Genomic DNA, 121896 nt, shown 5'->3' with positions numbered 1-121896 from the left:
GCTGGACATGATGTATTATTTAGCTTTGTTCAGGTCAGGCAGACAGGCCTGGCTTTCAGCAGCACTAGGAAATCTTGTGTTCTCTCTCTCTCCTCTTATCCAAGTTCTCCCTTTTGCTGCTCAGACATTCCAGTTCTTAGGTATTCTATGGGATAAGTACAGATCTCATTGTCATCAGGCACTCACACACATTGTATCACCACAACAACTGGGAAAGGCTATTTTATCAAATTAAAGACAGATTTTATTAATCCTACTGAAGTTATGTCCAAGAAAAAACACCCTTCTGACTGCCTGGTTCTGGTCTGCCTCTTCATGAGTTTTCACAAACTACTCCTTCCTCCTGCTTTTTAACAAACCTGATGTTTGACAGCTCAAAAGTCTTCTGTCTCACATCAAACCTCAGATAATTGTCCCACCACTGCAGCATGTGAGATAAATTATATTTTGCATAGATCTCAGGTGGGGTTTGCTCAAACTGGATGTAAAATTCTATACAAACCAGTCAAATAGACCAGTTAAATGCACAAAACTGATTGATTAGACTACAGGAAATCTCCCTGAAACTCTCTCCAAGAGTTTCTATCACCTGTCCACGTATTTCTGTTGTGACATTGAAGTGTTTTGCCCTGCAGTCAAAGAAAGTTTCAATAATGGGGAATGTGTTTCTCCCAGGGAAATTTGCTAAAGTGCTGAAAAGGTAAAATTTGAAACTTCCTTGAGACAATGCTGACATAGCTCCACAATTTCTGCATGACTGTAGTAAATTGTCAAACTGAAAGCACTGAAGTACTCAGGATGATTACATGCTGGAGAAAGTCTAATTAATACAACTGCTGTAAAAGAGTATTTTATCTTTTGATAACTGAACTTTATCAGAAATGGAAAAACAGGCATAGAATTAAATTGATTGATTAAATTGATCTATTGCTTTCTGGAAGAAAACTAACAATAGCTAATTCTTGGCACTCACAGAAAGAATCAATTTTTGTCAGACTGCAGAGTAAAACTCTAAAAAACCTTGCTAAAAGACAAATATTTCTAAAATATATTAAAAATTATAATAAATTAAAAATTTATCTCCACCTTAAGTTTGACAAGTCGAACCTGAAATCATTTATCTAAACACCTTAAATTTCCAAGCTTTTTGAATTCAAGCAACCTCATATGACATGATGGTTCAGGAAAAGACCAAAGTAACAATGTTCTAGAACTGGGATAAAATTTCATTCCTTTTATAGACAGAATTTATGCAATTAAGAGTTAAGCTTCAGAGATTAAAAGTGAGTTTAATTCATTGGTATTTATGCAAAGAAAACAGATAAACAAATTAAATTCTGCTACAGGATAAAAATGAATGCACTGACTGAGCTTTCTTTATCAGTTTCTATTTTTATTGTGTTCCTATTTTCCTCTTTGTTCAATAATGAAGGGGAGGAGTTGTAAGTATCCAAGCTTGAGCCCCTATATGCAGAACAAAGTTTCCATTGCTGCGCATTATCAAGCTGGGTGTTAATTTCTTCCAATTTTATTTCAACTTTGCCATGGGACATCTGTTCTTGTGTGCTGCGTTATATTATTAACACTTTCTACACCCTGTAACAAGAGCTTGGACAACAATTTTGAAAGGATGATCCTGCTTTAACTTAAGAATTCTCAAATGTGCCTTTTAAAAATTAAAATGCCAGCACAGCTCTCTCATTATGGTAACAGCTGAGCATCTATTTCCAAGTTGAGGATGTAAGGAGAAACCAGATGTGGTGTGATATGTACTGCATGACAAACTTATTACTTAAAGTTCCGTGCCATATCGTGCAAAGAAGAGATATTTTCTACTGCTAAGTCCAGAATTTGTGAACAATTAAGATCCAAATCACTCCAGTTTCTTTTTAAGAGTGAAAACCCAACTGCAGCACACTTTTCTACAGCAGAATCAGACCCATTTGTTATCAATTTTTAGTGGAAGGAAGATTTCCCAAGGGGGAAAAAAATCATCCAGGTTCCTTTTCCACTCCATCCTAAATGAATTTCAGTTTATATACGCAAGACTAAGCTCAAATTTGTCTGAATCTTCAAAATTAACAGTGTAAAGACATTATGATAAAAAGGATAAAAAAAGTTTTAATCCATCATACAGCATTAGGTTAGAGTTGGATGTCAATTTTTAATAAAGTCACTTTTTATCAAAATGTCATTTGCCTAAACTGAGCAACCTCAGGACTGCAGCATTACTTGAGAAAAGGGAAACAGAAATCCCAAAACACTGTTTATTTAAAGCTGTTCTCTCTGTTGGCAAAGGTTTGTCTTCAGCCTAATGAGTATTGCTATGTAGGTTTCATAGCTGAAAAAAGAACAGTGTGAAGATATTTCCAGACCAACATGGGATCTAAGACTTAAATCTGGGATAAAAAAAAAAAAAAAACAACTTGGAAGATTTGGACCAGATTCCTAAATTTAATGGTAAAATTATCAATTATTTTCAATAATGAGATCTGGAATAATTGCATGGCAGCTGAAACCCAAAGCTGTATGCCACTTCAAATAGGTTTACGGTTTATTATTAATGCATCACTTGAACCATGGTTAATGGACATGGGCAGGATAGAAAATAAAGGTCCTGGCTTCCAAACCAGCTTTCTTTGGATTACTCAGATGCACAGCTTCTGTGTCAGCTTGCTTGTGCAGTGAAAGAAAGAATATATGCACCAAAAACCCATCCATATGCTTTGTCCATGTTACAGGAATCAGTATCTGGATTTCTGCAGGAAAGGATGTACAATGCCTGACACACGAGCCAAGGTTGGCTTGGTTATTGCTCAAAATAAATCACTACCTAATTACACTTTGCCAAACAGCACACACAGCTTTCTTGTGGCACACACCCAGCAAGCATTCCTTACTGTAATACTTACAATATTGACAACATGACAAGAGTCTAACTATTTAATTAACTTTATCAGTGAACATTTCTGTGTTGTTTCTTAGTGAAGGAGTTTGGTTTTAGTGTTTTCCACTTAAAAGTTTGGGAAGTTTTAGAAGACTTTTTAATGCTAAAAACAAAACCAAAAAAATCCCTACTGCTGCAAGATAAATACACCTTGCAAAGAGTTAACATTTCCACTCAGAGACCCTCAGCCTGACAAGAAACTTCTCAGATAGATATGCCTTTAACCCTGCTAGCCTGCCAATAATCCAGCTGGGTTATAATGGCAGACACAATGGTAGGGGAGTGACATCCCCACCATAACAAGCAGCTAAAACAGAGACAATTTCATCACAAACCAAAACGAACATTTTGTCAGCTGTTACTCTAATACACAACTGCTGAAAATAGGGTGTCACAAATAATGATAAATATTCATTAGGACATCATTGCAAGGCTGTGAGACACATGGCTCAAGCAGAGCTGCCCTTGCTGGCTTTACAAGTCACTATCCCTTCTCTTGAGATGCTAAACGCTCTTCACTGATGGCCAGCAATGATTTTTCCTAAACATCAGCAGGAAAGACAACTGTTTAGGATTTCATGGCAGACTTTCAGTGCCTCGCAGGAGTGAGCTTCTAAAAGGAAACAAAAGGAGAAGAGAGTCTACAGGCAGATGGCAGGCAGCCGGGGAAAAGTCCTGCTGCGTTGGCTGACCAGCTAAAAAGAAACAGAGGGAGATGGTCCAGCAAACCCATTGTGGAAGAGAAAAGGGGAAAACTTGGGGGGATAACAAACAGCTTGCTTCTGTTACTGGTGCCCCTATTCCCTGAAGTGCAGGGGATCAGAATGAAGGAGAACTTGGCAGAGAATATGTGATACCATACCAACATCCCCTGGCGCAACTTCTTCTTTCCTTTCTGCTCTTGGGACTCCCTAGGCTGCCACAGCTTCCATCAGGTTTTGTATTGAAATGGCTTTAGCCATCCAACAAGTAAGCAGGTAACAAAATAAAGGCATGAGAGAAAGTCTGAGGTTGAACCTGCCCTAAACAAAGGGATTACTGTATCAACAATATTGCATCCATTTGACCAGATGCAGCAAGGCTTTTGAGAAGTTCCAGAACAACATCTGCACTCAACATTCATAGGAGAACTGCAACTTCCTTGTATATTTATGTACTTACAGTGCTCCTGGAGCCTCAAAACCTATCCTTAACACATCATTGCATTACATTGAGACTGGCAGGCCTATTTCTATTATGGAACTTTGAGTTTTCATGATGCTAAAAAGAAATGCATTCAACCCCTCCACCCCTTTTCCCCCACTCCTACATATATGTATTTATGCCCTGGCTTTGTAATGATCACCTGATTTCTTCATGTCACCACCATCCATAAAGGCTTAAAAGTGACAAATTGAGCAAACCATCGATGTGAAGAGAAGATAGCTGAAATAATTATAACAGGGTCCATCTTTTGAACACAGGTTCTTGCTGTGTAAGAAACACGAAGCATGGAAAGTGCAAGAGCAGTTTTGTGGTGGGAGTGCAGAGCCAGGCTCCCAGCCCAGCTCTGCATTGGCTCCCGGGCACCGCCACCAGCCCCGCTGGCTGAACAAAACCAGTCACCTTTCCCACACCTTATTCAAGGAGATTTTATCACCCAATGGATGACACAAATTACAGGACATAACACTTCTAATGGTACAAATTCTCATTTTAAACCAAAACAAACAAAAAAAAACCCCAGCACAGTGGAAAGTTGAACAGCTTATTTCATCTCTTTACCAACCATGACCTAAATCACCACCAAAACTTTTTTTCCCTAATTTTTTGCATAAACATTCTTCATTGTATACTAATTGACCACTGCTTATCAAATAGTCTGGCAAGATAACAAAATGAGAATCTGAAATTCATAAAAGGCATATTTATCTTAAAAATCTTTACCCATGAAATCACTTTAGCAGTAACATATAGAGTCCAACAGAGAAGGGGTAGGTGAAATTTCTCCATTAACTCAAGGGGATGACAAAGAAAGGGAGCAAAGAAATGAGGTAAAAAAAAAAATCTACATTGCTGCCTGGAATTTTTAATAGTCAAATATCTGAGACATAAAAATCTCAGGATTGTTCCAGGAAATGAACATATTACATTCTTCACTGAGCCCTTGAACCTCACTCATCTAAGTGCACAGGAAAGAGGAGAATTTCTTCATAAATCAGAAATAAGAGAAACAGTGTATAAAGGCTGAGTCATCACAACTAAAACTTCAGCTTCCACCTACATCTCTTACACATGCAGACACACAGAAGATGAACAGCATTGTTTATGAACACTGACACATCTTAATATCAGATGAGTCATAATACAAGGTATTTCAGGATTCATTTTATCATAGCACATTAGAGAGATACAAAAAATGGACTGCTTAAATCCAACCCACATTCACTTTGTCCAGTACTGTGTAAGATTGCCTTTTCATACAGCATTGTTCAATATCAACAGCATCTCATTTTAAACAATTAAAGTCCATTTCTGAAATTGAGGCAGTTATCCCAAAGCAGGTTTGGCTAGTGGTCAGTATGATCCTGGATGCTTTGTAGTGATAACTGTAGATATCCTTGTAGTACTTATATTTATTTTCATTTCTACCCCTTAAATCTATGCATAACTTTAAAAATTTTACAAGTTACATAACCAGTTAACTAAGGATTTCCTCTCCTAACAGTTCCAGTACTTCATACCAAGACTTAACTGCAACTGTACCCCAGGCTGTGGATATTTTACTCAGTCCTCATTTCTATTGTATGATGCTCTGAGATGACAGCAACAGCACAGGATCCTTGCCTCCTTCAGTGCTAAACTTTGCTTATCAGACCTCTTAGACCCCTATAACTCATTAGAACAAAGAATGCTGTCCTTGAGTAAAACCATGAGTAGCCAGGCTGAGTTTTACACCAAGTAAAATATTTTTCTCTCCAGAATGATATCAGCTACTACTATAAGATCCTTCTCTCCAAGTTCTCAGTAGACTTATAACTTCATAGCACCTGGTTGGCTCTAATGAGGCTCTGAATGTTCTCTTTAGGGTTATGTTGTTTCATTTAGTCAGCCTGGTGTTCGCTAGGTGTGATTTATTGTCATTTATTGGGTTCAATCAGGGTTCAAAATGGTGGGAAACTTTCTTCAATCTAAGGAAGGAGCACACTTACTTCAATACTCTGATGATCCCCTGCAGCATTTCAGTTCACTGACTTTGGGATGATTTTCTGTTCTTCTTCAGGCTCTTTTCTTATAACACCTGCTGCAGCCACTGCTCTGCCCTTGGGCTCTCACAATGAGTCTGCAGTGACTCAGCTGCTCCCTGGGACTCCTGATGGGGAGCTGAGTGGTGTTACACAACCCACCCATGGACACCATCACAAACCTGTTCCTTCACTTGGGCTCTCAGGAGGGAACTGGGCCTCTCAGCCATGCACAGAGAGGGTTTGGAATCTCACATTCCAAAACACCTAGTGCTGTCTCCTCCTCAGGTTTTGCACCATGTGCTGCTCATCTGATCATCCCTCTCCAGCACCCTTCTCACCAACACTCAGTTTCCCTGTCAATCTCCAATCCCTTGTGGTGCTCAGTGCTTCCTGGGAGATGCTGAGCCTCCACTTCCACCTATTTTTCTGAAAATGGGAAATGCCCAGCCTCCCTCATGATTCAATCTTTACTTGGCCTTCTTTTCAAATACCCAGACATCATAATTTTAATATGACAAAAGCCTTGGTAGAAACAGTTGTTATAGTAATGGCTGGGTTATCTTCTTTGGCTCTAAACTGCTTTGAATTCAAGTTCTTCATATATTGTATTTATGGGTACTCTGAGGCCCTCCATGTGTGCAAGAGAAATAATTCACCTGAAAGTGGCCTGGACAGCAAGTTTCTAAGTAATTTCATTCCCTTTAGTGGAACAGTTGTAGGACTACATGTAATCTAATTGCCTATGTTGCATGTTCCCAAGACTACCCATAAAATGCAATTTTATTCCTGGGTTGATGATATTTAGTTATTTATAGATAGGTGGGCAGCAGAGTGCTTTTTGCCATGCTAATAGAGATGGTCATGAAGTAATGCCCACACAGTCAGATGAAGATGATGTTTCCATGCTGTTCCAAAAATCGCATCAAGCTCTACAGAAACCACAAATGAGGATATTAACATTCTGCCATTTGAGCATTCTGATCCATTCGTGGATGTTAGTGAATTGCTCCACAAAATATTGATTCCTGCTTCTCAGAGACCATAATTCCCTTTAGTTCAAAGGGTGCTACACTTCTTAGCAGAAACTCTACCCCAAGACCAATCCAAGCTGCTGCATCACCCTTTCAGTCACAGCTGTAGCACTCCTGGGCCGAAATCCACATGATGGGTTCTGTCATCTTGCCAGTGTGCAGGTACCACTTATGGCTGTAGAGTCACAGTATCAAATGTAAAGAAACATCCAGACCCAGCATGCAGTCAGCTGCAAAACACTGAATGCTTTAACACTTGTCTTGACAATATCCAATTTATTGAAGTTCTACACAAAATGTGCAGCTCTGTGGATTTCAGCATTTGTCTTTTGTGGGAAAGTATGACCTACCTGTACTGATAAATCAGGATGCATAGGCATCATTATTATGTGAATAAATAACAGCTTTCCAAACACAACCTAATTTAAAATGCTAGTGAAGTTGGGTTTTGTAGGTTAAATAAAGCTATACAGAAATAACCACAGCAAGAAAGCATTTTCTAGGATACAGAATCATGTAACAAACAGTATGACTATAAAAAGTGGATGCTAGCATAAAGAACAGGATTAGAGAATTTAATTAAAATAACCGATGCTACCTATAAACATTCTGGAGACAGTACAGTATAGGTCCTCCATGGTTTCCTAGCAACAAAATTTTCTCTTCTTTCTCAGAGTATGGTGAAGTTGTGGAATCCTCCTACACACAATTTGAAATCAGGGATGAAAACAAGGATGACCTATCTTCCAGGCTAGAAGCACAAAACTGCCTCAAAGCATCCTGAAACACAGCTCAGTAAAAGGCACTGCTGGCTCAAGTGTGTTTAATTTGCATATTAGGCAAGGTCAAAGGCTTAAATGTGGCCATAGGGTAATGAGCCCTTCTACTGGAGGGCATAACTCAACAACATGTGAAAACTAAGGAATATGACATATTTTAAAATAACTTCAGTGACCACCAGAAGAATTAAAAATAATTCCCAAAGAAAATGGCAGAAAGGAAAAAGGTTTAGACTGGCAGCTGTCCCCTTGCTTTCCCTAGACAGCATCAGAATAGGAATTAAACAGAAAAAAATCCCCTGGTTTATCCTATATTTCACAGTGATTCCCTTGAGAAAAATTCTTTAACATTTATCTCCCCACTCCCAGAATAGAGAAAGCAAAAATTTATTTCAGCTGATCAGTTTTAGCCTTTCCTATTATTATATCTTACCTGTAATGAAATTGAAAATAGCAAGTAAAATTATTTTAAAGCCCTGATAGTTACTTATAATGCCTAAATTCCTCCTCATAAAAAAAAGAGTGTTACCATTTACACAATAAAATTTCCATGCAGAGATTCCTCAAAAGCAATTTCCCACCAACAGAATTAACAGGTGGGTTTTCAATTTGGAAAGTAGCTTTCATTTATTTAATCACTTAGAAAGCAAGGTTATGAATTCAAGAGTTTGCCAATATACAGGTAATTGCATCTATAATTCAGAGGTATATCTTAAGAGTAATTTAAGACTTATATCTTTCTAAGCACAGGATAAATTTCCATGTCACACAAAGAAATGGTCAACTATCTGTAAGAAAATAAAACCCAATACCACTAAAGTAGTAGAAAACAATGAATTGCACAGCAATCCAATTTAGAGTTTAATACAGAAAGCCTTATTCTACAGGCAGAATCTTCTAAAACTGAACAGAAAAGTAACAACATCCTCATGGCCAAAAGTGTACATGAACATTTTTGCTGTTCAACTCCCATGGGAGACTTTTTTCTACAAGCTAAGAGGAAACGGGACAAGTTATTACTTTGCTTTTTCACTTTATTTCACTTGGAATTAAAATCTCCTGAGCAGCTTACAAGGCATTGAGATGATAGGAGTGAAACTCGGCCTCAGTCTTTAAATGTGGTATTCCAAACATCACAGCATAGGTTCACAGCAGTACCAGGCTGCAGTCTCAGCCTGTGACTGTTCCTCAGCTCTGCTTTAAGAAGTCAGCACCAGAGGCAGAACATAATTCAGCAAGATCAATGGCTAAAAATATGTCATGCTATGGTAGGTATCCAGAACTGATGCTCCCCATCTCTTACAGTTACTTAAAAAGGGAGGGAACAGAAAATACTGAACTCTTCCATATTTATCTTCTCAACACAGGATGTACAAGCCACTACCTACATCATGCGTTACAAAAATCTCAATCTTTGAATGTCTACTGGCCCATGAGAAAGAATTAAAGTAACACTGACATCTCGTTCATCATTTGAACTCTAAATCAAATCAGACTGTTTGCAGATTACAATAGATGTATGATTGCAATGAAAATCTCCTAGCAGTGCACACCAAATGTATATCTGCAATGCATGCTGATTGGCTTCTAAGCTCCAGCAAGAGTCTAAGTTGCCAACATGACAAAATTGTTGACAGAGAATCTACTAACACCCATTACTCATGTTCTGGCAATAATGGCACAGGGTAACTTTCTTCATTAAGTATATACAGATACACCAGAAAGAAATTGGGAAAAAAAATCTAAAACCTGCTACAGCACATTTCAAGAGTCTGTCAGCCTGTGGGAGATGCTGCTCTGTTTAATGCATTCAGTACAATGGTGCTTGGCATTGTTAGGCTAGAGTGTGAATGCCAGAGGGTCTCATAAACGGTCAGACTGGAAAGGCTCCTTAACAACTACAAAGGATAATAAAAGAAATAATGTAACAAAATATCAAGCAACAAATTTAGAAGTGGTATAACCTAGGGGACAAATTTAAATAAAGATGTAACTTGTGAGGAAAAAATATAACCTTACATTTTTACATTTAGAACTGAGAGGAAGATACAATCCTACACACCTGCCTGGACAGTGTAAAGGAGACAAGTCAAACAAAGATGGTAGAGGAGGTTCTGTCAGATATAACAATGGAGAGAAAAGAGACTGTTTTCTATCATAGGTTTAAAGGCTCAGTTTCAAGGAGGAAAGCTTGAGTAGTAAACCAAAGGGAGCTCACCAGCTTTTTATTCAGCAGATATGGATAACTGGATAGTTCAGGTACAGCTCATGGGATTCAGGTGAAAGTCTATGTTCTACATTTGACTTTAAAACACAGCTTCTCAGTACCTCATTTCCCTCTAAAAAAGAAAAATACTACTATCTTGATTCCACAGCAGGCCTCTAAGGATAAATGTAAGACATTGAGGAATGGTAGCTGGGCTACCTAAGCATTTAGAATACAATGAACTTGTATTTGTGTGAACATGCAAGTGTGATTTGCCAATAGAACACTGCAAAAGCATGAGTCCTAAAAGCTGTCATAGGCACATCTCCAGCACTCACACAATGAGTGGGCAGAGGAGAGTTTCAGCTAAGTTCCATATGGAATGAAGATCAAGACCAGATGCAGCTGAAATGTGAATGGAGGAGCTACACAGAGATGAAGCATCATATAACTGGGATTACACAGGCAGCTCCAATGTTACTGGCTCCCTTGCTACATCCTATTGGTAGAGATTTATAGACAAATATATTAACTAACCCTTGAGAAAAAACATTCCAGATTCTAAACAGACCAATCTTTAGGAAGGAATAAACGAAGCAGTTGCAGAGATACAGTCACAGAAATTCAGTTTATAACAATGAATATGTGATTGCACTATTTGTACCAAATGCAAAAAATAAATCACAAAATGCCAGCTTTCTCCGTGTGGAGTTTCATCTAACAGGCATCTAGATAAGTGCATATTTTGCTGTTAATAAACTTTTTGTGCTTTTCTCTGCACCAGTATTGTAAGGGGTGGAAACTATGAAGTTCAGAGCTCTAAGCATATGGAATTTTCCAGGTCACATGTTAGACCAAGTGCGGGACTGCGCTGGGCAGAGAACATTGAGAGGAAAAAAAGCCTGAATTCTAACCATATGCTTTGAAATGAAACAATATGCTCATTCTGTTACAGCTGAAAACTTTTCTAACTGCTTTATGGTTAGCAGCAATAAAAAGAGAAAGTAATCTTGAGGCAGAATTTACTGTGAAGTAGCAAGTAATTACAGCAGAGTAATGAGAATACCCAATGCATATTTGGCAAGCATGACACAATACAATATCAATTGAGTTATACCATTTCCATCTTTATATTTATTAGTGTGGTAATACAAGGATAAAAAACTGACAGGAATTAAAATAAGTGGGGCTTGGGCCTTTCTTTTAAGTATTCCATGCTAAGACTTCCACCTTTCAGAGGATCATGAAAAAGAACTTTTCCTTCTACTAACTGAACTATGATCAGTAGCAGAGAAGTAGAACTATTTAAGACCTTAACATTTAATTCCAATTATAGCTAGGGCTATACACTCAGAAAAGAAAAAATCCCACACAGAAAATAGGGTAAGGCAGTGTCTGGAACACACCTTGGAAAGGCATCCACAGCTGCCTTGTATCAGCCCCATACATGGCCCAAAATTCACAGTATAGGCAGCCCCCTTTGCCACTGACAGAGCTGGAAGTGTTCTGCTGGACACATCCCTTCAAAAAACCACCATGTCCCTCTGCTTACCTGATTACAGCCATTGCCATTAAATAGTCAGAATTCATCCAGGTTAGAAATTATTATTAGGTTCTAGAAATTGAAGAGGTCCACAAAATTAATTAAATGTACAAAGTTGCTCTTCCTACTAAACTATGCTCTTATCAGTGAGGTGATTTAGGTTGCTTTTGACAATCATAAATGCAAACAAGAACAATAACAAAAAGAGAATAAGAGATTAAAATCCTTTTAGCTCTCAGATTCTATGCTTGGTGTGGCATCTGGGATTATTTCTGTAATATAATATTGGGACTTTTCTGTTGTTACGTTGTTTCTGTTGCTGTGTTGTTTATATCACGACTGTAGATTCCCCTTCAGTCAAATTTTTCATTGGCTTTTTACAACAGAATCCTAGAATCACTTTGGGTTAGATTTTTCTCCTTACATGATACTAATTTATGAAACTATATTCAGCAGTATTTGGAATGCCATTTTATATTTAATGAAAACATCTACAAACAAAAGTCAGAATTTGTTTTAATGGAATAAAACCCATAAGTATCTTAACAGTATGGGCTTAGGTTATGACAGCAATGTCCCAGATTACTTGAGAACTAACTTGTCACTCCAGAGGCTGAAGGTTTTTATGTCTAAACTGACCATAGCAATGTGTGTATTCCAGGGTCAGAAAGTTTGAGGTCTTTTCTCTCTTCAGGCTCAACCTGATTTGAAGGCAGGGAAGCAACCTTAGAACATAAGCCAAAAGGGGCTTCATTTTTAGTATTGTAGCACTGCACAAGATAAGCCATCACTGGAAAGAATTTGACAGAGCCCTTTGAGTTAAAATAAATACCTTTTTTTTTAATCTGATGTTCTATGTTAAGAAAAAGTCTTCACACTTGTCATGAGTGTCAAACTTGATCTGATGCAATAGATAATTTTCTATATGCAGCCTGAATGCAGCATCCAGACATGCTTTTTTCCAGCAACAAGGGTGTATGGTTTTGGGGAGAGAATTCCAGACGAAAGCTGTGGTCTACAGCTACAGGCACAAACTGGCTGGAGGCTGCAGTATGCTGCAGGTAAGTGTTGAAGGCCCCAGGTAGCTTTTAGGACGTGACATATCCATAGATCTGTTAGAGCTCCAAGGCCTGTTTTAGGATGGATTTTGGTTCCCAGTTAGAAAAGTAGTTTTTGCTACTACTTTCCTGACATCTTTGTGCTAGAATTCAAATCACATTTGGTCTGTAACAGCAAGAAAAACTAGAAACTAATAAAAGCAAAGATCTGTCTAACCTCAGAGCTGAATAAGTGACTTCAACCCTCTGAATTAAGGGAAGGCTCATGACTGTAGTAGCTTGTAGGACAGAAGTAAAGCTTGCAGAATTTAAGTTACACAATTTTTCACTTTAAAATAATCTAATGACGTGGCCATTTACCAGATATCGCACTGTCTCCCTCAGAAAAACATAATCAGAAAGCAACAGAATTCAGACCTTCATTACTCTTCTGGGCACTAATACCCAACAAGAGCTGGCACTTGCCCATTGGATTCCTCTCTTCTAATTTTTGAGGACACTTATCATTAAGGAGACAGAACCAGTGAAAAGAGACAAGGCGACTGAAGCTCAGGGGAGATGCTCACAAGAAGAGCGATGGAAAAGACAGGCAGGTGGTGCGACGGCAATGTACAGGACGGTCATTTCGGTATTCTTGCGCTGGGCAGCGCTGTCCCGGGAGCTGCCCGGGGCGGTGCGGGCGGAGGGGCCGCGCAGCCCAACTCGTGTAGGACGCGGGGCAGCGCCGCTCCCGGCGCGCCCCCGCAGCGCCCGCCCCCGGCGCGCCCGCCCGCCCCGCCCGCGGCCAATGGCGCTCGGGAGGCGGCGGCGGGACCGGCGCGGCGGCGAGCGCGGGGAAGGCAGCGGGCAGCGCTCCGCCGCTCCGGGCGCTCCTCCTGCCAGCGCCGAGCTGCCCCGGCCCGGCCGGCGCCTGCAGCATGGACTCGGACTCCGCGGAGCTCAGCGAAGGCGAGCTGGTCTCGCCCGCAGGTAAGCGCCGGCTGCGGGGACGGGCGCTGGGTCCGGGGAAGGGGTCGGGTCCTTCCCGTGCCCTGCTCTCGGCTGCCCGTGAGCTCCGGCAGCGCTGCCGGGCTGAGGGCACAAGCAGCGCCATCCCCGCTCCGCGGCCCCGGCGGGCACCGGCAGAGCCCGGCCCCGGCCCCGGTCCCGCCGCTCCCGCGGGCTCGGGGCTGCGGCCCCGCTCCGCTGCTGCCCGGGGCCGGGAGAGCTGCCCCAAGGCTGTGACGTGACCGCGAGTCAATAGCAGTGCTGGCGCCAGCTGATGCTTCATGCCCAGAGGCTGCGAAGTTTTCGGGGGTTCGCTCGCGGCTATTCCGCTGTCGCGCCGGGACCCCCGCGCCTGCCGCGCGTACAGAAGGGGAGACGCCCCCCGTCCGGGGCGGCCACCCTGAGCCCCCGGGCTGCTGGCCTTTCGTTTTCAAGCCTCAACTTGTCACCAGGAACCGTGCTGTCTGCTTGCTGCATCCCACAGAGTTCTCGGATGAGACAGAACGGGGAAAAAAATTAAAACCCCTCCTGCCCTTTCCAAATCATCGCGTTCTTGTGTTTTACGCGAAACAAATGATGGTAGATGCGCCGTAGTCAAAGGCTATCCTGCGCACATGGTAGAAACGGGGACAACAAACTTGTGTGAAACACACAGAGGTAGGTTCGCTGTACCAGCACAGCACGTGGCCCAGGATGCGCTGTCACCTCACGGCCACACCTCTGGGTGCCCGACCCTTGGGACAGATGTGGTGTCACACTGCCCGCAGCAGAGCGGGCAGCACGGGGATCGCACACAGGTCAGGGGTGTCTCACACTCACTCACACACACACACACACACACACAGAGGACTGACCTGCAGGGGTGTCACACACACGGCTAGCACACGACAGATGCTGGGCTGTCACTGACACCAGGTGCAGAAAGAACCTGTTTGACCTCCAGCTTCCCACAGTGAAAGTCATAGACATCCTTCTCTGAAACCATTTAACTGGCATCAGATGCAAGTGCAATTGGAATGATGCCTGAAATGGTCTCAGTGATCATAATAAATCCAAATAGAAAGTTGCCATGTTATGTTATTAAATCTTTGAGAAAAATCTTTTCACCATAACCAGTCCAGGATGATGTACTTCATGCCAGCTAACACCCCCTGCATCCCCAAAAAGGATTTGAACACCAATGTTCTAACTACAAAGGCAGAAAAGCATATTTTTTGAAATAGTTCATCTGTCCTATTAAGACAGCAGTGATAAACAACAGTAGGAAGTCATAAGATAAATGTGTTTTCTAGTGTCCCAGCAGAACATTTCATAGCATAATCTGAAATCTAATTCAGTTTTAAATACTAGGGGTATTTACTCCTGATATTTTGCTTTGTATTTTCTTACTTGAGATCTAGAGAATTAAAGAATACCAGCAACAGGTCACAGAGCTCCTTATATTCACAGAGCTCTGTTTGGCTGAGCTTACTTGCAAAGACCACCAACGGCTATAATTTTTCATCTAAACAAATCATCCAAGCTATGCATGAAGAACAAGTTGCAAACATTACATTTATAGACAAATTCATAAAATAGAGCTCCTGCCAAAAATTTACTCCTGTTCTGGAATGGAATTTCTTTTAAATAAATTTAAAATAGCTATGCTCAAGGATTGCCATAAGTGGTTTTCATGTCATCACTTGCTAGCTGCCAAGAGTTGATGTTCATCAGTCTCCTTTCCTCTTTTCTGTTCCTTCTTTGTTCTATTTAAGTGAAGAAAAATCTGTATTTTGACCATACATGGCAGATGCCTATGCAGTAGAAAAAAATTGGAATAGACAGAAAACTTGGATGTTTTGTCTTACGCAGCTGCATTTTTTTTTTCCTGCACTAAAGAATTACATGCTCTTTGTTATGCCCCATCATCTTCTGAAAAAGAGATGTTTTTGCTAGATTTCCTTTGGTCTGGTTTCTGTACTGTGCCATATGCACGGTGCAGCCTCTCTCTGTACGTGGGTGTTCAGTCAGGCTGTCAGTCACTGCTGCAGGCACAGCAGCCGAGGGGCTGCACTCTGGCCTTCAGCCACCACCTCGCTCAGGGACGTGCACACCCCACAGCTCACAGGGCAAGCACAGGGTCTGGGAGGAAAATTTGGGATGGAGTCCTGGTGATGGTTTGACTTTGGACACTCATTTTAGTACAGCTAGAATTTTGCACTGAAATGGACAGCCAGCCCGTGTTTAGCTTGCTCTCCTCGTTACCAGTCTCATACTTCCCTGGCTTCAGCTGGCACAGCTCAGGCTGCCCGCAGCCCCTGCCCAGGCTGCCCGATTGCCTGAGCCCCTGGGATGCAGCTTGCTTTATCTCCAGGCCCCACCACGCTGATGCAGCACAGATGTTGAAAGCACAGCCCATTTCAGGGATTGCATTACTCGTGCAATGCTTTCCCAGCCCTTTGTTCTGTCCCAGTGAGTGGCACCCTTGCCATTCCTGGACTCACACGGGGGTGCAGGAGGCTGCCTAGTGCACCCCCACCATCTGCCATACACACGTGGCTTCCAAGAAGCAGCTGGAATCATGCTCCAAGATCCCAGCAGCCTCATTTGCTTTAATAGCCCACTTAAAACTTGAGTCTCGAAGGAGGCAGAAATATTTTTTCTGTATTTATGCTGAACATGTTGTCACAATAGCATCTTCATAGTTCTTAGGTGGAAACAAAAAGCTCCTTGTATTTGAGCAGCGCAAGATGTTAGCTGTACTTTAAAGCAAACAAACAGCAAAAAAAACCCCACCACACCTCTAACAACATTCAGCTCTACAGCCTTGGCTCCCACAAGTCTCCCACACCCATCTATTACTGCTTTTCACTTGAGGTGTCTATGGGTCAAAAAGCTTTGGTTTTCAAAAATGGTTACTCATGAGACAGACTCCTATTAAGAACATTAAACAGGTCTTCATGATTCTGAAAAAAATATGTATTGTGGTGCAAAAGAAGAAAAGTTACATGCTTACTAGCTAGTGAAATTTCTAGTTTTACTGCAGAGGTGATTAGTAATTTTCTTTTTTGTCCTACAGAAGAGCTTTTGAGAACTGAACAGGTAATCTTAAAATAGAACATGGTTCTCATTTTTGAATGTCCACCTATTGAGAGGTTGAGTTTTAAAAAAGCCTTTTCAATAGAGTAATGGTTTCCTTTCCCTCAGCTCTTTCAAAGCCATCCTGCCACATGAAAGAATGATCCTCCATGTCATCTTTCAGAGTAACATTTCACAAAAATTCAGGTCATCACCAACAGAAATGATTTCGCAGTGGGTTTGGAAATTCTGCATACAGGAGAAAAAAGGGCATGAGACCTTCATTTGGTGTGCCTTGTCCTAGGTTCCCTGGCTGAAACAGGCAGGAATTTGGCCATGTAACTTTTATGTGTACTGATTCAAGCCTTTATACAAGCCACCAAGTCACAGCATGGATTTTCATGTTTGTTTTAGTGGAACTGTTACATTACAGTAGTAACATAAGATAACCAGAGGCTAAATTGCCTGTATGGTCTTTGAAGCAATACAGATTATCCTCATGAAGTTTAACATGCTGTGGAGAACAAACTGTTGCTGGTCCCTTCTCTGGGTGTCCTTCCACAGAAGTTGAAAGATGTTTGGCCTAGGAAAGAGCAGCTTGTACTCCAAGTAGAGCTCTAAATTGGTGGTAGGGGTTTTGGTTTTTGGGGTTTTTTTAAGACTTAACAGTGTGAAGCTTTCAACTTTGTATAATGGCAATGATAACAAGATGGTGACCTAATCACCAGGCTTGTATCCATAAGGGCAGTGGGAGCTGATTATGACTTCAGTACCTTTTCAACAGAGCCAAGATCTTACCCTGGAACCCTTAGCACAAAAAATGTTAATGCATTTAAAATTATTTGATAAATTATCTGAGCTTTTCCCTGGGCAATAAATATATACTTGGTAAAAAATCCAACTGATTTAAACATTATTTACTGGTGTAAAACAACCTCTATAGACATGAATCATTTTTATAGAGTTGTACTATTATTTGATTTGCAATGCTTAGCAAGTAATTTATTCTGCAAATTATTTATCTTGTTATGTGAACTGTCTGTAGTTCTGTGCTATTAATCTTTGAAGCCTGTTACATATTCTAATCACTGTTTTACAGAGTTAAATGCCATTCAAGAGTTAATATATTCTTGTAAATACAAAATTAATTAGAAAGGGTAACAAAGACATTTAGAGAATTATTATTTGAGGCATCAGTAACATGCTTATGTGATGTATAGTGCTAGTAGGCATTGTTTAACCTGTTGCAGTATCATACCATTTGAAAAATATAGCCTTTGCCCCAAGGAATATTTGCATGAAGAAGGAGGGCTTTGGTTTACCAAAGCCTTGTTTTGATTTTATGTAGAATGTTCCAAATCAGATAAACAATAATATTTATTAGATGTCAGACAAGCCAGAAGAAACAGTAGATATCACATTCTAGGCATGAAAACTAGAAAAATAATTTAAAAGCAAATAATTTTTATGAAATTCTTTCTAGCAACTATCTAATAAAGACTGTCCTTTTGCTTTCTGCTGGACAACAAAGGAAAATAAAGCTAATTAAAAAAAAGATGGACAGACAATAGACATGAGCTAACATGCCTTGGGACTCGTGCACCAAACTGTTACAGGGCATTCTGGATCACACTGCAAACTGAGGCAGCACAGGTCCAGGTCTCTCTGCCAAGAGATGCTTTGGGATGAGCAGGCAGCAGCAGCAGGGGCAAGGATGTAAGCCAAGAGCCTGGTTGGGTGAATTTTTTATTTTAGTGTTCCTTCCAGGAATTACCTGGGCTGCTGATTTGCATACAGACTCCTCATTAGTACAGCAGCTGCCAGTTAGGAAGTCTTGTCCAGCAGGGAAAAAAAAAGCAAAGAGTAAAAATTTTAAAGGGAAAAAAATTCTAACCACACTATCAGGATAGTAAAGGCCATAAATAATCCCACTTTTGTCAAATTGACTAGACACCTTGGACAAACAAATATTCACTTGAACAGGTCAATTTGTTCAGGGTTCTGTTCTTAAAATCAAGTGGAAATATGATCTTCATAAAGCACTGGATGGAAGCCCAAGCTCACCTGCTTGTGCAAGATCATGACCAAGCTGTCCCCACACCTGAAATTTTGATGCTGCTAGCAGTCAGTGAGTAGGAAGCCTCCACCCTTTCTAATATGTAGATATGGACAAGGAATATATGATGGCATGTTAAATTCATAAGTAGGACTATGAAGCAATTGCTGCCACACAGGAATTATTGGCCATTCCTGTCTGCCTTGCCAAAGGTCTGGGATGAGACTGAGTTCTATTTAAAGTGATATTTTGGCAGTAAGGAGTGACCTGTACAAAGCAATGAGCACACTGCCTCGAAAAACTCACATTTCCCCTTTGAAGAAATAAATCTTTTAGCCTTTTCATCTCTTCTACAGCAAAGACTAAAAAGTCATGGTAGGAAGAGTATGTCACCTTATTTGCTGGTAACTGAGCAATCAATCTATAAATCCCAGGTAAAAAGAACAACAGGACAGACAGATGAGAGAGTTTTCCTGAAGACCTGGCCTGTCTGAGAAACCTTTGGTATTTGCATTCTACCTACAGCATCAGCCTTAGGGTGACAAACCCTCCCAGGAAGGCAGGAGAACCCTGTAACTTTCTGAGACCTCACTGCTTTATCTGGTAAACTAAGCAGTACCTGGCTGTGAGCCCAAGCGGTGGTACACAATCCTCTAAACTGTTTATCTATTAATACTCTTCCTGGCTGTTTCAGCCCATGCTAGATAGCTTCCCACTAAATGTCCTGGCATGAGACAGAGGATAACAGTGGCCAGTATGAATTAAACAACATTTGGAGTGTGGGAAAGAATTCAGCCTGTATCCAGATGGCAGCACAATGCATGGACAAAAGGTTCTGTGCTGGTGTATTTACAGACAGGGACCCTGAGGTCGGAGCAGGGTGCAGAGGTTCTTCACTCTTACTGTGGCCCCTAATGCCTGCTCAAGGCTGTCCAGGCTGCTCAAGGACCCTGCTCAGGGCAGCTTCTCTGTGCTGAGACCTGGGTTTGGAGCCTTGCCCAATTAAAAGTGTGTTATTTGCTGTTTGCCTGCAGAAATCTCTTTGCCACTTACGTTACGGGAGGTCATTTCATGGGCTGACAAGTGCAGCTGGAGGAGATTCATGGGAGGTTGAGACTTGCTGCAATAACTACAACTTTATAGCCAAGCCTCAAACATTATCTTGAGAAGCCAAGCTGAGACATGGGCTAGTAGCCAGTGAGTTTTTCTGCTCTTTAAGGCAGACATGTTTAACAAAATAGGCTGAGAAAGAGCAAGAGTCACTTTGATGTCTTTTCAGTGGTCACTAATTCCTCCTTGGTACAGATGCTGGATTATGTCAAGTTTGAGCAGTTGGCTCTGTTCAGCCTTTCTGCAGAGGAACAGACTGACCAGTCCCTCTGTACAGGTGTAGATTTTGGCTGATATCTGTTGATATAACAACACAAAATAGGGCAGGAAGATTATGCCATCTATGAAACACTTCACCATGGAGACATTCTCCTAGGTCTTCTTACTAGTGCTAGTTTAACATGAAAGGCAATCTTCTGAAACACTAAAAGTTAGCATAATACCTCACTTATCACCATCTCATTCCTGGCATTAACTTTGTTTATCCAAGCAGTTTGTGTTGCAGGAAAAACTAAATTCTTTCTCTTTGAAAGAATGTATTAACACTAGCATTGTGCTAGTGCTTCCTTTCCAAATAATTTTCCACTTACTTTTAGAGCCTATAGTTTACATGGTCAAATCACTGACAGATGCAGATCAAATAAATACAAGCTTCTTAGACTTTTTAGACTTTTCAAAGTCAGGGTGTCTTGGGGTTTTTTTTTAAATTAAGATAACCATCTTTCAGATTGTTTTTTCAACAAAAGCTCTGTGCAATACAGTGTTATGCCAGGTGAATATCTGTAGCTTTTGTTTACTTGCATGTAATTTTAGCTTTGTGTTTTTGTGCATCATTTCCCTCTAACTCCCAGAAGTGAGAAGGAAGTAGGATAAAGGTATCAAGAATGACCTTCACGTTCACTTCAAAGCAAGTTATAGTTGGTGCCTCACTATTTTTATACATTAATCATCTCCACTGTTAGGAAGAATGTTTACAAGTAGATACAAAAGTAATCAGTACAGTCATTGTGATGCACAGCTACTTGATTAATTAGAAAGCGATAAAAATTGGTGAGGAAAAATATTGACTGGAATTACAGGTTTAAGAATGGGATAAAAAGTTTAAGGCTAAGTATACGTAAAAATCACTTGCACAAACTTTCTGCAGTGCCAGTGTGTCCCCTTCTTACCCCCTTGGACTAACTAGTGCTCTTTAAATACACCAGGGTCTATATAACGAGAGGAGGCTTCTGTTCAGTGGTTAAAACCTCACCTGTATCAGGAACTAGTTTCTGGTGTATGAATTTAGCCTGACCTCAGCTGAGGTTTCTCTGGCTTCTCTCTTACCTGCATTTGTTTTTAAGAGTCTATTTCTGTACCAGTTCTTAAAGGTCAGATTATCCTGCATAAGAAGGATGTAACACTTTGCATCCTTGGGTCAGATATAGCCCCGAGAGCTCTTGCCTGCACTCCTGTCCATTCCTCTCCCAAAAAACAAAAACCCACAGCCAAACACAAAAGCAACAACAAGAAATGAAAACAACCACCAAAAATCCCCCAGACCTGTACACTCATCCAAAACAGTCACCACTGGCATTTCTCTGTGGAGCACTTCGCCTTACAGAAATCATACAAAACTGATGGAAAGCCAAGAACAGATTGTCTCAGGGACAGATGAATACAAGTGTTTTCCACAACTCCATGATTTAACTTCATCATTTGGATTAAATCAGATGCTGTAGGGCTTAAAGCAGTCCCAGCACTTAGAAGTTAATCAGCTGGCATCTGCTTATCCTCCAGAACTGGATATCTCCTGGAGTTCTGAAGCCAAACTGTGAGCTAGGGCTCATAACTAGTTGCTGTTGTTCACTTCTGCACAACTTTCTCTTTAACTTGTTGATTTTACTGTGTGCTAGGTGCTTGAAAGCCTAGCTGGGGACAGATAGAAAAGAGCCATTTCAGCGTTATGTTGCCACATACTTGTGCTGGTATAAATGGATGTTTCCACTCCCTCAGGAGCAGTGAGGGAGGACAGGCAGGAACTCCTCCTGCTTTGAAAAAAGGCACACGCAGAGGGCAAGGAAGGTCTAAAGTCTCCTTGCACCCTTGCTTTGACTGCCCCTGCACCAAAGAGGCTGAGGCCCTTGCAGGCAGGCAGATTTTGGTTATATTCTCCATCTTCTAACCTCTAGAATACTTTTAAATTCTCTTTTCCTATCTGTCCTCATATCTTAGACTAACAATTTGTGCTCATTCTCCAAATACCCACATCTTTCTAGCACTTAACTGATCTCTCACTACCCTCTGCCCCAGCCAATATGCTGTCCTCCTCAAGCCTCAATTCTTCCAGTATTGATCTGATTTTTCTTCCTTAACTCATATCTTCTCAAATGCTCTTGGGTTTATGATTTCTACAACTGAAAGAAGGGAGTAAATGCTGTTAGGATATATTTCAAGAAAGGGGAAATTGATGGAAGTAAGATACTGACTTGGCATTGTAATTAAAGGTTCTAGAAACAGGAGCTAACCTGCCTCCTCTGGCAAACAAAAAATACAGACAGTGGGCTTGCAAGTGGGATCAGGAAAGTTAATTTGATTTTTAAATACCGAAACACGTCAATGCAATATTTGCCAGAAAGTATCTTCACAGATAACAAGGGCTTCCCAGCTATTTCCGGACTATTTCCATTCCTGAAGAAGCAACTCCTTGAAGAAACAGTATATCCTCATCCCTATAAGTTCAAATCATTGGGCTTGAATAGCAGATCCAGGGGAGAATTTCATCTGTGACCAGACCCAGCAGCTGTGACTGTCACTGATCAAACGAGATCAGAGGAGGACACTGTTTTCTAGTGATATAACTTAACTACAAGGAATAAAGGATACCAGAGGCTTGCTATTTTGCAGAGTATCGTGTTCAGTATTGTGTTGAATCACAGCATGCAGATCTCCCTTACATGAGGTAAGAAATATATATTATTAAAAAGTGAGAATCTACTTTCATTTAAAAAAATATTAGAAGAGAATTCACAGAAATTGCCTCTAGGAAGCAATCAGAAGATTTAAACAGCTGTGAAAAGGCAGTGAAAGCAAAAGATGCTTCCGTAAACTAGACTCATCTTCACCTGGGACAAGAATGTCTGTTTCAATTTTCTTCTGTCAATAAGACAAGGATGAGAGCACAGAAATGCACTGAGGGAGGCTTCAGGGCAAGGGCTGAAGCACAGGAATTGCCAAGTAGGTACAGACCCATCAGAACGCCAGCACAGTGCCTACATCCACCCTTCCACTCTGCTACTGACTGGCCTGAGCCAAATCAAACTAAAACTGGATCCATTCTGCCCTTTGGAAGGTCAGCAGCCACCCTGACACTCAGGTTTCATCTTCCATCACTGGGGAAGAAAAACAAGGTTCCCACAAACAGGGTCCCCATTTTCCACCACGGCATCTCTCCCTGGATTGCTGACTGTGCCCCACCCACCTGGCATGTCCTTGGTCAGCAGCAGCCCGTGAGAGAGCAGGAGGGGACACAGCCCTGCCCGGCTGGGAGGGCTCAGCTCTGCCCTGTTGGCCTGGCACAGGGCAGCAGGACAGACCCCACTACAGCATTCTGCAGCCAGAACACCTTGGAGGCTCCCCAGAGCTGTGTGTGCCCTTGCCCACCCATGCCTGCATGATGAGTATCAGCTGCTCCTGCCCTGCTTGGAGCCCTGTGTATTCACCTGGCAGAACCCAGTGAGGGGAGCAGTGCCTTAGCAACAGCCAAGTACTATTAAAGAAGAGACAGGTGACATGTAGGAAGAGAATTTAGGGCAGTGGTGGGGGAGAGATTATTCAGTGTTTTCCATATTTTGGTATAACAGAATTTAATTTCCTTGAAGTTACTGCAGTCAATGACAAGAAGTGTGCACATGAAATACCTCTGGCTGAGCACCGAAATAAAGCATGACTAGACATACAAAATAACCCATGCAGACTGCAAGGGATTTTTTAAAAAATAGTTATATACTTGTCACTGAAGAAGCTTTTCTATATTTATAATTCCTTTTTCCTCATAGCCTCATCCCTCATCTGATGGAATTCAGATAGCATGCATGCCATTATGTTAAACAACCAATTCTGGAATACTTCACTTCTTTCCTCTCTTTTACAGGCATTAAGGCAGTAGTTACACTTCCTAATGGGCATTATTTTAGGGACAGTTAAGGCCTATGCTTAGTCACTTCATCACTGACTAAAATACAAACTCTGCTAGTGCGCCACTGAAGATATTGAAAACAAATCTTTAAATAAGTACTTAGCTTGCTTTTAAAGCAATGTGGTTTCTTTACTATGATGAAGTGATAAAAATACATATGAGATCATAAAGCTCACAGTAATTTCGTTGCTGAAGAAGTTTTACATCTATCTACTTGAATTCATTTCGTTTGAAACTTGCCTTGGTCTAGCATTTTTTTGAGTTGAAAATATTTTTTTTTATACAAACAGCATATAACTAAGTTTTTTTATACATATATAAAGTGGACAAAAAAGATTTTCCCTAAGTAAGGAAATGCTATATATAGAAGGAAATCTGAAGACTTTCAAGTCAGACTTCAGGAGGTTTGTTAACACCATCCCCAGGGAGACAGAAAGACAAACAATAAAAAAGCAATTTCCTGCACAGGAACATCCAGAACATCAGAAACACCTAGTAAAGAGAACAGTTTTGTGCAGAGTGGAAGTCATTTATCCTGCTGGTTCATGTTTTTCACTCTACTAATCATCATTCCCTGTTACCATCAATGGGAGGTGCACACATATCAGTAGGTAACACTGAGTTTTAAACATTTTTAATAAATGTCACAACCTGAATAAGCCAGAGAAGGTATAGCCTCCACAACTCCTGAGATGTCTAATGTGGAATAACAGCTCTGGGAAAGAAAGAATGCTACAGGGCATGATTGTGCCATCAGAATTTCAGAGCCACAGAGGACAGAGCAGTCTCTGCTCTCCAGAGCTGCCCCAGGCAGCACCATGGCCAGGAAACTGCATCCCATGGGGACATCGTGCTGCTGCTGAGGGAAAAATCCTGCATGCAGACCTCCTGCAGCTTCTCAGACCTTGAGGGTGGCAGACCTGGATTGTGGTAGGAGTTGGACCAGATGCTCTTACTTGATTTTTTCCTTCTCTTTTTTCTTTTTAGCAGACACGCCACAAAGGAGTTAATATGATCACAAACACACAAAATTGGTATTTAAAGTTACTTCTGCTTGGGCTCACAGACACACAGCTTTCACAATGACAAAGGGAACCAGAAGCTTGTCCATAGCAAATAAAAATTAATCTTGGGACAGTGCTGCCTGAGCCGTTGAAAGCGGGGCACTGATTCTGCTGTAGCAGTTATTTAGGTAGAGCAGGCATCACAGAAGAAATGTTAGATGGCTGCACTGAAAGGGTTTAGGAAGTGCAGGATGTGCATGGATGTGTCAGATTTCAACAGATGGATTGCTGATTTGGGGTTTATGTAATGCAGAGCAGTTCTAACAGTACTGAGGGACAGACATGCAGAGTAACAGAGAATGTCAGTATTTAAGAAGCTTTGCCATGTTTTCACATGCTTATTTGTAAAAAAACATGGAAAGAAAATATCCAAATTAGTTTTTCCTTCATAAAAAGAACCTCAAACACATACACAAAAAAAAAACCAAAACAAGACAAAACAAAAAAAAAAAACCCACAAAAAAAAAAAACAAAACCAAAATGAAAAGAATCCTTTATGTGATATCCCAGTTAGGTTTGTGCACTAGTAACACTGTATTCATATTAAACCAATTTAGTATATTGTAAAAGGCATCTGTAATCTGTATAGCTTTCAAAATACACTTTGCAGCTTTAGATTTCTGTTAAATAATATCTTCCTGAATTTCAAAGCAAATAAAACTGGAAATTTAAGGACACTGTAAAGATACTGGGTTAATGTCTTTGTGCAACCTCCCATATGATAACTTTTCAAAATCTGGTGATAAAGTACTGGGCTGTCAGCAGGATCTTAATGACAGCCTTAAGCAAGTTTTTCAGTTGTATCTATTCCTCCTCCCATTCCTGGTCTTGTCTGTTTTTACCTTCACTATTTTTAGGTGAGGAATGTCTTTCATTACACTTGTGCAGTAAGAACCCCAAGATGTTTTATGAAAAGCATGTAATAAATACTAGTATTAAAGCAGGGCATGGTCCCTCAGGGTACTTTTATAGGTATATTATCAAAGGGCTTCCTTCCCTACCAGAGAAAAAAATCTACACTTCTGCAGTTCACACATCTTAAATGTGAAAGATACATAAGCATTCAATAAAGACTTCCAGAAGTTTTTTATGAAAAAGACTGCAGTTTGTACACTACTTTATCTTAACCAGACTTGACGTTTTGTCACATTAAACAGATGACTGAAATTATTTTTTTCAATAAGCAGTGCCACTGCATATCATAAGATAAAGGAATTACAAGCAAAAGTAGAAAATTCATATTTTTAGCAATTGAGCTAAAGAGAACACATATTTCTCTCCTCCATTTATCCATTTGTTTCTGATTCCAATTCTTTTGCTTTCTGGCATTGAAAGTATGTTTGGAATCAAACTAGATCCCACAATTTGAAGTAAACCTGTGTTACTTTGTTTTGCTTTTCCCTTTAATACATTCTTAGTAAAATGAGGAAAGCCATTCACCCAGAGAGAATTTACCAGGAAGAGTTTGGCAGCATTAACCTGCTGATGACTGCTGGTATAATCTTTGATTCAAGTCTTTGCAGGGAGGGACCAAACACAAAAAAAAAGATCCTGACCAAGTGATTGGACACAGGCTTTCCTGCATGGCCTGCATGCACACACCATGTGCAACACCACATCATCCATGAGAAGCCTGCTGTAAGCCACAGGGACAGGCATTCCCACCTCACACAGAGCCACTACTTCTTTACAGCCCAAGTTTCAGTTCTTGCACATAAAGGGGTTTGTGTGGACTTCACATATATAACCCATCTACACAATAATCTCAGGAGGTGCTTGCTGCCAAGCTCCCTTGTGTGCAGGCCAAGGAATATGGACATTTTCCAGTCCTGTCTGTTAAGACTTCCCTGCAGGAAGCTGGCTTCCTAGGGTGTGAATTTGTGCTTTAAAACCATCTGCCCTACACTGCTTCATCTTGGGCAGTGCCTTAGTGGAAGAAACAATAAGTTCTGCTCAAAGGTCACAGGGTCTGGTAACCTGGCACTAACCCTCAAATTCTACAAAGCCAGATGAAACCTGGCCTGAAATACAACAAACTGCAAAGTCAGCTCCAGCCAAAACACAGCTTTTCATTAATAGAGCTCTGAGAGTCACCTTGGCTGTAGAAACACAGGTTGAAGACTTCCTAGTAAACAGCTATAGTGAATAAGGTTATTTTCATTCTCTCACTTCTCAAGATCAGTTTATTTATCTGGAAATGAAATCATGGCAAGACAACGTTTTCCACAGTCACACATACTGAAAGAATGCTGAAGCCTATTAATACACAGAAGGATCAATGTCTGCTGGAGAGACAAGAGGCACTCAGCAAGTTTGCAGCCAGGGAGATTCAGCCTGACATTAGGAAATCAGAGTTAAAACCACCGAGAAGGAGCATGTGTCTTTAGGAACAGATCAGACAACTATCTCTTCTAGCCTGTTAGCCTTATCTCAGAGAAAGGAATGGATTAGATGATTAATGTAAAGGGTTTTTTATTCAACTCCAGGTTTCTATTGCACTGAAACAATACACAGCAGTTCAAAGCTTTAGCTCAATGATATAAACCATTTTTTATACCAAACCTGACTCACTTTCCACATGAGCAGACAGAATAACCTTTGCCAAAACTCAGTCCTTAACTCCATCTCCTTTTAACACTGATAGTCTTTCAGATAAAGCCTCCAATTGTTCTGGAGGGTATAATTCCTTCACTTAATAGCTGTGTAGATTACCCCATCCTAACATCAGCCAAACAGCCCTTGCCAGCTGTACCTCGTTCAGTGATCAGTTACCTAATGACATTGCAGGTGATTTTTAACACAAACATTGCTTTCCAAGGTGTAAATGCAGACAGTTCAGTTGCAGAGGCTCATAAAGACAGTGGAAAAAACAATTTAAAAAACATACTTGAATGTTCTTATCCTCCAATCTGCAGCAAGCCAAAAAACCATAGTGGCATTAAGCCATGAGATCAGGTGCACTCCTTGTGTGTACCCCATGCTCTCAGATCACTTTCACAATCCATTCTCATCTGCCTGGATTCACCTCAGATTGATTCCTCCCAGCATCACCTCGGGTAGTGCTGACCCTTAATTGCTACAGCAGGCACTGCCCTGGGGGCTGGATTGGCCTCACCTGTCTGGAAGCCAGTGTTCTTGCAGGAGCCAGGTGCAGCCACCTTCTGTGCCAGCTGGCTTTGAAAGCAGAAAGAGCCAGTCCAAATCATCAGCAGATTATACCTGGTGCTCTGTCAGTAACATTTATACTCCCATACCCTATAGCCACTATTGACACCTCATGGCAAACTTCCCTCTCTTAATTAATAGTTAAATGTGTCATCCATAGGTAGATGGAACTTGACTAATGCCTACTAGAAGCACTTTGTGGCTATAAGTTACACCTGGAAATAGAGGAACGTGGATTTTAATTAGAAATACACCATCTACTCCCCGTCTGCAAACTGATTATACATTGATTTAGAGCTCAACAGTGCAGCGAGGCCAGGAGACAAATGAATACCAAGTTTAGGTGCTGAGGAGCAGACACACTTTCTGTCAAACCAGACAATGTAATTTTATACCTTAAACATCTGGGGTTTTTTATTTTAATCTTGTTATAACACAGCTATATATGGCAGGAAAAAAGGGTCTTACTAAAGTAGACCTGTTCATGCAGTGACCTGAGTTAGACTAAACAGACCATCTGTCTTGGGAATCTGATTTCTAACCAGAAATAAAAAGGAATGTTAGAACCTATGAGTTATAGTTAGCCTTAGTTCTTATTTCATAGTGCTCTAACTTTCCCCTGGAAAAATGTAAACAGACTGAAAGAGTGGGGGGAAATAAAATGTTTTCTAAAGTTTTATGGCCTAGAGGGAAGACAATGGGGAAAGTAATTTTTCCTCTCAGGGAGAGGACTGCAAAGGCTCCCTGAGCTGTACAAGAAAAGCACATCAGAGCAAAATCACTAAAGTGCAATGCACAAACAAGACTACTATAACAAAGTGATTTGCATCACGTTCAGCTATGCTGTTGCCAGAAATAAACTTATTAATCCTTGATGATATTAATTTGAATATTAAAGGAGATATACATTCATTGCTCTTCTAGATGAAAATCAAATACCTCAACAGAAAGAAGCTAAAATGATAATAAAGCCATATTCCCAAGGACCATGTAAACTTACATTACAAGAAAATACCCTTTCTGTAGACTCCTCTTGAGCATGGAGAATGTACTTATTTATACTGATTAATCCAATAGTTTCCTCTTTTTGTTTCAGACTACTGGTTAATATCTCTGCTTTAAAAAAGCAACAAACCAACCAAAAACAAAACACAAAGAAAAACCACACAACCTGAACAAGCAAAAATCCAAACACCGCCAATCTAGCTTTACTTTTAAAGTCAGAGAGTGAAGAGGTGTCCTTTAAACCTGTAGTCAGACAGGCTAGTGGAGGTGTTCCCACACAGAGTGCCAGGGAAATCGACTCCTTGGGTCTTGTAGAACTTTGCCAAATGCCCTGCCAGACATCACTATGATTGTATGACTAAAGAACGAATGTCAGATTTTTACATTTAGCTTCTTTCAGCAAAAACAATGAAAAACTTACGGAAGTAGTTGAACCCATTCTCAGTTCTGTGAGATAATGAAACAAAATTACAGCAGCCGTGCAGACAACCCCAGGTTCCACCTGTACCTGCTGCCAGAGCAGCAGAAAGGCCCAGACCCCCAGACCCGCCCTGTGTGGAGCTGGGGCTGTGACAAAGCCGCCGTCCCTCGCGGAGGGTTTGGCTGCAGGGCCAAGCGCTGTCGGACAGAGCAGCCCTCAGGTGGGACCGGGCTCCTCCACCCAGCGCTCCATGTCCCACGGCACCAAAGCCCCAGCCAAGCAGCACCTGGGAACGCTGTGGTACCTGCAAAGCAGCCCCTCACAACAAACAGCCTGGGCAGGCAGACAAGGAGCCAGCAGCACTCAGGAGCTGCACGCTCACCTCGCAAGCTGCGTGTCCCGTGCTCCAGCCTTCCACGGCCACCTTCTCCCGAGGCTTCCCTGCAGGAGTAACCCCGCCCTGCCTGTCCCAGGTGCAGCTGGTCAGTGCATGTGAGAACCCTGGCCTTGCTCTGGGCTCCCATGTGGTGGTGAAATTCCTCCTCCAACCCGTGATTCCAAAGAAAAACTGTGCAGGCTCTTGCTGTTCAGTCTCAAGGCAGTTTATTGTTAGTTATCTAAAATATTGTCTTCTCAGGCTGCGGCTGCTTGGTCAGCGGCCCAGGCAGAGGCACACACACACCCTGACATCCTCTCTATCTGCTGTCTTCTTCTTCTCCCCCTGCCCAGGGCTGCTGCTATCTTTTATATGATATATTACGTATTACATGTTTATAGTTTTCCCCCGATACCTACTACCTATATTACCAAGTGCTTTTCTACTCTAAACCAATCTGTGAGTGGCAACATCACCAAGAACATGGAGGCAAGGAAGAAGAAGGAGGAAGAACAGGATCAGCCCACTTTCCTCCATCTTAGAACTTCTGACCCCCATGTACAAAGTAAAAACCCCCCTGTACAAGTGTTAAAACCCCCCTGTACAATACTAAAAAAATTTTCCCTCTGTTTTGTAACTGCTTTTACTATGCTATCTAACCTTTTGTGACTGCTTGTTCACCTCCAAAGTTGGTAACTCATTCCATGGCTCAAACTCAAAATCACTGTTTCCAGCTGCCTGCCAGGGTCTAAAATGCTTCTGACCAAGGCCTGGAACCTCTCAAAATGTCTGAGAGACATTTTGAGTTCCAACAAGTGCAGCCCCGCACTGCTGGTGGGAGCCCCTGGTGCCGGGGGGACAGCACAGACAGAGCTGTGCTCCTCGGGGCTCTGTCCCAGGAGGTGCCACTGCAGAAGGGCTGGCAGGTGCCCCGTGCCCCCTGTCCTGCCCCCGGAGCCAGGGGAGTTTGCCAGCGCAGGCTGCAGCGCTGCCTGGCTCCGTGGTGGTGCAAACACTGAAGTTGTGCACTCTGCAGGGTTGTGCCCCTCAGGTGACCCACGGTGGTGCAAACACTGTAGTTCTGCACTCTTCAGGGGTTGTGCCTCTCAGGTGACCCACGGTGGTGCAAACACTGTAGTTCTGCACTCTTCAGGGGTTGTGCCCCTCAGGTGACCCACGGTGGTGCAAACACTGAAGTTCTGCACTCTGCAGGGTTGTGCCCCTTGGGTGACCCATGGTGGTGCAAACACTGAAGTTCTGCACTCTGCAGGGGTTGTGCCCCTCAGGTGACCCGTGAGACCCCAGATCTGGCACGAAGCTCCAAGCTCATCCCTCCCAGCTCCCAGGAGAGGCAAGGTTACCACGTGTGTCTCCCGTGGCTGCATGTTCTGTGTGCCTCGGACACACAACCCAAAATGTGGGTACCTGCCTCATATGATTTTGAGCCATCAATTTTTGTCCTACTTCGGTACTTCAAAGTCTGCTTTTTGGTTTTCTGCTTCAGTCATCCCTATATTCAAAAGCAGAATATAAATAGGATCACAGAAACCAATCTTCCATTTCTTCCAGAATAAAAATTAAATCTGCACTATTGACATCATCATATGCAAGTAGCAATCACAGAGTAGAACTACATAGCAAGTCATAAAAGGATTCATCAAATATTAAAGAATTTGATTTTTAATTGAACTTTCAGTGGTCAGACTTTTTTTAATTCTGTCTATATTTTTGAAAAGCATTGACAGAATTGTCTTAATACGTAAAATAAGTATCTTCAGATCAGAGTAAGGCAATTTAAATGGTCAGAATACCTTATTAGGATTATGAGGAAAAACGTAATTGCCAATTTGCTACTAATAAAATAGATTTTTTTTTTTTATTATTGTGTAACACTGAAACAAGACCTAACCTTGCAGCTTTAGTTTGGTAAAATTCCCATCAAGTGAGGAATTAGTGCTAGACATAAGTCATCACATGGGAATAATGCAGAAAATATTTTTCTTACTAAGCCTTACAAGTTTTTCTTGGAGTAGCTAGCAGGTATCCTCAGCTCTGAGGAAGTTAAAGGCTTACATGTCATCATGGACTGTGGAAATCACACTGTCAAGAGCATAAAAGGGACATAGCACTGAAGTAGGGAAATAGAAATTTAAAATTAATTTATTGTCCCACTCTTAGGTTAGTCTAAGTGGAAGTTCTCAATCTGGAAATGATGTTATTTGGGTCTCTGTCTCACATCCTTTACCATGTCTTTCATGGTTGCTAAGAAACAGAAGCATTACAGCAGAGTAATCATTCATACTTCAGTCTAAATTGTGGTTAATTAGCAGATGTGTGAAGTGGGATCCCTACCACTAGCAGAAAGAGACACCATTTATGTTAAAAGCACAAACCAACAAAACTGACAAGCTGAGGATTCGTTCTCAATCAAAATGTTCAAATGCTAAAAAAGCTTTGGAAAGTTTGCATTCCCTGGAGTGGTTTGTAATACATGGGAAGGATAAAGGAATCATGATTAGCTGTGTCCCAAAATCTGTCCTTTTCCAGGCCTTAATGAAAATTCTCAGCTTGAGTGTGAAATCCGATGGGTACAAAACCAAAGGTGATGTGATTGGATAAATTAAAACAAAAGGAATTTGTTTTCTGACATGGATAATGTATACAGCAGCACAAGGTTTACAGCTTAGGAGAAGGTGGGAAGTAAAAGATGATACTGGGTTTTTTTAGAAGCTTTGAAGGTATAATTTTATGTGGAAATTATTTGTGGTATAATTTTATGTGAAAATTACTAGGATATGCAAAATAACTGATTATCCTTGTCTTCTGTAGTTCTCATTTACCCAAACAAGGGTAAACATCATAGTCCTGAACAGAAATCAGTCTTGGCTGTGTCATTTGCCAGGGAATTTTCTAATTAGTGCCTTTGTTGTAGTCAAACAATCTTGTCATTTGATTTCCAAACAGGAGTGAAAATTTGATATTTCATTAGGAAAGAACAATGAACAAGTGCCTGATATTTGAATGACAGATCTTTCCAGCAAATTTGAGATAGCACTGATACTATTTTTTAACTAAGTCAAGTAAGAGAATTTTAAATACTCAGAAACTGATTGCTGTGAAAGCTTTTTTCTTTTTTTTTTTTTTTTTGGTACAATTTTTTATAATATAATACAATTTTCTTCTGCTTGGAAAGGAAAAAAATATTGCTGCAGTGTCTTCCTATTTCTCTTCCAAATATGGATGTCATGGAGAGACATTTCTAAGACAAGTGCAATGAACTTCTCAGTTCTTACTGAGCAGAGACTCTGACAGACTATCTAGATGCCAAGTGTTAGCATTAATAACCATCTCAATCTATGCTCTGTTAGCCTCCATTTTAGTAGTTATTTTTAAGAATCAAAATGCTTTGCGTGATGGTTTATTAAGCAGGATATACACTGCAAACAAAAAGATATTTGTGTTCATTATTCTTTCAGAGCTTTCAAAATACAGAAAATATGTTTTAGATCTTTATATGTTAAAAATATGTCTATTTTTGTGTGTGTTTCTATTTCCAGACTAGGATTCAAAAGTTATTTCTCTGATTGTTTCTAAAGCTTCTATTTTCCTTCCTCTCCCTGATGGCAGAAAAATTCATACATCTTGTAACAAATCAATGTTTATTTCATTTTGCTACTGATTAGGATGTCAGAGGGCTTTTAAGATGTATTGTAAATAAATAGTTTGATTGAGGCCACATTGGCTATGCCCCAGAGGAGAAGCTATGGTAATTTTTGGAGCAGCCCAGTGCTATTTTGGACATGAGCTGAACAACCAGCTGTTGTCACTGGGGCAGAAAGAGCTTAAAGCAGGGGTGGATGCAGGCTGGCCCAGGAGAGGAGGATACACTGTGCAGCCAGGAGCACATGATGAAATGAATGAACTGAGCAGAACTGGGGCTGGCAGTGGGCTATAACTTCCCTTTCTCCCACTCCTTCATCTGTTGATCCCAGCTCAGATTGTGGAATTCATATGGGTAAAAAAGATACACTTAAATAAGGACCTAAAAAATGTATATTGCTAAGGGCTTGTGTTGGTCTTCAGCAATTTGGAGAGCTCTGCAGGGATTTTTTATATATCCTGTTGCCCTCAGATAACACAGTATTAAGAAAATCTTCAATTCTAGCAGTGAAAGATTGTCTGTGGTGGATCATGGCTGGTAAGAGTTTCACAGAAGCTTGCTGGCTTGTGAGAATACAGTTTTCAGAAGCCCAGTGGACATTCCACAGAAATCTGTTGAGGGCCACTGTGTTGGAAGTACATAAGCATTTTTGGAAGTACATACGTATTTTAGTGTTTTGTTACTCTTTGAATGTCATTGTGAAAACTTTTGTTGCCGATTCCCAAATCTAATGCATCATTTGATTGTAAGGGATGTTACTTGAGGGACTGACAGCCCTACCTGGGCCTAGCAGAGTGGCTTTACATTTTTTTAATGGCACTAGTCTGTGAGTAAAACTAACCATGATTTGGAGTAGCTCAGCTTAGTAGGGACAAGCTCATCCACAGTCTTGTAAGGGCTCTTTGGCTGATGCCTCTTCTGGCTTGCTCCTCAGGACTGCATTGCCCTGGAGTCCCTGGTGTTCTGGCTGTGCAATGTAAAAGAAAAGCAGAGATATCCTGCACATGGTCAGGAACCCTACCCAGGGCACATCACTCACTGAATTCTGTCAGTGGAAGGCATTCTCAGCAAGAGCTGCCACTGAATGTCTCCCACACAAAGATGGTTGCAGCATCAATATAGGTGGTGCTTCTGTGCCCAGAAAACTTGGGGTCCTGAAACCAACCCAAAGAAATATTTTTTGAAAACAGGAGACAGGTCTGCTGTTGCTGTTGAGTCAGGGAAGGAAAAAAAGACTCCAGTCTTCAGAAGGTGAACAGAAAATGTTTAATAGAAAGTAGCATGTCTTTTATAACTCAACTCGTAAGCTGAGACTTGATTGGTCTCAAAGTGAAAACCTCTCACACTCTTGGTGAACTATGAATAGCACACTCTGGAAAATCATATCTATAAACAACTTGTGCAGAAAGAGAGATAATAATTGTTTTAATTCTTTCTCTGAGCTTTCCCACAGCTTCTCACAGCTTCCCAGGATTATCCTGGGAGAGTTATGTCTTTCTCCATTCAGAGGATATGTGATTACCACAGTCTGTAAGTGCCAATCCCTTAAGGGATGGGCAGCATGGCTGGGCAATTCCACTCTGTAGGGAGGAGAGTGTGTGTCAAGCCCTCTTCTAACTGCAGGACTGCTGCACGTTGTTCCTGGGATGCTCTTGGAAAGGCTGGTGGAGATGCAGACATGTGACAAATGGATTTGGCTTCCCAAATCCTCTGGCTGGAAGTCCTGAGCACAGCATGGGCAGCAATAGCCACTGTTGCAGCATCTGAATGGGAGAAAGGGAGGAGCTGGCAGGACCTACAGCCACTGGGCAAGGGCTGCATTCCTGCATTCCCAGTGGCAGGCTCTGGCAGATCAATGTGCTCCAGTGTTTCGGCTTTCAAAGGAAGCTTTTGGAAAAAGGCTATGGAACAGCCACTCAGTTTCCACTTGATAGAAAGCAGCACTTCAGTCCTACTAACTGTAGATTCTTTTTAGAGAACAACCCTAGAAATGAATCAGTAAAAGGCACAGCACAAAATAGGCTGCTGTTTCAACTGGCAACTGCACTTGTATTGGGCTATTTCTGTCTTCCTCGTACAGGAATAATTTCCATCATTTTAAATAATTTTTCCAAGTTACACAAGCTGGTTTCATTTTCCAGCACTAATTTAGGAGAAACCTTTATTTAAATCTTGTAAACGATCATGGGTGAGTAGATGAACCTGTAACAGAGCTAAATGAATATGCCAGATACCCAAATGAGTTTATCTGTGCCAGAGCGGTGAAAAAAATAAACAATTATGATTAAATCTTTGAGTGGCAAACTTCCAATCCCAGCAATAAAGGAAGGCCCTATGTACTCTGAAGCTGACATATTTCTTCAGCATAGAACACAGTGAACTCTGCAGCAACGATGACTATAGCCAGCTATAGGAAGAAATAAGCACTCCCAAGGAATAAGAACTCAAGAGTCTACTGCAGTGTTTTCAGTGTTCTATTTAATTTTGCAGATTATGTAACATTTTTTTCAGTTCAGAATGCTTACAGTAAATTTAGACTTATAAAGACTTGACTAGGTTTGCATAATTACCTTTTTCTTAGACATCTTGGAAAAAGTTCATGGGCTGCTGTGGTCTGTATATCCTCCAGGTCTGCAGTCTAGGACTCAGCCTAGATATAAAGATGTAACTTTCTATAATATGCTTTACCCAGGAAATAAACCAGTGGAGAATTGTGGAGTTTTTTGTCTATCAAGACCTGGTACCAGTGTGATACCACACATGAGTAGTGGTGCATGACCTCCCTGTAAACATCTGAGCTTCATCCAGTACAAGGAGGAAAGGGAATACTTGAGGGCTTAGTGATTTTTTTTTTTTTTTTTTTTGTCCAGCATTTTTCTTTTTAATTAAATTGTTCTTTATTTCCCCTCTAATAAATTAGACATCATGGGCTTTCATCTGTCTCTCTGTATAACCTGAACTGCACAGGCACAGCTGTGGAAGTCCATGCTTTCAGCTCTGCACTCTTACTCAGGTTTTTTAACACAGTCATTATCAAAGATTGAACATTACAAATATAAATAAGCTATCTGAAGTTAAAAGCTTTGAAGCTTTGTATAACAACTGGTTCTAAATAAAAGCAAGGACTGAAGCACCAGCAGCAGCACTTATATGGACAAGAAAGACACCTTTCATGTAGGGAGTACCTACAGAGACTCCTACTGCTCAGCAGCACATGAAAGGAGACCAAAGAGGAGACGTGTGAGACTTCACTTGCACGAGGTTAATACATTGTCTGCTTGAATCATGAAAAAACAGAAGCAAGAACACAGGACACTGAGAAGTTAAAAAAGAAAAACAACCAAACAACTCAGCCTGATTTAATTGGAAAACATCACTTGGCTGGCTTCTTCAGTAATTGTTGGAAGCCATCCCAACTCTTTATATATTTAGAAGTGATACAATTCAACTCGTAAATAATTTTTTAATAAGCGACAGTGCTCCCAAAATATGTGACTTAACCCTTCAATGTGCATGAGAAATAGGGTTGTTCCTTTCATGATTCATACACTTAGAACATTTTATGACAACAATAATTTTTCTGTTGTATATTTTAGAAATTGGATATCATAATAAATGCATTTGCTGTCTTCTGAAATAACAAAGGCTTTGGACAGTAGATAACAATAACAACTGATACAATAATATCATGCTGCAACAATTAGTATTACCAGTCATATGGTGTCACAGAGATGAAATTATCAGTAAGGAGATCTACATAAGTGTATGCAAGATTAGATTTGATTAAAAGGCAGTCTTTGCACTGCAAAATCTAGTGGTGCTGTGTTGTCACTGAGAATGAAAAATTGCTGTGTTGTCACTGAGAATGAAAAATTTCCTGAAAAAAAAAATATTTGTGTAACATATCTATGCATAATTTTTTTTTTCTGGGGTATTTGGTTTGTTTTCATGGTTTTGTTTGGGATTTTTTTCCAAAAAGACACAAAGCCTACATGACCAAGGTGAGTATCAGCTCTGTTAGTCTGAAGAGGAGGACTGAGCTGGATTCCCTATTGTATGGAAGAATAATTCACTTTTTCAGCCAAAATTGGTGCAGCAAAGCTAAGGTGCAGCAAGGCTAACTCAAATGGCAGGCCCAAGAAGAAAGGGCTGAAAACCTGGGAGATTGACAGGAAATCACTAGGAATTTTAGAAAAAATACATGCACTTCCAGCAATATTTCAGCCAGCCAACATTTTCTGTCAAAATAGCTTAAGAATTCCAGCTTATATGAATGGTAGAGACAGTCTGTAACTTGTGACTTTCCCTGTTCTCAACTGCATAAGTAGACAAAGCCGTAGTTAAGTCTCATTAGGTGCAGAGTGGGCATTGTCCTTCAGCCAACCTATTAAAAATAAGTCAGGTGAGGAGAGTACTCCTTCTCTGGGTGTAAAACTGGACCAGTGTGCCAGCACAGGTGGAACTGTGGTGGTGTAATTTTAAAGAAAAGTGAACCTCTTCAGAGGCTGATTCTGTACCGAGGGACAAAGGATATAGGAAAGACCACAAATTATTTTTGATTCAGGGGTTATGTTTTTCTATGACTTCAGTGCAAATTTCAGCCATGCTCTGACTCATCTTTGAGATATTATTCAATATAGCTATTAAACATTAGATTGCATGAACAGGGTCACCTTAGAACTTGCAAAAATTTAGGACATATTTGGAAAGATATGAACTGGGGGGGGAAATCAATATTTTTTAATTCAATTTCCCAGCACAGTCTGCTCATTTAACTCAGAACATACCCTATAAAATGACAAAGCTATTTACATTAGAATGTTTAAGCAGCGCTTGGCTGTGAAGTCCCTGGCTGTTAAGGAAGTGTGTTTTCATTAGTTTCAACTGGCTTTGGGTTTAAAAAAAGTAACAAATAGTGCTGAAAATCAGCAAGGTGCCAAGGCTGGCAACAGGGAGTCCCCAGAGCCTGCAGCCATTTTAATCAGGGTACTGCTGAAAGCTCTGCTCTGGGAGCTGTTCTCTGGCAATGGAGAACGAAACATCTTTTCATTCACTTCTTCCCACTTCAGTGCCCCAGTCAGCACTGACTGAGGAGAAAAGGCTCCTTAGGCAGCTGCTCGTGGGATAAGGATTTTATATTTTTGCTTGGGGGTGGCTTTGCCTCGCAGTCTGTCATAGGACCTCAAAAGGGTTACTTCGTTCCACTTAGAGTGTTCAGTTCATTCCTGCACAAATAGCCCCAGCAGCTTTACTCTGGAGCTCATTCATGGGAATGCTGCAATGGGACACTGCAAACTCTGCAAGAAATCACAGGAAACTTTTTTCATGGCATCTTTTAAAGGTCCCACATAAACCTTTGAAGATGAAAGTGCATTTTCCTTGTACGACAAAGAAAGATTGCACAAGCAGGACTGGAAGAACAGAGTGTGATTATAGTTGCCCATGTTTAACCAAAATACAGTAATTAGCCTATGTTATAAAAATGAGAGCTAGAAATGACATAGAACTAAGAGTTTCAGAGATCTTACAAATCATTAGAGTTTGGTAGAATTAGCCTATTATATTTCAAAACTCCAGGGGCTCTAAAGCATCCACTGCACACATTTCCCCATTCCTGTCTCTGAAGCTGTTTTTTTCCTTTACTGCTTTTTTTACTGACCTATGCCTATACCTCTTCATTTCTGAAGCAAAGATAATGCCATTAAAAGTCACTCCTAAATGTAGCTATTGACAGAAATCATTTATATCCCCATATACCAGATGATTTCTATTATTTTGTGGTGAGGAAAAAAAAAAGGAATGAGGAAAGAGCAGACACAGTAAGATTTCAGCTTGTTCTCTGAGGAGTTGTCTTGGTGAAAAATAAACATGACTAAAAGAAACCAGAAAATAGTCCTTCTCTTCATTTGCTGATTCAGTCCCCAGTGAGGAGGGCGAGAGCCCGAGTATGAGACAGACATACTTTTTAAATTCAAGACATTAATTCAGACTGGAGCCACTGTGCAATGCAGGGTTATGCTCTGATAGCTGTGGGAAAGCAGAACAAAAACACCAAATATCTTGTACCAAAACACAGTCTGAGAAAGGTGGTGAAGTGCACCCAAAAATATACAATGGTTCATTGGGATAAGTCCCCTTTAAATAGTGAGTTCCCTCTAAAAGAATTAGGAAAGAGGACCTGATGGAGATTAAGTCAATTCTGGATGAGAAGTGGTTGAGTCAAACCTAAGTGCATCATGGAAAAAGAAAGCTCTGTGTCATCAGAACTTTACCTGGCCACTTTAGGCCATTATCACTTATTTCAGTAAAGATTTTATTACAAGGAACTCTGAATACAACAAAATAATTCTTATCAATGTAAAAGGAAGCAGAATGGAGCCTTAAATCTTGTTCATATGCAAAATTTGGGATCCCCAGCTATTTCAGAGGCAAGTCCCCATACAGCAAATGCTCCTCCACAAGGCAGTATTTTCTTCACCTTTGTGAAGAAAGTAATGCAAGTATTTTCTTTAAACATTTTGTTTTCTGTAGCTTATCCGAGCAGATAACTTTTTTCTTGCTACAACATCTTGGTCATATATTTCAATTTTTGTAAATTACTCCTTGGAAAGAAAATGAAATGGAAAATCTGCCTCCAAATGCATATAGTTTCATTGATTATAAAATAAATAATTTTTATGGGTAAACGTAGAATAAGAAAGCAATTAAATTGTATTAGAAAAAGTCATTACAGGAATGCCCAAACTAAGACATCCAAGTAAACACTTTTAAAATATTGAAATATGCTACATTCTTTTTATAGTGTTGGACCAAGTTTTATTCCACAGCAAGGCAGACTGCTGTTCAATTTTCAAGCATCTCTAGAATTTTACAAACCATACCTATCAGATTGTTAATGAGATTTATCAGGTTCCATTTGACCAGTTTACAAAGCAGTATCATTATTATAACCATCTTGATTAAGAAACTCAGAGCTGCCCTGAATAAACCGTGGCAAATCATCACATTTATGGATTTGTGTTCAGAGCATTAATGGTCTCAACCAAAAGTCACTGGATACAAACCCCTCTCCAGTTGCTGTCTTAGATTGGAGCCTTTGTGTGAGTTCCAAGAAGAAATTGCATCAGCCAGACATGAGTGTGAGCATGGGACCAGAACACACACAATGGCAGCTGACTTTCTTTTTACCCCACTCTTTCTATTTGTCAGAAATCTTGCAATCTCCTACATGCTGCTTGGCTTTATAGGCTGTCTCTCACTAGATAAGAGACGGAGTTCTGATATCTGGAGTTTTACTTCTTTGATAAAAGCTTTCCACAAAGAATTTAGTGTATATTAAAGTCAAATAAATGTCCACTGAAGCAACATTACACTACCACCAGCGGGCTGCAATTAATGAGAGCTCAGAGTGGGGAGTCTGAGAGGCTCACTGGTGAGCCCATTTGCCATAAGAAAATGCAGTTTTATCACAGACATTTTGCATTGGTTGTTAACTAAGCCAAAAAGCTAAAGCTTCTGCATGTGCTTTCTCTGTAAGCATGAGAGTATTTGGGGAGAAAATACTGAAAGGTGGCAGGTGGCAAAGCACCTCCTGGCTTTAGGCTTGGAGAAAGGACAGACAGCTGAGTGATGGGGAGGTGCTGCTCCTGAAACAGCCCTTGAGAGACCCGTGGGCAGAGAGGGACCAACGCTGCCAGAATGATGAGCAAAGGCAGGCCTGAAGAGCTCCATGCCAAGGGGAGCTCAGCAACAACATCAGGCCCAGAGGAGAACAGATTGCTGCAAAAGAAACTACTTGAATAGATTTGGGTGGAGAAAAGGGGAAAAAAACCTAAAAAAGAAAAGCAGGCCAACTCTCTTTGGCAGCAAACCCAGCTCACTAAGGTGAGGCCCACTGGGTTAAATTGCTGCTCAGTTATTTGCCAAGGGAAGCTTCAGCTATACTGAAGTGTAGGGCTTGACAGCATGAGACTAGGAGCTCAGATTAGCATTGGTTAAAAGGAAATAAGAATAAACAAAAGGGCTCCTCTCCCAGACCTTTCCTGTTGAATATGTAATGTGTGATGTCTCTATGCAAAGGACTGCAAACATTCTCTCTTTTGGTTTAAAGCATCCTGGGAAACTTCATTTAATTAATAATGACTGTTAGTAAAAGTTAAACAATTATTTTAAAGTATCATTCATCTTGATGATAGAGTTTATTGAAGTGTTCCTGCCAGCAGTTTATTCCCTCTGAGCAATACGTATATTCAGAGCTCAAACACTGGATTATCACTCTCTAGGCTTTTTGGTGCAAACCCATAGATATCTCAAAATTATTGTGATTTATGAAATAATAGTAATGAATTACACATACGCAGTCATTCCTTTGTAAGGTTCCTATCTCAATTTAAAAGCATATAAATGTCTCATTTAATCAAAGGCTCTCTGCTCATTGCTTGTGTACTTAGATGTGAATGTCCCTGGGTTATGGTATGGCAACAGCTGGAGCACAGGCAGGAACTACAGATAGACCTTTTTGCAGGAAAATCCAAATCCTACAAAAGCAGGACCATGGGACTTATTTCTGTAGACAAGTGTGTGCTAGACCCCCTCACTAAAGGGAGTTGGGCCAGTTATGAGAACTGGGCTCCAAGCAATCTGGCCCATCCCTGCCTAACAAAGTCCTCTCTGGGGATTGCCCATCTGCAGCAGGACGTGCCAGAACTGCTCAAATCCCCCCTCACAAAAGGAATTAACACTTTCCTTTGTTGCATAAGAAGTTGAATGGGGAACATAGGATCAGGCAAAATCCGATTTTTTCATATTGAACTGATGAAAGTGGAGCAAGAAGTGGATTTTGCTACATTTCTTCAGGCAGAAAGAGCACTAGGCCCAGTGTCTGTTGTAGCACAGCATCCCCAGCTAGGTAATAATTAGCATTGATTCCATGATTCTCGGAAGACTGATCAATCACTTTATTATAATATACTTATTAAGAAGCCCATTGTCCTTACAGACAGTCTGATACTAACTGATGTACCTAATTGGTCCTTGAATCCAACACCATCACCATTGGCTCACTGCTCCTCTAGCATCAGCGTGGGGCTGAGCTGCATTGCTCCTCTAGCATCAGCCTGGGGCTGATGCAGCTCCTGGGGAGCCTCTCTGCAGTGTCACTGCTGCACTCAGAGGTTCCTCTGCGCTGCCCAGCCAGACACGTGCAGGCATCACCACAAATCAGCCCAGTGTCTGTGTCCTCGGAGATTTCACAGAACTGAAGCCATGAGGGATGGCACGTTCTGTTTGTCTGTGCTTGTTGCTGAGGCTTGTCCTGGCAGGCTTTTCTGTAGGTATTGCAAAGCAGTGATTTATGTTTTTTTTCTATGCAAATTCAATCCTGACTCCTTGGAGCTGCAGTGTTATATAATGAGGATACATGTGCATACATACATATATATATATAAACCCCTACACAACACATTGCTGTCACTCACATGCCTCAGAATAATGAAACAGACCTTCTAAGAACTGTCTTGACCATTTCAGTACTTTTCCAGCATCTTTCCCATTTCTGCTTTCCTGGAATAGAATTGTACTCTGAGTGAACTTCAGCACCATGGGTGGTTACAGCCACTGCTGTTGCAGTGTTATTAGAGACTGATGACAGCAAAAGCATCCCTGTTATCAGCATTTCCCTCCTGGCATGATGTGCTTTGCAGTATGTATACACACAATGAACAAGGTAAAAGCAGAAAACCAGATTATTTTTATTAGTGTTTATCCTCTGCAGGAGCCCTGACTGTCAGGTGTTATTTATGCTGCATGGGTCAGTTACCTCAAGTGAAGATACTGATGCATAGCAGTTTGCTTTAAATCCATAACAAGGAAACCATCACCAGTTGTCAGGTTTCTCCTCATTTATTTTTTTTTTCCCAGTATAAATTCAGGGTTTTTTCTTTCATTGGTGTACAACACTAAGACACAGTAAGTTTTGGCAGATAATGTTCATGCAGATTTTGAACCAAGAGGAACAGAATTGACCTTCAATTCTACCTTCCCAGGTTTTCCTTCCTTACAAAGGAAATAATCTTTTGCTTGTACTGTAAGGCTCAGCTTTCATTAGCCTAGACTAAGTTTTCCACAGTGGTCATTCCTTGTGGCAGGATTACAGAGGACAAGTGTGGAGAATACAGCAGGTGATCTGGTTCATGTGGAATAGATAGATATAGTAATCTGTGTCCTTTTTTCCACAGGGATGGAATTCATCACATATTCATTCCTGGTGTTTTGTGCATCTTGATCAGATGCTTGACCTGACACTGTAGACAAGCAGTGTGGAGCAGATCACACAAAGGATACATTAAAAATCAGACTTCATTTTAAAGGAAAACAAGGTTATAGATCACATCTGAGGCATAAGGCAATGTGTTCCTACCAATAAATCCCCATTCAGATGCAAAAAACTTGTAAGAGATGGAGAGTGTGATGAATCCCAGCTGCATTGACCAGCATTAATTTTTCCTTTGTTCACGAGTTTTCCATTCAGAATCTAGGTTGGCCATCTCCCCAGCAGCTAATCTTTCTCTAGGGACAGGGGGAAAAGAAACAAAAAAAAAAAAAAAAAAAAAAAAAGAAAGAAAAAGAAAAAAGAAAAAGAAAAAGAAAAAAGAAAAAAAAAAAAAGAAAAATAAAGTTACTCAAGGATTCTGCACAGCCTAATGTTCTGCAACCATAAAAATGCCTTTCCTTCTCTTTTGAATAACCAGGCAAACAGTAAAGCATTGTTCAAAATAATAAGTAAACCGAGACTCTTCTAGTTTTGTTCTCCTCTTTGGGGAACAACACTAAACAGCAAACTTTTCTTCTAAGTAGTCACATCTTCTGTCCTTTCAGTTTCAGCTTCGCTGTTGCTAAAAAATACTTTACTAGCACTTTCAGGCAGGAAACAAAACATAAACATTGGTTTCACCCTGCATCGAGGATATTGACACATTGAGGTCAGATTTTCTTGTAAAGGTGTGCAGAGCTCCAGTGCTCATATGTGGGCAGCTCTTTCAGTATAGCACAGGCTTAATCTCCTCTCTGTTGAGGAAGGGGGAAAATACCTAAACTACAAGGAAAAGGAAGGAAATTATTCATTTGCTTGTCAGCAAGGAGAAGCCAGTGACATTTAAGAGTAAATTTTCTCTTTTAAACTTGTAACACCACTAGCTCATTTATAACTACGCATTGAACTAACTCACTGTGGGTGGATTCTGCAATATCAGTGCTGGCTGATATAATCAAACAGCAAACAGGGCTTGTTTCAGCAAGGCCACAGGGGGGTTGTCTGTTAGAAATCTGAAAGGAAATTGTTAAAAAAACCTCAAAAACTTCACATGAGTTAAAAGAAACCAGAGCAGGCATCATTCAGAAACTGATATTATCAGCAGCTCTTGCTCAGAAAGGAAGGGTACCCTTAGGTCTTTTATGAACTTACATAAGCAACATTCCCATCTGGTTTTGTGCTGGGCTCATAAAGCTGCAGCACAATCAACAACCAATTGGGGCTGGAGGGAACAAAACTGCTTCAAGCATCAGTGAAACCCTCCCTCCCACGTTGGAGCTCAGGTCTGCACCTGAAACCTGCTCTAAGTGCAACAGTTCAACACCTGGCTCAGAAGTGCTGGTGCTCTCCACCCTGCAGTGGGACACAGCACTGGGGCAGAGGGAGCAGGGGATGCTCTGAAAGGCATGAGGAGAGTCCTTGCAGGGGGAGCCATGAATTAATCCAGAGCATCTTCTTTACCCCGAAAGACTTCACAATTTGCATCAACTCTTCCAAATCTGTTTAAGTCCTTTTTTACCTCCTGCACAATCTCAGAATAGGAGATAAAATTTTGGACTGCAGTCAGTGATAAATTAGATGTATTTACAACTCCAGGCCTTTGCATTCATAGAGGGAGTGAAAACTGTTATAAATACAGAGACAAGTGCACCCACATACCTCGTAAGTAATGATTCTGTGACATAGACAATATCACTAAGGGGAGGGGTCAGAAAACTATTTCTTTAGTAATAGACACATCTGCAGAGCCACTTCTAGCAATAGTTTTGGGTTGGTGTTCTGAGTGAGATTTTCTGTTTGGTTAAAGGGTTGTGTTTGTTTTGTTGAGGGGGAGGCTTGGGGTTTTTTTTTTGTTGTTTAATCTGTTAAGGAACATGAGTCCATCATAGGATAAGCCTCACTTGAAGCTCCCTTATGCCCACACCAGGCTCTCCTGTTGGAGCAGGTTTGACATCCTTTGCTTAGTGACACTCACATCACAGTCCTGCCCTTCCAGCTGTCAGATAGCCACAGCTGTGCCTCTCTGTGCACTGTCAAACAGCAGCTCCAAATGGGACCCTCATCTTCCAGACCTGTGAGAACTAATCAACAGCTTCAAAAAAAAATTTTTGTAATTGACTCCCCCAAAACACATACACAGAGAATAAAAATTAGACAATAAATAGCCTATGCAAAAGGTTAAGGAAACCTTCTTTCCTTAATAGTTTTAAATGTGTTGTGATCAGTCTACAGTGTCTGCTCCTGACTTAGGAAAGTGAACTGCTGTCAGACATTTCTTGCTATTATTGTCCTCTTCACCTTCCCCTCATTTGATTTTGTTATAAACAGAGTTTGGAAGCATGGCTGGAATTAAATGTGCAAATTAACAACTCCTCTGGCCTTTTCATTTAGGGACCAACACTATGTTTTTCCAGCTGCCCTTGATATCTGGCATTAGTTTATTCCCCTTCCATCCATCACCTTCTTAATTCAAAACCAAGTATCAAGCAACCAAATACCAAATTAGGAAAACAATAGCACACAGTGTCCATAAAAAAGTATCTCCCTCTCTTGCCAGATACACAGATGCCATTAACTCATGCCAAGCTTTAGCAGCCCTTGGCCTCTTGCATCTCCACACTCCCTGTCAGGTGTGACCCAGCCCAGCCAGCTCGCACTGGCTCAGTGCTTGAAGCACTGCAAGCTGAGAAGACACAGTGCTCTTGTCAGGGGTTTTGCCTGTTTTTAAAACCCAAGGCAAAGGCACACAGGCAGAGTGAATTGTAGCTGTGTTTCTCACACCCCAAAGAGCTGCCCGTCCCACAGAGGGGAGCAGAGGAGCAGCGTGTCCGGGATAGCCCTGCAGGGATGGAGCTGCTGCCCCATCCTCTCCCTCTGCACATGGCAGAGCCCAGCTCACACTGCCACTTGGTGCTGCAGCTGCATCCTGGTGGGGGTTCTTTGGAGTTTATTCACCTTGACCTGGTTTAGCAGAAATACTTCCCCCTTCCCATGTTCTTTCAGCCTCACATTAAGCTACACAGAAATTCCATCTCGGTTGCACAGCATCTTCAGACCAGCTACCCTTGGGCTCCCAATTGCTTGCTTTCTCATGGAATTTTGTACATCCCTAGAGCATAGGCGTGGTTATTTTTCATGCCATTCTTAATATATTAGAGTCAAAAATAGAATTATTCTATGTAAAAGGCAAGGACGTTTTATCTCCGGAGAAAGAGCAGTGTAGTGCAACAGCAAGCAATTTGAAGGCACAAAAATAAACCCTCAACATTTTCTTCCTGAGAGGATGAGAAATGGGTGGGGGAAAAAATAGCAATTGGTAAGCAGTACCCAGTAGCTTGTTTCATAGCTGCACTTTAACTATTTAAAGCACACAGATTGCACAGAGGCCTTGTTTAATATTTAGGGCTGATATTGATGGGCCTTGCTCTACTAACAGCATATTATTTTGTTCCTACTGGGAACAACCAGCTCCTGCATGCTAAAGAGACTTCTTTGGAAGGGATAGAAAGCATTTGAGCTGCAGAAGCACAGGGAAATCTGACCCTGCCCTTAACCAGGAGTGGTGCCTGTGGTAACTGCCAAGCACCAAGCCCACAAAAGCACAGATGCCTCCACAGCCTTCCTCTCTCCCTCACCCTGCCAGAGGAGAGCATAAAAGAATACATGAAAGCCATGCACACCCTCATCCAGAATTCAAGTAATTCATGAGACTGGACTAAAAGCCCCCAAGACCTGTGCAAGTGTCACAATGTTCAAACAGCTTTTCAAGTTTTTGTTCAGAACAAATCTGCCAGTTTGGAACCACTGCAAGCAAGTTCTACAGATCATTGACAAAGAGAAGCTGCTACAAAAATTGCATCTGGATAAAACAAGACAGCTGCAAGACCTTCAAAGGTTTCACATGGCTTTTAAGCCTCTGTGACAAACAATGCTTTGGCAAGAAAATCCTTTATTTCATGGATAATTGTTACCTTAGTGTGGAAGAACATGATGGTTGAATCCTTTCAAAGAAGTCTACAAGCCTTCATTCCTTAACAAGATAATTGTTTATCATTCATTATATGCCTGATATTCCCCAAGAGCCTCTGTCCCTCCTAAGCAATAAACAACCCCTTAGCACATATCAAAGAACTCATTACAATCCTGTTGTGAAAATTACATGGCCAGACATTGAAACAAGCATAATTTTCCTATAGAGATAATAATTATTTGATTAATTGGGTATTTTTGCCACACAGTCCCCATGATAGCTTCTTTTTTCCCTGCTGTGTCTTCTAGAAAGGACAGTGTAATAAATGTGGTAATCGTGGGAAAGGCAAAGGACACAAAACAGAAAATGTTTCAGAGAAAGTTAAATTCTACAATAGTTCCTATCCAAGATTTTCTGAAGAGCTTATATTGGGGGAAAAAAACTTCACAGATAGTTTGAAGGCCAAAAATTCCTGGTCAATTAAGGATGTCCCTGAGGCTGCTGGGGTTGGTGAGCTATCCATGCTTGAATGAGATCTGGCTGTAGTGTTTTGGGTATGCCACCATGCCTCTTTGGTCAGAGGAAGTCTTTTGGAGTAAAACTAGCATTTTAAAAAGCCCCACATTAATATAGTCAGAAACACCTGTCTCAAAACAAGAACAGGATCACTTGTTGCAAGGGGTAGTAACAAATCTTCCCTTGTCAAAACTTTGCTGTCAGTGGGGAACCTTTTTGTCTGGCAGTGTCAGGCAGAGCTAAACAAGCTTTTTCTGGGACAGGAGTGTTCACTCTTTGCACTGTATTTGGACATGAACGTAAACTGACATCAAAAGAATTTAAACCTGTTTATAAAGTACAGTGGTCAGTTTATCAAAACCTCTTTTAGTTGTATAGCAAAGCTTAGAAACCCAAACACCCTGGTATTTTACTATCACTCCTGGCAGACAGACTTTAACTCCTGAGCAGTTCATTTAAGAGCAAAGCCTTTCTCACACTCTGGGTGTACCTCAGGGTGCTCTGCAAGCTCTGCATCACTCACACTCATTGCCAGCTGCAGGACCTAACCAGGTGTGTTTGCTGCCATGGCAGAGCTTCCTCCTGTGCTGCAAAATACAAGGTGCAAAATTAAAAATGAACTCTTGAAAGTGACCTTACAAAGATACTATTCACAGCCCGGTTTAGGCTTTTGTTCTGATTTACTTTAGCAGGTTAATAAAATTAAAAGCTTTAGTGGCTGCTTTCAGAGAGGTGTCTGCTGCTTGCATGTGCCCAGCTGGTCCCTGGCAGGCTGGGGCAGGGCTGGGCCCTGACCAAAGCAGCTGCTGCCTGGTCCTGCCCACTGGTTTGTGGGGCACAGTGGCAGAGATGATCCCCAGTGAGCCCCTTTGGCAGGGAGTGGTTTCCTCTCCACAAGCTGGATGTGAGTTTGCAGGATATGACCAAGTACAATGTAATTTGTAATGCCAGACAGCAGCCATACAAAATCCCAGCGTGGTGTCAGCTTGGCCATATATTCAAGGGAGTGCCTGGGAGGGTTTCCACCCCGTGAGCCAGGCTCAGCTCTGGGACAGTGCTGTCACCCACACGCCACTTGCCAGCTACTGCTTTCAGACCCAGGAGAGGAGCACAGCAGTGCAGTTCAGTTCCCAGCCAGACCCTTTTTTGGCAACTCCACAGAGCTGATGGAAAATGCAGCTGAGCTCCTCTCCCCTGGACAGGCTCCTGGAGACAGGGCCCAGAGGACAGCAATCTATCTGCTCCCTCTGCACTGCTCTTCTCTTTACAGAAGGGGCCCCCCAGCCTTGCACCACCTCCTCCAGGTATTGAAAGGCAGCTCCAGTATGTAGCAACAATAGAGTACTAGAAAAGTAAATGCCAGATGAAAATCAGCAGCAGAAGTAAGACTGTCCGTTGGAATCTCCAGTCCCCAGGTTCCCAGACAGAGCTGTTTTTGTGGCAGAGTTACTGTTCATCTAAAGTGCTGAAAGGAAAAAATGGTCTTTTTTTTCCATTCAGTCATATTTCCTCTGTACAGGGCTGTTGCTGCCATTTCCAGCATGTCTGAGTTCTGCTTTCAGTCGTTTGGGTACTGGTACATTCTCCCAGGATCATATAATTATCAGTCTGTAATCTCCTGTTCCATTGCGGATATGAGCAACCCTTTTATGCTCACAGTAACAATTTAGAAGTGTTAAAGTTTGAGCACTGGGCCCCTGGTGCTTACACGTGTTTAAATTGGCCCTCCCTGAAAGCTGATGTATTCCATCTGCTCTATTGGATTTCTTGGCTTAAAGTTACTGGAAACACTGAATGTTTCTTCTGCAGTGATCCTGTAGCTGTCCAAGAGTAATACACACACTCAGAGCTCGTGCCTGGGCTGCTCAGGACTAAAACACTTCACTACAAGTGGCTTTAGTGGACTTTTTTTCCTGTCTGCTTTTAGAGCTACATTGAAATCCTAAGTCCTGCAGTTCACATTTCTAATCAATCCTATAACATGGAAGTCAGACTTGATGGATAAATAAAACACACATTTGCAGCTCATTTCCTCTAATATTTTTCCTGAATGATGGAAATTAAGCAACTAGATTTTTTTGTATTTATGTCAAGAAAAGGAGCCATTACAGGAAAATCTTTAGGTTATAAAGAAACAGTAAATTATCAACACCAGCAGCAGCACTGGATTAACCATTCAGATATCCACTGCAAGAGTTTTACAATCCAACTGCCTCATTGGCATTCCCAGACTTCCAGGCTCAGGGTCAGGTATATCACTAAGTTAAAGTACACAGATGCATTCAAACTAGGTCACACAAGTCATCAAAACAGCACATTTCTACAACATCTTTCACAACCTAGCTACCTCACACTGAGCAGACTGAGAGTGTGCCTGACCCTTGGCTTGGTCCATCTCCTACAAGGCTGAGCAAATGCAAGCAGCTGGAGGGATGCCCACATTTCCAGCAGCACTGCTGACTCCTTGAAGCCTGTCTTTTGCTGCAGAAAATGCATTTTAAAAGTGAAGGTGCAGGAGTACTAAAAATATTTCAGCCTCTTCATCATCTTTACTTTCTTATGCATTTCTATCTTGTTCAATTAAGATTCAGCCCTTTGCTTACTTCCAGTACAGCTGGAGCACAGATGCAGGGAACCTTTTCTGGTTCCCATCACCTCCCATTCCTGCCAAGCTGCAGGAACCCTCTTCAGACATGCAGCCTCTTCATGATTTCAGCTCAGACCTTTAATTTAAAACAGCTCAACTCACCTCTCCAGGATGCTCTCAAGCCTACTCAGTTGCTCCACCACGTGCAGTTCTTGGCTGAAAAACACAACCACCCTGACTGCTTTGAGCTGGGGTTACACCCAGTGTAGTGGAAAATCAGGCAGAGCTCCATGTGTGTCTCACTTTGGAGCAGGTGAAGCCGTGGCTGAGGTAAGTGATTACCCAGGACGAGCTGCACTGGGTAACAGCTCTCAGTGTCAGGTGAAATTCCAGCCAGCCTGCTGATACAATTAAAAATACACGGGACAACCTCCACAGAAACCCATTAGATCAACTCCTCCTCTCTCCATTTTTGTGGTGGAGCCACACTCTCTCCAGAGTTCACTTCAACTCAGCTTCCAGCCATTAGCCAGGGGAGAAAATATCCTGGCTGCAAAATGGTATCATGGTTTTGACTAAGTGGCTAACTGGGGGGGAAATGGATTCATTGTTCAGGAGGCTGGTTTCCATATCCTCATAATTGCTTCCAGCAAATGTTGACCATTCTCCCTCCTCACCATAGTGGAAACATCTTCTGGTTGACTGCATTTGCCGTGTGTTTTGTACAGAGCAGCTGAATGCAGATTTACATAAAAATAGTATTGCTGAGTATTTAGTTCTGACCATTTTGTACTTGGTACAGCCATCTGCAATCAAAATGTTTGGAGAGTATTACAGATGTTCTTGCATGTCAGTCTCAAAAACTCCTAAAATATAAAACTCTTACATCCATTCTCTAGAGTTGCCAAACTTTTTCTGCACTTCTGTTATTAAGCAACTCTGTTATTAAGCAATCGTGTTATTAAGTTCAGTGGATGTGAGACATCTTTGTCATGTTCAGCTCTGAGTGCCAGGAGCTGGGTGGTCACTGGTGTCCTGTCCTGCCCATGGGACTCCCTGGGCACAGGGAGCCTCTCCCCATCCTCCTGCCCACCGCTGGGCACTCGCCACCCCTCCATGGGCACCACGGCGGGGGAAACAGGGCTGGAGAGCTGCACTTGCAGAAGGATGGAAGATTGCTGTAGGATCAATCCCACCACAAGGAGCTTTCTAAACAGCTTTTATCATACACAGCTCTCTAGATGACAGGGAGAAGGTGAGAGGAGATCTGAAGCAGAACTGGCCCTTTCTTTACTAAAAACTAAGACGTCAGATTTTCTATAATGGAAGCTAATCATTACCCAACAAAGCAGTGTGCTTGGAGGGTGGTTTTTCATTTTTAGCCTTGGTGAAATGTTCCTGAAAGCTAATAGCATCTATAATGTCCTTGCTGATTTGTTTTGCTGTATGAAAGAAAGCAGAAAATAGAATTGCTGTATGTAGGAGGTGAAGATGTATTTTGTGTAGTGAGCAATGTGCTGCAGTAAGAAAAGGCTGCCACGGTAAACATGCTGTCCCCACGAAAGCCTGAATGTAATCATGTGGCTAAGCACTTGTGATCTTTGAAAGGCAAGGCGTCACCTGCGTGTCTGAGCGCAGTGTGATTTTGGAGGCAGGAATCCAAACAATCAATCCCAACAGCTTCTCTCCCTCTCCAGCAGATGCTCTGCAAAGCTGCGCCCCGAGCCAAAGCGGAGCCAGCCCAGCCTGGAGTGGCTGCACAGGGGCTGTGGCTGCACAGGGGCTGTGGCTGCACAGGGGCTGTGGCTGCACAGGAGCTATGCCTGCACAGGGGCTGTGGCTGCACAGGGGCTGTGGCTGCACAGGAGCTATGCCTGCACAGGGGCTGTTGCTGCACAGGGGCTGTGGCTGCACAGGAGCTATGCCTGCACAGGGGCTGTTGCTGCACAGGGGCTGTGGCTGCACAGGAGCTATGCCTGCACAGGGGCTGTGGCTGCACAGGGGCTGTGGCTGCACAGGAGCTATGCCTGCACAGGGGCTGTTGCTGCACAGGGGCTGTGGCTGCACAGGAGCTATGCCTGCACAGGGGCTGTGGCTGCTGTGCCCTGGCCATGGCACACACATCTCCGGGTCCAGCAGCGCTGCAGGCCGCGCCAGGGCCCGGGCAGCAGCTCCCTGGGGCAGGGGATGCTGCCCTTCAGCTCCCCGAGCCTGGCAGTGGCACTTTGTGCAGCAGGCAGGGCAGCGCACAGCACCCCGTGTGCCAGGCAGTGCTGCCCCCGGCTCTGCCTGCGCCCACTGGAGCGCTCTGCCTGCTGCGGCTGAGTGGGATAAAGCACAGGCAGCCAAAGCCCATCAGCAGCTCCCAGAGACTGTGCAGCACAGAGCAGCACCCTGCCCAGGGGAAAGGAGCTGCCCAAGGGATTTGGGCCTGCCTGGTGCCTGAGGGCACGGCTGGAGGGCTGCAGGTGCCATGGAAGGATAGGATGGAGAGGCAGGAGAACAAGGCGGGGAGGAAGCTACAGCAGCAATAATGCATTTCTTTATTTTACTTTTAGAAAGATGAGGAGGATCTCAGTCTCATGCTAATAAATAGTAGATCCTACGCTTGGGACTCACTGTGGAAAAGCATTCCAGCCTTAATATTGAGTTAAACTTGGCCTGATGATTTCCAGCTGTGCTGCCTTTTCACAGCCTGCACCTTTCACTGGGAACTGTGGTATCATTGTCTGAGCTACCAAACCCAGGGGTGTCCCAGGAAAGAGTCCCATGTTTGAAGGTCAACTGCCCAGTTGTGTGGATAAGAGACAGAACTTTGAATACACGAACATATATCACACTTTGTTTTCTGTGCCAGACAGCTCTCCCTTCTGAAAAGTTCATTAGAAGTTTTTATGTGCTAATTTAAAATCCAGCTTTGTCTCACAAATCACATCGGTGGTTGGGAAGCTGCACGTGTCTGTATTTAAGGTGCTGGTGGCTCTGCCGGTCCCCAGGGTGTAGGATGGGGATGGGATGTTTCACTCACCCCAACTGCTGGCTTTGCTTTGAGCCACAGAATTGCAGAGCCAGGCACAAAAGATTCTGCTGGGCTCTCACCTGGGCAAAGGGACACAAGGCTGAAGTGTCGTGAACTTCAGTAAAATTAATATCCTAAAAATCAACTGCAATTATATTCAGGTTTTGATCAAACCAGGTGCTGATCAACTACATCCACTTGATTAATAGCAAGCACTCACTACAGAAACAGACACTAACAATCTACCATTTCAGTGTGTCAAATGCACATAATTACTCATCACGGATACTATTTATATGCCCACGTACTGCTAAGTGAAAGAATGCTTTCATCCTGCTTTTATCATTTCTAGATTAAATCACAGTTTTTCCTATTTCCTCCAGACAGCAGCTCAGCCCCACAATTTTCTCTCCAAATGACAGGCAATTCTTTTAAGCACATTGAATTATTTTTTCCAGGTGGTGGTTCAGTTGAAATTAAATGTTACTCTTTAACATTGCTCGGCAGTACAGCTGTGACACACAAAGATGACAACTTTAATATTCCAGCCAACTTGAAAATGAGAATTAAAAAGAGGACTTTAAATTCAATGTTACTTACTCCAAGTGAGCACTGGCAGCCAGCACCCCTTTTTCCTGGCGTGAAGCTGTAAGGAGCAGAGGGGAAGTGAAGCTCGTGTGCTGAAGGCTGGAAAGGGCGTTGGAGCTCGCCCCACCAGCTTAAAGTCTCACTCAGGCCCCACAATCGAATAAGTACTGGAAGATTTGATTTTTATTGTCATTTTTAATCTCTTAGTGGTTTGATTTCCCAGCAGCTGGTGAAGGACATGGTTGCCTCCATCCCCCTGGAGCAGGCTCTGGTGGGCAGAGCGAGGTCCCCAGCTGGCAGGGACACACGGGCACCTCCTCTGCAGCAGCACTGAGGGAGGGGTGGGGGAAAGGCAAGGAAGGGGTCTGGGAACAAAGAGGCCACTCTGCCACCACTCAGAGCTCACTGGCTGTCCCCCCCAGATACACACCCTCTTCATCACCTGGCTACAGTGATAAAATGCCCTTTGATGCAAGAGAGGCTTTGCTGCCCCAGTATTAACCTGGACAGTTATTTCATATCCATATTTCCTTTGCTTTGTCCACAGAAGATCAGTTACAAACCAACATTAATGTGAAGAACAGAGGAAGGTCAAATTAATCTCAACCAAGAATTACAGAAATTCATGAGATAAAGCCCAGGAGTAGCCATGTGTTCGGGTGCTCTGCTGAGTGAAATGGGCAGATACGAGTAACACACCAAAAATACAAAATATTTGTTTGATATAGAGTAAATAGCTCAGGTATTTTTGTCTGTGAAGATCTGCGTACACTGGGGCACCAACATTTTATAAAAGTCATATTCTATAATTTTGCAAATAGATAACAAAAGGGCAAGGCATTGATACTACAGATTAAGGCAAAATAAATTCATTCTTGTGAATCTGCTTAGCCTTACCATGGAACAACAGTGCCTCCCAATGACCAGAGTGTAACTCTGAAGGTTCATATATTGCTTGTCACTATATCTTTTTGCTTGTCTCTGATACTTCATGTATTATTTCAACCACAACATCTCAGCAGATCTCTCTGCCAAGAAAGCTTTCATACTGAACTACAAAATTAAATTACTATCACAGAACCAGCATATATATCCCCTGCCAGAATATTCTGTCCTTTATTTGCAAGCAAAAGCCCTCAGTGGCTGCAGGACATGGGGTGTGTGGAACCCCAAGAATAGCTGGCAATAGTGTGTTGGGAGTGTTTCTGCAGGTGTGACTGTCCTGGTCAGTGACACATCAGACACAAGTTCTCAGTTAAGTATGCAGGTACTATTTTTTTTAAGTGATTGCAAAAATAATTCACCAAATAAAATTAACATTTCCCCTTTTTTCCTTCCCCAAATCAGGTCCCGATTATTTCAGCTCCAAGAATCTTGCACTGCAAGCCCAGAAAAAGATCCTGAGTAAAATGGCAACCAAAACCATGGCTAACATGCTAATTGATGACACAAGCAGTGAAATCTTCGACGAGCTGTACAAAGTAACAAAGGAACACACCAGAAACAAAAAGGAAGCCCATAAAATCATGAAAGACTTGATCAAAGTGGCCATAAAAATCGGGATCCTCTATCGAAACAATCAGTTCAACCAGGAAGAGCTGGAGATCGTCGACAAGTTCAGGAAGAAGCTGAACCAAACGGCCATGACGATCGTCAGCTTCTACGAGGTGGAGTACACCTTTGACAGGAACGTGCTGGCAGAACTGCTGAACGAGTGCAAAGAGCTCGTGCACGAACTCGTGGCGCGGCACCTGACGGCGCGGTCCCACGGCCGCATCAACCACGTCTTCAACCACTTTGCGGACGTGGAGTTTCTGTCTGCCCTGTACAGCCTGGACGGGGATTGCCGGCCGTACCTCAAAAAGATCTGCAACGGCATCAACAAACTGCTGGATGAGAAGGTTCTTTGAAACTGCGCTCAAAGGCAAGAAACCAACCAAAAACTTCTCTAGAACTGGCCACCCTTCCTAAGCCATGGTAGGCAAGCAAGCTTCCTTCCCATCAGTCTTACTACAGTCCCCTGCAGGGCCCAGAAGGTGCTCACCAGGCTCACGATGAAGTGGGAAACTTCCATCAGAAAGCTATATCAGTTTTACTGTTTTGTTCAGATAATTCAGTCTTTTCCAAGGAGCAGAGTGAACAAGGCTGCTGATATATATTGTTCAGACACAGATTGCTATTCACCATGATCTCGCTGGCTTTGTGTTCAAGGCTGAACATGTGAACAGAAAGTAAACTCAGATGCATGGCCATGTAAAAATAGACAGATGAAGGCAAGAGCAATACATGGAATTTACCCCCAAGGCCCTTGGTGCATATATTTTTATTATTTCCAGGCGAACTGAAAAGGCTTTGACAGAAAGTAGGGCTGTAATGGATTAAGTTCACTCCTTGAAAAAGGATCAGGAATCAACATGAGAAAACATCTCTGATTTTACATGGTATATAAATCTAATAAGAGGGTAACAAATCATACAAACTGAAGCAGGAGAAAATCTGAAGAACTGCTCTGTGAAGCAACAGTTTCATCAGTTAAGTTTTATACCTGCTAACAACAGAGAGGAGGTTTCATTTTAATTTGAAAAGCAGCTCAGTGGTTCAAGCTCAAAGGCAGATAAAGTAGTACAGCAGTTCCCCTGCTCTCAGGGCTTGTCTATTGGCTAACAGCAGGTGAGTTCAGACTGAAGGTTGTGCTGCTCTTACTGTTCTGCCTGACAGAACAAAGTACTCTTTGTGAAGATTTTGAAATTGCCCTTGTGAGGAGCAGCATGCCTCAGACACCAATATTTACATCCCTGATCCTCAAAATATTCAGCCCAGATAATGCTCTTGGTTTAATGTACCCGTGACATTTGTGCCTACAGTAAATCAGAGGTGGGATACAAAGGAACCCCATCCACAATTCGTGCAGTGCCTCCAAGTGTAGCATATCCACAGTTGTCAAAACAGAACAGCCTTAGTGACTCTGGTGAGTTTCTGGAGTGAGTTTTTGTTCAGAAGGTTTTCAGTGAATTTTCCATGGTTTTTTTGAAACAAGATATAGCAATGTCTTCAAACTGAAAACATTTTGCCAAGAAAGAGTGGGTTTTGTACAGTCGTGGTTGGACACAGGGGGTGTGGGAGCAGAGTGGATGCTCTGGCTGCCACTTGCAGAACCTGGGTAGGTGGAGACTGATCCAGAGTGAAAAACACATGTTCAGAAATCTCTCTTCTCCTTGTCCTCTCCATTTATCCTCCAGACTCATCTCTATCTCCTGACACTGCAGTATCAGGAACCCTCTCCTTTCAGCTGACACAGAGAGCAGACAGTGCTATCATCTGGGGGTAATACCTTCCATATCATATATAGTATAATAGAGAGATGCATGTATCTGAAAGTTGACAAAGACAAGAAAATATATTTGAAAGCCATTCCTCTCTAAGAGAAGCTTACAGATTGATCACTCATTACTTTAGGGTAAGAAAAAACCTCATGTTTCTCATTTAAATAAATTCTTGAATACTATGGCATTGAGAAAGGTGTTCAAAATTCTTATTATCCTGGCTTTCCTCACCCCAAAATAACTATATTTTATCTCTTGCAAAAACAGTTTTGACTGTCATACCTTCATACAGTTGAGAATACACACACCCAGGTCCTATTCTCTCTTGGGTTGTCCTAGATGGATTTTTACCTGTTCCTAGGAGAACTCATTTGAAGCACAGTAAAAGTGAAAGACATTGGTAGAACAGTTTTTAATGGTGTAAATTTCCCCCCCATATTTCCTTTAACCATTAAAAGTAGATTTAGTTGTAATGAAGATGGACAACTCCTTTGCAACACAGAAATGAAACAGCGACATTTGGGGTTGCAAGTTCAGCCATTGCAGAGCCATATTTACATGCATCATTACCTGCATTTCTTCCAGGCATGTACTTGTCAACTGATGCTTTTGAACTGTATTTCTTGTATCCAATGCTCCTGTCCCGGTGCACATGTCAGATTTTGTGTGTTTCATTTGTGGCAAACAAATTTAGGTTCTTCTTTCAAGGCCAGAAAAAGATTATTCAACATTCAAGATGTCTAAAGGAAAGGGATATCCTGTATTTGTGACTTTTTGTGTGTTTCAAGTATCAATATTCAGATTCTGGTATTTTAAACACACCAGCTGAACATCTGTTGTTTTATTTAAAAATAATCTGAGTAGCCTTAAGGAAAGATATGTTTTCAAGTATTTCTCATACTTGCATATCCTGTATATTCATTGTTTACTTTTGTACTTGTAGCTTGGTATGAACATTGCTAAAATATGGGCAATGTTCAGGTCACCTTAAATATATTATATATTATCACATTTGTGGATTAAAAATGTGTGATTACTGCCTTTTTGTTTCCTTTTGATTTCTTTATCCTACCACCTCTATTGTATCACAAGCACACGTCAGTAGAAAAGAGCAGGTACCACAAAATCTCACTCTTCCAAGGACCTTCTTGCAAGTTTTCCATTATATATTCAGCCCAGTTTAACTTGGATGTGATTTAAGGTAGATAGAAGACATATTCCTGACAGATTTCACAACCCTGTCCTAAACATGGGGATGCTGGAACCTACCAGAATGTTTTAACAGGAAACATTTAGTCTCCTGTCCTTATTCCCAGAAAAGGCAAACTGTTTCAGCTGAAAGAGCTCAGGATTTGCAAACAACTCACATGGCAATTATACTGAAAGCAGTGAAATATTGGCACAAAGAGAAAACTGACAACTACCTTAAAATCAAAGTTTAAAGCAATCTCTTTAAGTGGTGCTTTGAGCCTTCCTGCTGGTAAAACATTTCTGTCAGGTTAATTTTATTAATCATATCATGGCAGGACACAATATTCTTTGCTTCATCACTGCCAACTTTATTATATAAAGACGAGAATGCTAATGTTTAAGAAACTCTCATGGGAGTGACCACTTCTGACATGTTAATGAAATGGTGCCTGTGCCACAGAGCTGCACATTATACTGAACATGTGATCTGATTTGTGCTAGAGAAATATTTTCAGACAGGCAGATAAATAGCTGGCCCTGAAGAGAACCAGGCAATAAAGCACAATTAAGTTTCACCACAGCAACAGAAATGCAAAAAGCAAGCTTTAACTGGATGAGTTAAGCAGGTCTATTTTCATTTTTACATAAATCAATGCCAGAAAAAGACCACACACAGTCTTACTGACACAGAAAAAGATAATACAGTTTTTTATGATGAGATACTACAGCAGATAAACACTTTTCCAATACTTAGAAACCATCAATGTCATTTATGAGCTACTTGCAAGTATAGGAAAACCTCAAGATGCTGCCATCCATTACACAAATTTACTCTTTTGGGTCCTTACAGAATGAGGATTTGGGAATACTTAGCAGAAAGTAATACAATCCAACAGATCTAGTCTGTATCTAAGAAAACATCCTGCCTCATACTGCCATGTTGCACTTCCTCCAGTTTTCCTGCTAAAGTGTTTGTTTCAGTAAAAAGCCTGAAAATACTTGGGGTAAGGAGGCAGAAGCTGACAAAATAGTTGAAATATGGATCCAGTACAATCACTTTCCTGCTGACTCCCAAAGGTGCAGAACTCACAGAGCAGTGGGACACGAGGCCTCCTGGTACCTACGGGTGTGGTGCAGTCCCTGTTACCTGCCAGCCCTGCAGGGTCAGTACAGACTGGCTGGCCCCTGGCTGCCTCTTCAACCAGCTCCTGCATGCAAACTGCTCATGTGCTCTTCCTTCCAGCCTGCTTCTCTGCACCGTAGCTCCATTCCTGGAAAACAGGTGCATCCTTCAAGATCAACCAAGTCACAAAGAAAAGTAATTTTAACGCTATGGATGGATACTCACAGAACTAGATGGAATAATACTCCTTTGCAGAGTTACCTCTGCAGTTCTGTTTCTGAGACAACTGGATGCTCAAGATCAGGACTGCCAGCACTGAAATGCTGACGTGTTAACCCTGGAGGTTCTCCAGGGCCCGAGCTCCCAGCTCAGGCAGGACTCCTGGCACACAGCAGCAGCTCTGTTACACCTGCAGCCACCTTCAGTTCAGCCAATGTCACACTGCCCAAGCTCCACAGCACTGGTTTGTGCTTGCACTGAACTTAAATATACTATTTCTGTATTTCACTATTTCAGAAATACTGAAATCTCCTGTGATGCCTAAAAACAAAATCACACTCTGGTACTCCAAAAAAGGATTGGATAATGTGAGCTAGCACACAATGCTGCTTAAAAAGTGTAGTCCTTCAATGTTTTGGTATCTCCAACTGAGAAACAAGACATTTAAATTATTAATGGGTTCAAGATTTCTGTGATGTTCACTATTCAGATGCAAAGAGAAACAGTTAACAGAGAAACTAGTTCTTAATATACAGAAACACTACTACATGTGATGGAAAAGAACATTTAACAAGTATCAAACTTTTTTTTCATAAAACTGAATTTTATTAAACTGCAAGAAATGCAAATATGGTGACAGATTCAGACCAGTATTTGCTGGGCAATCCAAAAATAATGACTAACACAGGTACAATTCCCTGCACACTCCATTAAGTGATGATACCATAAAGCAATTAGAATCAGAATACTGACACCTTAACATACACTATTCATACAGTGAGAAAAGTTACAGAGAACATTACATTAATGACAGAAGGCATTGTTGTCTTTGCAATTCTTTAAACACCAGTACATCGAACATCTCCTTGCTGAAATGGTTTAAATGCATAGGCCACAAACATATTTGTATCAGAGTTCCTATAATTACAGAAGTCCAATTGCATAACACAAGTCTGATTTACCAGCACAGAAACCATCTGCTGGAAATTATTCCACTATAAACCAGTTTTCATTTATATAAACTGTCTTGAAGTGCCAAGTAAACATTTAAGTATGCAGAACATTAAATATATTTACACATTCAGTGCACTTTAAATTCCCCAGAAAGAGGGTACTGAAACAACAATAAAAAAGGAACTTTGCTTGGATGGTTATACTTGTGATAACACAAGTAGCTTGACTGAAAAGAAAAATTGCTATCAGCACATTAACATTCTTACAACAATTTCATGAATTTACCAAAACATCGAAGTAAAATACTTTATTTTCCTTTACAACCAGTGCTTATCAGGTGAGAATCAGTAATGCTGACATGAGAGTTTCCTTGTTACTATTAAACACACAAAGTAGAGAACTCCATCACAGAATCCCTTTGTACCTGTCTGAACTGTGTGTACAATCTTGGATGCTTAAATAGAAAACATAACCAGCTATAAATAATATTAACCAGTACTATTTTTCATTTAGCATCTAAATAAATTAAGATTGCTGGATTTTCAAGATTGTGAGGTTACTTCAGGAAGAGGAGACAATCTGCTCAGACACATTTCCCATATTTGCAGCTCTGATTTGATCCCTCATGCCTTGCTGCAGTTCCCAGACATGCACACACAAGTCAGCCACATCTCTGCAAGTCGGACATTTGATGAGTCATAACGAAGCTAAAAATAATTAGAAGTAAAAATAAATGGAAGCTTTCCCCTTGTGAATTTTCAGGGATCTTGGCCAGATTCAATTCATAGGGTCGACTGGAAGGCATGAACATGTTCACTACCCAGCAATCAAGGAGTGAACATGTCCCCAGCCAAGTGCCCCTGGCTCAGGCATCTCAGAGCTGACACACATGAACTTCATCTTAGACAGGCACAAATACTCAGGGACTGTCACAGACCCCTGTGGAAAGGGAATGAGACTGAACTGTGGGGCAGGAAAAACTGCAGACAGGAACTAACCTGAAGGGCTTTAGTTAATCCCCCAGGAGGTGCTTCCAAACAATTTCACATGCCCGACTCCTATCAAAAACCTATTTAGATGTTATTCCTTTCATGATAAATATCAAAGATCATGGGAAGTGTTTTGCTCCCTAGAATCTTTTAACTGTTTTAAAACCATACATTTTTTGCTACATTTTATATAACTACTAATGTGGGTCTTGTTGCCAGCAGTGCTTAATAATAGCTTTAGAAAAATTATCAAAATAAAATTAAATAACTGATCAAGTCAGACCTCATAATGGAAATATGTTTTCTTCAAAATCATATTTAAGTAGTTGCCATGAAGAATAAGTGTTGGCATCTATAAAAGCTGTGTAATAAAAATAAATACTTTCAGTCATTTACAACAAAATTAATATACATTTCACTTACACAGGTAACAATACTTTAATATACTGTACAGTCCTGAGCATGTTTCTGCAGGGGTCATTTAGGTCACCATTTTCCCCCCACAAGTCCACTTGGACATTGCCAGCTGGAAGAAAACTTTTAATACTTGAAGAAGCAGTATCTTAGTTTAGCTTTGGTAATTATCTGTGCAACTGTATGAATCTTTGACTTGCTTTCACACACCAAACAGATTAAGGCAGGCACTATTGTTCTGAGGATTCCTCCATCACCTTCTGACACTGATAGAGCAATCCATCTGGAAGAGCAGCACTAGGGGATCTGAACCACAGGGCCAGCATCCCTGAGTGAGTACGGCAGTGCAGCAGGCAGGGCACAGATGGAAGGAGCTGGCAGGCCAGGATTCCCTCATTCCCTGAGAGACCACAGGAAAAAATGAAATAACAAGCAGCAAGCAACAACTGCTACAGCATAGCTGATAGAAAATGCATCTATCACACTCCAAGTCTGCTCTTTTCCCCTACTCTTACCTCTAACTCATGGAACACATCACCACAAATCATGCCAAAATCCCAGCTTTGTATCTGTCATACAGCTTCATTCCCTTTCTGTCCTACCCAAAACTCTTTCACAGTGAAGTTTCCTCCTTTGCAAAATCCAGTTTGCTGAAACTTGTACCTTTACATCACCTTCCCACAGACCCCTGAGTGAGGAAAATGAAGTCCATGGGACACCAATCCCTTGTTTTCCATGCTCCCAAACATGCCCTCCCTTAACCTGTAAGAGACTCTCCTCCAGGTTTTCCTGGGGCAAATTATCCTGTCAGCAACCCTACAGTGTGCTTTCACTTACCTATAACATCAACTCTGTGCAGTTTCAGCTTCTGTTGCAGTGCATCCAGGGCTGCTGGAAAGGAATCTTGGCAAGATGACATTTTTATATTTTGTTTCACATCATTGGAAAGAGACAACCACAGCTTCCCAAAGTCTTCTGTAGTCATTTCCATTGGCCTAAAAGGAAGTTCAGCACATTTCTTAGCCAAATGATATATATATATAAATCTGAATATCTTTAGTCTCAAAATAATCCTGTAAATCGAAGTAGCTGGACAATAGACACACAATAAGTAAATATGCATTAGTCTAATCAAAACTCTCCTCTTTCCAGCTTAACATTTAAAAAATGTTTCCATACCTTGCTTTAGATTTCTAAATTTTAAAAAATTAATCTTCAAATTTCACTTCAAAAGAAAAGTCTATTGGACAAAGGACACTTGTTTTTTCCTACTCCTAAAATAAATGCAGTGCTCAAAAATTAAACAAATGAGCTTTCTTCTTCCTCTGCAAGTTGTCAGCCTTTTCAGACAATGTTCTGGTTTCTGCACTCAAACCACTTGTTTCCCCTTGACATGCTTACATTATGCCATATTTTAAAGCATAATGTCCTTCTGTTCTCTGTTCTGTTAGCCTCCTCCAAAACAGTTACAGTCAATATTCTCCCTGCATTTGTACTTGCTGGAACTTTACCCCTTTTTTGCAAGTGTTAAACAATCCTTTATTATCTTTACCAGCCATCTCTGATTTGAACTAGCTGCTCAAGGTGAAGCCTTATGTTTTCATAGTCAATACCCAAATCATCCTACCCTTGTCTAATACTGAGCTGTATACAAGTGTTTTTGAAAACTGCAGCTTATTTTATTTACCTGATGAAGTCCATCAATGATAAAGTTACTGAAAATTCAAGGTGAGTTTCCATCTCTGACTGGTAACTAACAGAGCCAGGAAGAATTGCCTTTGTACAGACTTTGTTCATCTTCACACATTTCTGGCAATGTTCCACACTTTGAGCTTCAATTACAGGAAACTGGAGGGTGGCACTCTCCAAAATCTATATAATGTCGTAAAAGGAATCAAGAATGTAAGTCTTGCTGTCAAGTTGTGCAAGTGATTCAGATACAACTATAAAACTGTGCAAGTGCCTCTTACTTCTGTTGATGTTTCTTGGAGTACTTGACAAGTGAACAGAGCTACCATATCTCAGCCCTCATGGATAAATCAATCATTAACACCTACAGACATTCTACAGCACCAGTGAAACTGGTCTCTGACAATTGGCTTCTCCCAGCTCCAAAGAACTGCACCAAGAACATGAATTCTGTAGCTCAGTCCCAACATAAACTAATATACAAGCAAGCAGCATCACATCAAGCTATACACCAAAAGCAAGAAGTTGAGAAAACATCCCTAATAAAAAGAAGGATTTTTAGATTACTCAACAGTCCCTGGATCTTCAAACAAACTGGTAACAGAAATTCTGTGGTGGTGGTCTGGGTGGGAATTTAAGTGAATTAAAAGAAAAATCTAGACAAGAGATGCCCACACTCTATCAATGCCAAGACAAATTTGATTCAAGTCAGAAATGGAAAGGGACTCCATAGCCAATTAGCAGTTCCTTGATTAAGTCAATTCTAAAAGAAACAATCCACTTAATTATTTTCATCCTGTTACCACTTGGTGAGTTGTTTACTAATTCTGTGCTTCTTTTAAGCAAAATCTGTGGATAGATCAATCAATTGGCAATTCCTAAATATCTTTCCAAATATTTAAATACAAATGAACGCATAAGCACAATAGCCAACACCCAGAGAAAACAGAGCTACACAGGGAGGTTAACTTAAGTCATACCACTCCATGCAGGAGCAGTGAGGTTTGCATTTGGTTTAGTCTTTGCATTCAGAATGGAAAAAACACACATATTCATTACACAGAGGCAAACAGAATCAAGGTGAATTGAAGAAGTGAGAGGCTAACTTTTATAGCCTGTAACAGTAAGTTTATAGTGAGATTTCTTTCACCTCCTTTTAAAGCTATGTGTAACAAGTGCACCACAGGTTTTAAGGAAATACTTTGGAAAAAGGCGTGGCTATCACATTAAACCAAACACAGTTAAAAGCAAGCAAAAAGCAAGAAGTTCCAAGTGAATTTAAAATACAATGGAAACAAAGTTTCTTACTTGAACGTGTTCTGTTTCTTCAAACACTAAGTTCACAGCATGAAGTGCAGAAGTGGTTTCATTTGAAACAAAAGCAATGAGCAACAGAGAGTCATCTGTCCACACCTTACATAAATACAGAGCTAAGGCATCACTCTGACAAAGTCTCACTACTTCAGAGTGAGGAAGCTCTTCAAGTTCTTCTGGTAAGGAAGGGACCAATGCTGTTTCACTGGCACTTTCACACTGAGCACTTGGAGAAGGCTGAAAAATTTCAATATTGCTATCAGCAAACAAAGATGACTGTGACAACCTGTTAGCTGAAATTCTGTCATCCAGCACAGATTTTCTGAGGGACTGAGGTGTTTCAAATGCTAAATTGTCTTCTACAATATCTGAAGAACAAGGGGAGACTTTCCTTAACCTTGTGTGTATACTTCCCTCAGAGTCTTCCACATTAATAGGTACTGTATCAAGTAAGGGACCAAAATCTGAAGCAGCACTGTTTTGGAAGTCTAATGCCTCCTCATTCAACTGTTGAGTTTCATTTATCTTTGATTTCCTTTTGAACTTCTGAGTAGCTGTGTCTGCTTTGCCCATCTGAAAAGGAAAGAGAAAAAAAATGGGTGGAAAAGTTCCTAGCAACCAGCTGTGTTACTGCTAAATAGCATGCAGTGAGGAGGTGAGGAAGGACCAAGGAATCAAAACAGATTACAAATACAAACAGATTCCAAACATTTTAATGGATCCAGGGGTTTGCTGTATCTCTTATAGAGTACTGAATTAGCTTATAATGCAAGAATGACTCAAGATTCTCTTAATAAACTAAAAGCTCTAATTAAAGACTAAACAAAGGTAGTATCTGGTTAACCAGTGCTAGGTGGCAAGATTTGAGCTGGCTAATATGTCTTAAAATATTACCTAATATTGAATTAATATTCACTACCTAATAGTGAATTATTTTATGTTCCACATACTACCATATATAAATTAAAAATGGTCTTGACATAGAGCGTCGAATTCTAGCCTTACATCCAAATGAATGATGACAGTTCTACAAGGCTGGGTCAAGGAACAGTTGATCAGGAAAGCCAACACTAAAACTTGGAGCACAACATGAAAACAGAGGAAAGTTCCAGTTACCAAATCAGATCTGCCTCAGAGGTTGCTTCATCAAGCTGTTTCAGGTTTCAATAAAATATCACACTGCAAAAACCATGCTAAATAGTTTTTCAATGACTTTTGGGGGTGGGGTTGTCTTATCACTAATTTGATCTCCATTTGTATACAAGTATCTATATTTTCAAATAAGATCATATGTAAACTTTAAACTGTTAAGTCTCAAAAGAATCACTTACCAGGCTGACACCAGCACTTGATCCCAGCCCAATGAACAAAGTTGATGCTAACTGCTGCTTCTCTTTGTCCTCCTCAGACAGGCTGGCACCTTGATCAGGCTGCAATGCAGGAGGCTCCCCCACTTGCCCTGCTAATAAGCTCTCACAAGGCACTGTTTGTTGCTCGTTTTCTTTCCCTATTTTATTTTCTTTCTTTGGAAGATAACCTTCTTTTCCCCACAGCTTGCGTACCCCCTCAAGTTTCAGAGTATTTGTCCTAAAAAGGCAAAACAAAGCAGGATCAGCCATATGAAGATGTTCATAAAAACTGCCAACACTCAAACACCATCCACTACTTTGGTGCTTTGACAGAGAAGAGTGAGCAGTGAAATACAAAGATTGTGGAAAGGTTTCCTGCTTCCTAGTTTAGCAGAGTATAAATGAAGTTATTAATTTGTATGAAACTATGGTTATGGAATTACTGTGTAGTGCACGAAAAATAAAAGGAGCATCTTACACTGGAAACCTTAGCCTCACTTTTATCTTTAGGAAAAAAAAGACAGCAGAAAAAATAGTAAACAATGTAATCATCAGGCAATCCTGCCCCAATTTTACTGCACTATCACCTCAACTGCAGTCTGTGAAGAAAGTGGCAGAAGAGTCTGACCACATCAGCTGCTTTTCCCACTTATTACACAGATTCCCCACCTGATTTTTTTCTTATGTGATAGTTTTCCAAATTCAACTGCACTCCTCCTAGCTCCATGCAAAGAAGCAACAAAGACCCGTGATAATGACAAGAGCAGAAGCTTAAATGTACTTCACTTCAAACACAAATTAACTCACTCTTTGTGCCCTGTCTCAGCACTATTCCCAGATATATCAGAGCCAAAAGATAAACCAGTGGGGGACTGTCTGCCAGTGACTCCAGATGAGGACACACTTGAAGCAAAGGACAATCCATAAGGTTCAAAATTCAGAGCTGCAAGACAAACAATTTTAAAATTACAAGGAGGCATAAAAAAGTAAGAATTTAGTCTATTTTCTGAAAACGGATATCCCTGTACTGCTGGTCTTGTCAGGCTTTCACTTTAATAACACCCATCAATTTCAAATCCTCTAGATCAGCAAGGATTACAGTAAGACTTTCTCGCCTACAGAACAACAATCTATATACATCAGCTAGATAAAGGTGGAACTAAAATCTAAGCTGAACTTAGCTCTTGTCTGTAGACATGAGGTTGAGATACTATTATTTTAAGAAGATAAATTAACTGTACACTTTAATTGTTAATACTTCTCAGGTAATTTACCAGTATTAAATAAATGCAGTTAACTGTCACCTTTTTCCTGAGAAAGTTTCTCCTCTTGTCTCTGGTGATGAGGCTTATACGGTGCTGCACCATGACCAAGTCCCTCAGCCACAAACCCATCCAGAAAAGATAAGGAAGCATCTACCTATGCAAAGTTTATAGGAATGAAAAGGAAATTAAAATATTTGCTCTACATGAGCCAGATGTTACCAGAAGAATATGGTGTTTTATCAGCAAATCAGGATCTTCATGTCACATCTCCCGTATCTACCAGTTACTATGCTATATAGACAGAATCTTTTCCATCATTTACTGTGGAAATTTCATGGTCAAAATCAGTAGTTTTTAAATAGGAGGCAAACCCTTTGAATTCAAAAGCAGTACTGTATCATTAAAGCAGGCCTACCTCATCTTTGAAAAAAACAAAAGACAGCTTAAACCAGTGTATGAAATGATAATTTTGCTAAAAGCTACTCCAGCTTACTTAACTAGAACACCATGGTTCTTTATCTTTCAGTACAGAACACTATGATTCATCCCATATGCCTGAAAAAGTGTGTCTGAAAACTCACTTTAAGCAGACTTGCACCCAGTGAGAACTGCAAATATCATTCACTTTGGAAATACCTTTTCACCAAAATATTCTTTCCCTTGGACTCCAAAGAGGTTCATGAAAAAGAACGTGGAATGTGTCTTACCACCAGGTCACTGCAGCTAGCATCAAAAGGAAGCAAGCTTTTCATCAGGGCTTTGTCTTCACACAGATGCTTCAATTCAAAGGCATACTGTCTCAGGCATGTATCCAGAGAGCTGCTGAGTTCTTGGATTAGTTCATCCACTGTTTTAGAGCAGGAAGTGTGTAATGCTATCTTGGTGACTGCAGCCATTATCCACGCTTTAGTTTCAGAAGTAACAAAAGTCTTCTTCAGCAGGTTGTGCAGCTTTGTCAAAATAACTTCTGGCTCAACATCTGTAACAAGACTGAAATATTCTCCCACCACCTATTCACAAAGAACAGACAAAATATGCATTTAGAGCAGTGCTCTCAGTTTTGAAACTGGAATATAGTATTAAATAAATAAATCCAATAAAACAATAAATCCACCTCACATTCAAAAAACTATTATTTAAACATGTTCCAAGTTATTTCATTACCATGTTGTGTTTCACATGTCAAAGGGTTGAAGTGACCTTTGTGCTCACCTCAACAGACTCCAACTTTTAGCTTTTTAATAATCAAACAACTGTCTTGAAAAGAAAGCTAAACATAACAAGGCCATGACAAGCTACCATCTGCTCAAACTGCAGCCTCTCTCTTGGATGAGAGCTGAAGCTTCCCCAGGTATCAGGTAACACCAGCACAGCACTTGGCCAGTCATTTGTAGGGCTACAAGAGCTTTTCACAACCACATCTGGCTAATTTGGATGAAGACAGAAAGACTCAGTATGCAGTCAGATTCAGGGCTGCTAAGCCATTCCAACAGTCACCTGCATAAAAGGGAGCAAGTCAGCTTTTCCACAAACCACAAGTTAATAGTGCTCAGTCAGCAAAGAAGTCACTAGAATAGATTTCAGCATGTTAGCTTGACTTTTAGTAAAAGCAACTGAAAACTAAAGTTTAATAAATATTTATTAAAAACATTATCACCTTAGACAGCTTTCTCAAATCTGTGTATAGCATTCTCACCGTGTCTCTACCTTACCCAGCTCATAACTTGAAGGAATTTCTGTGGATACAATTTATCTTCTTCCTCAAGTAATGCCAAATAAGACTGTACTGCATACATCCGTAGCTGATGATCTTCCTTTTCATCATCAAATCCTAGATAGAAAACAGCAGTTTCTGTGAAACACAAATAACATATCCTACCTAATATTTCAAAGTACATTTTAAGAAAAGAGGACAAGCCCAGATTATCAAGGAACGTGTCTAATTCTTCAAAGCATGTGGGGAGTTACCTTCAGCCAACAGCCTCAGGAAGTTGTTTGGGATATCAGAATGCACGACATCACCTCCAACTGAGAACACAGCATTCATTGTCTGGATGAACCACTCATTGTTAGGGGCATATGTGTCCAGATGTTAAGGAATGCAATGCTAAGGCATAACTTTTTCTTTCTTTTTTAGTGTATCTCCAGAGGAATGCTCAGCAGGATCTCCCCAGGAAGTTGGGGATCTGATGGGCAAATATCAACTCCACTAAACTGAAGAGGAAATTTTCCTGTATCTTTTGGGAAGTGTTTCTTGTAAACATCATGGAAACTGGTGATCAGTTAAAAAGTCGGAAGTTACTCTTTTAGAAAAATTGAGTTTATGCGGGCCTCACACATTAGGAACAGATATGTTCACATTTGTTCTACTCTATTTTAAGCTCCACTTGTCCTGTGCTAGGCTTCCAGATAATCTTTTGTTTTACCCAGCATTCTTGATCAATGACAAGAAAACAGTTCTTTTCAGCAGTGCTTTGCTGTTGATTTATCAACTTTACAAAGACATTTTGAAGCACTCCACATAAATCCTCACTGGTTTTTTTTTAATATATTTAACTTTTGATCAACCTTTGCTAACTTTGAAAGTTGGCTTGTGCCTTCTCTCAGACAAGTCCTGAAAACACACAGTTAATAAATGGAAATTTTTAACAGCACAGAAATTTCAGTTATTGCATTAATTTTTGCATGCTGCAGGACAACAGAGCTTTTTTTGGTACAGTACTCCATGCCAAGCACTGCACAAACAGGATAAGGCAGCTCTCTGTTATCAAAAGCTTACAACTCAAGATATCAGACAAAAACACACACAGAAATCAGGCAGTGGCAGGTCTAATAGTAATGCCCATCATAAACCAAATCCCTAATCATTACTTTCATCTTTTACGGCATTTATAAAGAAATCTTTTCTTTAGTTCTATGAAAGTGTGCTGTTCTGACAATTCATACACCAAGAGTTCTATCAGGAGAGATCAGTCCCACAATTACAGAACAGCACTTCAGCAGCACTGAGACATCTCTCTCTATGCAGTGGCATAGGGCTTCAAAGTTTCAATTTAAAACACAAGGTTTTAATGCTAAACTCCAAAGCCAAAATTTGTGTGCAATTAGTTTCTCTCAGTGAAACATAAGAAACGCTGTAGTCATTTTTTATGTGCTTTCTTTTGCATACTTCCTTTGCATTTGAAAGGATGGGAAGCACAGCTCTAACATTTCCTACTTCACAAGATCATGAGAGATGCTTTGATAGGTATCAATGCTACAGGTGCCTGAGCTCTGACTTCAAAGTTTCAGAAAAATAAAAGGATATTTCTCAGCTAGTTCTGCTATTTTTCCAACTAAGCTGATGATAGCATATTCTTCTTGGCATTCTTTTAAGTAGTCAAGCATCTTCTGGACTATGACAGTTACATTCTGTCCATTTGTAATCCTGTAGAGAAGCTCTAAAGTCTGAAAGAGAAAGCACAAAAAAAAATTAATTAGTTCTGATGACTCAAAAAAAGCAGCAAAACAGCAGCTTTAGTACACCAAATTGAGCAACTATTCTTAACTGAAATACACTGCTTCTGTACACAGCTTGTCACATTAACACTGTTTGTAACTGCTCCCTCACAATTATGGAAACATAACATTTTTACACTACTCGTTTTACAAAACTGATCTCCCACCTTAATAATCACCTTAATTTTTAACATTTAAAAATTCACTGACCTCCCTCTTAATAATGGGATCTGGATGGTCCAGACATTCAATTATTGTCATCTGGTGCTGAAGTGCCAGGTTTGGATCCTGCTGGATAACATAGGTCAGAACCTTTAAACCTGGAATGTAAGTGATTGCAAGTGATACAAGGCAATGCTACCACTATGGCCAAATTAAAGACAGCATAATGAAATCAGGTATCCTTACCTAAGTATTTCAAATTAATTTTGGGTGACAAAACAAATTTTCCAATGCACTTGGCAGCCTTTTCAAGTAATTCCGATTTGGGATAAATGGTATAAATTGTTTGGACACATTCAAACAAGATGGCTGCAGGAGGAGAAGATGCATAATTAATGTGTATTGAATACTTCTATAACCCAAAATTTTTAACAAACAAACAAGCTCAGTGTTCCTCAAGGACTGGCAGTGCTATCCCACTCCCACTGAATCTAACCAGAGAGTACCATCTGACATAAGGAAAAGCAGGTAAAATCTAGCTCCTTTAGTACACACGTTTTAATTAGCCCCTGCATACAACTTTCTGTCCTTAAAGTTCTTCCAACCTTGAAGTCTCCTACAGCTGCTCAAGGCATTGGACTGGGACAGTCTTCAGAAAGCAAACAAGCAACTATAAAAGATTTGAGACAAATTATTTTTGGTAACTTATACCATTTCTTAGCTACTACCAACAGCCAAAATCATCCCAAAAACATTTCTGAGAAAAAAAAAGAACCAATGAAAAATCAAAACCAGAAAAAAACCCAACAGCTTTGTAGAGTTGTTTGAGAAAAATCTAGAAGTAAACTGAACAATACACAAAAAATAATCACTCCTTTATGGCATCAATTTGGGCAAAGATTCAGACCAAGTTAGTCTCCCAAGTTAATTAGGGCTTAAAATCATAATGTGTTCTTGTAATTCAGTGACTAACTGAACTGTCCAACAGATAACCCCCTCTCTTCCATGGCCATTACAGACTAAATCTCAGAAAGACTAGCAGACAAATCTGCCTGTAAAACGTGCCATAACCAATGACTTTTTATAAGAAAATACAATCACTAAGAATTGTATTTTTCTTTTGTCTGGAATTATCAACTACAGTTTTGTAAAATGCTTGCCATAGGTGAACAAAAACTGCATAGGTAAATTCTGTGTCCTTGTACAAATCATAATGAACTGCCCACTTTGTCTCTTTAAGTGCTCAAAACAAATTTAACTCTTGGCAAGTGCAAATAGTCCGTATTAAAAGTCAACACACCTCCCAATAACTTGTATTATGTTCTTGCCTAAAAAGAACAGAAGCAATCAGCTGAATACTCTAAACATCTGACAGATGCTTCCTCATTTATTATTTACTAAAAGAGAATACTTCCCCAAAGCTCCCCTTTTTATGGAAGTGAGGCTTACACAATTTACAACATATGTATGATGTAGGTGTTAGACATCCACAGCTTTGAGCCATGTTCCTTTTCTGTTTCACCCCTCACTGTTGTTTTAAGAAAGTATCAATTTTCTTTCCGTTCCATTAGCACAGCCACTTTGGCACATATGCAGGACTCTATCTACAATTTTAAAAAATGGGGTGGTAGGTTTTTTTACTAGTGAAACAGCTTTTAAAGTAGGGTTCTAGAGCATCAGAGCTGGGATTTTGGGGCGGTATTCAGACCTGGGGAGGAGAAGACAACAAAAAAAGACAAACCACTCAACTTTTTAGTAGGAAAAAGGTAAACAGTGCAACTATTCCTTCTGCTTTGTAGCAGCAACAAAACCAGCTTTCTCTAATGAGAAGACAATGAACTTCCACCAAAATGAACCTTCTGCTACGTTTTAGAAATTTTCAATTGAGATATGTGCCAAAGACTCCTTTCACAGGCAGCACAGTCACTGAACTCTGGAGGTGCAATGTTTATTAACTGTGCCCAGAGGAGAAGCCCTACAGAGCTGCAAAGCACTGACTCTCTCCTTCCACACTATTGCCTTTCTCAGGGCAGTGAAATCGAAGCATTTCTACCACACAGAGATGTATCAGCAGGATTTTCTCTTATTGCTTATTTCAACTTAATCAATGTCCAATAAAAGCTCTCAGGAAGCAGCTGACTGTGTGTGTTTAAGGGCAGGGTCAATGCAAACACAGGATAAAGGCTTTTGAGCCAAACAGAATTACCCATATATAGATGTGTTTTACTTCAATGATAAAAAAACTAATGCTGTGCAGCAATGCATAATTTGTGCTGCTATTTACTAGTTGGACACTTGAGAATACAATTAATGTTAAGACTATAACCAGATTTTTCAAAAGTACTGTGTTAGTAATTTTAGCATAATTAACTACTCATTTTCTATCCTTTCAAATATTGATAATTACATAAAATAACCTTACCCACCATATGTAATATTATGATTAATCTCTGCTCTTCTTAAAGATTCATCTAGAACATCATACATCAATTCACTTGTCCTATTTAAGAAAATATTTACAATTAATTGCACCACTAAAAAGCATGTAGTCTCATTTTGCCAAACAGTTCAAAGCTATTATTGAAACCTGTAACAAATTATTCATAATCACAAATTTGCTATAACACAGCAGAGCTCTATAACATGATCCTAAATGGCATTTAACAGGATGCTTGAAGCTTTCAAAAGAAACATTTACCATATTATAAGAATAAAAACACTTCCCTTACTGTTTGCATAAATAAACAGGTCAATAGGAAAAGGACCACAGACAACTAGGTCCTCACAAAACAAAATGGCAGCACTTTTTAAAAATAGCTTTACTCCAGCCCTTCACTGTTATTTGGTAACATTGTAATAGAAGTACCAGTAAAATTACATTTTAATCATACTCCACAACAATCAATTGTTTAGACAATCCAGAAGCTAAGAAGCTACTTTTACAGAAATTAATCTGCTCGCTGTCTTGGTTAAAAACAAATGTGCAAGAATTTCGACACTGAAAGCCTCTTACAGTCTATGAGGTGCAGGCTGTTACTGCACTTCAAATTATTAATTACAGAGAAAAATCCAGTTACCTTGGATCATCTTTTCCCAACAGCCCCAAAATTCTTAAAAGCTGGATTTGTAACCATGGTGCTGGCACACTGTGATAGTTGAAGTCAGCAGAGAGCTTTCCTCCCACCACCTGCTTCAGGATGGTTACAAAACTCCCAGTCAAGTCCTTGTATCCAGATGAGTTTTCCTACATAATGAAAATTAAATTAAACTCAAATATTTCAATACAACAACTAAAAAGTAAAAATCATCCACAACTTGAGTAAGATCAAAATACCTACTGATGCCATCATTTCTTTAAATCACCCTCTCAACCCTCAGCACCCACATGCTCTTCACTTTAGTCTATGCTCTTTTCTCACACATTTGCAAAGGGAGCAGGTGTAACACATTTACAAGGAAATTTCCCTTTAACCAACTGTAGGACTCAGATCCACTGGCTAAGGACCCAACAACACTGAGCATTCAGACCCTGGAAGAAGTGGATCTGCCCAGCTAAATGAAGGATTGGCAGAACCAAATGTAACACACGACTAAATAAATTAACTTTTCTAACTACTACAAGTGAGTTTTTTTCTGCAAAACCTTTGTAGAACACGCTGTGTATTTAAAATTTAAAAAAATAAAAATATCTCTCCAATTCAGTTATGCTTCTAATTCTTTGTTTACCTTAATCATTTGCAGATAAATATGCAAGGAAGCAGCCATGACTCCAGCATCTCTGTCACATAAAGCCTTCCGGAACTTGTCATGGATGTGCTGAACTTGATTAGGAGCAATGAGATAGAATTTGTATAAAGCTTGAACAGCTTTTCTTCGGATAATTTCCCTGAAATGAGATTTACACTTAACAAAACAAGTGTATTTAAAGTACTTGATTTCACAAAAAAACTTGCCAGACCCCAGATCACGATTTGTAAAGATGAGAACCCGTGTTTTATATATTGGTAACAAATTACTTTGCAAATACTACCTAAGCAAGAAAGTGACAAAGCCAACTTTAAAGCCTAGTAGGGATGGATGTCAGACTGATGATTTAAAACAACATCCACCAAATAAACAATGAAATAGGCCATGACTCAACTGCAGTGGTCATACATGCAGCTCCAAAAAATACATGTCTAGAAGGTACTGAATTAATTCATTCTGCAATTCCCTTTTGAATCACTAATTACAGCATTTTCCTCTATTTACTGGATATAGTAAACTACAACTCAAACAAATAAAGGGTATCCACAGATACATCTTTATCAGTTTCTCTAAAGAGTTTTATGAAAGAAGTAACAGTGGAGTTCAAGGATCTGGATCTGTCTCCCCACCTACTCAACAAACACTTCTTCATGTATATTAGTTAAAAGGACTCCAGCAAATAAATTCAATTATATTTACCTATCCACACTGGCTATGAAAAAATATGCTATCAATTCAATACCCAGTCAAGCTGTACATGAATGAGACAAGAATCCAAGAAAAAACACAAGGAGAGGATTCATTTCGAAAGGTGATGACTAGAAAAGACCAGATGAGAAGAAACACCAGTTTACTAAAAGTACCCACAAAATTATGTTATTCAGCTGTACAAGGCCATTTGAAATTGTTTAATGAATACATACTTAGAATGCTGAAGCTTGTCTTCTATTAGGGGCAGAACAGCTGGAATCATCTCCCGTGGAAAGATCTGGCTGACAACAGTTAATGCCATGCACACCTCTACAAGATTAGTGCTCTGCAAGTCCTGTTACATAAAAGACAGTAAATTTTTCCTTAGACTTTTAAATTCTGCACAGACATCCCCCAAATCTTTCACAAGCAGGCTGGACCCTGGACCCCCAGAGCCCACCCACAGCCAGCATCCTGCTCACATTCGAGAGGAGCCAGCTATCACTGAGCTCATCAGGCTCTTCTCCTCCACAAGAAGAGAGAACAGGCAGCTCTTCACACTCGTCTTACAGAACCACATTCTTATTTTAAATGTGTGCAACATCAACATATAAGAGCTACAATCAATTTTTATTTACTGAAACGACTGCAAAGATATGTTCAGTCTCTATCTGGATCAGGGCAATCAGTCACTTCCCACAGAATTCAATAATACTCTGTCTACTGCTTTTGATTTAGCCAAAAGAATTTTTGAAAATGAGCAAGCTCAATAATACTGCCAATTACCGACCTGTACACTAAAATATTACCTACTTCCTAAGAAGCAAATGCAAATTACAAGTAACATTCTACAAAACTAATAATCTCAGTCTATCCTAAATACAAACAAAGATAGTAGGTATGGCTCACTGTGACCTTAAATAATAAAAAAAACAAAAAACACCAAAAACAAAAAAACAATGGATGAACTTATGACGGCTACAATTACTTTTCAAAACAAATTAAATGTGCGAGATTCCTAGATGATATAACTTGAATGATTCATCTCTCCCAGATAAGTTTCAATCCTTATTTCGGTGTAATTCTTTGCGAGTTTCAAGCTATATTTTTAAATATTATGAAAACCTTTCAATCACAGCAACAAAACAACCATCACTTTCAATCTGTAATTTCTGGGACTTTGGCCTACGGCAGTAAAAAAGTAAACATTACACAGAAAGAGTTATAATAAGTCATAACTGCTACTTGCAAGGGACATCAGTAATAGATTTTTAGTGGTACTCCAAAATGTATTTCCATTTCCAAAGTCATCAGATGAGCTCAGAGAAGGCAACAGACACTTGCCATCAGCTAAAAGCCAAAGCTAACATTGTAATATGCATGCATGGCTCCTCCTGGAGTTGAGAATGTATATAATTGGTACATTTATAAAGTTTATGGCATACCTCCTCTGAAATTTAAAGTATGGCTTCAAGAGCAAGAACATCAAGATCAGATTAAAAAGACAGGAAAAGCCATTTCAGACTGTCTTTGCTAATCAAAGTAATTAGATGTTGCATGACAAAAAGGGAAGAATTGGTTCAAGCTTTTCACCCCACAGCCCCCCCCCCCCCGCCCAGCTCTCTGTTCAACCAGGTGTTCTTCCCCACTGGCTCATCTCCTGGCACATGGAAACAGTCTCTCCTGTGCCTGTAAGACTTTCTTTTTACTTTTTTTTACAAATGCACTATACCTTCACAACTGTGTTCACAAGCAGAAGCAGCAGTTCATGATTTTCATGTAGAAATAGAGAAACTGCCAAGTAACCTATAAAAGAAAGCAGACTTCATTACTATTTTGAAGCAATAAGCAACTTTATGACAGAAAAAGACTATCTGTAATACAAGAAGAGTTAACTCAAACTGTTAAAAAAACCCAACAAAAAATCCCTGTTGGATAACAGTTGCTCCTGTTTTAAATATCAAGACTCTCTTTTTCCAGGCAAATCAATTACATTTAAGTTGCAGTAAAGCTCAACAAACAACAGCTAAGAATTCATAAGTTGTGAGAAATAAGACAAATTACAATAGTTTTACAGCCAAAGAACAGTCAAAAGCAGCATTCTATTATAAATCACTTTCTGGAAAACTAATGTCTTCTCTGCACAGGGAGAAGTCCATTACTTTTGGACTACACAACACGAGTGTACTTCCTTATAGCTGTTATTCTTTTTCCAAATAATAAAATTACTCTTCAAAGGAATTTTATACTCAGCTTGGAATATACAAAAGTAAATCCAGCATCCTATGCCAAGAACGCCTACATTACTTTTAACAATGAGGAAACCATACCAGAAACCAGGAAAATAAATGTGTCAGCAACTTTTTTTTCTCCAAGGCCCCTCTCTGCTTTTAAACTAAGGGACTTAAGTGGGGGGTAGGGATAGTATGCTAAAATTTATAGCAAAAACTGTACTTCAGAGAGAGATTTTAGAGAATTCTTGGTTCATACAGGGCTTGGGGATCAAAATGAACAACTTGAGAACAAATAACTGTACTGGCTGGGCTATCAGCTGGCTCTATCTGCTTGTGATGATGGCCATGATCAGCTCAGCACATACACAAAGGGAGAGCTCACTCTCCTGAATCAAGGCTCACACTGCGTAAAGGGGTCACTGATCCTGACCAGTTCAACTGACAATTCCTCAATACAAACCCTGGTATACTGATCAAGAACTGAAAAAATTACCCTCGTATATTACATATAATTGCAAAACAACAAAAAAAAATAAACCAAAACACACACACATACTCTCTTGATAGCATCCTTTTATCAGATCAAAGCTTAAGGGCACTTTGTGTCCAGGGAACTTTAAGCAATTTACATTAAAAAGAAAACCAAAAAAAGTGCTGCTTCACCAAACCTTTCTCAAAAAGAGCCCTAGTAAGGAAAGGTCTCAATCTAATTAATAACAAGATACACTGGCTCTCAACACTCAACACTTACAGAAGTCACACAGTTTTATTCAAAACAGCTTATCACTTGCCTTCCCAGGTTTGGTGAAGACAAAATTTCGTAATCCCTATCACAGCATCTGCACACTGACTTCCATTACTCAGGGAAAAGCAACTTTAATTCATCACTTGTAATGGATTCTCTCAGAAACACCAATACTTGAGTGGATGATCCAGATGAAATTCAAACAAAGGATATCAAACAAGCATATCCCACAAGACACTGCCTTCCTTCTGTGCATGCAGACATGGTATTGCTTGTTTTCTCTGCAAACAAGAAGAAATGTCTTCACTAGGCAGCTGAATCAGCAACTGCAAGGATATTCTCTGGATAGTAGAGGCTGACAGATACTTCAAACTACACCTATTGGAAACAAGTTTATAGCCACGATGGCAGGAAAGGATATCAATCCCATGAAATCTCAAATCTCAACCAGCCTTCAAGATTTCTTTGGGAACTTCTGCCTCTATGCTGTAAGGGCCTCCCTATTTGCCTCATTCCCTACAACTCTTTCTAAAATAAAGAAAAAAAATCGTACAAGCACCAAAACATAAAATATTTGTCTGACAGAACCATCTTCATCTAACCTTGCACTAGTACTTGGAAAACAAACCAGATCCTGACAGAAATTCATTTTCTGCTTGATGTGTTTAACAAATATTCTCTTAAATTATTTGTTAACTGGTGTCACAATTCAAAACACAGGAAGAACTGATGATTCAAAACAAATTCATTTCCCTGCCTTCTGTGCTGCAAGCACACACAGAGCACCTCACAAGTGAAGAATATAGATAATTTCAAAAAGTAACAGACCATGAAACAAGACCAAGAAAATAGAGGAACATTTTAAGTAGGTTGTATTTTACATGAATTATAAATCCTGAAAAACTTTAAAACTGAGAGTTTGAGAACATTATAAAGGCTACAGTTCCATGCACATACCAACTCTCTTCTCCAGAAGATTCCCTTGCTGTGCAAGTTTGATTGCATGGATGTATCCAAAAGAAGACTCGTATCCCAACATTTCACAATAGATGAGTCTCACCATGCATTCTTTCATCAGTCTCTGAAATACCAGAAACAACTTATTGAAAATTTCAAATCCAACATGTTTTATGCTCTTCTTCATTGCTCCACTGAAACAGAGAACCTTATGTCATAGAAACACATTAATTCACACGTTTTCTAACATCTCGGTAGTCACAATTCTTTCTTTGCCATGCATTTCTTCTGCAAAGCAGTGTTAAACTTCTGCTAAAAAGGCAGAACTCCCTCTATTTTACCCCTAAAAAGTTCTTGTTTTGATTAGTATGCATGTCATCAACAGATTAACTATGATGACATAAAAAATATTAATCATCTGAAGCATTATGATGATCACACTGTTAATTTAACACAAATTATTTTTTACCTTTTACTACCCTGACTTAGGATGGTTTCTGCTACACGTGCAAGATAAAATTTTATTTTTCCTTTCAAAAATCCTCACTCACGGGACTGATATAAGTATTAACTAATTCAAACTAGAATACATAATCTCCTGAAATTCAGACATGACAACAGTGCATACAACAAAGCACAGCTTCTTAAAAAGCACATACTAATTGTAAGAATGTCAGCCTGCAAAGAGCATTATTTGATGGAAGCAGCTCATCACCTAGCTTTGCTGTCTGCATTACTTCAGAAACTACAGAATGACAGTAAGGTCATATTGTTAGAGTTTATTCACATCCATCAGAATCACAGTATTCTCAACATTTTAACCATGCTGCAAAACCATATGTATTGGTACTTTTTAATGCTGATGATTAAATATCTCTAATGCAGACAACCTGCACATCCACCTGTCTTATAATGAGTGAGAACACTCCATCCTTCACCTTCGGCGTGCTGTTCCACAGCCTGCAGCTACTAACAAAACTTACAAGTGTTGTGGTGGGGGCTGAAACTGTTGCTTTCAAACTGCTTAGTTCCTGCTGGATTAATTTTTCTTCTTCCTAGAAAAATGAAACTTGTTTTAACCTCGCGTAGATTTCACAGGCAAAATGTGCCAGAAGAAGAGTAACTCAGCGCTGCCGCTCACTCTCTCCAGGCAGCGTGCGCCTCTCCAGGGCCGCTCGCCTCCAGCACAGCGGCCGTGCTTGCCCGGCCCGCGCCCCAGAGCGGCAGAACGCGGCCACCCGCAAGCACGGGGAGGTCACCGGGGCTCCATCGTGGGCTCCCGAGCTCAGCCCCGCGGCCCAGGGGGGACGCCCGGGGCCCGGCCCAGCCCCGCGCCGGCTCCCCCGGGCGGGAAGGGAGAGCAGCCCGGCCCCGCAGCCCGTACGTGCTTGGAGGTGAGCGCCGTGATGCTCCGGATGAGGCTCCCGAGCCGGGACGAGGCCGACACCCTGCCGGGGCCGCCGGCGCCGCCCGGGCCGGCGCCAGGCTCGTGCTGCCCCAGCAGCCCGGGCAGGGCGCTCAGCGTCCGCTCCACCACGTCGCTCATGCCGGACCCACGGCCCCGGAAGAGCCGGGCCCGGGCGGCCCCTTCCGGGGCGGGAGGCGGTGCCGGCACGGGGAAGGCAGAGCCGGGCCGGGCCGGGAGGTGGAGCTGGAGCCGCGCGGTCGGAGCAGGCAGCCCCCGCGGGATGGCGGGCGCGGAGCTCCCGCGGGATGGCGGGCACGGAGCCCGAGCGGGATGGCGGGCACGGAGCCCCCGGAGAAGTGGCGGGCACGGAGCCCGTGCGGGATGAAGGGCGCGGAGCCCCCGCGGGATGGCGGGCGCGGAGCCCCCGCGGGATGAAGGGCACGGAGCCCGTGCGGGATGGCGGGCGCGGAGCCCGTGCGGGATGAAGGGCACGGAGCCCGAGCGGGATGGCGGGCGCGGAGCCCGTGCGGGATGAAGGGCACGGAGCCCGTGTGGGATGGCAGGCACGGATCCCGTGCGGGATGAAGGGCACGGAGCCCCCGGAGAAGTGGCGGGCGCGGAGCCCGTGCGGGATGGCGGGCACGGAGCCCGTGCGGGATGAAGGGCACGGAGCCCCCGGAGAAGTGGCGGGCGCGGAGCCCGTGCGGGATGGCGGGCGCGGAGCCCGTGCGGGATGAAGGGCACGGAGCCCCCGGAGAAGTGGCGGGCACGGAGCCCGAGCGGGATGAAGGGCACGGAGCCCGTGCGGGATGAAGGGCACGGAGCCCCCGGAGAAGTGGCGGGCACGGAGCCCGTGCGGGATGGCGGGCACGGAGCCCCCGGAGAAGTGGCGGGCGCGGAGCCCGTGCGGGATGGCGGGCACGGAGCCCGTGCGGGATGGCGGGCACGGAGCCCGTGCGGGATGGCGGGCGCGGAGCCCGTGCGGGATGGCGGGCACGGAGCCCGTGCGGGATGGCGGGCGCGGAGCCCGTGCGGGATGGCGGGCGCGGAGCCCGTGCGGGATGGCGGGCGCGGAGCCCGTGCGGGATGGCGGGCGCGGAGCCCGTGCGGGATGGCGGGCACGGAGCCCCCGGAGAAGTGGCGGGCGCGGAGCCCCCGCCCCGGCGCTGTCCTGAGGGAGCGCGGCCCGGGCCCGGCTGCCCGCGGGGCTCCCGGTGTCAGCATCACGGAACAAAGGCATTTCAGCGGGGGTTCCGGTGAGCAGCGTGCGGCAGCTTTTCACAGCATCCCTGCAGTTCAGACCTCAGAGACCGCTGACCCACCAAACGCCACCGTGTCAGCTCGACCGTGGGTGGCACCGAGTGCCATCCAATTTTCCTTAAACCCTTCCAGGGACCGTGACTTCACCACCTCCCTGGACAGCCCATTCTAATATCTAATCACCCTTTCTGCGAAGAAATTATTCCAAATGTCCCATCTAAACCTCCCAATTATGAAAAATTCTATTCTTAAAGAGCGAGTGGGAACATCAGGAGCTCTGTCGTGGCTGAGAGGCTTCAGAGGGGCTGATCGAAGGTGATTCCCGCAACCCTGGCAGCGTTTTGTCCTCTTGGGAAGGTTTTCACTAGGAAGCTTGTATATCAGTTCAAAGGTAGTTTCTGGGGTTTTTTCTAGAAAGGGAAAGAAACTGAAATAATCCCTTCCAAGCTATGTGTTTCCAATGAAAAGGTATCCATCCCTCTGTCTCCTACATACATCTGGACAGAAAACCATGCTGAAATTCAAAACTATAAATTGATTTATTTCTCTTTTTCTGATAATAATTATCAGAAAAAGAGAAAAACCCAACAGGAACAAACTGAGATCACTATTTTTAAAGGTATTAAAAGTGGGCATTTCCTTGAAGCTAAGATGAAAGATACGGACTGGTAGTTTTTAAAGTTAACTTTACAAAATGAGTTGGTTAAGAATATTTCAGTTAAGAACTGCTCATGTAAAAACATCACATTATGTTGTAGAAGCGTGAAAAACTCATAAGCTTTGCAGACCAAAAATGTACATTTAATAAGCATAGGAGAAGCTGCTGGTGAAGTTGATGGAACTTGGATAAATGCTCAAAATGCACTAGCTTTGACTTTTTTATTTTTCATGGTTCTAGAGTCTTAAATACTTCTCTTTGCCTTAGGTGGCGTATAAATAAATGCTGTGTGTAAAATGATTCAAAGAGCACAACCCCTCAGGTATGTGCATGGTTAATTGATGATTGCATTGAAATCAAGAGGACTATTCATAGTGCACACATATGTGCAAAATACATGACTTATAATCAGATGATTATAGGTACACCTAATGCCTTGCATAAAGATCACCAGTAACTCTTCCAATACTTTTTTCCCTTTTAAGCACTGTGTTATTTAGCATATCATTTGCATTATATGAGATAAAGTAGGGAAAGCAAATCCACAGAAGTAAGGAATGTCTACCATCTAGGCATAAATTTGGCAAGGTGGCTTGTTGTGCCTTTTTCCTGCTTTCATCTGCCTTCTTTTTTCATCAGCTAGAGGAAAAACTTTGAAGTATGGTTATAAAACAACTGCAAAAGTAACACTGAAAAGCTGCATTTCAGTTATTTCTCTACACTTCACATCAAAGAAACATTCTAATTTTCATTCCTCTGAGTTCTCCTTGGCATCTGATAGGCAAGTGATATTCTTTCTGGCTCATTTCACATCGCTGGAAATAAGGAGTTCCAGAATAGAAAATGGGTTGATTGTGTATGAAATAGAAATAGAATCCAAAATAGAAGAGTTTGTGCTCTTCACCATGTTGCTCTGCACTGGGCAGAGGAGTGTGTAGTAGTAGATGATGCAAATGATGCCAAATGAAACAGGTGTAATGAGAAACAAATACAGCACTCTTACCCAGTCATTTTTCTGTGAGGATTAAACCTACTTTGTCATAATTAGCAGAGATTATGTATTATCTGTCACATGTCACACAGGCTCACCGGGGCACCACCAAGGAGCAGGGGGAGCAGTGTGCCGAAGCAGAGGGGGCAGTGCCAGTGTGCTCTGTGCTCACAACTGCAGTGCAGGCTGGCCGTGCCCGTGAACAGGAAAAGGATTTGTGTCTGAAGCTTTAGTGATGGCAGGTCTTGAATTCTCCTCTCCCCTGCCCTGTCCTTCTCATCATTCCTTGTTAGAGAGGCTTGCCAAAACAGGGGACACTTCAGCACTAAGGAAATAAACCATATGGATCTGGGAAATAACATAGAAAAGATTTCACAGAAATTGAAATGTTTATCACATAAATAGAAGGATATCCTGTGAAATAAACACATTTGAACACAATTAGATGTATCTTTATACCCAAAAAGCCATATGTAGATATATCACATAAACAGGCATGGTTTTGACCAGCATCTTCTTCATACTGTTGTCTCTAATTAGAGCTTCTTTTCCAGTCTCAGTGTTTGACAGACACCTTCCTTTCAGCAAGTTTAAAATATTCACTGCTTTTGTATTGTTCAGTACTTTTGACTGAACGAGAAATGTGTAGAGTCTTAGCAATGGATGCACGTTTACAATGCTTTGTGAGAAATGTTTGAGTGCAATGGAAGTAAACATCAGGAAGGGTACCTGGAGAGAAAGTCCACGTTTTTGTAACATTGAGAACATTACACAGGCAATGAGCTGTTGAATTAATACCAGAATGGGACTGAATATAAAATTACATTGACGTAAGAATTGAGTTTTTCATTTTTCTTTATTAGCACTATTCTGTAGTTCTGAGGTTCCTGTTGCTGTACATACACATCTGCTGAAGATGGCAGGGGAGGAGGTTACTCTACGCTTCCTTGTGGAAGCTGCTTGTCTTCTGTGCTTCTAAAATGAAGGAAGTATCTGTTTATTATAATAGTTTTCCTTGTAGGTCACCAAGCAATGTGTAAATAAGGCTGTTTTCTTCTTACATGCAACCATGCTTAAAAGGTTTTTATCCAAAATAGCCTATAATTCCTAACTCTGGCTCAGCTCCAAGAATTACCAAGCCTGGTAATAAGTGAGGATTCTGGGCTATCACTACATTTCTGGAATTTCTTTTCATTGCTCTGGATGTGGAAGACTAATTTATAAAGTGAATCTGATGTAAACTAGAGCATCATTTTTTCCAAATTTTATGCAAAGGCTTGACTATAAATATACAGTGGCTGCTAAGGGAAAAAATTGCAATTCTTTTTAGTGCTTGTGGTTCAATTAATTATCATTCTCTTACTTTTTTTTTTGTGCATTCTTCACAGTTTATGCTATAGTACGATGTATATATTCGTTGGTAAAGGAATGAACAGTTTGGCTGTGTTCCTGCTTTTCACTTGGGAAAGCAGTGGTCCTCTTCATCTCTTCAAGTAAGAGTTTTTAGCCATTTTTAGCAGTCGGCATATACTGACATTTCTAATGTTTAAATATTTTCGTTGTGCATTTATGCACAACATATCTCGTGCGCATTTGTGCCTACGGAATGATGAGGTCTTTTCTGAAGAAAGAACACCGTGATTTGTTTCGGAAGCAGCTTCTGTAGTTCTGAAAAGAGCTACCGCTGCAATCCTTTGTTCTGCCGCGAACGGGTGAAAATGTCTTCCTCCGATCCCTAGGGATTTCTTGGTGTTCTGCGTCTACAAGGACTAAACTTTAATATTGAAAACGTTCGGAAACAGCTTACATGCCTTATTGTCATTTGTGCGACTGTTTTTTTAAATCCTAAATTTTAAAGAGCGGGATGCGCTATAATTAAACTGTCCTCTTTTTGTCGTAAGAAGAGTCACTGCCGACTGTGCCGTGTAATTCAGCCCCGCGGAGCGGGTTGGAGCAGACGCCCGGCAGTGATTCACGAGGCCCGGTGCGGGGCCGCCGTTCCCCCGCTCTCGGCTGGGTGTGAGCGCACTGGGGCCGCCGTTCCCCCGCTCCCGGCCCGCTATGAGCGCACTGGGGCCGCCGTTCTCCCGCTCCCGGCCGGGTGTGAGCGCACTGGGGCCGCCGTTCTCCCGCTCCCGGCCGGGTGTGAGCGCACTGGGACCGCCGTTCCCCCGCTCCCGGCCCGCTATGAGCGCACTGGGGCCGCCGTTCTCCCGCTCCCGGCCGGGTGTGAGCGCACTGGGACCGCCGTTCTCCCGCTCCCGGCCGGGTGTGAGCGCACTGGGACCGCCGTTCCCCCGCTCCCGGCCCGCTATGAGCGCACTGGGGCCGCCGTTCCCCCGCTCTCGGCCGGGTGTGAGCGCACTGGGGCCGGTGTTCCCCCGCTCCCGGCCCGCTGTGGGCGCACTGGGGCCGCCGTTCCCCCGCTCCCGGCCCGCTATGAGCGCACTGGGGCCGCCGTTCCCCCGCTCTCGGCCGGGTGTGAGCGCACTGGGACCGCCGTTCCCCCGCTCCCGGCCGGGTGTGAGCGCACTGGGGCCGGCGTTCCCGCGCTCCCGGCCCGCTATGAGCGCACTGGGGCCGGCGTTCCCCCCGCTCCCGGCCCGCTGTGGGCACAGCCAGGACCGCCGTTCCCCCGCTCCCGGCCCGCTGTGGGCGCAGCCAGGACCGCCGTTCCCCCGCTCCCGGCCCGTTATGAGCGCACTGGGGCCGCCGTTCCCCCGCTCCCGGCCCGCTGTGGGCGCACTGGGGCCGCCGTTCCCCCGCTCCCGGCCCGCTGTGGGCGCACTGGGGCCGGCATTCCCCCGCTCCCGGCCCGCCGTGACCCCAGCGGGGCCGGCGGGCGCCGCCAGGCCCGGGCGCTGCCCGCACCGCGGAGCCGCGCATGCTCCGCGCCCGGCCCGCCCCCCGCTCCTCCCCGTGCCCGGGGCCGCCGGCGGGGCCGGGCTCGACCATTTCTGCGGCGCGGGGACGAGAGGCCGAGCCCCGGGCAGCCTTCCCCGAGCTTCAGCACCGCGGGCCGGACAGCGCCCGCCGGGCCGGGCCGAGCGGGCGGCGGCGCGGCCATGGGGCTGGCGCTGGCGGTCGCGCTGCAGGTGCTGGCGCTGCTGGCGAGCCGCGGGCACGGCTTCCCCAAACCCGCGGGCACAGGTAAGCGCCCGCCCCGGAGCCCCCTCGCCCTCTGCCGCGGCTGGGGAAAGTTCTGCGGGATAGGGATAGGGGACGGTAAAAACTTTCCTTCCACTTGTCTCAAAGCAATGAGATCCTAAAGCAACAATATTCCAGGTGCAAGACGGCGATCACTGAAGCTGCAATCTAATATTAAAGTGCAGGGATAGGTGCTGCTAGAGCTCTGAATTTTTTTCCGTCTTTTCCAAGCAATGTTTTCATCCATCCTACAGCAGCGTCTGCACAAGTCTTTGCTTCTCCCAGTCTCCCGCCGTATTCTGGATGGAAGAGATTTTTAATCTCTTGGTTGTGCCAATCCGATTATTGCTATTTTAGTCAATCTCCTCTGGCACTTTTTTGCCAATTCGTGAGTTTTCTGGCTAGAAAGAGGTTGCTGAGTCTATATCTGTATTTCTGTCTTCTGCAAAATCTCTCCCTCTGCCCCAATCATGTTTTGTTTAAAGGTTTGACTTTTTTTATTGTGTTCCCATTTTTCTAGGAATGCAGAAAATTTTTTTGCAAGGAAAAAAATAAAGGATGCAGTTGGCATCCTATTAAAGATCTCATGTTCTACTGGAGAAAATTATAAATTAAAGAAAAATGTCCTGTCTCTTTGTAGTTGCATGTATCATATAACTGAGTATATACGTGTGTGTGTCTTTATTCTAGACAAAGCTATACACAACAGACAATTAAGTGTAGAAAGACCTTTGGAAGAACAGGTGAGTGAAATAAAAAATATTTACTTTTTTTTTTTTGTGGAGTTCCTATAAATATTTTTAGCCTTTTAGGTACTGGATCCATGAATATCATGAATAGCTAATGAATGGGTAAACAATAAATTTGCCAGTAAAGTGATTATTGATGGGGTTAGATACAAAATAGGGTTTCAATAATTTTTAAGAACTGGCATATAGACTTTCACTCTCCAGCATTCTAAAAGCAGGTTGTTAGCTCCAACAGCTCACAGATATGCCATGCCTTTATACTGACATCCTATGGGAATATAGCATGAGCTTGGAATGAAGAAGGAAAATGTAACTTGCATTTATCTGAAAATGCAGCTTCTTGTAATATCTGGTTCTGATCAGAGGATGGGTGGTACTGATGAAAGTGTCCAGTGCTTATTCCTGTTCTACTTATTCAGGCAAACTTCTTATTAAGAGTGAAAATCATTAAACCCTCTGCTAATACTGATAAATTAAGAGATCACATATTTTATTCCTTCAACCTGTTTGCTGTTTTGTTTGCTTTATTTTTGTATATTAGATTGCTGAAGCTGAGGCAGACAAGAATAGGAAAATAGCTCCCACAGGTAAAGTTTTATAACAATACTCATAATGGTATTCAAAGAGGTATAAGATTTTACATTATGTTGATATTGATATATTTTCCAGAAAATAAGCCAGAGTTCAGGAATTATTCCTTTGTTGATGACCTGAACCTGCTGAAATCAGTAGCAGAAAGAGAAAGGAATGAGAAGGAGAGGGAGTCAATTAGAAGCTCTTTGTATGAACAGCAAGAGGCCATTGATGATGCAGACTCCACCAAGAACCGCAGGCTTGTGGATGACTATGACTCCACTAAAAGCGGGCTGGACTATAAATTCCAAGGTATTCCATAATCTTTCAGTGACTCTTGCAACCAATGCTTTCATGAATGTCGCATTAGCCACTAAATATGAGTTCTATTTGTTACTGGAGTGCAGTTTCAATTATTTCCAGTTGTGGAAGCTTGTTGTATTACAGTTGGGTTTTTGAAACACAGTACAAAAGAACTGCTCTTGATTTTAACAGACTTCCATGGAGGAAAGTCTAACTGTGTAATTTGTAATGTCTTTTAGCAATTTAGATTTGATGGAAGGAAATGGGACATATTTTTGGATTAAAATATATTTATTCTGGTTTGTGAGGAAGAAGCACTTCTATATGCAGCTAAATCACATATATTTATTTCAAATATTATGTGCAGTTTAAGGTAATTCTCATAATCACAAACCTAGAAAAAGTTACCAAATGCCAAAGAATATTTGCCTTTGCTAAGGAGTAGTTAATTGACGTGTAGTTTAAGTGAGTCTTCCGAGAATTTTAAGCAGCATTTAGCTCAGGATATTTTTAATTATATCAAAGTATGCTGATCACAGATCAAAGCTCACTCATTGTATTCCCTCTCCCATTGTCATGATGATATTATTTGCCATAGGTAACAATTACATAATTAAAAGTTAATTTGCTGAAATTCAAACAAGATTATGTGCCATTGTCGTGAACTGTTTTGATCTAAGTGGCCATACAATGAAAATAGATACCAGCAAGACACATATAAATGGATATGGAAATTCTACCAATATTTTCTATAAATGGGAAAGTAAGCTCCTAAAGTTCATCCCTGCTCTTTCAGAAGAGCCACTCAGAAAGAGATTTTTCAGATGCCGAAAATTGACACAAAGAACTTTTCCCTGTGACTGATTTAATGGCTTGTAAAATGTGTATCAAAGTATATTCCTAATGTATCTAAAAATACAGTTTTGTTCTGAAGAGAAAAAGACGTGAGAAAACGATTTTTTATGAGATGTTTAAATGAGTTAGGATGGTCAGCACACAGTAAAACTGTAATCCTTTCAGATGACCCAGATGGCCTCCATCAATTAGATGGCACTCCTTTAACTGCTGAAGACATTGTTCAAAAAATTGCTGCAAGAATTTATGAGGAAAATGACAGAGGAGTGTTTGACAAGATTGTTTCAAAACTTCTAAATCTGGGGCTAGTAAGTATCCTGGTAATCATCATTTAACTGTGTTTTGGACTGAATTAATGCTCTTTCTAAAAGCAATTCAGATGCACACTTTGTCTGAAGCGAGTGGGACTCAGGGTCTAAGCAATTTTCTAGAGCTATTTGGGCTTGCTGGTTAAGCTCTGCAATAACATTGTTGTTTCTGTGATGTCTTTGCAACAAAATGGGCCAAACTGCAGAATGTTTCTGATGTTGAAAAAGCATTCACTGATTGTACTCCTCCCATCTCTGTCCTCATTTTTCCTTTAATTTGTCTACTGATTTTCACTGAGTGCTTTTCTATTATTAATTTCTTTTCTGTACTTAAGGGGGAAAGGTCTGAGCTCATTCCTATCCACCTAATGCTGATTAGTGTAATCAGTAAACACATCATGTTGCTGGCTAGTTGAGGATATTTTATGCTACTGGTTTTTAGGAAGAGTGGATTTGTCTCTGACCTCTGAATGTCTCAATGGCTTTAGCCATTGCCATTTGGGATCTTTATATTTTAAAATACTCACCTTATCTTTTGAGCACCAGATTTTGCAGCTGAGTATTGCACCCCGCTGATTACAGAGGGAGCTGTGGGACAGCTGCATGGGAGAGTTTTGTTCAAATGACAGCTGTTATGGAGCAAAGAGAAAACATTTTAATGATATCATAGAAAGCTGTTTGCTTTTTTCCCATTCTGTATTACTGAAATTTGTTGTAATTCAACTGCCCATAGATGTGTTGCAGAGCATATGTATTTCAATATACACACACACAGGGAGGTGCCACACTTGCAGCTCCATCTTTCAAGCTGCACTCCACTGTGTTAAGTCCTAAAGAGGTTTGGTTTGAAGACTGTATGTGTGAATGGGTGGGATTTATGTGTACACACAGATTAGATGTGTATTTCTATGTATATATGTTAGGAGTGTTATAAATGTACACACGCTTACATGTCTATATGTACACACAGCTATTACACCTAACTGGCTGTGCTCAGCTTTGAAGCAAACATAGAGCAACCTGTTTTCATATTGATATCAGGTTTCATATTGATGTTAGATCTAGAAAAAGCACAGTATCTATCTTATAAGTACTCTGCACAAATATTTTAACAGATCACAGAGAGTCAGGCCTATACCCTGGAAGATGAAGTGGCAGAGGTTTTACAACAGCTAATTGCAAATGATGCAAAGGATCGTGAGAAGGAGTCTGAAGACTTTGATTACCCTGCCAGCAGAGCAGATAGTGATACAAAAGAAAAGCAACAGGAAAGAATGGTAATTTCTTAGCTAATAATTTTGTCTTGCTTGCCAAATGGTACAAGTACTGCTCTCTTTAGGGAATTGTTAGTTCAATCTGGAAACAAGAGGTGTTCTTAAAGAAATTCTGTCATATAGAAAAAAGAATCATGAATTACTTTAAAATTTAAGCCAGATGTCAATTGAAATAATTTTGAGAAAATACTATAGTCTTCACCTTGCAATTAGGACAATGTTGACATGAGGTTGTGTTTTGCTCTATTAACTCTATCATCAAAAACAATGTGCTTAAAGATTTTTTTTTTAATTATATCTTATGTGGAGACACCAAGCAAATCTGATCAGGATAGTTTCATTAATGGAGAAGTTGATGATACACTGGATAACACATGGTCATCATCTAATGTGTTGGAAAGAAGAAATGAGCTGCCTTCTGAAGATAATTTCGAAGACCTCCAATATTTTCCAAATTTTTATGCATTATTAAAAAGTCTTAACTCAGGTGAGCTTCTCATGTGGTTACAGAAATATTAGGAAAAAACTTTAAAAATTAAGATTCTCTGTTTTCTCCTCTTGTCTCTTCCCCACAGCTTCCCTAGTTGCAAGAGACCATGTGCTTTGAAAATATTCTGCAAGATATTAAACTAGTTGATTGGATATTAAACTAATTTGATTAGTGATTTTGATGTCAAAATACTGGCAGGAACAATACTCAGAACTGCAGAGTGTGACCTAGACAGCCCTTCCCATCTTGTGCTGTGTGATTCAGGAGTCCTGAATTCTTTTAATTCCTGTAAGGACATGACAAAAAGCTGGCAAATAGTTTTCCCTGGAGATCTTTCCAGTAATTTCCATGTCTTCTAAGCCAACAGAGATACAAGTAAGCCACAGTAGAGTCCTCACAGTGATGGTACCAGTAAATGAGTGTGAGCCTCCCAGCCTTTCCACAAACCACAGGTTTGCTGTTTATTGCAGTGAAAGCCCTGCATGTCTCTTCCTATTCCGGTGCTGGACATCACTGTCTTCCAGTTATTGCAGGCAAGATTGTGGCTTCTTGCCACTGCCCACACCATCCTCTGCAGCCACACACACTCTCTAACTTCTGGAGGGATGTGTGGGTGGTATTTTGAAGATCTCTTGTTCTGCAGCAGCATTAATAATTGCTTCAAGTTGTCCCCATGTGCACCTGAGTGGAGAGCTAAAATGAAAAACCTGAGGGCATATTTTGCTCAAGTCCTATCGACAAACTTTAAATTCTTCTTTCTGTTCTTTTTAATTTTCCCATGGCATTTCTGCACGCTAGTTCTTCTCCTTTTTCTACTCACAACACAGACAGGCATGTTGGGTTTAACAGGTTATTAAGCCAACAGAACCAGGTCCACTGGCTGCACATCTCCTGCTTTATGTGTTCACCTGTCAAGTTCTATCGAGCTGGAGGAGAGGGATTCATTTGCATCCTAGAGCTGTGTGTTAAATTGCAGGCAGCAATAAAAAGTCTGTTCAGCAGCTCTCCAGAGCGACTGGCCCTCTGCCAAGGCTGGGAGTATGTTTCTGACTGTCCCTGACTGACAGTGCCCCTGGCTCTGTTGGGTCCTTCAGTGACAGCCTGGGCAGTGGGGAAAGCTTTTGTGGCTGTGATGGGGGAGTTTCACACTGCTAATGCAGAGAGAGCAGTAATATTGTTCAGCACATAAACACAGTGGGAACAGAAAAGCTAAGAAGCAGGTAAGTGTGGGCAAAACCTGATTATTTGTATAAATTTTTTTTTTTTTTTGGTATCCTATTCTAAAGTCATGATTCTCCCAGCTGTGTAATGCTTTGTTGTCCTAGTATACAAGTCATGGAATTGTCCAACTAACAGTCTCAGTTGGGAAACTTTATATTTTTGTCATTGAACCCATGAATCTTATAGGAGAAAAGATCTCTTTCATACACAGCCAGACTTAATCTATTTGACAAACAAATAAAAGAAAAATTACATACTGTAGAAAACTCTACCTATATCTGTTCTCTGACCATCAATTTGAACTGTCAGATCACTCCATCATTGTGTGCTTAGTGTTCCTAGCTGTAAAATGGAATTAACACCCTTGGCCTTCCAAGCCAGTGGTATTATGACATGGCCCCTCAAGACAAAAAGCTATAAAGAAGAACCTACTCCTGATGTTTTAAAGTATATTCAGCTGTACTTTGCAGGAACAGTTTAAAGAGAAACATGTATGTAAATTCTCATTCTAATCCAGCACAGCATTTGCTCTTTTAATGAGTAGGTCATTCTTGATGCATGGATTTTATACAGTTGAAGGTTGACTAGTTTTGCCTTATCCCCTCATACAGAGACAGAGACAAAAGAGAAAGAGACCTTGATAACTATCATGAAAACCCTGATTGATTTTGTGAAGATGATGGTTAAATATGGAACAATCACACCAGAAGAAGGAGTTTCCTATCTTGGTGAGAGTACATACTTTATACAACTGTTATTAATGGTGTGTTCGTCCTCTACCAACAGTGATAATTATCTTCTCATCTTCCTTGCTCTTATGAAACCTGTTTCAGATTTGTTCATTGAAAATACTAAAGCTTTTAAATGATTGATCATTTCCTACAGCATTGTTCAGTTCCATACTGCTTTAATATTTCCATCTAATGAAGGAAAGGTAATATATCAGGTATGCATTTAGAGTATTATTACACTTCCATATCTGTGAAGCACAATTTATTTCAATTACTTTATGTCAGGGGATTATTAAGGTTTTCTCTGTTCTATTCAACTGGATTGGGTACCTGCATTTCTCAGAAATAATCCAGCACTACAACTCCTTTAATCTCCCACTGTAGGTAGCAGGACTAGATGGAACCTAATGCTAAGTTTTTCCATCAAGTAAAACTCCTTCCATCTATGAAGAGTATTACATCTTGGCACAGGAGTAGATTTTGAAGCACTCTTTCCTGGATCCATTTTAAAGTCTGTGGTTATGTAGGTTGTGTAAAATTGTTACCATTTCCTGAAGAGGGAATTTGGAATGGCCTGGCTTGTGTCTCACACACCTTTCCTGGCTTTGACAAACTCTCTTCTATTCACTGTAGGCAGCCTGTCTAGTTAAACAAGTTGACCCACAGAAGAAGGGCTCATCTGTACAAACTCTGCACAACTCTATCATTTTTCTGAAGTATTTCTGGTCTGGATTAGTCTAAAAAGTTTTTGTTTGCATCAGGGCAATTTCTCAGTTTCATAAATCAGCCTGTCACAGACAGAGGGCTGGCAATGGTCTTTCTACGTTGCAGATTGATGAAATTGTAACTGTATGGATTGATTATTGATTAGTGGCCTACAAAAGATCCAGTGAATCATGACTCACATTCATTCATGATTGCACCTCTTCTCTAAAGAATTCATATCTGACCAAGAAATCTCCTTGAATTTTGGAATATTTGGACAACTTAAGCCTCAGTCCAGCTCTTTATTTCTCTGTCTGCCAGTACATCTAAAGAAAGACGCACAAAAAGAAATGGTTGATTTTAAGTACAGTAGTTTTCAGTGTCATTCTAGAAATGAAGATACTATGGCTTGATCAGATATTACCAAAACTTAATAGACTAAATTCATCCCTGATGCAAGACCATGCAGATAATGGAATTACACTAAGAATGCCTTTTTCCTGCTAAAATTCAGGGCAGTCGTTTACATTGGCTTTTGTTTGAGCAAATAGATACTGTAACCCTGGAAACAAATTGCCTCGATGACATAGTACAGGAGGCAAGGATTGGGTTAAGAGTTTGAGAGGTCTGATTTAGTCTGGATTTAAAGTAAGACTATCAACTGATGTATCCAGACTCTGCCTTGCAAATGAGTGATTTATGCAGAGATGGATTTTGTGCTCCATCAAAGCAACTTACTGTAGTGGAAAAGCTTTCTCATAGATTCTCAGATTGCTTCTGTGGTATTCTTTTCTTAGACCTGCTGCTGAGAAATTGCTTTAAAGCTGACCTTCATTTATTGAGCTAATACTCTCAAATAATGAGGAAGAGCATCCACAGGAGTGTGTTAGCTTCTTGCATTACCCTTAAGCAGGGCAGCAGTTTTATTGCCACTCTTACTGAACTAGAAGTTCTATACTCTGTAATAGCTGGATAGGTACTGTGTATCTTGGTGCAGTTTGGATTAGGGATTAATACACAGCTGTACTTATTATAGCAGATAAAGAAATTAGTATGAATATATATCAGAATAAAATTTGTAAAATCAGTGTAAAATTTGGCAGCTTTTTGTTGCTTCCTCAGTCTATAATCAGTGAGCAGATTCTGTGCTACTTGGTGGAAAATACCTACTGGATCTGTGCAGATGGATTACATCCTCTCTCCATTTTATTACAGTAAGAAAGTGCCTAAATTAATTTTCCCCGCTCTGTGACTGAAGCCATGCATAAACTAAGCCTCTGAATTATACATTCAAAATAATAAATTATTTACTGAATCAAGTCACAAGGTGCAGCTTTTTTGCCTGTCACAAGGGTGCAGAGACAGTGAATTTGAATGCATATACCAGTAACAGCTGGCTTGGGATATGGAGGCCACAGCATTATGTCATCATCATTGCATATTACTCTAGGGGAAAGTATTTTGCTGCAGCAGTGACTGATGTTATTTGGTTTAGCTTTAAGTTACAAAGGGTCTAGCTGCAGTGTGGTGCAAGAAAAATACAAGATGCACATACACGGAAACAAAAGGAATAAGTTTATTTTTTTCAAACATATATTCAATATTGTGTAATACATATTTAAAAGCTTTCCATATGCTAAATGTAACCTGTAACAGAATACAGAAAGCCCAGACCAGCATATTCATATATATGAGTGAGGAGAAAAAGTAATGCCTACCTTTCACAGTATGTGTTCAGAAAGTATAGCTCTGGAAGCATTAAAGAGAGCCTGTAACAAACTGAGAGAAAATGCGTGTTCAGCTGAGGTGCAACTTATTTGATAATTATCCTGCTGTAGCAAAATTCCATCATTCTGCTTTCTTAGCTGTGAATGCTGTTAGAGAAAGCAAATTCTTCTGTGGAGTGAAAACCTCATTATATGTTTCTAGCCTGTTCAAAGGCTTTCAAAAATCTTTCTAGAAAGACCATCTGCCCTCTCAATATTGAAAGCTGCCTTTAAAATAGTTTTTTTCAGTTAAAAGAATGGACAAACATGGTTTGGTACAGAAAGCATAATGTAGTAAATTATGACATGGGATCTCAGGAGCACAAATGGCTTGTGAATTAGATCCAACTGTGGTATTAATTTAGCACCTTTGGGTTTGTTGGCAGCATCCAGCAAGTGCCTCCTGAAGAGCTGAACTCCTCTTGCTTGCAGCCAGAGGCACAGGCTGCTCTCCCTGAACAAGCTGAGTTTTGGGAAGGGCTTGGGACTGAAATGATGTTGCTGTTGGCAAGGGTGCAGTGGCAGAGGGGAATGGAAGTGTTGGAACACTCCCACGTAGTGACCAGGGGAAAGCAGCAAGAGGCTTTCAGATAAGTTATGACTGATTCAGCATAAAATATTTCATTATTCATGGCATTCACAATATTGATATTGCACAAATAGCTGATACTGATGCATAAATATCTGATACTCTATGCACAACTGAAAGGACAATATCCTTCACAGTGCTGAGTGCTTCTAGAGAAAAAGAACTGTCTGAGCCAAGAGCAAAACTCACTTTGATTTCAGCAGAGCACAACAAGGCATGCATTGCACAGATACTTGTACTGTTTAAATATTAGTTTGTGACTTAGATCACATTTTCCTTCTGTCTGTTGAGTAACGTGATGGAGATTCACTCTGATAGCTTTTCCATCAAAGCCATCTATCACAGACCAGATAAATATTAAAGAAAAGCTTCATCTGCACCACACAAAGGATTTTTTGTATGACAAGTGACTTTCCCTGTATATGCCAGGCTATCTAACTAGTTTTAAAATGAAAGCATATCAGTCCACTACGATCTTGATAAAAGCTCTATTTATAGTAATTACGTAAACTGTAGTTTTGTAAGAGATTTATTTTAATAATATTTTTGTCAGCTTAGAAACAGGAACAAATGGTTTCAGCCAGTTTGTTCAGATACTGTTGTAAATCATCTCCCCCTAATAACACCAAAATAATGAGTGATTTTTAGAACCATTCTAGGAAATATTTGCAATTAGAGGCTTGAGAGCATAAAAATACAGCTTTCAGAGATGATAGACTTAAAGAGACACCAGTGTGTTTATATGAATCCTTTTTATACAGTAGATTAATTATATTCTCCTGCTGTGTGCTGATTACAAGAGTAGATTTGTAGCAAATGTATTCATTGCCACCCCAACCAAGTGAAAAGTATGCTACTCAATAAAATATTACCCTAAAAATGCAGATTAGTTATGTGCACATTGTAGCCCTGTGTGGAGTTCTCATTTATTGATTAGTACATGTAGCATGAAGTTTTGCCATTAGCTGTGTCACGGATACATTTGTGAGATAGATAAATACTGTATCTTCCACAGCTGGAGAAAAGAAGGGGGCAAAGGACTGAGAAGAAAATTAAGAACTCTGTAGCTTTGCTCTGTCTGAAGGGGATCCCACTTTTTACCTCCTTGTGGTCAATTATTTAGCAACAGGGTAGAACACACAGCCCACAGCAGACTGGTTGAGGAGCAAACCCCCATTTATTTAGGAGAGAAATAGAGAAATCATTCCAGCTGATCAGAGTGCAGTTTCAGTCACAGCTGCCTCCTTCACTAGACCAAAGCAAAGCCACCTCTCACACCTTCTCCCTTTGGCTCTGACTCACTGTCAGAATCCACCCTGTCCCTGTGACTGAGTAGGAGGTTGTGTTACTTGGAAATGGGCACAAACAGATGTCTCTGTTTACCTTTTCCACCCTCACATCATTTGTTCTTTGTGGACAGCAGGGGAGAAGACCAAGCTGCAGGACACATGAGCAGTGGGAGAGGGACTGTTCATGGGGAGCTATTGCTGAGGAGTATCAGCACTCATTTGTTTGGTCCTTTCCTAAATACCAGTTGGGATATTGTTTTATTGTAACACTGTGTTTTAGGCAGACTGAGGCTGTGTGAAAGGGGAAGGAGAAGAGGCAGAAAGTCTCCTATGTTGATTTTTGACATGTCCCTGCCTCTCCATGCTAAGGAATATGAAATAGTTGTTGAGCCTTTTGCATTCATTCTTGGTACCTCCCACAGCTCCACTTCTGATGAAGGCAAAGCCCCATTGTATGCCAGTGCACAGTAGCCACAATCTGGCCTTTTTTTGGGAGAGGAGAACTTGTTTGAATAATGTAATGCCTGAAGTTCTCTTCAGCACAGATGCTGCAGGCCAAAGATCTGATCCTGATATTTATTTCGTTAGCCAAGAACAGGCAGAGAGCCAAGAGTGTGAGGCAAAGAGCAGATCACAGCCCACACTGGCATCATCTTTCCTCTCCTCACTGTGACCATAAGCTGATGCTCCCTGATGCAGACTGTGATTTCAGAGGGTGAGGGAAGGTGTGGCTAAAGCAGAGCCAGAGGCTACAAGTGGAATATGGACAGTGTCATGTGGACCTTTTGTTCATTTTGACCTGGTCCATGAAGGGCACTGACAGTATTTCATGCAGGGAACCATTCATGCATAATACCATCTTTTTATTTTTAAAAATCCTTTTTTACCAAAGGTCTCTTTGTTGCTACTGTAAGTTTTCTTAATAAACATTAAATTATTTAACAAATTTCTTCCTACCTTAATTTTCCTTTTGATGATTTTCCTTACCCAGTATTTATCATGTGAACGATGCATACAGCTGCCAGTGGGAGTTATTTAATTTCAGGCAGCTCTTTTCTCTGCTATTTATTTTTTATCTGATGAACTAAGGTCACACAGATGCCAGTATAATATACTCTATCTGAAAAGTAGAAATCAGAGATACCTCAGATGGTGAGAGTGGGCTAAATACTGAGGAGCAGCAGTGATTCTGTAAAGTACATGCAAATAGTTAAATCCAAGTTGAATTTGCATGGAGATAAGCTAAAATGATGGAGGGACAAAGAGTGTGCAAAGATCCCAGGCAAGACTGGAATCTAGGAAGTTTATTGATTGCAGATCTCACTGCGCCTTTATAGCTGTTCTTTCTGTAACCTCCTCCATGTCTGTCCCCTGCTACTTCTGCATTTAAATAAACACATGAATGTGTTTTTTTCTCCACTACTTAGATCTTATCTCCTATTTTTCCCCATTCAGACTCAGTGCATAATAAAACAAATGCATGTGGAAAGTCTGTGACCTCACAGTTCTCGAGAACCAGGACCACTGCACGATACAGGAAATTGGGCATCACCTGAGGGTGACATTGTGTGTGAGGGCATAGTATTTTTCAGTATCCATAGGTTCTAAATCTTCTCAGATATGTTTTGGGAGAGATCCAGGAGTTTTAGTCTCACTAATTGCTTTTCCCACCACATTACATGACTATCAAATCATGTGTTCAAGAATCCAAATAAATCTTTTACAGTTCATTCCTTTGCTTATCACTGTCTGCTGTTTAAATTTCCAGTAATTTCTTGCAAATATATTCCTCTTCTTCCATTTCCCTTCTTCTGTGCTTTCCCAGCTGGATGGAAATCTCCATCTTCTTATAGTATCTTACTTGACAAATATATTGCTTGGTTCCTGAAAATCTAGGTTTTGCACCCTCCCAGGTGGTTTGTGTTTCTAAAGGAGGGCAAAGCTTTTCTTTTTTCTCACTGTATTTAATAGCTCCATAAACCCCTCCCTACTCTCTGAATTCAGAGCTACTCTGTTGACAGTTGAGCACTGAGACCGTAAGTTTGAGATGATTATGTGGGTGTGGGGTAAAGAAAGTGTCACTGAACGTTTAAAACTCCATCCCACTCCTGCAGGAGAGGCAGCTCTGTGCTGCTTCAGTCCCAAGCCATCATGCTTGTTAAGGGCATGCTGTGAAAACACATAAAATATGTGCACAGGCCACAGAGCAGCTCCAGGATGGGAAAGGATTAGCAAAGGACTGCGCCACACAGTTCTAAGAGACCTGCAGTAATGCAAAAGAAATGCCTGTAGAATATTAAAAGGATAAATCTGAGAAATAGCCTGTGAGGTAGGGAATTTAATATTTAAGAATGATAAAGGAGACTTGGTCAGAGCTATGTTTACCTCAAAGCACATCTATTTAATTGTGTTTTGCTTTTGGAGTTGCTTTTAACCTGATTGCCAAGTGATACTGTTGCTGTCCTAATTTCAGATCACTCTGACCATCTCACTGTAATCCCTTTACAAGTGATGCCATGACCTGGGACTTGCCACCTGATGTGTCACTCCTCGTGTCAGCATTAGGCTTCAGACACTCTATCACAACAAATCAGTCAAACAGGAATATTCAGAAAGAAAATTCCCTGTCTTGACATGTAAGGCAGGGAGTTAGAGAGCAGCAGGAGATTTGCAATGCTGAGACCCATCTGTAATTCCACAATGGAGGAATTGATCTTGTTGGTCACAGTTTTAGTAGTTTATGTGACATATTCTTGATACAGCTATAGCTGACCAAAGGTCAAACTCTGCTTTTAGCTACAGTGGGGAAAATCCAATTGATATTGACAGTTCTTGGACATGCACTTGTTCAAAGAATTAATCACATATACTCTTCCCATAGAATAGTCCCAAGCAAATGTTGAAATGTCTAGGGATTTTTTTACAGATGGAAAATGGCCTTGCAAACTCTTAAGGATTGGCTACTGCAGGAGACAGAAAAGCCCTAGGAGAACTGTGGTTTCTTAATGCCTGAATGTCACACAAGCAGTCATCAGCACAAAGCTTTCCAGCTGAAGCAGCTGGAGTGTATGAACTCATGAAGTAAACTAATTTTTAGCTAGTGTTAAAAGTGATCTTAGGTACCTTGATGATCCCTTTTCTCCTTTAATAATCACAGTCTTTTTATGCTGTATGAAAACAGAACAGCAAAGCAGGTCTTTCTGTGGAGATTTAATGACACAGAATCTCAGCTTCAGTCAATTTGGTGAGGATAGAATGTGAAACTGCCTCCCAGGTACAGGATAATTAGGCACTAGAAAAAGCCCTTTGCAGGAAAATTTGCAAGAGTCTGGAAAACACCATGAATCTGTCTATTGAGAAAGGTCCATGTCAGTCTTCCATTAAATACTCAGATGGATATGTTAGTTTCTGCTGCTCTAATAGGAGCAAAGTAATTTAATTTGTAATAGTTATCACGTAGTATCTTTTCCCATGGATTTGGAGGGTGCTACCACAGTACATTCTCCCAGAGTAAAGATAAAACATTCTGGGTTTATGCAGTTCAGATTTTGGATGCCCAACTTGAAGGACTTTAGAGTTTCAAAACTGCTGGGAATTTGCATTTTCAGGTGGAAACAAAAGCATCTTTCAGTGTGTAGGAACTGGGCCTAGGATGTCTCAGAAAGCCCAAAACAGAACCCTCCTGCAGCATGAATGCTTCAGTGAGTCACTCCAGATCAAAGAGCAGTTAGAAAGTGAGGAAGGCAGAAAGCAGATCCTGCGACTCGGGTATTGCTGGGATGATGAGATTATCCTGCTCTGCGGAAAGCTGCCGCCAGAGCACTGACCTATTTACCAGCGCAGGTCACTTCCATTAGCTCGGTAGTTATTGTCCCGTTGTTTTAATTAGTGCCATTTCAAATAAGTGGCCGGCTGTGTGGAAAGGTCAGTACCTTTCTAAGCTCTTCCTCCGTGCAAATTAGGTTGCTAAGGAGATGACAGCAGAAAAGTAATCAATCCTTGTTTGACCTGCGCCAGGACAGCGGTTGCTTAGTGCTGGCCGGGCACAGCTCACTCGGGAGGATGATTCACCCCATCGGTGTAACCCAGAGCAAACACTGCTCAGCCCTGGCCTCGCACACATGGCAAGGACAAACATGTTTTGAAACAATACCAGCTGTTAAAGCACTGCTTTTGATCGGGGCAAGAGCAATAAATCCTGTTCAGGAAGAACTGGGATTATCTGGCAATATTCTCTCAAGGGTACACATGTAGGCACATCAAACAATCCCTTCAAACATGGACTCTATCACTCAGGAAATACAGCTGATTATAAATGTTCACATCCATGCTGATGTGCCATCCAGCTGGCAGGGTAACATCACTTCTCTTGTCAAATGTAGTGCCTGTTAGAAGGCCTGTCTTGAAAGTTTGCCTACATCCTTTCTGACAAAACAAAGCTTTGAAAATGGAAATGGTGATTATGGTATTCAGTCTGGCTTTAGTGGCAAAGCTCAGGTCATTGGCATTGCCTTAATACACTTCATGGGGCTGGAAAGCAATTCTGTGCTCACAAAGGAGTGATGGTGAATTCACATGAAATTGTTACCCAAATCAAGGGACTCAGAGAAACTGTACAATTCCTGAAGCTATTTATAGAAGTGAATAAATGATGGAAGAGTATGAATCCCATTGCCTGCTGTAGCACATGCTGTATGTGGATATATGCACAACTTTTAAACACTACAATCTACTGACAGAACAAAAACTTTCAGAAATATTAGTATCAGATATTTAAATCAAAATATGTCTTGTCAGGTTATGAATCTATCTTGTGATGGAGTCTTTATTTCCTGCTAATAGAAACTTACTGCCTAAATGCAGACAGTTTAAAAGAAGAACATGAAAGGAACTTATGAATCAATGCACTTACATACATGTAATATTTTAATTTTCTAAATACTTTTCTAAAATACCATGTTTATACTTAAAATTAAGCCTAATTGAATAGAACATGCTGGATTAAGCTCCAAAATCAGTGACATTTTTGCATTTGCATGAATTAGTGAAGGAGAATAATCTATTCGTTTGAGTTTACAAAGGGTCTTAAAATAAACTGAAAGGGATGTTTATGGTCCTTGCAATAAGCTTCAGATCAAGTGATTAATGAGGCATCAACACCACCACTGTAATTCTAGTTTGGTTTTTATTTCACCAGGGTGTCTGATCCAGCTTGTAACACAGCCCAGACCTGTTTTGGTTAAGGCATATAGGGCAAGGTCAGAAATCACATTCTCACCAAATGAGAATAATCACAAAACCCCCATGATGTGATGTAGAATTGGGAGGGTGCAATCAGGCATTCGATGCCATGGTTCAGTTGAGGTGGTAGGGCATGGGTTGGACTCGATGATCTTTAAGGTGTCTTCCAACCTAGTCATTCTGTGAATTCTGTGAAAATATTATTAGCCTTATTATATCTATTCTGCCACAGTTCCCACATCACATACTGAATATTTCAGCTGTTTATGTAAAAGGAATTTTGATAAATTTCAAAACTAAGTCTCTCAAAAATACACACTAACAAGATATTATGTATGCAATTTTGAATCCATGTTTAACTGAACCTTTAAAAGATAGTAAAAGGAAGGAAAATTCTACATCATATCCATAATATGACTGAGGAAACATGGCAGGTTGTAGGTGATCTGTATTTTGAATATCTACTAAGTGTGGTACCAAAAGGAATTTTTTCCCACATAACCATACAATGTTTATATCTGAAACATCCATCTTTATAAAGAGATGCTTTTACTTTCAAATTAGATTAATTCAGACCTGAAATTTGCATGGAAATACATTTTCTAGTCTTCTACAGCTGTATACATAGCCACAGCTGTCTAGTTGGTTTTCAGGTAAATGCTTGACTTCAGCAACTCTAGAAACTATTTGTTTTCATCTCTTCAATTTACATGTTTATTTCATTTAAATACAATTTAAAACCTTTTACTAGACTTTTTTCCTAATGAAATCATATAAAATTGAGACACATAGGCAGTTTGGGGTAGTGTTTTCCCACCAAGATGAAGCACATATTTCATAGTCTTGTCTTTTTTGTGAAGTTAATTAAAGCCTTTCATTGTTTTCATCAGAATAAATTGCTACAGACAGTCATTGGTATTTTGTGACTTACATGACTGAAATATGGAATATGATACACACTTTTACTGACTTTATGCATGTTGGCACTATTTGGTACTCATATTGCCATGATTCAGTTGTTAATATTTTAAATAAGATTGATCAATATTCCATATAGCTATTTGTTTGTTCTTTTAGCATTGTCTCTGCATTAATTGTTCAGGGGCAAGGATGAAGGCTGTTCTTCTAGATTTCTATTTACCATTCACACTGGTGTTGGGGAGAATGTAGTATGGATTCTGCATGTTATCCGTTGGAGAATAACTGGGGTTTGATTTTGTTTTGCCTTGATTTCTAGAGAACTTAGATACAATGATAGCTGAGCAGACAAAGAAGAAGCTTGAGAACCCTTCCACTAAAACCAGGACAAAACTAACAGCAGGTACTTGGTCTACAATTTTCTTTTTCTGGAATAACACTTTTTGAAACCTATTCAGTTAAAAGTATTTAATTGCTTTGGCAGCCAGACTACTTGTTAAAACCACAGTTTCTCAAAGACCTGTATCAAGCCATAGCTTGTTTGTCTAAGCACACAACTAGAGAGAAATTTTCATTTAATTACCCAGTCTTTGAGAAGCATATTCACTCTCTTTTTCCTCACTGGAGTCCAGTTGTTACACATATACAGAAGCAATTTGTATCAGTGCTTTTTAATACTAAAATAATAATGAAAAAGCATTATTTGTCAACTTTGAACGTTGCAAATGCAAATTTCATAGAATTTTTTCTCTGCACAAAGAAATGTGCCTTTGCATTGCAGTCACCTGTATTCAGCTATTGGTTTGTGAGAGCAGAAACAAACATTCCTCTTTCCAGAGGTTTGGAGGAGAGATGACCTTTAGGAACCACTTTGAGACAGGCTCCAATGAGGCTCTTCCTCAACCAGCAGTCAAAATTCTTTACTTGCCAAGATTGTATTGATGTGATTGAGAAATGCTCCTGGACATTTGACACGACATTGTTTGCTTTTGTTATTTCTTTAGACAAGAGTAGTGAAGAAGCAGACAGTACAAAGGAAGAAGCAGCTAAAATGGAAAAGGAATATGAATTTTCAAAGGATTCTACAAAAAATGAAGGACAAAATGCAGCAGGAAGCAGTGAAGAATCCAGAGGTACAGAATATTGCTTTTCCTCCAAGTGATTGGAGTATTTTCCTCTTCTTGATATTGATTTTCCATGGTGTTAGCATAAACATCTTCAGCCTATAGTCACTGGGAGTCAGCAAACAAGAGCTTCATTTGGAAGTGTACTTATCTGCCAAGTTTTAAACATATGACACTACATCCCTTGCTGAGCAGACATTCACAGAATTCATAGACCCTTTTAGAGCAACATGAAATGCAGTTTGATGCAGTTATGCAAAGAAATTTTGCTTCTTTGCATCTGTGGCTTTTCAGGATGGCCAGAATATTCAATGTCTGAGAGGGCCCATTGATTTCTATAGTTTGTGTTAGAGCAAGCTGGTACTCAAAGGCAGTGAAGAGATCTGCAGTGATACAATTCACATTTCCCACTGTCAGAGGTTAAAGGTTGTCAGTAATCAACCTATTTTATGTAACACTGAAAACATTACAGTAAGTTAGTGTCTCCCTAAGCAAGGGTAGCACAGTAGTACAGTTATTTTTGTCATGCCTCAGCATGACAAATAATGCCACGTGCTGAATTACACTGTACTGGCTGAAGTCTCCTGGGTGCAAATCAGCTCCTCCAAATCTGCAGGGGACATTGTGCCTCCTTATTGTGCTGAACTCTTGAAGGAGAATGTTTGTGCAGAAACCTTCCAGCAAGTTCTTATTGCAGAGGGTCCAGCATAGGTATCTGCGTTTTGTAATCAGTTGGTTAAACAAAAGTGTTTCTTTTGCAACGCTTTCTGCAAAGCTAAGAATTCAAAATCCATTAGCTGGAATATTTTCTTAGGGGCCCTATTAGGTAATCCTTGTACTAATTGTGTCCTGTGTGCTTTCTGGTCCAAAAATAGCCATCACTTTAAATTTCAGCTATAACAAGGAGTTATCATGGTAATTTTAACACATCCTTTTTTCAGTAAATACAGTAACTATATTTCAAGTTGTCTTTCCAAAATATCACAATTTTAGGTTTGCTGTATGCTGCTAGTACTACTGTATGGAGGAGTTTTGATACTGAAAGCTCTCAGCTCTAATTAAGTCATTCCTTGCTATCTCAACAGCTTTTTCTTTGCTGAACAATTATGATGATTAAGAAACTACAGACTGTTTTTAATCCACATATGTAGTTTCTGTGGATGTCACCAAAAGTTATGTATAAAGATCAAAAAAACATGATCCTAGGTTTGTGTATGACTAATCTTGCACAGGCAACACCTGCTAACCATCTGTGGGAATTTTGCCTGACTGAGTTTGACAGGACTCAGGCTTTAAACAGAAGCTAAGAATAGTTTTAATCTGCCTTTGCTGTGACCAACTTCACCCAGTTAAGCAAGCTGCATCAATCATTGATTTCTCTCTCATCCTTTCCTCCAGGGAAATCTGAGGCGTATTTGGAGGCAATCAGGAAGAACATAGAATGGCTGAAAAAACACAATAAACAAGGTAACAAAGAAGGTATGAAGTAAAAGGTCTTGACATTGGGGTGGGCACCATATGCATTAAAAAGCAAGTAATTTGTATTGTATTGTATAACTTGTGTTATACCTTAAACAATAGTAATGTTAAACTGGGCTTGTCTAGATTATAGTAATCATTAGTGGTGTTAGAGTTAAATAATGCAGTCACATAAAAGTTAAGCCAATGAACATAAATAGTGAGCTAAGGTAGATTAATGTAAACTGGGTGGAATGGTCACTGGCCACAAAAGCCACAGAGACTGACCAGCAGGGAGTTAGTCATGTGCTGTCCACGCAGCCATGGTGGGCTGCCTGCCACCAGGTAGCTGTGTCGGCTTTGTCTGGAGCTTCATTTCTTAGCTCATCATGTTGTAATTACGACTCTGTAGGTAAGATAGATGCACTGAAATGTCTGGACGCGTCTAGAGAAGCTCGGAGCACCTGGCTAGCATGCCTGTCCCAATAGGAACAAGCCTTGTTCCATAACCAGGAACAGCTGAGATCCAAACTCGTGTAATACACTGTAATACATTGGATTACTGCCCAGATCAACTCGAATGACTTGCAGCTCTCGCATGCAAAGCTGCGGAGAAGGGAGCAGCGGCTGAAGCAGCCGCACGGGTTTGCTCACCAGCTGTCCCGCCTCTTCCTCGGGGGCAGGGCCGTGTGAGAGCTGCCGGCAGGGACAGAGCAGAGGCACAGTCCCCTCTTTATTTTTCACGGATCTTTATTCATCCATACCGTCTTTTTCCTCAAGTTCTTATATAAAACCAGCCTCCCATCCCTATTCTCTGCCATGGCCTGCTCTGGAAGTGAAGGTTCCTAGCCAGGGGATCTATCCCTGGGCTATGACTGGCGCCTGGTGAGAAGGATCCTTCTTGCACCAGCCAAGCAGAGGGTGATCCGAGATGAGATTAGCCCTGGGTAATCCATCCATCCTCTCTGTGAGTTGAAGTGTGTATGAATTCCATTTCAGAGATGAGTGGATGCCTACAGCCCAACACATTCATTTTTCTGTACAGAAAGTGTAATAGGAAAGACTATAAAAAAACCCATTCCCATTTCTCAAATTGCTTCCACACAATGGCAGCAATGGTAGTTAGCAGCAGGGCTACATATTTGCTCAAGAGTTTTCCTGCCAATTTTAATTAATGGTTCTGTTTAGCAATGTACTCATTGGTGTAATTAGATCTCCATCACGTGTGATTATATCTCTGTATCACACATAGTGCCCGAGCAGCCCCTCGCTCCTCTTTGTAGTAATCTTTCTTCTGCACTGCTGCAGTCTGAAAATGGCTGTGACTGCAGATCAATAGCATTTTATCTGCCTGTGAATGCATTAAGATATATATATCTGTGTAGATGGATTTTCATTTGCACTAAAATATCTTTATTGTCCTCTGGCAATGGAAAGAGGCCTTAAAGTGAGTGTAAGTTATGACAAAATTAGAATAGTACTCCTACTCTTCTGATACATCATCTTTATTGTGCCTTTTCATACTCTTTATTTTTGTAATATGCTAATTTAGTTCTCCATGGATGATGTTAAAAAAAGTACAGTCAGGGTAAGCTTATCTAACCATGAATGCATTGTGGTGTTTCTTCAGTGCAAGATTAGGTGGTGTTGCTGTGCTCATCAATCATTTCTCCACTTCCAGCTGGCACCTGGGGGCTGTGAGAAAAGTGATTCTCAGAGTAATTAATGTATTAAAATGGCCAGACTTTCCCAGCCTTACTCATGGATTGGGTTACTCACCAAATACTCTTGAAGAGGTTTAGGTTTTCTTCAGGCAAATGTTTGTGGGTCCTTCATTTTGTGTGAATTTCAGTAGATATTATTCATTCAATGACTAATAACCCTGGAAATGCTGATTTGCATTTCTGCAGTTTGGAAGTATCAATTGCCTATTAAGGAGGCTGGTAAGCTTGAGTGGCTGGGATGATTTAACATGCCAAAAGCCTGGATTTTGGACTCACTGCCATTTGTGTCCAGTTTGTTTTGCCTGTTTACAACCTACAGACTCCATGGGCCTGTCCTTGATATCTCCCAGACCTGGCTTGATGCTTGAAACCATTGCAAAATAAGCATTTAACCAATACAGGCAAAGAGCATGAGTGCATTGTTCAACAAATACTTAGGGACTTCAGAGCTTCACAACACTAACAGCAGCCATTTAGAAATGAAAGTGAATCCTGTCATTAATGTAAATGGCAAATGGCTTGATCTGAATATGCAAATAAGAGCTCACTTCATGTAATGCTGCAGCTGTTGCAGGGAATCAGCATCCAAAGCTGATTTTTCTAATTACAATAGATTCGAAATAAGTATTAGAAATTGGCAGCTATCAATTTCTAGGAAAAAAAAACAATTTAAATTGGTATATACAATTATATACAAATTAGCCTGAATTGTATAATATCATAATGGTTGTACTTCCATACAGGATGTTTAGTAATTAAACCTTCACATCTCCACTTAATAATATTAGAGTTAGAAAAAGTATTCTAGAAGTAAAATAAACATAGATATTTTAATTTGAAAAATGTGGATATTCAATTAATTTAGTATTTGTTCTTCATTCGTTTCCATTCCTTGGTATCTGTCAATGGAGACCCTCATTATTTCAAGGTGAATGAAATCTCTCATCCCAGTTACAAAATTGCTCAGTACTGTTTGTCCCTATTACTCATACAGGATTACGTTCTTGTAAGTAATTACAGTAACAGAGCAGACAAGAAATCCTCACCTCAGTACAGCAAATGGCAAAATTCCTGCTAACACAGATATGGAGAGGGCACCTCGGCAGGAGTGAGGAATGTTGAATATAAATTTTCTGTATTACTCATTTGAAATTGACTTATGCTTTTACAAAAATGATCACAAGCATCAATTTGCTTCTTAGTATCTTTCTATTTCTATCCTGTTTTGATCAATTTTTGAAACCTAAAAATCCACAAATTCATTATTATTTCTATTTTGTTAAGAATGCACAGTTTGAAAAAATGTTCTTCCACATACTGCTGTATGATGTTATACATTGGACATTGCAAAATCAGTTTTAATGTACTCTGAAGGCTCCATCTGTGGAATAAGTAATTTAGAATGAAAAATTCAGAATGTATTCATTCTTGTGAAAGATACTAATTCATTTAACTTATAATGGACCTTTAAAACATTGATGTTCTTCTTCTGATTCTAACAAATTAAGCTTTACTTTATCCAGTTAATTATGTCACTGAAACTTTATTGTGTTTGTATGTGAATATACTGAATGTGCTGCCGGAGTCACGACTACACAATAGGTTTCCTTTCTATGTTATTTGAAAAATTGCTCTGCAGTAGAATTCTTTTCATGGAAAATAGTGATGTTCTCCAGCATAGGAAAAATTTATTTAATGCATATGGTGTTAATCAGACTGCATAGATGCACTCTATTGGAAAAGGAGGAAGGGTCTTTCAGCACTCTGTTGCAGATTGACAGAGGAAGATTGTCAAAAACTGACACTAACACTGTCACAAAGGCTGCTCGCTGCAGTAGTTTGCAAACCAGAATATCATGTTCTGTATAAAGGTAAATAATTGTATTATTTTGATCTATTTTCAGGGAGTTGCTTTCATGAATTTCCACTACAATGGTAGTAAGTTGGAATTTTACTGGGATTTCAACTGGAAATAGTCTATTTAATACTTTCTTTTGATTCCATAACAGCTGTGAAAATAATAGAGCACAACAGCTTTTGCTGTGCAGACTAGAACATCAAATCCCTGGACTGGAAAATGTTCTTGCTTTAGCATTTGATAGCAATCAATCAAGACCAAGAGATGATTATTTCTCTTGGATAATAAAAGCACCATGGTGTGAAAAAAGAGTTTGTGCAGATGCTTTAGGTTTTTTTATATTTTCACAAGCTGCACTTAGAGAGAATTCTCTTCATGTTTGATAAAGTGCATTGGTTGGATAAACCTTAGAATGACATTGATTCTTAGGTGAGGCAGTATAATGGCAATGACTCATTGTGCAAATGAATTCTTGTTTTTCAGACTATGATCTTTCAAAGCTGAGAGATTTCATTGATCAGCAAGCTGATGCTTATGTGGACAAGGGCATCCTGGACAAGGAAGAGGCTGATGTAATTAAACGCATCTACGGCAGCCTGTAAAACGTTAGTGACTGCCAAACCTGTAGAAATCTAGTCTAGTTTCCCCCACTCCTGGCTCACTGACTTATGATCTGTTAATTTGAGGATATCATTAGAAATGCTCTGTTTACATTGTACTGACAACTTTAGACAGAAATTAAGAGCTGTAGTGCTCCGTTCACTTTCTGCATAATGTATTTTCCTACATTTACAAATCAACCCTAAACACCAAATTCTGACACTGAATTTCTATTTGATAAGGAAAATATTTCTGTAATGCTCTCTTTGATTTATTGTTCATGTATGGTTTACTTTTGTAGCTAAACCAATCATTTCTGATGGAAATTTCTTTTAATGCTACATTTTTTTGCTTTCACTCAACAAGCTTTCTATAGATGCAACTATGTAAAGGGCATTATTAGAAAATAGTTCATAGTTCTCTAAATAAAGTATTTGAAAATAATTTCCCTATTAAAGTTTTCATTAATCTTAATATTATTTTATATTCATTTATTTTTGTTTTAAATATTTTTTTAAATCCTTTTTTATTTCTATATATAGTATTCTGTAATGTGGACTGTAGTGTCCTACAGCTAATTGATAAATCTTTGACATTACAATTGCCTTCCATATTAGAATATTCTCTTCTTCAGCATGTGTGAACATTCTCTTTGCACCATTTGATGATTGTGCATGCATAATTAGTTGAATTCCTGATGTGAATATCCTGATAGCAAGTGTAAATAGCCATTGCTTTCTCTAAAGAAAAAAAAAAAAGAAAGAAAGCAATTCAAGTAATTTTGTATGAAAAGGGAAGTTTGCAACTAGAGATGTTTTTTTAGGAACAGGGGCCTTGCTTTTCAGAAAGACTTAAAGAATCTATTGTATCTCAGTATCTCTGAATATCAAGGCTGTGTTCTAATTACTGATCTCTGTTCTGTGCTGAGCAGTATTATCTTGGAGAAATCTTTTTTTTTTTGGCCTATATATGCTAGCATTAGCCAAGAATTTGGTACTTCCCAAAGAATCAATAAGAAAAACAAAAATGTCATTCTCATTCTTCTTCCTTAACTAACAGAGTTTTGGAAGAATGGTTTATGAGGTCTTTTACCTTAAAGTGAGTGGATAACTTTATGTATGAAGAACTGACAAAGCAAGATCAGAGGTAAAGAAGCATTTAGAAAGGTAAATTTCAAACAGAGTCCCATAAGATACAAGGCCTTAGAGTCAACTGATTAGAGGAACTCCAGGAAAGCCCTGTACTCTTTACTTACAGATTCTTCATTCATAGTTGAGGTTATGCCTTCTCTGTTTTTTTTTTTTAATCCTATGATATCTCTAAGATTGATACAGTTAAAAAATGTTATCTGATGCAGAGGTTGAAATTTGCCTGCCAGTGAATGGAGATACTGACTCAGAGCACTGCCTGCACAGCAGAGTTCTGTAAGTGTTAAGTCACTCCTTGGGTCATTTTCTTCCTCACAGATGGAGACTAAAGAGAAGGAGCTTTGAGCAGTGTTTCTCAGGCAAATGAAGTAAACTCTGGAATCCCTGCAAAACATAAATTGTCAACTGTGTATTATTGATAATCAGTATTAAGTGAATGTGATAGCACTGAGGTGTAAAGGCATAACTCCTTTCAAACTGATGAAACATAAACCAGTGAATGTTTTCTAGCATCCACAAAATACACCATCACTGCCTGCTCATACACATCCTGATGTGAATCACTGAACTGCACTACCAGTCACTAATGGTAGAAACTGTATTCAAAAATGTAATCAATGTAAGCTTCCTCTGACAAATAGTCCCTTAGAAACTCTATAGAAATAAAAAAAGGAAAAAATAATTAATGTTATTTTAAATCAGTGCATTTGTTCTCATCAAAACCCTCTTATTTGTTTATTACTATTTGCTATTTTTCCCAAAGATCCAAATTCCTTTATGCCTCTAGAGATCTCAGTTGCATTCTGCAACAGCTTCTGACTTCCTTTCTTATGTGACCATCACATGAGAAAAGCAAACTGTTTCCCCAGTTTGGATTTATGACAGATATTAGGAGGACGGTAACTAACCACAGACCTCTACAGATAGGGAAGTGGCATGACCTAGGATCTGCACTTGAAAAAACAATAAAGGACAAACTGTCCTTCTCCAATGACTACTTTTTAAAATATCTCAAATTTCCTTCTCGTGTCAATATGATGAGTAGTATAAGACTAATTGCAATTTTCACTGGAAGTTAGTTTCTTACTTCATCCTCTCATGAGTCTGGTACTAAAGAGCAGATGTCATCAACTAATGATGAGTGATTATCAACAGTGTGTGGTGATATTTTGCAAATTTTATAGCTTGAACGAGGTATCAGTGACATAACTTAGGAAAACAAAAACCCAACAATGGGTATGCCCTGATTGTATTTCAGAGTATGCACATTCTTGGAGTTGTTCTGTACTTACCCTGCTGCTGTGCATCCCTGGGGGTACACATGGAGATAATTGGAGCAGCCTGATGAGTAGCTGAGAACAGAGCAAGCCTCTGACAGATAGACCAGAAATCACAGCTACGGTTCCTCAAACTAAATTCATTTTCCATCCTGCCCAAGCCCACTAAACTTGTTACTTGAATGTTTCAAATACTGGTTCCATTGCTGGTACGTGGAATGAACATCTCTCTGTACATCACACCTTTCAGAACCAGGCAGTGAAACACAGCCAGCCTGATGAATCACCCTGCATTCCTAAAGGCAATTACTCAAAATAAAATCAAACCAAGTGATGTAAGTTTCAGCCTGCAACACAGATCAGTACTTATTTTGCAGGGAACACTTGGAGCACATTAGGACTTGACATGCTCTGCCATGTGTTTAGCCATAATTAGTAAATCATAGTGCTTGCTTTCTTCCTGGCAAGAAAGGTATTTTCAACAACTGCACATCTCTGTTTCAAAATAGACAAAAATCAAGTTTCTGTGTTGTTTCTATCTCTGCTGGATCCTTCAGAAATCCTTCACTTCTAAATTATGACTGAAAATGTAATAAGTACAATATATATGGTATTCACCTTCTGAGCTTTTCTAATAGACTATTGTTTCTGATACTGTACTTTATTAAACACTTTACTACAAGCTACATTAGTGTGCGGCTTTTGGCTGGGGTAGAGTTTATTTCTCCACAGTAGCCAATTCAGGGCTATGTTTTGGATCTGTGCTGGAAACAGCAATGTGTTGATAACACAGAGATGTTTTCATTTCTGCTGAGCAGAACTTGCACAGAGCCAAGGCCTTTCCTATTCCCCACCCCACCTGAGGAGGCTGGCAGTGCACAAGAAGCTGGGAGGGGACCCAAGCAGGACAGCTGATCCCAACTTCCTTAACCCAAACCCTATCCCAAACCCTATCCCTAACCCTATCCCCCAACCCTATCCCCTAACCCAAACCCTATCCCTAACCCTATCCCCTAACCCTAAACACTAACCCTATCCCTAACCCTATCCCGAACCCTAGCCAGGGGATGTCCCAGACCATGTGGTGCCATGCTTGTTGTGTAAAGCTGGGGAAGGAGGAGGAAGGGAAAGGGGTGTTCAGAGTGGCAATGTTTGTTTTCCCAAATAACCATGGCCTGCAGTGGAGCCCTGCTTTCTTGGAGATGGCTGAACACCCCACCTGCCCATTGGAAGTGCTGAATGAATTCCTTTCCTTTGCTTTCATGCCCAGCTTTTGCATTATCTGTTAAACTAGCTTGATCTTATCTTGTGAGTTTTCTGCCTTTCACCCCTGTGGTGCTCTGCCTTGTCTGTCTGTGGGGGGAGTGAGTGGCTGTGAGGGGCTGAGCTGCCAGCTGAGGTTAAAGCACAAGAAGCAGTACAAGGCTGCTGTTGTGTATCAAAGAGAATGCATCTTTTCTACCCACTGCGCAGCTTTTTGAGGCTGTGGCAGTTGTCTGTCTGGGAAAACAGGTGCAAATGCTGAGTCCTGCAGGTCCTGCAGCCCACAGGCACAGGAAAGGCCAAATTGAATTGTGGCTTCTCAGAGGTTGGGCAGCCTGGTCTAGGAGGCAGGAGGTGCAGTGTTCCTCTGTCAGGGAGCTGTTCTGACCTGCTCAGCAAAGAATCTATGGCCTGGCTGTGCTGGAGCACTGGGGGGGTATCACTACAGCAGGTTTTCAGTAGAAAAGGATTACATTTTTCTGTGGAATAATAAAATATATCTGGGCTTGAAGCTAGGGCAGCCTTTGTAAAAGTAGTTTTTTCTGGCTTTGTAATGTTCTACTGAAATTAAATGACAACAAGTGAAGTTATAACCATGTAAGGAATAGATACGGTTCCAATTTAAGAAAGATACAAGACCTAAAAGTAATGCACCAATCTTGTCAAGAAAAATCAGAAATTCATTTTCTCAACTCTAAGCTTTCTCTGTTCTTGTTAATTTGTGTGCCACTGCAGAACTTCTTGATAGGACAAGCTAGAGTTGATTTGAATGAGCCTGCTGACCCTGAGCTCCTGCCAACTCTAGGGAAATCCCTCACCTAGGGCTAAGATTCTGCCTAGGGTTAGGGTTATGCCTAGGGTTAGGGTTCTAAAAACCACAAAGCCCAGAGCTCCAGGCACACTGCAGCTGCAAAAAGCCTGCCAAGGGGAACCCAGAACTGCCAAAACATGACTCCCTCCACAGCTTTCTGCTTGGCACCAGCTATAGCCCAAGGCTGATTTTACTGCTCTGCCTAGGATTTGGGTTACACCCAGGGTTAGGGTTGTGGAAAGCACAAAGCACAGTTTGGCAGCGTGTCTGCAAAAAGCCTCTATGAGCAACCTGCACTGCCAGAGCCCAGAGCAGGCCTGCTTAATCTGCTGCCCAGTGGAGCAAGAGAAGGGTCTGTGCATGGAACTCTAAATGCTGTTCGTTGCGGTGAAGAGTCTCCAGGGACACACAAAATGGGGCTGAGGACACAGGGTTTTATATGGGGGTAAAAGGGGCAGAGCACTGCAGTATGCCAGGACCAACAGGGGACAAGAGAGGGGAGAACATTCTAGAGGGAGGACATGTAAGGAAAAAAGGGCAGTTGAACTCAGTGAAGCCAACAAAACCTGCTGCATCAACAGGAGCCAGCAAATGCCCATGAGCGAGACCACTGCATTCAAAAGGGTGTCTCTCTTTTGCCATGGTCACCTTTGCCTGAGATATTAAGAGTTCCAATGATAGGACCCTGGGCCTCCACAAGAGCTTTGTGGTCTTTGGAACCCTAACCCCAGGTGTAACCCTAACCCTAGGTGGGAGACTAAAAGGTGCATGGGGGTGAGGCTGGTACCAAGCATAAAGCTGAGGATGAAGTCATGCTGTGGCAGTCCTGTGTTCCCCTTGGTATGCCTTTTGCAGCTGCAGTTCTCCTGGAGCTCTGGACTGTGTGCTTTCCAGAATCCTAACCCTAGGCAGAGCAGTAAAAGAAGCAAATTCCTGCTGAGGTTTGAATTTTTACTTCTGGTTTTAGTAAATTAATGAAACTTTCCATATTGCTTCCCTCTTATCATACTGCAGAATGGTTTTGCTTCAAGGGAGTGATCTGATGAACTAAAAGATAGGAAACTGCATCTGTTGCAGTGGGGATCCAGCAAATCTTTAATGACAAGAGTTTTGTGAATTTTATGGAATGCTTGAGGAGAAAAAATAGGATATTTAACAAGAAGTTGCTAATACCCTAACTTCAGGGCAACAGTGGTTGCAGGGTGCACTCTTCCTCCCTTAGCTGCAGATGGGGTCCACTTGCAGACCTGAATACTGGCACGTCTTCTCAGAACAGGGAAGGCTTGCCAATGTGCCTCTTATTCATCTTAACTGCACAACCAGGGCAGATAGTTCTTGCAGGTCCCACTTACGAGGGTGAGTTATATGGACAGGGTAAAGACATTAGTTACCCTGAAATTAAAACCTAATAATAGCTTGTGAAACTAGACAAACCATTCTTCCCAAAAAACAGGCTAGAACCAAGCTGACTTCATTATGAACACACACACCAGTATTTTTTGTATTTTATTAAATTAAAACCACACAAAATTTAACTGCACACAAGAACACACATCTGATATTCCAAAGTCATATCTCACAAAAAAGCCTCTTTTGTAACTCATCCCTTTTATGAATAGAAATCCAATATACAAACAGTTCTTTAACCAAAAAGGCTTTAGCTCATCAACACAAGCTGAATTCCCCCTTCTAGGAATACATCATAACCACACACAGACACACACAAGGTTCACAGAAAAGTTCTGCAGCCCTGAAGTAGACAAAACTTTCACAGCAAACTTGCCTATGTTTGCAGAATAAGTAAATTCCTATTACTTCCATCCTTTGTCATTTACAAGCAAACTTATTTAATATTTTTAAATACTTAAAACAAATTCCACTTTAACAAGTATTTACAAAATCTTTACTAAAGATCAACATCCTGCATAAAGGTGACCTCAGGGACATATAATTGCTACCATGCTACAGTTTGCACAGAAGGGGTAAAAAGGCCATTGCTAGTTTTGGAAGGCTTAAACCTTTTATTGATATAGCATAAGGACATTAACCTATGGAAGGCAGAAGAGGTCATAATTTCAGTGCAATTACCCATTCATGACTTCTTTTAAGTACATCAAGAGGATGAGTCCAAAAGACATGGGTTTTGAATTATTGAATGCTTAGTTCTGTAAGAACTGATTTCATGGAAAAGTTTTCAGGCCATCACATCTGTCTTCTACTGGTGATACGAAGAAGTTGCATAGGGACCTTCCTCATTCTCCTCATCTCTAGAAAGAAAATGATCATCAGGTCAGGAGCATACCATTCTCAACAGTAAAAGTGTAATGAAAATGAAGGTGACCAGTTTCCCTAGTGGGTCACAATAGGTGATGCCAGCCTCACCTAACAGGAATATTTGCAGTATAATACTGTAATTAAACATCTCTGGAGTTCCTGAGATGTCGAGAACATAATGCTGAAAGCAAGGAAAGTTGTGTAAGTTCAAAAACATCAGAATGTATTTTTAAAAGTATTCTTAATCAAATCAATAAGAAAAACTTAAAGGATAACAAGGTGGAGAGCATGCTGGAGTTCTGTACTGTCGCTTTTCATTTTTTCTTTTAAAAAATAAAGCTTAGTTAGAGGTTTGTTTCAACATTTTGAATGGTAGGAGGGACAGAGAGATCAAATTAAGCAAGAACAGGAGCAGTCCATCACAGCTGTGGGTGGATCCGTGTCCTGATGCTGCAAGGCTGTTCCTGATATATACTTCCCTAATATCAATCCCCAGTGAGACTGACCACTTGGATTTTCTGAGGAAATAGCAATTTCTCCCAAGTGCTACTGTTAATGCAATAACTGGATAAAGCAAAGTAATGTTGCTTTTAAAACATCCTCATGAAAATCAGTCTGCCTGCTGCTCACTTGACAATATTGCCTTTAAAAAAAAGGAGTTATGTAAACCTATTGCAGTGCAGCATCAAGGGTGCCAAGTTCCCCAAAGGTCATTGCTTTGTACTACTGTAGCCTCAAGTTTTGTTCCTGAGAGTCCAACCTTAAAGCTGCTGCCAAGTTCAGTGTTTTGGTAAGAACAGAAGGGCTTTACAGCTGCTACACTGTGAAAAGATTGTTTTTAATACTGTGTGTACCTTCATACAAAGGTACAGTTATCCAAAGAGTCTAATAATGGAATAAGGTAAAAAGTAAATATTTCAATATCAAAACCATGAAGACTTCTCTAATAAACATAATTATTTATCTACAATTTGAATTTCATATAATCCCCCAAAACAGAACCCTACAAACTAACCAAACAGCAGAGTAACTTGTCTTCCCAGCAAAATTATCATCTTAAGCCAAAGGCACAATATGTCCTTTGCCTTGAAATAATCTTGCCAAAAGCAGAAACCTCAAAAACACTAGGTTGGGATGAAACTGGTTGTTATTGCAGGGATGTGTGGTTACAGTAGTACTGAGAACAGATTTCTAGCCTTCCTTACAAATCTACATCTATTTATATTAGTGATGCTACCAAGCTAGTACCAAGGATGTGAATATCTCTATACATTTAAATAGTGTCCTTCATTATATCCAGTTCTGCATCCAAAACTGCCATGGAATACTATAATTTTAATAATGTATCCTTTGCAGAAGCTTTCCATGATACATGGCGTGACAGGAAAGTAAGAAAGCAAATAACTCATGTTTAGTCGAAAAAGCATTAAGCCACTTTTACTTATAAATTTTCTCAAGACATTTTAAAGCTTTTTCCAGAATTGAAACTATCAACATATCAAGCTTGTAAGACTGGACTGCAGGAGTGTAAAATTCAACCATAACAACTTGGCCAAAGCTAAGTATTTCAAAAAGTACATTCTGAAGCTCCAGCATATGCCCTTCTGGAGCAATGGGTGTCCAGCCACATGTGCAGAACTTAGTTGCAAATAGCAATCTCCTGCTAGCTTGTGTGAGGATGAAGGAGAACTTTTTTATTTTCAGAGCTTAGAATCTAGTATGGAAGAAATTTACTTTCGATGCTCTACACTTTGTACTACTTAGTTTTGTTATGTTTCCTGTTTTAGGAGAATAAAACGTGGCAGAAATACAGCAAAAAGACCTTCCTTCTAATAAAAGGCTGCTAAGAGTCAGATTTTCAGACATTCTTCTTGAATGCCTTATAGGAATACCATCCATCCTAACCTGGCAACAGCCAAACACTGGACTGAAATTAGTTAATTATGGGTGAATACAGACAACTGAAGAGCTGAAATAGTGATGTTGTATCAGCAGCTCTTCGGACATCCAAGCACCAAAACCATTGTCTAGGCTCTTAGTCTCCACCTCCGTTGTGCAAGGTGCACTCGGATACAGGTGGCAGGTGCCAGCAGAGAGCAGAAGGCCAGCACTGGGGTTATGGGAGCTTTGAGGGGCTTCTCCACAGGGCAAGGACTTAAGAACTATAAAGCAGCATGTTATGCTGGAACTGAAGCAAAGCAGTGACCAGTGTAATGTGCAAAGTACACTTCTGACCAAGGCTCAGAACTGCTCAGCAAGAACAGCTTCTGCTCTTCTGTTCCAGACTGCAGTGCCAGGCTCTGCAACACTACCCCAAACCAGGGTCCAGGAAATAACACTCATATGGATCTTAGAACCATACATAGCAAGGACGAGTCTCTTCTGATGGCTTAAAAAGAAGGTGAGCTTTACATGAAATAAAATTACATAGTAGTATCTCTCATCTGTGACCCACAAGCACCACCATGGCAGTGTGTATATGTTTAACGACCAAACAATTCACTTCACTTTTAAGATGCTTAAAATAGCAAAGTGCTAAGTCATAGCAACATTGTCCTTCAGGGGATGGAAAAGGAACAGCACAGCATTACAGCACTCTGTAGTGCTGTCTCTTCCCGTTTGCTGTTGCCGCTTTGCCCAGTGGGTTACAGGAACTGAAAGAAGTCTCCTGCAAGCTACAGTGTGCATCAGGCCATAAATAACTACTTCTGTAAGAGCAAGGACACCTGACTGTGAGTACACTCAAATGCTTGGATGCTTCTAGAATGCAGAATTAAATAATTGTTCAGCAATCTGAGTTGTTAGTTTTGGGATGTCTGAAAGGATTCTCCAAAGACAGCCTCATTTGTTGAGGCATCTCTTTTTTCAGCTGATAGCAAACAAGGGTGAAAAATTATTGGGCAAATGATGTCAGTTATGAGTTTTGAAGACTTCAAGACCATACTCTTTCCTAGGCTCAGGTCAAGGTAAGTAAGCAGATGACAGTACAAGGTTCTGTTCCTATGCTGATACCAGTTATGTTGGCTTGAATCACCATCACTGATTAGAGAGGCTCTGCTCAGTTACAAGGTTTTCAAAATTAGACATTCCAAGGGAAATACAGAAAGATGTGACCTGTTCCAGAAGCACCGTATATGGTTTATGTCTATCTTAAGGACTCT

General features: G+C 40.9%; 4 protein-coding genes across 11 annotated transcripts in view; 2 read left to right on the top strand and 2 right to left on the bottom strand.

The window, feature by feature from the left end:
* The first annotated feature begins 13573 nt into the window (after nucleotides 1-13573).
* On the top strand, nucleotides 13574-59223 carry TIPE3 (TNF alpha induced protein 8 like 3). The gene is made up of 2 exons (XM_021537455.4): nucleotides 13574-13760; nucleotides 56207-59223. Exons 1-2 carry the CDS (start codon nucleotides 13709-13711, stop codon nucleotides 56767-56769), a joined length of 615 nt encoding a protein of 204 aa, XP_021393130.3. The 5' UTR covers nucleotides 13574-13708; the 3' UTR covers nucleotides 56770-59223.
* A 2075-nt stretch (nucleotides 59224-61298) lies between these two features.
* Nucleotides 61299-82294, bottom strand: AP4E1 (adaptor related protein complex 4 subunit epsilon 1). Of its 6 annotated transcripts, XM_085588770.1 has the most exons (22): nucleotides 82107-82294; nucleotides 81706-81777; nucleotides 80723-80846; nucleotides 79812-80046; nucleotides 78519-78592; nucleotides 77020-77141; nucleotides 76076-76235; nucleotides 75427-75593; nucleotides 74776-74849; nucleotides 72596-72718; nucleotides 72398-72507; nucleotides 71997-72136; nucleotides 70658-70770; nucleotides 70402-70520; nucleotides 69397-69699; nucleotides 68729-68843; nucleotides 68232-68367; nucleotides 67407-67662; nucleotides 66070-66648; nucleotides 64760-64944; nucleotides 63910-64067; nucleotides 61299-63472 (listed from the first exon to the last, which is right to left on the bottom strand). In XM_085588770.1, the coding sequence occupies exons 6-22, from the start codon at nucleotides 77106-77108 to the stop codon at nucleotides 63303-63305; spliced, it is 2997 nt and encodes a 998-aa protein (XP_085444896.1). In that variant the 5' UTR covers nucleotides 77109-77141; nucleotides 78519-78592; nucleotides 79812-80046; nucleotides 80723-80846; nucleotides 81706-81777; nucleotides 82107-82294; the 3' UTR covers nucleotides 61299-63302. The 6 variants fall into 6 exon arrangements, with proteins under 6 accessions (XP_085444896.1, XP_021393129.3, XP_085444893.1 ...); XM_021537454.4 differs by lacking the exon at nucleotides 79812-80046 and having other exon boundaries at nucleotides 82107-82291; XM_085588767.1 differs by lacking the exon at nucleotides 79812-80046 and having other exon boundaries at nucleotides 81706-81773; nucleotides 82107-82231.
* A 5665-nt stretch (nucleotides 82295-87959) lies between these two features.
* Nucleotides 87960-112406, top strand: SCG3 (secretogranin III). Of its 2 annotated transcripts, none has more exons than XM_021537453.4 (12): nucleotides 87960-88189; nucleotides 88877-88929; nucleotides 89477-89522; nucleotides 89605-89820; nucleotides 90832-90974; nucleotides 92090-92251; nucleotides 92558-92735; nucleotides 94571-94687; nucleotides 105518-105601; nucleotides 106203-106331; nucleotides 107721-107789; nucleotides 111846-112406. In XM_021537453.4, exons 1-12 carry the CDS (start codon nucleotides 88105-88107, stop codon nucleotides 111962-111964), a joined length of 1401 nt encoding a protein of 466 aa, XP_021393128.3. In that variant the 5' UTR covers nucleotides 87960-88104; the 3' UTR covers nucleotides 111965-112406. The 2 variants fall into 2 exon arrangements, with proteins under 2 accessions (XP_021393128.3, XP_021393127.3); XM_021537452.4 differs by having other exon boundaries at nucleotides 107721-107801.
* A 5525-nt stretch (nucleotides 112407-117931) lies between these two features.
* Nucleotides 117932-121896, bottom strand: part of LYSMD2 (LysM domain containing 2) — an 11120-nt gene continuing 7155 nt past the window's right edge. Inside the window, exon 3 of one of the 2 annotated variants that reach the window (XM_021537451.3) lies at nucleotides 117932-118728. In XM_021537451.3, the coding sequence (XP_021393126.1) occupies nucleotides 118677-118728 (52 nt within the window). In that variant the 3' untranslated portion in view covers nucleotides 117932-118676. The remainder of the gene's footprint in view (nucleotides 118729-121896) is intronic. The other variant, XM_085588765.1, reaches the window with a different exon arrangement.

Source organism: Lonchura striata, chromosome 10, assembly GCF_050655825.1.
Source record: "Lonchura striata isolate lonStrDom1 chromosome 10, ASM5065582v1, whole genome shotgun sequence".
Lineage (NCBI taxonomy): Eukaryota > Metazoa > Chordata > Aves > Passeriformes > Estrildidae > Lonchura > Lonchura striata.
Note: the sequence above shows the minus strand (reverse complement) of the source record. Positions and strands in the feature narration are given on the sequence as shown.

Bases quoted from the DNA above. Each gene is read 5' to 3' on its own strand.
- TIPE3 (XM_021537455.4), top strand. From the start codon at position 13,709: ATGGACTCGGACTCCGCGGAGCTCAGCGAAGGCGAGCTGGTCTCGCCC. The intron at 13,761-56,206 runs GTAAGCGCCGGC...TCCCCAAATCAG, and splicing joins CGAGCTGGTCTCGCCCGCAG to GTCCCGATTATTTCAGCTCC.
- AP4E1 (XM_021537454.4), bottom strand. From the start codon at position 82,268: ATGAGCGACGTGGTGGAGCGGACGCTGAGCGCCCTGCCCGGGCTGCTG. The intron at 78,593-80,722 runs GTATGTGCATGG...TTTCTTTTATAG, and splicing joins TCTTCTGGAGAAGAGAGTTG to GTTACTTGGCAGTTTCTCTA. The intron at 64,068-64,759 runs GTAAATAAAATA...ACTTCCTTTTAG, and splicing joins TCATTGATGGACTTCATCAG to GCCAATGGAAATGACTACAG.
- SCG3 (XM_021537452.4), top strand. From the start codon at position 88,105: ATGGGGCTGGCGCTGGCGGTCGCGCTGCAGGTGCTGGCGCTGCTGGCG. The intron at 105,602-106,202 runs GTACTTGGTCTA...TTATTTCTTTAG, and splicing joins CAGGACAAAACTAACAGCAG to ACAAGAGTAGTGAAGAAGCA. The intron at 107,802-111,845 runs GTATGAAGTAAA...CTTGTTTTTCAG, and splicing joins TAAACAAGGTAACAAAGAAG to ACTATGATCTTTCAAAGCTG.